The sequence below is a fragment of the Tenrec ecaudatus genome, chromosome Y (genome assembly GCF_050624435.1).
Source record: "Tenrec ecaudatus isolate mTenEca1 chromosome Y, mTenEca1.hap1, whole genome shotgun sequence".
NCBI lineage: Eukaryota > Metazoa > Chordata > Mammalia > Afrosoricida > Tenrecidae > Tenrec > Tenrec ecaudatus.
In genome coordinates, this window is record NC_134549.1 from 16,926,566 (window position 1) to 17,070,744 (window position 144,179).

Here is a 144,179-nt window from a genome sequence, read left to right on the forward strand (position 1 = left end):
TACAGAGGAAGGGCAGCTTCCAGAAACAAAGCAGCCGTTGTCTTCCCCTCTGCTTACCTTCTGGTTCAGGCGCTTGTGTCCACATTTCTGATGGATGCGTCTGCACCAGTTCTTTGTCCTCAGTTTCAGGGTGTCACTGCTCTACTAAAAAGTGGACCTTTGCCAAATGCTTGGCTTCTAACCCAGATAATGGTGGGGGGGAGCTCAGGGGACAACCCGCCTGGGAGAGAATGACCATGACATCTCCTTTCGAAATGATTGACAGCCCTGGGACTCTGGAGCCGTTCTCCTCTGTCCTGCCGTGCCCTTCCGACTTGGAGTCCCCAAGGCACAGGGCTGAGAGAGGTTTGTTTTCTAAACGTTTTGTTAGGGGCTCATACAACTCTTATCACAATCCACATAAACATCAATTGTGTAAAGCACACCTGTATATTAATTGCCCTCATCATTTTCAAAGCACCTGCTCTCCAGATAAGCCCTCTGCATCAGGTCCTCTTTTTTCCCCCCTCCCTCCCCGGTTTCTCCAACCCCCCAAGTCCTTGATATTTTATAAATTATTGTCATATCTTTCCCTGATGTCTCCCTTCTCCCCCTTTTCTCTTGCCCATCCCCCAGGGAGGAGGTCACAGGTAGATCCTTGTAATCGGTTCTCTTTCCAACCCACTCTCTTTACCTTCCTAGTTTTGCCACTCACATCCCTGGTCCGGAAGGTATCATCCGCCCTGGATTCCCTGTGCCTCCAGCTCCTATCTGCACCAGTGTACAACCTCTGCTCTACCCAGACTTGCAAGGTAGAATTCGGATCATGGTAGTGGGGAGCGGGGGGCAGAGGAAGCATTTAGGACCTAGAAGAAAGCTGTATTCTTCATCGGTGCTACATCGCACCCTGACTGACTCATCTCCCCTAGATCCCCCTGCAAGTGGATCTCCAGTGGCCGACAAATGGGCTTTGGGTCTCCACTCTGCACTTCCCCCTTCATTAACTACAGTAAGATTTTTTTGTACTGATGATGCCTGATACCTGAACCCTCTGACACCTCATGATCGCACAGGCTGGTGTGCTTCTTCCGTGTGGGCTTTGTTGCTTCTCAGCCAGATGGCTGCTTGTTTACCCTGAAGATGTTTAGATCACAGACACTATCTCTTCTGATAGCCAGGCACAATCAGCTTTCTTCACATTTGCTTATGCACACATTTGTCCTCTGCGATCATATCCGGGAGGTGAGCACCCAATGATATGATTTTTTTGTTCTTTGATGCCTGATAACTGATCCCTTCGGAACCCATGATCACACAGGCTGGTGTGTTCTTCCATGTGGACTTTGTTGCTTCTGAGCTAGATGGCCTCTTGTTTATCTTCAAGCCTTTAAGACCCCAGATGCTATTTCTTTAGATAGCCGGGCACCATCAGCTTTCTTCACCACATTTGCTTGTTCACCCGCTTTGGCTACAGCAGTTCTGTCGGGAGGGTGAGCATCATAGAATGCCAATTTAATAGAGGACAGTATTCTTGCATTGAGGGAGTACTTGAGTAGAGGCCCAATATCCTTCCGCCACCATAATATTAAACCTATAGATATAGGCACATACATCTATTTCCGAGTTTTGAGGTTTTTTGGCTTCAGTTCCTGTCTCAGAGACTCACATCATCGATTGGTGTTGAACCCACAGTAGAGGATTATCCATTCTCCCACACCATTTCTGGGTTCCTCGAGCGAGGGTGGCATGACAGCAGGATGGTTACTTACGACACTCTGAGGGGTCGTACACTGCTCTTCTCTCATGTCCTGCACGTGATCATGAAGACGGTGCTTCTAAGGGATTTGCAGGCAGACACCTGATCACTAAACCACACCCCTGAACAATAGAATGGCTCCCCATGATGGTTTAGACACCTCACCTCCTGTCTCCTTTCTCCTCTGTCAATTCACTCTCCAGCCTGATACAAACTTGGCTCAAAGAGGTCATCCATTTGAGGACAGACAGACAGACATTTCTCCATAACTTGATTGCAAGTGGGCATTTGTTGGGGGTCAAAGCTCACCGCTTATCTGCAGTGTCAGAGAAGAACAATACACCTGGGAGCTCCATTTGTTTACTTTTATGCTTGCATTTACTTATTTTATTTTTAAACATTTTACTATGGGATTTGACAGCTCTGGCAACAATCCAAACATTAATTTTATCGAGCACATTTGTACATAAATAGACATTTATTTTCTTATTTTTTTTAACAATTTATTGGGGCTGATACAATTCTTTTCACAGTTCATACATATACATACATCAATTGTATAAAGCACATCTGTACAGTCTTTGCCCTAATCATTTTTTTCTCTTTTCTTCTTTTACATTTTATTAGGGACTCATACAACTCTTACCACAATCCATACATATACATACATCAATTGTATAAAGCACATCCATACATTCCCTGCCCCAATCATTCTCAAGGCATTTGCTCTCCACTTAAGCCCCTTGCATCAGGTCCTCTTTTTTTCCCCCCCTCCCTCCCCTTTCCCCACTCCCTCATATGCCCTTGGTAATTTATACCTCGTTATTTTGTCATATCTTGCCCTATTCGGGGTCTCCCTTCCCCCCTTCTCTGCTGTCCCTCTCCCAGGGAAGAGGTCACATGTGGGTCCTTGTAATCAGTTCCCCCTTTCCAACCCACTCACCCTCCACTCTCCCAGCATCGTCCCTCACACCCTTGGTCCTGAAGGTATCGTCCACCCTGGATTCCCTGTGCCTCCAGCCCTCATATGTACCAGTGTACAGCCTCTGCCCTATCCAGCCCTGCAAGGTAGGATTCGGATCATGGTAGTTGGGGGGAGGAAGCATCCAAGAGCTGGGGGAAAGCTGTGTTCTTCATCGATATTTATTTTCTATTGAGATTTTGGTGTCAGCTTCTCCCTTCCACCACCCTTGTGGCCCCTGGATAAATAATAAATTATTACTATTTTCATACTTTATACGGACTACCATCTACCTCCCCTATAGTTTATGGCATGGATCCTCTGGGGGGTAAGTGGGGAGTGCAGGGATGCCGGTCTGTATTGATCCAGGAGCTGTTTCTTTCATCGTCTGTAAGTCTTCAGACACCACAGAAGGTGAGAGTGGAAACTGAGAAAGTCCCGTGGAGAACAGAACCTGTCTCCTTAGAGCAGCGGTTCTGAGCCTGTGGACCGAGAGCCCTCCATGGGTCAAACGACCCTTTCACAGGGGTCACGCCTGATTCATCACAGGGGCAAAATGACAGAGATAGAGTAGCAATGAAAATAACTTTAGGGTTGGCGGGGGGTGGAGGGGTCCCCACCACGCGGCAATGTAGCAAATGGTCGCTGCATTAGGAAGGTAGAGAACCCATAAGATGGACTGACAGTGCCTGCAACTCTGGACTAACATGAAGAACTAGCCGTGTGAATGGCACAGGACCAGTGCTGCTGCCTTCTCTTACGCACAGAATCACTGTGGGTCGGAACCGACTGACGGTCCCGAACAACATCTGTATGACAATGGATTGTGGGCCATGGTCACAGGACCAAAGGTAATAACTTATTCCAGTGGCTGAATAACTCTTGTCTGGAAGCCAAAGAAACACAAGGGACTCATATCTCCATATGAAGCCATGTTGTAGGAGCTTTACACAGGGAAGACATCTCGGGTTCTGCCTCAATGGCTCAGAGGAGACACTGAGAAGACAGTGACAAGTGCAGGATCTCCTTCCCACCAGAGCTCAGACACACAGACAACACTGCAGATCCCACAGAGGGACGCCAAGACGATGACCACGAGCAAGTCCCTCACTGGCTTTGAGGCAAAAGTGACCCCAAAGACCAGGGTTTTCCTCCTCAGAGTCGGCACTTCGATCACTCGATCTCTCTCAGGATTCACGGAACAGACATTGCTGCCCTTTCACAAGAAACCTGGGGGAACAGATCTTGAGCTAAAAGGGTTTTTGTTTTGTTTTGCTAGAGAAATAGAGTGGAAAAAATGAACTGCAAACAGTCTACATGTCCTTAAAGAATTGCCAACCAGGATGTTTACTATTGCTGTTTCCAGAAGATGGCTTCGGGAACCACATGACAAATAGCCACATGGAAACACAGGAGGCATAATAGGAGGGAAGAATACGCAACCTCTACAGCAGGTTACCTTCTACTGGCTCTTCAGAAGGCAAGTGAACAACACAGCAAGATGAAGACTCTACTCCTGATGCTGGGACTCGCCCTCACCTGTGCTGCCCTGGACACTCTGCCTAAAGAAAAACTCTCAGTGGTAATGAGGAAATCCCAGCACTGGGGGTTCTTCTTTTGTGCACGTGCATGTAGCTTTGAGGGATTGTATTGGTGTTTCCAAATGTGTGCACCTGGGTCTACACCTGTAAGTCCCCAAAGCACAGTCTTTTGATTTATTGGGTAATGATAAGTTTCTAAGACCAAGCCCCACAAGAGAATGCTGATGCAGGACACCTTGATGCCTTGCTCGGCAGAAATATGCTCCATATGGTTTTGCGTGGCTGGTTTTTCAGAAGTAGGTAACTGGAACTTTCTGGTGGGGTCTCTTCTGGGTAGAGTCTGTCCGGCAACTCTCTGGTTTGAATGGAGTGCTGAAACACGGACACCATGAGCAACATGCTGCGTTTCTACTTTCTCCCTCTGTACTTCACATGAAATAACAGAGTGGATGTGAGTTGGGACCGCAAACAACATCAAGGGCATGCTGCATTTCTACCTGTCTCCCTCTGTACTTGCCCTAGAAATACACACTGGATGTCAGGTGGAAATAGTAGATGATGGCACCGTGTAAACTCCTGCAGGGATTTCTCACTTACATTTCCTATCTTGCCATTGTGTTTGATGTTATTGTTGTTAAATGCTTTTTATCTTAAACACCTGCACTTCTGTTCTTATGCAACTGTGTGGCATTCTTCTTGAAGACGTTCAAGAAAAAGACAGTCCCGTGCCAATATTTCTCACAAATGTTACTTTTAGATCAGAGAAAATTATAAACCACTCTACATTGCCTCCACCAACCCAAACAAGACAAAGGACGGTGGAGATTCCAGTGTTTTCATCCGTGAGGTTGTGCGTCTCCCACTTGTTGGACTCATCAGATTTGGGTTCTATATCAAGTAAGTAGACATTTCATGGAATGAAAATGAACACAGCAATCTGTCTACCAAGGGAGAATCCACCTTCCTTGGTTGCAGAAAAGTATCAGGGCTCTGGGTGGTGGGATTTAAACAGTCTCTAGAGGTGGAGATTTAGCAGCCAAAGTCTGGTATATGAAACCCAGGATTGCTGTATGTAGAGAGACAGCAAGTAGAATTTCAGTTTTGGGAGGAGGGGTTTATAGTACTGGTGGTGGTCAGGAGAAATGAAGATGAAATCTTGCAGTCCATGTAGAGAGTGTTTGGAAATGGATCGTGGGAGCAATTGTCCAAATCTGATTGACATGGTAGAACTATGGAATGCTACGGTGCGTGCATTAAATTAAAAAGTAATAGAGAGCCACACCTCCAAGGAAGCATCATCTGGCTGTGACCTGCTTCACAGCAGGAATTCCACCTTGGATGTCACATGTTCATGTTGACGTTAAAATCACATAAGCACATCGTGGAAACGCTTTCATTTCCCAAAGGGTAACTGATAATGTGATTGGCATTTTGCACGCTTTTGGTAAAAACTCAAGTCAGGAAGAAAGAAGTAGAAATATTTTTGGCTCCTTTGGAATCCTCATTTAGAACCAGAAACAGATGTTGGAATATGGTTGGGGTTTCTAAAGGAAAGTTAAGATGAGGGGCAGAGAGGGCAGTGATGTTTGGGGATTGTGGCAGTCTGGGAAGAATGAGCGGATTATACCTGGGATACCACAGGTATGGAATGTTTTTGGAGGAGGAAATGAGTTTTCAAGTTAGGGAGCAAGAAGAGGGGAAAGAAGGATTGTGTTCTGAATTACTCAGGTATTTTAAAAAGAAATACTTAACACTTCAGTGTTCAAGAAATGTGGAGGTTCCAGGGCGCTGAATACAGGAAGCAGGGTGATGGCATCATAAGGTCAGAGTTCTCAGAAAGGAGGAGGAAGCGATAACGCTGAAGACGATTTTCTGCTGTGGATATGGTTTGAACTCAGCATCTCCAGACCACCAACAGGTGCCAATGGAAGTTGGCAGTCGGCTACATTCTGTGCTTCCTTCTGATCATGCACCTTCTGGGAACTCTTGGGCACAGGATGCATTCAAATACCCAATAACAGACAGTTTTTGAAATTCTGTAAGTAAACAATAACGAGTTCTTAAATCTGACATAGAAAAGAGATCTAAAGAGAAAAGATTTTGGACCTGTGTTGGGGGTATATAACGAGCTAGGTTTTCAATTTGACATTAACTCCTAAAATATTTGAGTGCAAAACTTTGTCTTTATCTTTCTTTGTATCTCTTCCTCTTTGTGTGAATCACGCGCACATGCAAGCACACGCAAGCACACACACACACACACAGATTTTGAATGATGAAAGGAAGCAGCATTGAAAACATCATGAACAAAGGTGCTGTGACAATGGGTAAGGTGCCTATGGTTCCACATATAGGCAAGTGTCACAGAACCTTCCAGCAGAATAACCATATGTTGCCAGCCATTCCTTTTGCTTAAATTAGAAAAAAATGAACAGGGTATCATTTTCCTTATCATGTTGAGAATGCATGCTTCCTACTGTTTTTAACTCCTCCGTACATGTGGACACATGCTTTCAAGCAACTTTACCGAGATTCAATTTTCTTCCCATGAGAAGAATTGTCCTTCTGAGGTTCACATTTCAGTGGTGACAAATGTCTGTGCCCCTGTAAGCAAGATCGCACTGAAAACGCATCAGTGTGTCTGTAGCCCAGAGAGGAAGGTGGTGCTCTTTCTGACTAACACCCATCCTTGGAGTCACTGGTGACTGTGATCAGGGTGTGACTCCGCGGTTCTACAGTTGTCACATGATGAACAGGCCCGCAGAGTCACACCTTGTGTGATTTCACTCAGTCTTACTGCATTTCACCAGTTGCATTATATTGCAAATGGAAGGTCTTTGGAAACTGCCTCGAGTAAAGTGTACACATGCTGTTTTGTAGACAAGGGGGCTATGCGGACATTGTTGATGCATGCAAGGCCAGACATGAAATCCTAGTCATCCAGTTATGTATTGAATGATTTTATTACATTTACCAATTCAATTGATAATTTTTTTCTGTTCTAGCTTTAAAGAACTATGCCTTCCCTATTATGAATATGTATCGAGAAAAGGAAGCAATGAATTTGTTAATATTGGTAAGTACCATAGTGTTCCCTGGGATAGGCGCTTGTTGAGATTCAATTGAGGGCCAAACTTTCTCACATGGAATCTGGAGATACAAATTTTGCTTCTGCTAACCATCAGAGGTAAAACCAAGTAGAATCCCCTGAATTTTCAAAGCATTTTAATTTGTTATGCAAGGAGATAAATGATATTACATTAAAAGCCCCTTGAAACTTTGAATATAACCAGGAGAAACTAAAGACAAATGTTTAGAATATTTCTTGTCAGTCATGGGTAGATAGCAAGGTTCTGTGCCCGTTAAAAATAACCTAAGGACTAAAGTCTGATGGATACAGTTTGAGTATCGATACGAAGGCCATCTTGTCAAGAGCAGAGATTTCTAAAGCAATCCCAGCCAATCATTTAACGTATAAGTTGATTCCCATACGACGTGGAATCTATGTCATTCTCCATTGCCCTTTCTCCAAGTCAGATATCGTTAAAAATCAGGCGTTGGTTGAGATTTCTTCCCCTCATTTTGTCTGTTTGTTTGATTATTTTTGCTTAATGTTTTAATGGTCATGAAGAACATTATGCATTTTCAATGGCTCAGACTCTAAATTTTTGATGAAAGTTGAGTAGCAGCTCTGTGAAATGGAAATAAGCGAACAATGAAATTATGTGCCCCAGTGGTTGCCTTACAAATCAATTTTAGCTCCTCTGTGTAACTGTTATCTCTTATATAAGCTCTCACTGAAATATTCAACAGCCACTGTGTATCAATCTACAGATCAGCCCATCAACAGGAAACCAACCTACTGCCATTGAGTCATCTCTGACTGATAGTGACCCTGTATAAGATATCAGAGTCTTTGTAAATCTTTCTAAGAGCAGACAGCCTCATTGTTCTCATGAGTGCCTGAGTGGCTAGAACCACCAACCTTGCCATTCAGAGTACAAGGCTCACTTAGCATCACCATCTTGGCTCCTCAGACACTGATGTGCTTATCAATAAATGTACATGAGGCGGCTTTAAAAAGTTGGCAGAGGAAAAGTCCATGAGATTTCGATTTCATTTTTTTTTCAATGTCTTTTCAAGTCCCTTCCTCAATGTGGTGGTGGTAGTTCGGCTTCACTAAGTTCATTCTGATTCTTCATGACACCACTGTGTGACACGGTGGGAATGCCCCTAGGTTTGTAGAGACCGTCCCTTTTTGTGCTTAGTCCTAGCAATGCCAGAAACAATATAGGTATATTTCTTGCTCATTTATTTATTTTCCTCGCAGGTCCTCTCAAAAATAGTGTGAAATATATGCATGTCCTAGAAGATGCTTTGATAATAGTGCACAAAAGGGTAGATGAATTTGGAGGATATACCAAAGAGGCTGAACTTCTGGGTAAGTAACAGCTTCACCCCGGAAAGGAGGAAACAACGTCCCCCTTATCAAGGATTGTAGTCACAAACTGCAGGGTGCAACATCACATGATCTTTCATGCATAAGGATCCCACTTGAGTTCCCAACCTCTTTGCCGACTCACATGTTCCAGTTTCACTGACCTTACGGTGGTTTTCGGAAGAGGATGTTTTGGAAGTTGATCACCAGGCCTCTGTGCCAGGACCCCTCTGGGAGCACTGAACCACCAACGGTCCTGATGGCATCCACGTGGATTGTCCATTTGCTCAACTTTGATTCAAAAAGCATTCCAATTCCCATGGTGTCAACTGCAGCCCCAGGTCCCGTCGTGAGGGCCAGGGAGAACTGTGACCCTTAGGACGTTCCAGAATGCACGACCTTTCAGCAGCAGAAAGTCAAGCCATTAGCCCAAGGCGTCCCCAGCTAACATCCACAACAACCACCAAAAGCAGACCCACTGCCATTGTCATGAGGTCGATTCCACCTCACAGCAGCCAGATGGACATAGCACCTTAACCATTTACATGATCCAGGGATTATGTGGACACACCAAAGGTTGTGTTTTACTGTAGCCCCCGAAAGCCTGCCATATCAGTGTAGTCACAATGTCTCATGGAAACTTCCCACTCTCTATATACCGATTTTCAGCAAGAAGCACTTCTGTGCCCCAGGAAGACTTTGACACCTTCTTGGATGTTGTCAGAGAAGAGCAGATTCCTGAGGAAAACCTGGTTGATGTCATCGACCGAGGTAACTCAGCCACACTTTTCCCTGCGTTTCTAATTGACCTGGCAGATACGCACAATTTCAGGTAACACATCAATCTCACTTACATCCTCTCTTTGTAAATCATTTGTTATGAGCTCCAGTGTTTACACAAAATCCTCAGTGTCATTAGTTTCGGGTGCTGACCTTTTTCACTCGTCTTTTTTGTTCTTTTTCTCAGACAATTGTCCTAAGAATTTTCCAAAGTTGCCAGGAACCCTTTCTATAACACAGAAATCTTGAGGGTAAGTGTCCATCCCTGTCCTTCCCATCCAGGTAAGGATCTCCCACAGGGATTTCACATGGGCTGTAGGTGCGGAGGTGGGTAAGGGTCAGGTTGCTAGGCAGAAGATTAGCACTTGGCAACCGTGACCTGCTCCATGGGAGGAGGGGGAGGTTGCTGCTCCCACAGAGTTCCAGCCTCAGAGACCCACAGTGGAGGCTCCAGTCTGGCCTGTAGGTTCCTGGAGGAGTCAGCACCAATTGGATGACAGAGGGTATTGTCTGGGGTTTGGTAATCCTTCTTCAGTAACTGCTTGATTCTTGATTCTCCAAAAGTACGCCCTCAGATGACATTTCCTGATTTATGGTCCCGTGCCATCGATTCAATCCGGAATCGTGTTATTGTTGTGGATAGAAGCCGTCACGTTGTCCCTGACTTACCGTGACACAATGCACAGCACAAGGACACACTGACCAGTTCTGTACCGTCCTCACGATTGCATTTTTTAAAGTCTGAGCCCATCGTTGCAGCTACTTTGTCATTCTTTCTGGTGCACGGTCCTCTTTTATTCTGACCCTCTACTTTGTCAGGCAGGAAGTCCTTCCCCTGAAAATGATCCGTCTGCAGAACACATCACAGCAGCCCTAGAGCGGGTTTCCACAGGGTAAATCTTCAGGGCAACAGACAGTCTCTTTTTGATCTCGAAACAGCTGGTGTGTGTGAATCCTGAGTCTTGCACTGAGTTGCCAAACGACTCTCCCCAGCTCAACTCCACTTTCTGTCTATAACTTGTTGCTGTGAATTCTATTACAAACCTACGGACCCCGAAAAATATATGTAAAAATGCCTGAAAACCTCTCTTTTTCGGCTTACATAAGCTGTGTCCCATCTCTCTTACAGAGGGACTGGTTGGTTCAGTAGCTGACACTATCCAAGTACCACCAGGATCTCTTCTTCTATTTTGTTTCCCTTAAAAAAACACCCAGAACATAAACATAAACATAGTTTTTTAGGTCATGACATTTTAGGTCAGGGCGTTAGGTTCATTCCCAAGGCCAAGACTTCTGGAATCATGAAATCCCTGCGTCCACCATCTCCACAGCCTTGAATCATTCCATGTGGACATTCACCTGTCTTAGAGACAGACTTTATTAATTTCCAAGTGAGAAAGTATCAAACTCTTCTACCTGACAGATATCCAACTCTAGACACCTGACTACTCTTAAGACTCTTTTAAGATCAGCCTGACTCAACACCCTGCCCTGGTTTTTCTCCCCACACAAGGTACCTACATGGAGGCCACAGGCCTCACCTTCCCCGTGGAATCAGAATCATCAGTAGAAAGAGCTCCCACTGAGTTCCTCTGCAGCTCATCTTCTTCTCAAAGAAGACAGGTTCCCTCCCCCACCTCATCTTTCTCAGTGTCCCCTCCTCTCTGTGTGGTGTCCCTAGGTAATTCAATTTTCAAATAAAATTATTTGCTGTGTACAGAGTTCCTGTGTGTCCTTGCAGAGAAGGGATTCAACTTGAGGCTCAGTAGATGTTCACTTTCAATAGAATTCTCCAGGCAGGCATGTATGTCTGTGGTGTAATGAGGGGCCCATGGGAGACAAGGTTGGATTGAGATGGAGAAAGAATTCAGAGAACCAGCCAGCTCAATGGGCTGAAGGGTCTAAACCAGCCTTGGGCAATATTTATTGTACAGATGTGAGGCTGTACACAGCTGTCTCCTAAATCTCAATAGAGTAACATATTCATCAACGGGTGTTAAACACCTAGCCTACTGATCAGAGTTAATTACAGAGCAGCCTGACAGTTCTCGCTGTAATAAGATTCCCTCTCTGCTTTTAACAGCTCTCATGTATGAGATCATGTATGAGGATCAGTAGGGATCAATGGTGAGCCAACATCAAAGGCCTCAGTCCAAACCAGAACTCAACACCCATTGCCTTCTAGCTAATTCTGACTCTCAGGAACACCCTGGGACAAAGATGACGTGTCCATGAGGGTGGGAAACTCATCCAATCATTACATGAGCAAGAGAAAGTGTCGGTTTGGAAATCGCTGATTTTGTCCCTAAAAAGACTACATTACGTTTGCAAGTGATATGTTCCTAGACATTGAACCTTGTCAATGACTCAACAGGAAAGCCAATGAAACCAATAGAAGGATCCAGCAAACCAGAGGACACAGAGTCAACCTTCAAAAAACAGTTGGACGCCTTGACACCACAGGTCTGCAGTGAGCACCTGGAGAGCCACGTGGGGACCTTTGGACCCTGCGTGTGGCTGTGAAGTACAAATGAAAGACATCAAAGGGTATTAGTCACATAATAGTGATTTCATTTGTTTGTAAAAAGACATTTATGATCATTGTCAAATTGTTGGAAGGGACACACTTGACTCTTCCATCTACAAAGTTTCCCAAACCGACTCTCTACCAGAAGAGGATGCTGGGGGAACGAATTTCAGGACTGGGATACCATTTATCGTAGCTACACAAAGATGAAGTGTGGAGAACCTAATCTTAAAATCTAATTAAACTCACTATCATTTAATTGATTCTGACTTGTGGTGATCCTATAGGGGAGGCAGAAAGGCCTGCTGAGGGCTTCTGAGATGGTTATTTTTTACTGAAGTAGATACTTCATCTTTGGCCGTGGAGCAGCAGGTGATTACCAACTGTTGACCATACAGTTAGCACTAACGCACTAGGACTCCAGACATAAATCTCTTGGGAGATTCAAAGAATATATAATATATGTAATTAACAATGTCTTTTAATTAAACATTATTTAAGTAATATTAATCAATAATAATCGATTGATAATATACTTAACATGATGTATACCATATATGTTAAAGCATGTATATACAGATGACAGTAATAAATTGACCAAACTACTGGAAGGAAATAGGAAAATATCAACTGTATTCAAATAGACTTCTAGATACAAGGCAATCCGACTCTTATTTTAAAGAGATGGGAAATAATGAACCATCAACTTCAGATGGAAAGTAAAGAGACCCTGGCTACAAAAACACTAACACAGTACAACGAAGCAGACAATCTCAAATGTCCAAATCATCTTACACAGACAATGCAGTCAAAACAGACTTGTGTGAGTATAAGAACAGACACACAGACCGATGGCAGAGATTTGAGATCTCATCAGTAATCCCATCCTCTTGTAGACAGCTCAGCATCGCCCAAGGCCTGGAAACCATGACATAAGGAAGAGAACATTTCTCTAACACATGGTGCTTTCCAAACTGGATATCGATATGCAGAAATAGGACACAGAATCCACGTCTCATGCCGTATACAAAGCCAACTCATGATGAATCACAGATGTACATGTCAAACCTAACACTACACACATCATTGAAAAACAAATACATGTGCACTTAGGAGTCCTCACACGCGACATTCCTATGTTACCAAAAAGAATGAAAAATGGATGAACAACAGATAATGAACTGCCTGACCCAGCATCCTACCACTGAGATCATTTCAAAAATCATGGATTTACTCCCAGGGAGAACTAGTTTAATATATGCCTGAGCCATCATGGTTAAATATTTACTGCATGGACATCAGGCTGTACAGACACATATCTGTGTCCCAAATCTCAGGCGAGCATTGTGTTCATCACAGGGTTACAAAAATTCTAGACCAAATAGTCATGGGGGACAAGAGAGTAGCCTATGAATTTACTCATTGTAATCAGATTCCCTCTCGGCTATTATACAACTGTTATGTTTGAAATAACATGGGGAATGTGTTACCATCTAGTACAGGGTCAGTAGTGATCAATGATGAGGCCACATCTGAGGCCTCAATCAAACCCTGAACTTTACACCCATTGTCTTCTAGTCATTCCAACACACAGGGACACCCAGGGACAGAGCAGATGTGTCCATGAGGGTGGGCACCTCCTCTACTCTTTAAACAAGAAAGAGAGAGTGATGGTTTGGAAATTGTTGGTTTAATCCCTAAAAAGACTAAAGTGTATTTGCAAGTGATTTGTGACTATGTATTGAGCATTTAACACACTTAAGCCTGTTGCCAGACACAGTCATACTGTCAGTTGTTAAGCATGAAGTACACACAGTAGAAGACAGAAGAGTTGAAACAGATTTCCTAAAATTATGAAACTGAAGTGCATGCCAACACCTCACCAGCAGATGAAATGGAGAGTCCATGGACTTAAAAATAATCTTAACAACAGCACAACAAACAAGAAACTAATCTCTAAAGCTATGGAACTCTAAAACACCTCAATCAGAAAAAAAAAATCTAATTACACAGTGGGCAAAGGACAGGAACAGAAAATTCACAAAAAATCTCACCGAATGGCAAGCAAAATGTTCACAAACATTCAAAATGATCACAATCATTCACCATCTGGGAGATGCAAATCCAAGCACAGATGAGATGTCACCTTGCACCAACAACGACGACCTGATTATAAACCATGGGAGCAATAAATGCTGGGACTGCAGGATGAGCTTGGAACTCTTACCTATGCCCGTGGGAGTCTTATGCACGCAGTAAAGATGTTCTGCCACTCTGGAAAGGGATACGGAGACACCTCAAATGCTGGAGAACAGAAACTGTTAGGAACCAGCAAAAGCTCCGCTGCGTGTACACCTTAAAGCACTAACAGTGACCACATGGACAGACAGCATGCACTCCCATGATCACTTCAGCACCATTAACCAAGCAAGACGATGCAACAGGTCAAATGTCCATCAGCAGAAGAATGATTAAAAAAGAAAACCTCTGGTGCATGCACACAATAGAATATTATTCATCGCGGAAAAGAAGTACCTAATGATTTGAATGGACCAGAAGAATAACGGGCTGAGTGATGACAGTCAGTCAAAAAGAGAAAGATAATATATGAGACCAGTAGTATAAGGATAACACCCAAGACAGAGACTGTGAATCCAAAGAGAACAGGCTGTAGAGGTTTCCAGGGACAGGAAGGGAAAGATGAAGCAATGCACAGGAGGATGACAGAGACTGACGGGGTGAAAGAGTGAACAGAGGCACCTAAGAGGGAGAAGAGACAATGGCGAGGGTGGTAGCATCAGAGTGGACTGATGGATGGTTTAAACTGTTATATGCAGAGCGGATGGTCGAAAACGAAAACCGCCACTGACGTAAATCACAATAGAAAACTCACTGAAAAAGGAGTCATCTGAAGGGGGAACAGATTGCAAGGATCTACATACATATAACCTCCGCCATGGGGGTGGACAATAGAAAAGTGGGTAAAGGAAGACACCAGACAGGGTAAGATATGCCAAACAATAATAATTTATAAAATATCAAGGGTTCATGAAGGAGGGGGTTACGGGTAGAGAGGGGGAAATGAGCAGCTAATAACAAAGGTTCAAGTAGGAAGCAAACATCTTGAGAACGATGATGGCAACAAATATACAAATGTGCTTGACACAGTGGATGTATGTATGGATTGTGATAAAATGATTTTTTAAAATTAGCCATCAGTGCTTATAAATATTATATTTCTCAAGAATCACTTATGCTTACGTATTGCCCGCTCTTCCATGATAATAATTTACTTCAAGAACCAAAGAAAAACACCTGGAAATCAAAAGTTGCTTTTCATAGAAAATGCAATTCCTCTCCTCTGAATCGCTTCATTCCTAAGAAAAATGAAGGTCTAGTCAGAACTATGGTGTTCCTATGAGTCAAACACACCTGAGGAAGACACATTTGGGATGACGTTACAGAACCATTGTCACTGTCTTCAAAATACAACCAAACAACTTTTCACACGCTGCTGCTCACGTGGCCTTTGAATCAAGTCTGATTCAGGTGTGACAGTAGGTGTGCGGCACACAAGGTAACTGTGGAATTGTTAAGGCAGTGAATTGTCAAAAGTAGATTGTCAGCCTTACAGCACAAGACGTAGTATTTTCAGTCACCTTAAATACATGTATAAGTTGGATATTGAATAAGGAAGACCAAAGGAAAAGGAGATAATACATTTGATAATGGTATTGATCAACAATATTGAAGCATCAAAGACTGTCGAAATAATAAAGAAATCTATCTCGGAAGAAGAGCAGACATACTGCTCCCCGGAGGCGAGACATTGCAGAGTAGTGATCAGTGATCAGGAGAGACCAGTCCATGGAGAAGGACATCATGCTGGGTGACGTGCATGGGAAGCGAGAAAGGAGGAAGGCCCTTGATGAAATGGAATGACACAGTGGCTGCAACAATGGCTCAGGAATAAGAACAAGTGTCTGACAGGGCAGGACTGGGAAGTGTTACCCTCTGTTGTACATCAGCTCCCTAGGAGTCCCAACTGACCCAATGACACCTGAAAACATGTTTATAAAGGAGACAACAAAGTCCATTGTCTGCCATGCTTCCAGTGAGACTCACAATAGCCTGGTAGTTCTCTCCATATTGTGAGCAAGAGACAGTTAAAGAGAGGTGCAGGAGGAGGGGAAGAGGAGGAGGAGGCAAGGGGTAGACGGGAGAGAAAGGTAAAAGAAGGTAGTAAGGGAGAGAGCTGGAAACAGAGACCTACAGTCACCCCTTGTCTAAAGATTCAGAGGAATTTAGCGACTTGTGAGTACAGATGGTCTCCCGAGACATTATTCATATCTTAAGTGTTTATTCTACAGCAGGTGAACACCCTGAAGATATTTGTCTCAAAGGGAACATCAGTGTTTGCAGTTATGATTTAATGGCCAGAGGAGTGTAATTCATATCTTGGTGAGTCATGGGTCTAGGCTCCAGGGAATCCCACACCCTCACATCTACTATCAAGATTTCACCAAGAAAACTCAATGAGGGTACAGTTCTACTCTCCAATCATTCATCATTAGGATACAAACATGTATGGTCCTGTCTGCCTCCTCGGATGTGCCTCTCAGCTCCCTGAAGCTTCCCTCCATAATGTCCTGAAGGTATTTACTCAAGTCAACCTGAATACCAGGAAATGTTTGCCCTTCAAATATGTTTACTTTACTTAAGACGTTCTTTCCCAGTTTTCTGTCAAGTAGGTCTACAATTCCCTAGCCAACTAGGAAAGCTCTCCAGGGAGCAAGTTTCTGTTGCGTGTATTTTATAACCTTTGATTTTTTATTCTGTCCACCTTTAGGTCCAACTATGAATGAGGAACCCTGGTGATGTTCATCATCCATAAAGACTGAGACACTCAGAAACCCAAAGGGGCAGTTCTGCTGTCTTACAGGGCTAGGAGTCAGAATTGACTAGATAGCTGCAATGAATTTTCCCCTCTTTATTTTCAGATGCAGGTCTCTGGTCATGCGATGGGTTCAATATGTTTCTATCTTCTACAATCACCTTGCAGAACTAGGGAGTTATGTTTCTTCTCAATGATTCTATTGGTTTTTGGCATAGTTTAAATTAAAAGGGCTAGTCAAGGACGCCACGTCACTCTTTTCTAAAGAGACAGAGACCAAATAACTAATGATACATTCTAGATGCTCAATCATTCAGCAAAAAATGGAAGGAAGAAGAAATTCTAAGCAGAGGGGCAAAGTGCTTTTACCTTGTGAGGATTGTCATCCAAGTCACCAAATGTGTAGTTTGTTGGCTAGTAAATCACTGCTCTCTCCACAGAAAACCTTGGCTTGCTTTCTTCATTTTAGTTACCGAAATATTTCGAGAGCCTCTAGGTGTAGGCCGAATACTTTTGAGGTAACATGGGTCACAGTGAACTAGGAGGAAGAGGAGACCAGGAATTGAGGAGGCCTTGAGAAGGTGCAAACGGGGGAGGAACACCTTAGAGAGGAGAGTGATACTGGTTCCACAACTTGAAGAACAGCGTCATTGTCACTCAGTGGGTTATAAATTTGTGCTGTTGGCATATGATCTACTCGGTACAGTCTCAAGAACAATGAGAACAGACAAAAAGTTTAAAAAAGCACACTCAAGGTCTTGCTGTATACATATTGCAAAGAATGAAGAGGCATTACTACAGAAGCCTGAACGAGTTAGCTTGCTGTTAAATGAAAATACTTACAATTATGAACAATAGGATTTAGTTAGCTGTTGGAATCCAAGTAAAAAGAATAAAGGCACCCACCACCTCTTTGCTGCATAACCGCCCTGCAGAAGTAAGAGACATAGTCACAGGAGGGTGGAATAGTTTGCTTGCTCTTGATAAAAATACCTACCATTTAATATTAAATTAAGATGTAGTTAGATGTTGTAAGGGCTAAGTGTAGTCACTCCTTCCCGTCAGGAAGAAAACGTTTTGTGACTTATGTCAGCGATGTCCTAACTCAGGAAGGGGTTGGGCAATGCCATTGAGATGAAGCTCCAATGATTTCCCATGATACAGAACAGAGGGATGTGAAGATCCTGGTTACCAAACAGTGTGCTTTGGGGACTGAGTACAGATAGTGCGAGGGATAAGCCTGACTTAGATGGCTAAAACCTTGTCAGTTGATCCCCACTAAGAGCCCCACTGATCTAGTTTTTTTCATTTTCTGTATTGCTTTGTTTTTTTGTTCGTTGGGGCTCATAACAGATGTGTTTGGTCATTGGGGCTGACCCTCTTGAATTCGTGTTGTTTCTCTGATGTTCAGTACATGATATCCAGCATTGGAGGCCTATGGGGAAAGCAAGTAGGATAACGGTGTCTGCCGGAGGGGGGTGTACAGAAGGGGGAGGAATGGGGGCTGGTAAAAGGCACTTGATGCCAAGGAGATCCAGAGACAAAGAATGTTTTAAAACTGACTGTTGTAGTAATTGTACAATACTGCTTGATGTGATTAAACTATGGAATGAAGGGATATCTGTATTCACATCCAAGAAAACGGTTTAGAAAGAAAAAAGAAAAGTCAGATCCAAAGCCTCCTCCATTTATATCAACAAGGGACTACAGGACTTCAGGGATGGTGTGATAACCACTGGGGACACAAGCTGTTGTTCCTGGAACATGGCATTGAGAAGGTTACAATCCATAGCAACTCCCTGCACCGGAACAACAAATATGGGCGCTCCTGCACCCTCCTCACATTATTCCTGTGCCTGAACCCATTCTTGCAGCCAGTAACATTTCATCTTGCTGGGGTCTCCCTTGTGGGAAGCCTTGAGACCGAAGAGTAGCCCCTGTTGATCCAGGGGGTGATGGATCACCAGGCCTTTCTTCTTCAGGGGAGACTTGAACCTCCAAGCTTTCAGTCAGCAGCTGAGCTACGTTAACATGTTAGCTTGGGTACATTACAGAAAGAAATCCACAGAAACTCTTATGTATAAGAAGGAGTTTTATATAAAGGGGAAGTGTACATTAAGAAAGCATCCCAACCCAGTGCTGTCCAAGCCCACAGGTCCAACACTAGCCCATAAGTACGACAGCAATCCAGAAAGTCCTCCTTAATCTCAAAACACACGCAATGACGCCGACTGCAGGAGAAAAGCCGAATCAGTGAGTGTGTGAGCATCTCAGGGCTGGAAGGGGTCTCCAAGCAGCTGCTCCAGCACCCAGAGCTCCGTCAGCGTAGTTCCATGCAGCTTCTCCTCAGGGAAGTCTTGCAGGAAGTGAGTCTTGCCAGCTGAAGGAAGGAACTGGCTAAGGCAGCTGCAACTTGGTCTGATCATCAGAGAGCAAGAGACCTCAGAACTAGAAAGGTAAGGCTCACCTAGCCATTTATCTCTCAGCTCTTCAATTATTCCCATGTGTTCATCGGCCAGGTTGACTCAATAAAATTTATCAGTAACCCCTGGACCACCCCATAACCAAGACAGATGGCATCCAGTTAATTCAGTCACGACTTCCCCAAGCGTGTGGAAAGTGCAGTGTTCCCGTGGTTACTTAGGTGGGGTAGAATCTCCAAGTCTTTCTTCAGAGGGCTTCTGGGTGGGTGTGAACCTCCACCCTTTCCCTTGTCATCAAAGTAACAACAAATGCCTTGATCATTCTCCCCTGGGCAACTCCCTACACAGCTTCGCATCATTCATGATTGAGAAGGTCAGTTTCTCTCACCAGACAATTCCCCGACACCCACCTGCAGTCCAGAACCGCGAGGTAAAAAAAAAAATTTTTTTTGGGGGGGGGGGGCTCAGGAGGGTGGACATTCCAACTCACATCAGGAATCCAAAGCATAGATGGGGCCTTCTGTGGCCATCAGGCTTACAACATTGGACGTATTATGGAGCAAGTCTCTCCCACCCTGTGGGGTGTTTATCCCAGAGAATCAGGGGCATGGGAAGCCCTGGGGTTTTCTTTATGACTCTGGGGATTTATGAGGGGAGCTAGTAGTATAGAAAACAGTAACAATTCCGAAGTTCTTTTGTCTGCAATGCCCCTTCTCGTCACTCTGGAGAGCACGCCTCGCACTGCTCCTCAGGTTCTGGGCTGTGTGGGCCCTCAGACTTGGCTGGCTCTGGGGGCAGGGGAGCCTGCTCCTCCCAGTGTCACACCGGCTCCTTGCTCTGTCTCACGGTCTTGGTGCCTTGGCCTCTGCCGCCTCCCTGCAGAGTCAGGGATCATTAAATCGTGTAACTTTAGCCAATTGACCCCTTAAGCTCTTACTTTGTGGGACACACAGAGCATTCTTCCCCCTTTGTCTCCTAAATCCGGGTCCATGCATGTTTTGTTACATTTTACCTTTCCTCCGGCTCTTTGAACTTCACTGTGCATGCATTCAAGTTGCTTTAGCTTTTTATTTTATTAAAAGATCACTTTATTGAAGGTGCACATCACTCTGATTACAATGCACACATCAATTGTATCAGGCATATTTGTACATAGGCTGCCGGCTTTTTCTAGACATTTACTTTCTACTGAACCCTTGGAATCAACTTCTTTTTCCCCGCATCACCCCCACCCATGGGCCCATTGACACATGACAAATTCTAATTATTTTCATGTCTCACAATGATCTCTGTCTCCCTTCCCCATGTTTTCTGTTGTTCTGTCCCTTGGAGACAGAAAGAGAAAGAGAGAGAGAGAGAGAGAGAGAGAGAGAGAGAGAGAGAGAGAGAGAGAGAGAGAGAGAGAGAGACAGAGAGAGACAGAGAGACAGAGAGAGAGACACACAGAGAGAGACACACACAGAGAGACAGAGAGAGAGAGAGACAGAGAGAGAGACACACACAGAGAGACAGAGACAGAGAGAGAGAGAGACAGAGAGAGAGAGAGAGAGATAATTTATGTGTTGATCATTCTGATCATTTCCTTCTTTCTCTGCTCCTTCCCGTCCCCCTCCCCTTTTGGAATCTCTTTTCCCATTCCTCTTCCAGAATTCCATGTGTAGCATTGAAACAAATATGTAGAAGCAAGTGTCAGCATCTCGGCTGACATCCATGTTGTTCTCTTCTCCCCACCCCCCACTTCTCGTTAATGACCTTTTCCTTTCTTCAAGTACAACAGGGCTTCGAAAATTCCCCAGAAAAAACACAGAATTGAAAAATAATTGGACGTTTCTAAGAACTTTCTTATACTGTCCTTGATAACAGGCCACAGTCTGCCTTGTCTTCGGTCATTAGCATTCAATGCAGCAATCTATTCTAGAACTGGCCTCTAAATTCTGGTGGGATAAATTCAAGGTACTTTTGGGGGTAGTTCTCTTGTGCTTTTGTTTATTTCAACTTCACCCTGCACATAATGATGAGTCATTAATGGCCTGTTCCAGCTTTGGCCCATGCCCTTGTTCTCTGATGCCATGAAGTTTCTCCACGGCCATTCCCCAGTAAGTTCCGTGCCTGTATCTTCCATCTTGTGAGGTCCAAGTGTACAACCACTGTCTGCATTCTTGAAAATGCTTTTGTGTGAGGAAATCACTAAATTCCATCATGTCACCTCCGGTTGCATTTCTGCCACCAAGTCGTATTTTCCAGTTCCCAATCCTTCCTGTTTGCCTAATCCTTCCTGTTTGCAACCTATGAGGGGAGGTATCCCCCCAAAAAACGTTTAAATTTTTCTTTTTACAAACATTCTCATCACCTTCAACATCCTCTGCATTATGACACTTACTGTATTTCTCAATTCTGTGATTCCATACTTGGAAACATTGTTGAAACTCATCTGTGTGCGTGGCTAAGAGCACCTCCTTGTTTTTTACTTCACCTTTTCTACATATTCAAATTGCCATCCTCTCACGTGCGTTGTCATTCGCAGAAACAAACAATAAAATGTCTCAAGGAGTGAGGTCCGGTGAGTGAGACTGACACAATGAGCTGCATTGTCGTGGTGGCAAATCCAATCCTCCCACCGGTTGCTACAAATCAGGCCTTTTTGTCACATATTGTTACACCATCTTTTCAGAACTTCTAAATGGAAAGTTTTATGAACAGTCTGACCTGGTGGAACGAACCTGAAATGTACTATGAGTCGACATTTTCATCCATGCGGCAAGCTGGTGGACATCCAGAAGGCAGTTTGTCATCCATCAACATCTCACCTTCTTTGAAACAAGACAACCACTCATACACTTGAGTTCCTCACATAAGGCTGCCCTTGTCAACTGTGTTCAGCAACACAACAATTCCTGTGGCATTTCCCTGAGCAGGAAATATTTCACAGCCACATGCTGTTCTCTTTAATTGGCCGTCACAGGAAACGAGGTTCAAGCAAAACTGCTTTTACAAAAATAGTCACTGTGACCAGAGAGCATCTTCTCAGGCGATACTTCTGGGTGCACAAACTCAGAGCTAGTTGCTCGAGGCTCACCGAGCAGGAAAAATGAGTAATCCCTTCAAATTCCTTCCAGTCATGACCATTGATCAATGCATCTTCAGGATATTTGATCACTTTCAGCCCACAGAGGCTGGCTGTTGTTAGGTGCCAGTGGTTCAGTTACAACTCACAGCAAGCTTGCTTACAACAGAAATATTGCCTCACCCGACAGCACCCTGGAAATTGCTTTCTTCCAATCCTTTCCTGCAGGCACTGTGTTGATCCCGTTGCTGGGGAGTCTTCTTTGTCACGGGCCTTGTATTTTACCAAACACAGGGTCCTTCATCACGGGCTGGTCCCTGCTTATAACTTTTACTTGCCCTGTGGATGAGGAGGTCAACTGCTCTGTCTCACGCTCTAGCTTTGGGTCCAGCTGCTGCCGTTCCTCTGTGGCTCATCAGATGTGAAACTTGTCTCCAGGATCTCAGGGTCCACAAGACATGCTCCTCTCTGGTCTTTCCTCTATTGTTGATAATAAAATCCAAACCCCGCTGCTGCCCACCCCCTGGAGTTTCCTTTTGTTTTGATAGGTTTGGGGAAAGGGAAGAATAAGCTTTAAATATGCTCTGGCATTTCTACAATCTTCCCATGCCCAGAAGCACTTCTGGAAATGTCCAGGCATCAGCAAACAAATACGTGGGCTGAACAAACAACAAAACCTTACCCAGACAGACAGCGCCCAGCCAACAACAGAGGAGCCCTGTGTCCTTGACATTGTGGACGTTAGGCTTTATGGTCTGGTGTTCGTTTCTGTCTTATGGATCGATCGCTTCGTTTGGTATTTGTCTGTCATTTTATTGTGCATTTTACTGAAAAGGGGAAATTTTATCACGCCAATGGTTGAGGCAGCTTCAAAAATGGTTGTGGGAAAATATTTCGATGATCTACTAGCTTCGTCTCTCCTGAACTGTGTGGACCACTCTTATATTTTGATCATCGTCAGACTCCTGGCAGAGTTGCCACCACATGTGTTTGTTCCTGGTTATAGATGGATTACCAGGGGATGCGCCCCACCCCCCGAATTCTCAGAGTCCAGCTTATGTTTCCTTCAAAGAGGGAATTGTAGATGAACAAGCCAGGAAGGAACGGTTGTCTAATACAGTGCTTGGACCTGCATGGAAGGACAAAAGATGAAACACAGTGCAGGCAAAGAAGTCAATCCTGAGTCTTGGTGATACAGTGGTTACGCATGCACTTTATACTCCTGTCAACAGTTGTGGCGTCGGAGCCCCACAGGGGGTTCTGTGAGTCAGCACTGACTCAATGGCAGTGTGTCTGGTGTTTCCTTTCTTTGCTTGAGGTGGTGGGTACCCTTTTGGTTTGGGGGAGTGTGTATGTAGGGAAGAGTCCTGGAGGGTGAGTCCCCTAAGTCGAATGGCACTGAGCACACACAGTGACAGCAGCCAAGCACTGTAGCACACCATCAGGGAGCTTGAAGTTGTCTCAGGACCAGGACATGTGACCTTCTGGTGTGCCCGGTAATGAGACACATCTGGGTGGACTCAATGAAAACCCGTAGTGGTAGCATCACTCGCTAGAGATGAATGGAATGTGTGGCTATTTTACGCTTTGGGTGCACCTGTAACTTCCTGATACACTACTAGCTCCTATTCCTGCGACACCCAGTCTAAGGCTTCATCCCATACTTTTCCTTCGTCACACGGTGGGCCAACACTTGGCTCCTCACCCAAATGTCAGTTATTCACACCTCCAGGGAGAGCAACCTGCTGACAAGAGGATAGCTTTGGAGACCCTGTGAGGCAGTTCTCCTCTGTCCTATGAGATTGACACTTCAGTGAGTTTGATCTGGTTTCCTTTAGATTGGAATTATGCCACTGGGACTTCTGATATCAAAGTGACTCATGGTAAAACATTCCCAGGCCGGTGTTTTTCATGCTCAGTGATCCTATCAGCACACCTGGCTGCGGTCTAGTCATGGTTTTATCTCTTGCCTCTACTGCCCTTTTGCATTTCTGTGTCTTGACAAGAAGGAGACCATTGGCATTGCAGTTGGAGTGGCTGGCTGCACGCATCTGAAGTTCTGTGGTTTGAACCTGTCGGGGTCTGTAAGAATTCATCCTAACCGCTTTAGCAGCAATTTCTCAAGATTGTCATGGGATTGGCCAACATGTCAGTGGACTCCTACAAAACCACTAAGTCATCCTCTGAGAGACCGAGCGGTGCCAACCCATCAGGACCCTTATGAGAATGTCTCAATTCCAGGTTCTAGCTTGGGCAGTCAGGACAAACAGTACTTAGTGCAGTTAGGAGGTAGGTACACACCTACTATCGTCCCAACGAGGGCCCCTCATCAGCCACTGGTCATTCTCACTCCCCGCCCTCGTCTGTAGGATGCAGCCCATCATCTGATAGGAGCTGTGAAGGTGGCTTTGGGTCTGAGTGCCGCCATCTCAGAAGACCAGCATCTCAATCAAAGGCTACGGAACAAGTCCAATCCCTGTCTTGGCCTTTGGTCGACACAATGCCTGGCTGAAGGGGTCCACACCCATCGGAAACTCTGCGGGGGGAAACACATGGCATTCAGTTTCCATCAAGATCACTGATCAGGAAACCTGTGGGGACAGCTGTCCTCTCAGGACAAGCTCCACCACGAGTCTATATCAAATCAACAGCAATGCACGTTTCTTTCTCTTGTTCAGTTACAACCCCCCCAAAAAAATTCTTTTGACTTTCAATAACCTTTCTAGTACTTGGAAAGACTTAGGGAGCTTTTGGAGATCAACAATCAAAGATAGGACTGAACCAGATATGCCATCTTAGAGACAGGAAGGGCAGCTTGCAGAACCAACGGAGCCGTTGTCTTGCCCTGTGTTTACCTTCTGGTTCAGGCGCTTGTGTCCACATTTCTGATGGATGCGTCTGCACCTGTTCTTTGTCCTCAGTTCCAGGGTGTCACTGCCCTATTAAAAGTGGACCTTGGCCAAGTGCTTGGCTTCTAACACAGATATTCGTGGGTGGAGCCCAGGGGACAACCCCCTGGGAGAGAAAGACCATGACATAGCCTTTCGTAAAGATTGACAGCCCTGGGACTCTGCGGGCAGTTCTCTGTCCTTTCGTGCCCTTCCGACTTGGACTCCACAAGACACAAGGCTGAGCAAATTTTGAGTTTTTTGGCTTCAGTTCAGGTCTCAGAGACTGTGTCCACATCGATTGGTGCTGACACCACGGTACAGGATTATCCATTCTCCCACACCATTTCTGGGTTCCTCAAGTGAGGGTGGCATGACAGCAGGATTGTTACTTATGACACTCTGTGGGGTCGTACACTGCTCTTCTCTCATGCCCTGCACGTGCTCAGGAAGACGGTTCTTCTAAAGGGATTTGCGGGCAGACACCTGATCGCACAGCCTCATCCCTGAACAGAACTTCTGGCTCCCGATGATGGTTGACACCTCACGTCCTCTCTCCTTGACACATCTGTGAATTCACTCTCCAACCTGATATAAATTTGTCTTGTGTACGTCATCCATCTGAGGAAACACAGGCAGACACGTCTCCATAACTTGATTGCAAGTGGGCATTTGTTGGGGGTCACTACCTACCCCTTCTCTGCACTGTCAGGAAAGAGCAATGTGCCCGGGAGCTCCATTTCCTTAATTTTATATTTCTATCTATTTATTTATTTATTTTTAAACTTTTTACTATGGGTTCTTACACCTCGGGCAACAATCCACACATCAATTGTATCGAGCACATGTGTACATATTGAGACCTTGGTGACAGCTCCTCCTTTCCTCCCCCTTCCACCACCCTTGTGACCCATAGATAAATTATAAATTATTCTTTTCATACCTTATCCAGACTACCATCTACCTCTCCCAGTTTCTGGGGTGCATACCCTAGGGTGTAGGTGGGGATGGGGATGTGTTGAACCAGGAGCTCAATTTCGTTCATCGTCTATAAATCTATGGACACCACAGAAGGCAATAGTGGAAACTGAGGAAGTCCCATGGAGAAGAGAACCTGACTCCTTAGAGCAGCGGCTCTGAGTCTGTGGACTGAGAGCCCTCTGTGGGTCGAATGACCCATTCACAAGGGTCGTGCCTGATTATCAGAGTTGCAAAATGACAGTGATAGAGTAGCAATGAAAATAACTTTAGGGTTGTTGGGGGGGGGGGGTTCCCCACCACGAGACACTGTATCAAAGGGTAGCAGCATTAGGAAGGTGGAGAACCCACACGATGGACTGACAGTGTCTGCAACTCTGGACTCACTTGAAGAACTAATTGTGTGAATGGCACAGGGCCAGTGCTGCTGCCTTCTCTTACGCACAGAACTGACTGACGGGCCCTAACAACATCTGTATGAAAATGCATTGTGGGCCATGGTCACAGGGCCCATGATTATTAACTTATTCCACTGGCCGATTACCTCGTCTGGAAGCCTGAGAAGCACGAGGGACGGATGTCACAATTTGAAGCCATGTTGTAGGAACTTTACACAGAGAAGACATCTGTGGTCCTACATGAATGGCTGAGGAGACACTGAGAAGACAGTGACAAGTGCAGGTTCTTCTCACCACAGAGGTCAGACCCACAAAGAACACCCCTGATCCCACAGACGGATGCCAAGACGGTGACCATAAGCATGTCCCTCACTGGCTTTGAGGCAAGTGACCCCAAAGACCAGGGTTTTCCTCCTCAGAGTTGGCACTTCCATCACTTGTTCTCTCTCAAGATAAACGGCATAGACATCTCTGTCCTTGCACAAGAAACTTGGAGGAAAAGGGACGGAGGTGAAAAGATTTTACTTTTTTTTGGTTTCTTTGTTTTAGAGAGGATGAGGGGAAAGAATGATCTGCACACAATCTAAATGTCCGTAAAGATTTGACAACCAGGATGTTACTGTTGCTGTCTCAAGAAGATGACTTAGGGAACCACATGATACATAGCCGCCACATGGAAACACAGGAGGCATAAAAGGAGGCAAAAATACAGAACCTCAACAGCTGTTATCTTCTACTGGCTCCTCAGAAGGACAAGTGACCAACACAGGCAAGATGAAGATTCTTCTCCTGGTACATGGACTTGCCCTCAACTGTGCTGGCCTGGACTCTCGGGATAAAGAGAATCTCCCAGTGGTAATGAAGAAAGCCCAGTGCAGGGGTTCCTTCTTTTATGCATGAGCATGTCGCTTGATCGACTGTATGGGTGTTTCCAAATCTGAGCGCCTGGATGTTCATCTGTAACTCCCACCCCCAAAGCACAATCCTTCAATTTATTGGGTATTAGTAAGTTTCTAGGAACAATCCCCAGGAGAAAATGCTGATGCAGGACACCCTGATGTCTTGCTCTGCAGAACTGCTCCACAGAGTTTGCATGGCTGGTTTTTCCAGCAGAAGATACCTGGGACTGTCTGGTGGGGTGTCTCCTTCTGAGCAGTCTGTTGGTCAGCTCTCTGGTTTGAGAGGCGTGCAGACGCATGGATACCATCATTCTGTGTTTCTACTTTCTCCCTCTGGACTTCACATGAGGTAACACACTGGATGTGAACTGAACATAGTATGTGGTGACACAGTGTAAACTGCTACAGGAATTTCTCCCTAATGTTTCCACCCATGACGCTGTGTTTGTTGTTACTGTTTTAACAAGCTTACTATGTTCAACACATGCAGGTTTTGCTCTAATGGAAGCGATGGGTGGCATTGCTGTAGATGATGTTCAAGAAAAGTCCCGGACTAACATTTCTTACCGATATGTTTCTTTTAATCAGAGGAAAATTATAAACACCTGTAAATGGCTTCTAACAACCCAAGCAAGACCGTGGAAGGTGGTGAATTCAATCTTTATATACATGCACGCAAGTATTTCCCAGCCAGTGAGCTGATTTGTCTTGGGTTTTATGTCAAGCAAGTACACATATCATGGAATGAAAATGAGCATAGCAATCTGGTTACTGAGGGAGATTCTGCCTTCCTTGTTTGCAGAGATATCTCAGGGATCTGGGTGGTGGGCTTTGGAGAGTCTCTTGAATTGGGGATTTAGGAGCCAATGTCCTAGGGGACTGAGTAAGAAGCCTCCCTTGGAATCAACTCACCCAATATTAGAGGGAGACAAAGGAACACTGCCCGCAAATCCTAATGTTTCCAATGGAATCCGTCATCTGTTACTTACAAGAACCAAACGTCAGGGAGCCGTGCTCTCACAACAAGCTGTGAGTAGAGCATGAACCACAACATAGCCTCTCTCCTGGAAAAGTGACCACAGACAACTTTGACTCTATTGCTGTATGTGTGTGTGTTTACATGGTTGGGGCATTGGTGGGTGGGTGGGGGCAGCTTGTCTAGAGACATAAATCGAGTGACATATCTATGAGAAACAGCTTTTGATCAACAAGTCATCTCACAACAACAGAATGCAACCCAGCCCAGTCCAACTCATGCCAACCAAAGAGATGCAAACCAGGGCCCCTTCACACTCACGTAGCTACAGGGTGTGGATGCAAAAAGGTGGTGTGGACTGCAGCAGGATCACGGGCCAGTGGGGGTAGAGTCACCTGCATCCAAGGTCAGTGGAGACATGACAGGCCACTGGCAGCTCTCAGCAAACGGTGGTCTGATGGGGCCACCACTGAAGGCAGAGTCCCAGCAAACAGAAAGGTGGAGTGACGAGGAGAGAGAAATGTAGGTTCTCAGTTTGCCTTGCTTGTAAGAAATCCACACCTCTAAGGAGGCATCATCTGACTATAGCCTGATTGACAGCTGAGATTACACTCTACAATTTCAAACATCAGCAATTGGACATAAAATCTCACTCCCACAGGGTGGGAAGGCTTCCTTTGCCTCAAGGGTTATTGATCGCATGATTGCTATATCACGTGCCTTTGGTAAGAACTCAAATAAATCATGAAAGAAGTAGAAATAGTTTTTTGTTCTCTTTTGAATCCTAGTACCGTTGCAGATCCATAAACTGATAGTGGTATCTGAGTGGAGTTTCTGAAGGAACTGAAGATGAGGTAGAGGGAGGGCAGTGCTTTGGCAGAATGTGGCAGGCTTGTAGGATTCAAAATTCATAGCTGGGGAATCTTGGGTATGGAAGAAAGGGGACGGAATGCCTCTGGAGGAAGAACTGAATTTTCAAGTTAGGAAACAAGAAGAGGAGGAAGAACAATTCTGTACTGAACACTCTGTTATTTGAGAAAAGAAGAAATACTTGACACTCCAGTGTTCAAGAAATGTAGGCGAGTTCCAGGTAGCTACGTACAGGAAGTAGGAGGATTGTATCATAAAATAAGAGCTCTCAACAAGGAGGAGGCAGAGTGTATTCTGAAGACTATTGTCTGTCAGTGACTTGGTTTGGATTCAGGGTCTCCAGGACTCAGCAAACAGCTGTCCGTGGAAGATGGCCAACAGGGACATTGTCTGCTTCCTTCTGATCATGCTTCCTCTGTGAAGCCTTGCACAGAGAATGCATTCAACACCAACCAGAAGGTAATGTTGGGACGCTGACTGTGTAAGCAGGAAACATTGAGTGCTGACATCTAACATGAAGAGACTTAAAGGGAAAAGTTTTTTGACTTTTGTTGGGGATCTCTAAAGAGCAAGTTTTTGGAACAAAACTTAATATCTGTCTTGGAGTCTGTGTCTCTTTGTTTTAGACACACACAAACACACAGAGACAAACGATGAATGATGTAGGAAACCAGCATAGAAAACAACATGAACAATGTCTGTCTGACAATGAGTAAAGATCACCATGGTTACACAGCCTGCTGAGTGCCAGGGGACCTTCCAATACAATCTGCTGACAGTCTTTCATTTTGCCTAAGTAGTGGGCAGGTGCTGGGGAAGATGAACAGGGTATCCTTCTCCTTGTCCTGCTGAGAACGTATGCTTTCCACTAGTTTAACTGCTCTTACATGTGGACGCACTTGCTTTCAAACGACTACTGAGGTTCGATTTCTTTTCAATGGTATGAATTGCCCTTGTGAGGTTCCCATCTCAGCTGGGATCAATATCTGTCCCATGTAAACACCATCACAATAAACACACATCAATGTGTGTGCAGCCCAGAGAGGAAGTTGGTGCTCTTTCTGCTAAACACTAATCCATGGACACACGGGTGACCGTGCGGATGGTTTGACTCAGCGGTTATGCAGCTGTCACCTAATGGAACGGGCTGGAGCCCACCATGGAAGCTATTTGGTCAATCTTTCTGGTTGGCAGTCTACCTCTATTTGTTGGGCCTCTGATTTTGCCAACAGACTCTCCCTTTTCTCCTCACCACAGCTGGTGTGTGTGAACCCCAGATTGGCAATGAGTTGTCAAATGTCTAACTGCACCTCCACACCAATTTTGGTTTCTAACTGGTTGCTCTGCATTCTATTCCAAACCTGGGACCCAGGACGATGAGGAAAAGTGCCTCACAACTTTGTCTTATTGGCTTACAGACGCTAAGTGCTCCATCTCTCCTTGCACAGGGCTGGCTGGTTCAAAGGCTTTTTTTGTTTTAAAGGTATTATTTCAGATCATGATGTTTCAGGTCAGTGAGAATGGTTAATTCACAAGGCCAAGAGTTCTGGAATCATGAAGCCCGTGCTTCCATCATCTCCCTATCCTTGGGATCATTCCTGGTCGACATTCACCTGTTTTAGAGACAGACCTTATGAGATTCCACAGAAGAAAGTGTCAAACTCTTCTCCCTGACAAATAATCAAATGTAGATGCCTGAAAACCTCTGAGCCTCTTTCAAGATCAGCCTGACTCAACACCCTTCCCTGGTTTTTCTCCCCCACACAAGGTAACTGCATGGAGGCCACAGGCCTCCCTTCCCCGTGGAATCCGAATCACCAGTAGGAAGGGCTCCCTCAGCGTTCCTCTGCAGCTCATCTTTTTCTCCTCGAAGACAGGTGGTCTCCCCCACCTCACCTCCCTCAGTCTCCCCTCCTCTCTGTGCGGTGTCCCTAGATCATTAAATTGTTCAAATAAAACTATTTGCTGCATACATGCTTACTGCGTGTCCTTGCAGAGAAAGGGTTGAACTTGAAGCTCAGTAGCTGTCCACTTTCAATAGAGTTGTCCAGGCAGGGATGTCTCTGCTGTAAGGGATGGCCCATGGAAGACAAGGTTGCTTGGAATCGAGAGAGAATTTAGAGAACTGGCCAGTTCAATGGGCTTAATCAACTAAGTCATCATGAGCAAATATTACAGCGTGGATGTGATGCTGTACGGACATATATCCGCGTCTCAGATCTCAGGAGAGCATTGTGTTCATCACAGGGTGACAAAGAAAAGTTGCCGAACGTTCTTAGTGGATGAGAGAGCCTCCTATCAATTTACTCACTGTAATCAGATTCCCTCTCTGCTATTATACAAGTCTCACATTTGAAATAACACAGGGAGTGTGTGACACTCTAGTGACAGGATCAGTAGTGATCAATGATGAGACCACATCTGAGGCCTCAATCAAAACCTGCACTTCAAACCCATTGTCTTCTACTCATTCCAATGCACAGGAACACACAGGGACAGAGCAGACGTGTGCATGAGGGTGGGCAACTCATCCATTAATTAAATAAGGAAGGGAAAGTGTTGGTTTGGAAAGTGTTGGTTTAATCCCTAAAATGGGATTAAATACTAACTGCATTTGCAAGTGATTTGTGCCTATGTAACGAGCATTTAACACACTTAAGAGCCCCGATGTAGGACACACTTAGACTGTGCAACGTTAAGCATGAAGTACACAGAGTAGAAGACAAAATAGATGAGAGAGACTTTCTGAAACTATGGAAGCAAAGTGCAACCGAACACCTCACCAGCAGATGAAATGGACTTAGAACAAATCTTAAGAATAGCAAAGCAGACAACAGACTAATCTCTAAAACTATGAACACTAAAACACCTCAATCAGAAAAAAACATCCAATTAAAAAGTGGGCAACTGACAGGAACAGACAATTCATCAAAAATGTCACCAAAGAGCTAGCAAAATGCTCATGATCATTGACCATCTGGGAGATACAAATCCAAGCAACGATGAGATATCATCTTGCACCAACAACGACTACCTGATTATAAACCACGGGAGCAACAGATGCTGGGGAGTGCAGGATGAGGTTGGAGTTCTCATATATGTCCGTGGCGCTGTTATGCATGCTGTAAGATGTACAGCCACTCTGGAAAGTGATATGGAGACACCTCCAATGAGCTAGTTTATTGCACCTACCTGGCCGATACACACATGTGGGATTCACCGAAGGGCAGAGTTATAAATGGCTCAGCGAGACTCGCTGTTTTTGTCTGTTGCACTTTGATCATCGGACCGCTGTGTGCCTGCCTTGTTCTTTGACTCAGTTTGCAAGTTACACTACCTGTGGGACACCTAACCCGTGGACAGTGTTGCTGTAATTTGAGGTTCCTTCAAGACCTGCTTCACCACACCATTGGAATTTACATCTCTTGAGCTGGGGACTGTTGGACCCTGTCATCTGGCTCACTGTTGGTGACCTGCCGTGCTGTTTGCTGCCTGTGCCCGGATGGCCTGAACTGCTCTACAGACGACTACCTGGTGGCCCTCAAGAATTGAAGAACTGTCAGTGTCTCACAGCTGTCTCACGGGAGTCAGCTGCCTTGTTCCATTTCTACTGCTGTATAATTTAGTTAACTGTTTATTTCTTATGTCATACAAATGTCTGTATGAATACATATATAATTAGCATTCTAGATTTGTTTTCTAGAAAACCCAGTCTAACACATCAAATTATTGGGAATGGAATCTCCATAGGAACCAGCAATACCTCTGCTGAGTATACACCCTAAACAATGAAGAGTGAGCACAGGAACGGACACTATGCACTCATGTGATCATTTCAGCACTGTTCACCAAGCAAGACGATGCAACAGGGCAAATGACCTTCAGCAGAAGAATGATCCAAAATAACCTCTGGTACATGCACAATAGAATACTCAGAAAGGGAAGTATCTCATGATTTCAGCGGACCAAGAAAACACAGGGCTGAGGGGAGGCAGTCAGTGAAAAAAAGAAAGTTACTGTAATGAGATCACTAGTACAAGGATAACACCCAAGACAGAGACTGTCAATCCAAAGAGAACAGGCTGTAGAGGTTTCCAGGGACAGGAAGGGAAAGATGGAAAGATGAAGCAATGCACAGGAGGTGACAGGTACTGATGGGGTGAAAAGGTGAATAGAGACACCTAAGACGGAGAATAGACAATGGCTTGGGTGGTAGCATCTCAGTGGACTGATGGATGGATTAAACTGTTGTATGCAGAGTGGATGGTCGAAAAGGAAAACCACCCCTCACCTAAATCACAATAGAAAACTCACTTAAAAAGGAGTCATCTGAAGAGGAAACAATTCTAAGGATCTACATACATGTAACCGCCTCCATGGGGGATTCATAGCAGAAAAGTGGGTAAAGGAAGACATCAGACAGGGTAAGATATGACAAAACAGTAATAATTTATAAATTACTAAAGGTTCATGAAGGAGGGGGAATGGGGACGGAGGGTGGAAAATGGGGAGCTGAAACCAAAGGCTTAGGAAGAAAGCAAACATTTTGAGAATGATGATGGTAACAAACGTACAAATGTGCTTGCCACAGTGGATATATGTATGGATTGTGATAAGAGGTGTAAGAGTCTCCAAAAAATGATTTTTTAAAATTAGTCATCAGTGTTGATAAACATTGTTTCTCAAGAATCATTTATGCTTAAGTGCTGCCGGCTTTTCTACAATAATAAATTATTTTAAAAACCAAAGAAAAACACCTGGAAATCAAACATCATTTTTTTTATTTAATGCAATTCCTCCCCCTTTGAATCACTTCATTCCTACAAAAAATGAAGGTTTCATAAAGGTGGTCTATGTAGCACAGGTCTACTTAGGACTATGGTGTTCCTATGAATCAAAATAAATTGAAGACGACACATTTGGGATTGTGTTATAGAACCATGGTTATTGTCTTCAAAATACAGGCAAATAACTTTTCAAATGTTGCTGTTGCTCACGTGGCCTTTGAATCAATTCTGATTCAGGTTTGACACTAGGTGCGCGGCACACAGGGTAGCTGTGGAGTTGCTAAGGCAGTGAATGGTCGAAAATAGACTGTTAGTTTTACAGCACAAGGCATGATATTTTCAGTCACCTTAAATACATGTATAAGTTGGATATTGAATAAGGAAGACCAAAAAAAAAGTACATAATGCATTTGATAATGGTATTGATCAACAACACTGAAGCACCACAGACTATCCAAATAACAAAGAAATCTATCTTGGAAGAAGAGCAGACATACTGCTCCCTGGAGGCGAGACATTGCAGAGTAGTGATCAGTGATCAGGAGAGACCAGTCCCTGGAGAAGGACATCATCCTAGGTGGCGTGCAGAGGAAGCCAGAAAGGAGGAAGGCCCTTGATGAAATTGAATGACACAGTGGCTGCAACAATGGCTCAGGAATAAGAACAAGTGTGAATCACGGCAGGATGGGATGTGTTACCCTCTGTTGTACATCAGCTCGATAGGAGTCACAACTGAGTCAATGACACCTGAAAAAAACATGTTTATAAAGGAGACAACAAGGTCCATTGTCTGCTATGCTTCCAGATAGACTCACAGTAGCCTGGTAGTTCTATCCATATTGTGAGCAAGAGACAGTTAAAGAGAGGTGCAGGAGGAGGGGAAGAGGAGGAGGAGGGAAGGGGTGGAGGGAGAGAAAGGAAAAAGAAGGTAGTCAGGGAGAGAGCTGGAAACAAAGACCTAGAGTCACCCCTTGTCTAAAGATTCAGAGGAATTTACACGACTTGTGAGAATAGATGGTCTCCCGAGACATTAATCATATCTTATGTGTTATTCTACACCAGGTAAACACCCTGAAGATATTTGTCTCAAAGGGAACATCAGTGTTTGCAGTTGTGATTTACTGGACAGATGAGTGTAATTCATATGGACATCTTGTTGGCTCATGGATCTAGGCTCCATGGAATCCCACACCCTCTCATCTACTATCAAGATTTCACCAAGAAAACGCAATGGGGGCACAGTTCTACTCTTCAATCATTCATCATTAGGATACAAACATGTATGGTCCTGTCTGCGTCCTCAGATGTGCCTCTCAGCTCCCTGAAGCTTCCCTCCATAATGTCCTGAAGGTATTTACTCAAGTCAACCTGAATACCAGGAAATGTTTGACGTCAACTGTGTTCACTTTACTTAAGACGTTCTTTCCCAGTTTTCTGTCAAATAGGTCTACAATTCCCTAGCCAACTAGGAAAGCTCTCCAGGGAGCAAGTTTCAGTTGCATGTATTTTATAACCTTTGAATTTTTACTCTGTCTATGTTTAGGTCAAACTATGAATGAGGAACCCGTTGGTTTTCTTTTTCCATAAAGACTGACACACTCAGAAACCCAAATGGACAGTTCTGCTGTCGTACGGGGCTAGGAATCAGAATTGACAAGATAGCTGCAATGAATTTGCCCCTCTTTATTTTCAGATGTAGGTCTTTGGTCATGCGATGGGTTCAATATGTTTCTCTCTTCTACAATCACCTTGCGGAAATAGGGAGTTGTGTTTCTTCTCAATGATTCTATTGGTTTTGGTGCATAGTTTAAATTTAAGGGGTTAGTCAAGGATGCCACGTCACTCTTTTCTAAAGAGACAGAGACCAAATAACCAATGACACATTCTAGATGGTCAAGCATTCAGCAAAAAATAGAAGGAAGAAGAAATTCTAAGCAGAGGGGCAAAGTGCTGTTGCCTTGTGAGGATTGTCATCCAAGCCACCAAATGTGTAGTGTTCGATAGCTAGTAAATCACTTTGCTCTCTCCACAGAAAACCTTGGCTTGGTTCCTTATTCTATTATTTTAGTTATAAAAATTTTTCGAGAGCATCCTGGTGTAGGCCGAATGCTTTTAAGGTAACATGGGTCACAGTGAACTAGAAGGAGACCAAGAATTGATGAGGCCGTGAATGGGTACAAATGGGGGAGGAACAGCTCAGGGGAGGAAGGTGAGACGGGCTCCACAACTTGAAGAACAGCGTCATTGTCGCTCAGTGGGTTATAAATTTGTGCGGTTGGCATATGATCTACTGGGTACATTCTCAAGAACAATCTGAACAGACAAAAAGTTCATAAAAGCACACTCAAGGTCTTGCTGTATATATATTGCCAAGAATTAAGAGACATTACTACAGAAACATGAAAGAGGTAGTTTGCTGTTAATCGAAAATACTTAAATTATAGTAAAATAAGGATTTAGTTAGCTGTTGGAAACCAAGTAAAAAGAATACAGGCACCCACAATCTCTTTGATGCATAAAGACCCTCCAGAAGTAAGAGACATAATCACAGGAGGGTGGAAGAGGTAGCATGCTCTTGATAAAAATATCTAATATATAATATTAGGCTGTAGTTAGATGTTGTAAGCGCTCAGTGTAGTCACCCCTTCTCGGGCAGGAAGAAAACGTTTTGTGACTTATGTCAGCGATGTCCTAACTCAGGAAGGGGGTGGGCAATGCCATTGAGATGAAGCTCCAGTGATTTCTCATGATCCAGAACAGAGGGATGTGAAGATCCTGGTTACCAAACAAAGTGCTTTGGGAAGATGAGTACAGGTAATGCAAAGGATAAGCCTGACTGGCATGGCTAAAACCTTGTCAGTTTTTCCCCACTATGATCCAACTGGGACTAACTAGTTTTTTTCATTTACTATATTTCTTTGTTCATTTTGGGGTTCACAACAGATGTGTTGAGTCATTGGGGCTGACCCTCTTAAATTTGTGTTATGTGTTTCTCTGATGTTCAGTATATGATACCCAGCATTGGAGGACTACAGGGAAAACAAGCAGGATAAAGGTGTCTGGGGCGGGGGGTGTACAGAAGGGGGAGGAACGGGGCTGGTAAAAGGCACCTGATGTCAAGGAGTTCCAGAAGACAAAGAATGTCTTAAAACTGACCGTAGTATTAATTGTACAATACTGCCTGATGTGATTAAACTGTGGAATGATATGATATCTGCATTCACATCCAACAAAACGGTTTAGAAAGAAAAACATAAGTCACATCCAAAGCCTCCTCCATTTAGATCAACAAGGGACTACAGCGCTTCAGGGATGGTGTGATAACCACTGGGGACACAAGCTGTTGTTCCTGGGACATGGCATTGAGAAGGTGACAATCCATAGCAACTCCCTGCACCAGAACAACAAACATGGTCCCTCCTGCACCCTCCTCATTGTTCCTGTGCCTGAGCCCACTGGTACAGCCAGTGAGGATTCAGCTTGTCGGGGTCTTCCTCTCCTTCACAGCCCCTCTACTTCACCAAGCCTGATGCCCTTCTCCAGGGACTTGACCCTCCTGACAGCAAGTCCAGCGTATATGAGACAAGATCTCACCATCCTTCTACCTACAGTACACTCTGGCCCTACTCCCAACTCAGATCTGTGTCCTCTTCTCAATCAATGTTACTTGCAATATTCTTTGACAAAACTACTATTCAAATACATCCCTTCTTCTTTGGTCTCCTTTATTCAATATCCAACTTTCACAGGCATGTAAGGCACTTAGGACTCCTAATGGCAGGATGGTTACACATTTTCCAGGATGCAGTTCTTCCCCTACTGATTAAAGATGCTAGGTGTCAGCATTGTACTCCACAGAAGTTAGTATGAGACATGGAAAGCAACTTGACATGGGGAGGCCCTGAGAGAACTATGTATGGATAACTGTTTCCTAGGTTAGCAGCTAAACCTGCCCTTTGTCACACTGTTTGGGTATCAAGGGTCTCCTATTTTATTTATGTTGTATTTTTGCCATGAAAAAGGTCCTAACAACTGATTACAAGGATCCACATGTGACCTCTTCCCTGGGAGAGGGACAGCAGAGAAGGGGGGAAGGGAGACTGCGGATAGGGCAAGATATGACAAAATAACGATGTATAAATTACCAAGGGCACATGAGGGAGGGGGGCATGGGGAGGGAGGGGCAAAAAAAAAAGAGGACCTGATGCAAGGGGCTTAAGTGGAGAGCAAATGCCTTGAGAATGATTGGGGCAGGGAATGTATGAATGTGCTTTATACAATTGATGTATGTATATGTATGGATTGTGGTAAGAGTTGTATGAGTCCCTAATAAAATGTAAAAGAAGAAAAGAGAAAAAAATGATTACGGCAAAGACTGTACAGATGTGCTTTATACAATTGATGTATGTATATGTATGAACTGTGAAAAGAATTGTATGAGCCCCAATAAATTGTTAAAATAAATTAAAAAAAAAATAACTCCAGTAACGTAAAAAAAAAAAAAAAAGAAAGAAAAAGATCCTAACTTCCTTTCAGTTTCAACTGTAACAGAGATCAGGTTGGCTACAGAAACTCAGAAGTTTGCTCTGCAAGCACGAGGCAGAAGGAAACTGAGGTTTGCTTCCTCCAAACTACTCAGAAAAAGGAAGGGAAAATCAATTTGTAGACCTTAAATTGTCAAAGTGAGAAGGTCATTTCAAAATGAATTTTCACAAACAGTGCTGTCTTGATGGGATTATAGTCATTCACCTTCAGGGAAATCTAACGAAGGCAACTATTATTCAAATATACGCATCAAACAAAAAAGCAGTTCCTGAAGAAGTTGAAGAATTTTATCAACATCATCAATCAGAAATTGATCAAACATGAAATCAAGATGCATCGATATGTATGAGTTACTAGAATGCAACAATTCAAAACAAAGAAGGAACAGTATTTGGGAAATATGGACCTGGTGATAGGAGCTAAACCAAAGATCCCATAATAGAATGTTGGAAGGGTGATGGCTTGTGTATTGAAAATATGTTCTTTTTTGAAAATGATTGGGGCAGGGAATGTATGGATGTGCTTTATACAATTGATGTATGTATATGTATGGATGGTGATAAGAGTTGTATGGGTCCCTAATAAAATGTAAAAAAAGAAAAGAGGACAAAAAAATGATTAGGGCAGGGAATGTACAGCGGTGCTTTATACAATTGATGTATGTATATGTAAGAACTGTGATAAGAATTGTATGAGCCCCTAATAAATTGTTAAAATTTAAAAAAAATTTTTTTAAAAAAGATAAAAAAAAAGAAAATGATTAGGGCAAAAAATGTACAGATGTGTTTTATACAATTGATGTATGTATATGTATGGATTGTGATAACAGTTGTATGAGCCCCTAATAAAATGTTTTTAATAAAATAAAATACAAAAAAAAAGAAAATATGTTCTTTTAACAACAAGAATGAGCACTATACACATGGAGTTCTCCTAAAGGACAGCATACAAACCAGACTGACGTCTGTGAGAAGAGATATTACAGAATCTCAGCATCAGCAGCTGAAACCTGGCCAGGTGCCAACTGTGGATAAAACCCTAAATTATGTACAACTTCAGGCTGAGATGAAGAGAATTCAAAGGAATCCAGGAGAGCCAGAATATGACCTAAATTCTGTGCCACCTGAATATCAAGTACATCTCAAGACGAGATTTGCTGCACTGGAAGCGATTACCAGCAGGTATGCTGAGCCGTAGAAGGACAAGAGCATGATTCCTGAAGAAAGCGAAAGGTCATTAAACAGACAGGGAAGAAAATATCAGAAGGGATGTCAGTAGAGACACAGAAAGTGGCTCTTAATAGTGGAGTAGCTACACAAATGGAGGAAAGGATGAAGTCAGAGTGAAAAAGATCATCTCAAATAGAGTTCGAAAAAACAATGGAAAATATTCTAATGAAAGGGCAAGACTAAGATCAAAACCAAAGGGAAGAAAACGCTCAGCATAAATGAAAGTGAAAGAACTGAGAAAAAGTTCAAGAACTGATTTGCAATATTGACAAATTCTATATGCAGAATATTAAATGGTGCAGGAAACAATAAAGATGTTTAGAATACATCGTTACTGCACCCCCACCCCCAAAATGCATCTTTTATCAAAGGGAACGTAGACCTAGGAACCGATGGACTTTAAGGAGCAAGTTGAAGCTGCACTGAAAGCATTAGCCAAACAACAGGCTCCAGTAATTGGTAGGTGAGACCTTGTGGACATGTGATCAGGAGAGACCAGTCCCTGGAGAAGGACAGCAAGCTGGGTAAAGTGGAGGGGAAGCGAGAAAGAAGGAATGCCATCACTGAGATGGAATGGCACAGTGGCTGCAACAATGGCTGAGAAATAAGAACTGTGAGATAGCGCAGGACAGGGAAGTGTTTCCTTCTGTTGTGCCCCAGGTCCCTAGGTGTCAAGAATGACCCATGGGCACCTGATAACAATATGGTTAAAAAGGAGATAACAAGGTCCTTGTCTGGTATGCCTCCATGAAGAATCACCATAGCCAGGGAGGTCTCTCCACATTCTAAGAGAGAGATAAAGAGAGGTGTAGTAGGAGGGGAAGAGTAGGAGGAAGGAAAAGAGGAGGAGGAGGAGGAGGAGGAAGGAGGGGAAGCAAGGAGAGAAGAAAAAAAAACAAAGTCCTGAAGTCATCTCCTGTCTAAAGATTGATGTGTAGACAACCTGGGAGACCAGATGGTCTTTCCTGACATTTTTCATGTCCCGATATGTTTATTCTCCTCCAGGTGAACGCCCTGAAGATATCTGTCGCAAAGGAAATGTGAATGTTTGCAGTGTATGATTTAATAGGCGGATGAGTGTAATTCATTGGCAATCATGTTGACTCATGGTTCTAGGCTCCAGGGAATCCCACACCGTCGCATCTACTGCCAAGATTGCACCCAAGAAAACTCAGTGGGGCACAGTTCTACTCTCCAGTCACTCAACATTAAGGATACAAATGCATATGGTCCTTCCTGTCTGCCTCCTTGGATGCATCTCTCAGCTCCCTGAAACTTCCCTCCATACATTTCTGAAAGTATTTTCTTCAGTTCAACTCAATACCAGGAAATGAGCTTCCTTGCAGTTTAAGTGTGTTTGCTGTCTTCAAGGTGTTCTTTCCTAGTTTTCTGTCAAGCAGGTCTACATGTCCCTAACCATTGAGGAAAACTCTCCAGGGAGAAAGTTTTAGTTGCATGTATTTGATATCCTTTGATTGCTGATTCTGTTTGGCTTTAGGTGCTACCTATGAATGAGGAACCCCATTGATTTTCTTCTTGCAAAAAGATTGACACACTCAGTAACACAAAGGTACAGTTCTGCTGTTGTACGTGGCTAAGATGACTCAGAATTGACTAGATACATGAGTTTGTCCCTTTTTAATTTGCAGATGTATGTCTCACATGGTTTTCTCTTCTGCAATCAACTTGTGGAACTAGGGAGCTATATAGCTTTTTAAATTATTTGCATTGTTTTGCTGTGCATAGTGTAAATTAAAGGGTTAGCCAAGGACACCAAGCCACTCTGTTCCAAACATCCAGAGAACAAATGACCAATGCTGCAAACTAGACGGTCAAGCATTTCAGCAAAAGCAGAGGTCGGGATGAAGAAGGGAAATTCTAAGCAGAGGGACCAAAGTGCTGTTCTGTAGTGAGGACTGTCTTCCAAGTCGCCAAATATGTAGGACTGAAAAATTACTTTGCTCTCTGCAGTGAATGCTTGGTTTGGTTTCTTATTATTTTAGTTACATAAATATTTCAAGAGCCTCCCGGTGTAGGATGAACGATTTTGAAGTAACATTGGCCACAGTGAACTAGGAGGAGGAGACCAGGAATTGAGGAAGCTGGGAGGATGTGTAAATGCGGAGGAACAGCTCAGGGGAGGACAGTGGGAATGTCCCCACAACTTGAAGACCATCATCACTGTCCCTCAGGGGTTCATTCAGACACTGTGACATTGGCATATGGTCTGCTGGGTACATTCCCAAGAACAATGAGAAAAGAAGGCAAATAAATGAAAGCACTCTCAATCTCTTTGCTGCATATATATTCTCAAGAATTAAGAGACATATTCATAGAGATGGAATAGCCGGCAGTTGATTAAAAACTTAAAATATAACACAATGAAGCTTTAGTTAGATCTTGGAAGCCATAAGTGTAAGAACCCCTTCCAAGACAGAAAAAAAATATTTTCTTGGTTATGTTAAGGGATGTTGTACGTCAAGAAGGGGTGGGTAATGCCATTAAGATGAACCTGCGGTGATTTCCTATGATCCATGTGGTTGTCACCTAATGTGGTGTCAATTTAAGGATTAATAGTGTAGGGGTGGAGTGTAGGGTATTCATCTGGAGATAGCAAGGAGACTTCTCTATGGGCATGAGCTTCTCCAGAGATTTCTGGGAAAGCTGGTTCTTCCTCTTTGGAGGTGGAAGACATTTTTCTCTCTCTGCCACGCCCTGGGAGACATTGCAGAAAACAAGCCACATGGAGGGAACCAGAACTCTGAAGCCAGAGAAGCCATAGAGACACCCCTGCCAGCGTTGAGATGCTTATAACACTACTGGAACCAAAGACATTCTACCCACTTGCTTGTGACTCTCCTGCATTTGGCTTCATTTCATGTATTTCTTGAATCAGAAAAGGACTTTATAGATTGGTATCAGACATATGGGTTAATATCGGACTTATGGACTTTACCTGGACTGGTCTGGGATGTTTTTTTAATATTCAATTGTTCTTGTATATAAATCACTTTCTTATACATGTGTGTGCATGGCTTTGTTTCTATAGTATACCAACACTAACACAATCCAAAATAGAGGGGTGGGAAAAACCTACTTGCAAAAAAAAGTGCATCGGAGGGATCAAATAGTGATCAACGTGATAAACCTGACTTGGTTAAAACCCTGTCAGTTGAATCCACCCCTGATAGCCAATGAGTCTGTTGTAATTTTCATCATTTTCTGTATTTCTTTGTTCCTGTTGAGGTTTATCAAAGATGTGTTTGGTCCTTTGGAGTGACCCTCTTGAATTGGTGTACGTGTTTGTCTGTTGTTCTGTATATGATGCCCAGCATTGGTGGACTATGGGGACAGCAAATAGGGTAAGGGTTTCTAGGAGTTCCTGGACAGTTGGGTGGAGTGGGGTAGGACGGAAGCTGAAATCCAGGAGTTCCAGAAGACAAACAATGTTGTAGCAATTGTGCAAGACTGTCTGATGCGGTTTAACTGTGGAATATGGTATCTATATTCACTTCCAATGAAGTGGTTTAGAAAGAAAAGGAAAAGTCAGATCTAAAGCATCCTCCATTTAGATGAACACGGGAGTATGACATTCAGGGAAGGTTTGATAACCACCAGAGAAACAAGCTACTGTTCATGGGACATGGCTTTGAGGAGGTTACACCCTACGGCATCTCCCTGCATCCTAGAACAAGTCATGGGCCCTCCTCCTACTCCTCGCCATCATTCCTGTGCGGGAGCCCAGTGTTACAGCCAGTGACAATCCATCTTCTTCCAGGTCTTCCTCTCCTTCACAGCCCCTCTACTTTACCATGCCTGAGGCCGTATTCCAGGGCCTGGTTTCTCATGACAACATGTCCAAAGTATGTGTGTTACTCTGGGTACACCAGAGAAACAAATCCAGAGGCACTCATATGTGTATAAGAGAGATCTCTCTATATAAAAGGGTAATTGTATATTTTTTAAAAATCCTAGTCCAGTCCACATTAAATTCGTAAGTCTGATAGTAGCTCTTATTTCTGATATCCTGTAAATTCTTCTTCAGGCACATTCAAAACATGCAGTCACTCTGAGCATAGGAAGATCATAGGCCGATATGTAGAAAGTCTTGTGGACCCGGAGGCAGGGGAAGCACCTTAGCACGGGCGTGGGCCTCCATGTGGCTCCCCAGCTCCAAGGCTCTGGCTGCCATTAGCATAGCTCCATGTGGCTTGTCAACAAGAATGTCTCACAGGGAGACAAAGCTGAGAGGGCATCTCTGCATCCAGGGGGGCATTTAGGAATTCCCAGCATTCTGAGAAGGATATGCCCACATGGTGGTCTCAGTGGCTATGGACAGATTGACAAGCTAGACTCCACCCCTAGGAAAGTTGAGAAGAGAGTATGTAAATGCCACATTTTTTAAGACAAAATCTCACCATCCTTGCATCTGAAGTGCACTCTGGCCGTACTTCCAATACAGATCTGTGTCCTTTTAGCAATCAGTGTTACTGCAGTATTCTTTGACAGTCCACGCTTGAAATGTATCAGTTTTCCTTTGGTCTTTATTCAATGTACAACTTTTAAAGGCACTTGAGGCACTTAGTAACCCTAGTAGCAGGATGGTTTTACATTCCCCTGCAAAGAGAAAGGGCCACCGTTTCAAATCTCCAACTGCTCGTCAAGAGAAAGGCAGGATTTTTTGCTTCCACAGTTACAGCCTTGGAAACACACAGCGGGTAGTTCCTCCCAGTCTGATATAGGTCGCTACGAGTCAGCACTGATTCCATGACACTTCGTATGAGACACTGAAATTAACATGACCTGGGTGAAGCCCAGAGAAAGATAGGAATGAATAACTGTTTCCGGTCTTAAGGGGGAAAACCACTCTGTGTCACAAAGTTTGGGGAATCAATGGTTTCTTATGCTCATTATAAAACCTGTTCTATTTATTTGCCATTTCTGACGCGAACAAGATCCTAAATTCCTTGTGACGGTGTCAAGTGTAATAGAGATCAGGTTGAGTGCAGAAATGCCTGAGTTTCTCCTGCAGCCTGAGGCAGAAGGAAATTGAGGTTACTTTCCCCAAAACTACTGAGAAAAAAAAAAAAAGGGAAAATCAAGCAATTTATATGCCTTAAATTAAGTACAAAAGTGCCAAAGTCATTTCTAAAGGAATCTTTAAATACAATGCTGTCTGTGATAGGATTATAATTGCCCACCATCAGGGAAATCTAATCAAGGCAACTATTGCTCTAATTTATACACCAACCTCAAAGGCGGCTCCTGAAGAAGTTGAAGAACTCCCTCAACATCCTCAAACACAAATTGACCAAACCTGCAATCAAAATGCATCGATAATTTTAACTGACTGGAATGCAAACATTCAAAACAAAGAAGAAGGAACAGTAGTTGGGGAATATGAACAAGGTGTTAGGAGCTAAACCGAGGATCGCATAATAGAATTTTGGAAGTGTGATGGCTTGTTCATCACAAATACCTTCTTTTAACCACAGGAATGAACAATATACACATGGAGTTCTCTTGATGGAATGCACACAAACCACACTATGCGAAGAGACAACGCAGAATCTCAGCATCAGCAGCTGAAACCTGGCCAGAATCTGCCAGTAGACATGACCACCAATGACTCATATGCAAGTTCAGGTTGAAACTGAAGAGAATTTAAACATATCTAGGAGAGCCATAAAGCAACCTTAAGTCTGTCCCACCTTGAATATCAAGAACGAACCAAGAAGAGATTTACTGCACTGGAAGAAAATGCCATCATGCCTGCTGAGCCATGGAAGGACATCAAAAACCTCATGCGCGAATAAAGAGAAAGGAAATTAAAATACACAAGGAAGAAAATACCAGGGGGCAGGTCAGAAGAGACTCTAAAAGTTGATTTTAAGAATGCATTAGCCACGCAGATGGAGGAAATGATGACGTCATACAATGAAAACGAACATTTAAAAGAGAAGCTTGAAAAGACAATGGAAAATATTTTACAACAATGTGCAAGATCTAAGGCTAGAAAACCAAAAGGGAAGGATGCACTCATCCTAAATGAAAGTGAAAGAAAACAAGAGAAATTTCAAGATTTGATTTATAAGTAAATCATTAAATGGTGCAAGAAACATCAAAGAAGATGGCTAAGATACATAAAATCACTGTACCACAAAAATAAAAACTTATCCTTTACCTAGTATTTCCAGCGGGTGCGCAGGAATAGGAATTAATGGAATTGAAGGAGTAAGTTCAAGCTACCCTGAAAGCATCAGGCAAAACACTGGCTCCAGGAGTGGGCAGAGCACCGACTGAAATGTTTCAACATGTTAATAAAGCTCTGAAAGTACATACTTGTCTCTGGAAGGAAATTTGGGAGGCAGCAACCTGGCCAACTGACGGGAAGACATGCAATATTGTACACATCCCCGAGAAAGGTGACCCAACTGAATGCTCACACTGTACGATGTCATTGACAGTACAAAGATGTACAATGTTGCTGAAGATCATCCAACAATGGTCGCACAACTGCACTGACAGGGGAGCTGCCTCTGGATTCACAAGAGGGTATCAAACTAGAGATACCATTGCTGGTGCCGAGGGACCTTGTGTCAAAGTTGACAACATCAGAAAGATGTCTACAGGTGTCTCATTGACTATGCAAAGGCATTCAACAGCGTGAACCCTAACAAATTTGGGGTATACTTGAAAACGGGAATTTCTCAACCCTTTCTTGGGCTCAGGAAGTCATGCACACAGATCAAGGGCAAGCTGCTGGCTTGACATTCAGGAAAGATGTGTGTCTGCGTTGTATCCCTTCAGCCTATTTCTCAATATGCATGTTGGCAAATAACCAGAGAAGCAATATTATATGAGGATGAGGCATCTGGATTGAAGAAAAGTTTATGAACAAGCTGACTTGCTCAGAGGGAGCAGGAGTGGAAATATTTACTTATGAAGATCAAGGCCTGCGTCCTTCACTGCAGATTACAGCTCAGTGTCAAGAAGGCCCAAATCCCCACAGCTGCACCTGGAGGTGACATCCCGATAAATGTAGATCAAAACTGAATTTGTGAATGACTGTCTTGCTTGGATCCAAAATGAATGGCTTGGAAGTAGCGGCAAGAGATGAATAGACTTAATGCATCAGGTGTATCTGCTACACAAGGTGTGGAGGAGCAAAGATGTGACACTGGAGAGTCAAGTGCACCGGACCCAGGCCATGGGTACATTAGAATCGTGTTGCTTGAAAGTACCACAGACTTCCAGGGGATAGACAAGTTTGTCTTCTTGCAAGAAGTCAGGCCACAGGGCTCCATAAGACAAGGATGGCAACTATTCTTGTTACGGACTTTGATATGTTAACACAAGAGACTAATCCTTGGAGAGGGATAACATGTTTGGTAAAGTAGAGGGCAGAGAAAGCCGGGAAGGCCCTCGATAAGATGGATTGACATAGTATGTGAACAATGGATAACACGAAGGACTAATTGTGTGAATAGCACAGGACCCCATGCTGCTCCCTGCTATTATGCACAGATCGGTGTGGGTCAGAACCGAATGAGGGCCACTAACAACATCGGCATGAAAATGGATTGTGGGCCATGGTAGAAGGACCAAAGTTAATTAACTTATTCTAGTGGCCGATTACTTCTCTTTTTGGAAGAAAGACTAACACAGGGGACTCATGTCTCTATATGAAGCCATGTTGGAGGAGGTTTACACCGAGAAGACATCTCTGGTTCTCCATGAATGGCTGAGGAGCACACTGAGAAGACAGTGACAAGTGCAGGATCTCCTTCCCACCACAGAGGTCAGACCCACCAAGACAACACCCCAGATACAACAGAGGGACGCCAAGACGATGACCACCAGCAAGTCCCTCATTGGCTTTGAGGAAAAAGTGACCCCAAAGACCAGGGTTTTCCTCCTCAGAGTTGGCACTTCCGTCACTTGATATCTCTCAAGATAAATGGCATAGACATGGATGCCCTTCCACAGGACACTTTGAAAAAAAGAGCTGGGGCTACAAGGTTTTTTTGGTTTGTTTTTGAGAGGTAAAGGGGAATGATTTACACACAATCTAAATGACCTTAAAGAATTGCCAATCAGGATGTTTACTGTTGCTGTTTCAAGATGTCTTCTGGAACCCCATGATGAACAGCCACATGGAAACACAGGAGGCATAAAAGGAGGCAGGAATACAGAACCTCTACAGCAGGTTACCTTCCACTGGCTCCTCAAAAGGACAAGTGACCAACACAGGCAAGATGAAGATTCTTCTCCTGATGTTGGGACTCACCCTCACCTGTGCTGGCCTGCACTCTCTGCCTGAAGAACAACTCTCAATGGTAATGAGGACAGCCTAGCACAAGGGATTCTTCTTTTATGCATGTGCATGTTGCTTTGAGGGACTGTGTTGGGGTTTCAAAATTTGTGCCCCTGGATCTTCACCTGTAACTCCCCAAAGGACAATCCTTCGATTTATTGGGTATTGCTAAGTTCCTAAGAACAATGCCCACAAGAGATAGCTCATGCATGACACCTTTATGCCTTGCTCTGCAGGAAATAAACCCCATAGGGATTGCATGGATGCTTTTCAGAAGGAGGCAACTTGGATAGATTTCTCCTTCGATTTATTGGATATCGATAAGTTTCTACGACCAATCCTCATGAGAGAATGAGGATGCATGGCACCTATATGTCTTGTTCTGCAGGAATTATGCTGCATAGGTTTTGCCTTGCTGATTTCAGCAGTAATTAACTGGGATTTTCTCGTGGGGTGACTTCTTCTGGGCAGAGTCTGTCTGGATTCAGAGGCATACTGAAACATGGACACCATCAGGAGCATGATGTGTGTCTACATTCTCCCTCAGTACTTCACATAAAATAACACAGTGGATGTGAACTGAACATAGTATGTGATGAAACAGTGCAAACTGTTACAGGAATTTCTCACTTTTGTTTCTTCCCTTCGTATTGTGTTTGTTATTGTTTTCATAAGCTTCTATATTCAACAAATTCAGTATTTTCTCTAATGCAAGCCATGGGTCACATTGTTGTAGATGTAGATGATGTTCGAGAAATAGTGATACCTGGGCCAACATTTCCTACCGATATATTACTTGTAGATCTGAGGAAATTATGATCGCGTATACGCCGCCTCTACCAATCCAAACAACAAAATGGAAGGTGGTAAATTCGATGGTAAAATGCATGATGGTGAGTTTTTCCCACACAGTGGACTCATAAGTTTTGCATATTATGTCAAGTAAGTAAACATTTCATGGAATGAAAATGAACACAGCAATCTGGTTACCAAGGAAGAATCTACCTTCTTTGGTTGCAGAGAAATCTCAGGACTCTGGGTGGTGGACTTCAAACATTCTGTAGAGGTGGAGATTTAGGAGCCAAAGTCTTAGAGGACAGAGTCAAAAGCCTCCCTTGGAATCAACTCACTGAATACCGTAGGGAGACACATGAACAGTGCCCTCAAGTCTTTAAGTTACCAATACAATCCTTCAACGGTCACGTTCTAAACACCAGGGAACCTGAGACGGGATTTCAAAGGTGTGAGCAGAGCATAAAAATACAACATAACCTCTCTGTAGAAGCACTCCTGGCTACTTTGAATCTGTTGCTGTATGCGTGGGTAGGGAGTTGGGTGGGACATCGCGGTTGCACAGGTGGCCTAGAGAAATAAATCCAGTGGCACTCACATGTCTATGAGACAGAGCTTGAGATCAACAAGCAATCTCACACCCACAGAACGCATCCCAGCCCAGTCCAACTCACTCAGACCAACAATGAGAGGCAAACCAGGGCCCCCTTCACCTGTAAGTAGCTGCAGGGTGTGGATGCAGAAATGTGATGTGGACTGTAGGAGGGTCACAGGCCAGTAGGTGTAGTCAGTCACCTAGATCCAAGGTCAATAGAGACATGACAGGTCACTGACAGCTCTCAGCAAACAGTGGCCATATGGGCCACCCTTAAAATACAGAATCCCATCACACAGAAAGCTGAAGTCATAGGGTGAGGTTTATGTAGGTTCTCAGCTTCCTCTGATGATCAGAATCTGGTGTGCAGAAAGCTAGGGATGACAGTGTGAGTCCAACATCCACTTGGGGAACTACATAGGAAAGTCGTTTGTGGACAAATCCCTTCTATTGACAACTGACGGATTGGAGGAAAGGGGTTACTAAAGAGAGCGCTTTGGAGGGATGAGCATAGCTGACTATAGGCATAGATCTGACTTGAACAGTTAAAATTTTCTCAGATTTCCTTCCCCCACACCCTTGATGCATGCTACATCAATTTTGTTTCTAAAATTTTTGGTATCTTTGGTTTGTATTCTTATCTTTTTTTTTCCTTTCAAATTAGGGTATATCTCAGAAGTGTTATGTTATTGAAGTTGTGTTACATTTTTTTTCCTTTTGCATATGAAACCCAGGATTGATGTACCTACACAGAGAGAAGTAGAATATTAGTTTGAGGAGGAGGGAGTTACAATGCTCAGGAGAAGGGGAGAGGCAGTCACGGAGTGCATATATAGAAAGAATGGGTGGAAACTGAAGGAGCAACTGTACAATTCTGCTTGGATTGACTGAATTATGGAATGCTGTTATATATGCATTAAGTTACAAAAGACAAAGTCATACCTACAAGGAAGCAACTTAAGGCTTTGACCCATTTAGCAGCGGGAATTCCACCTTGGATATAACATAGCCTACATGATAATAAAGTCTCACTCCCATGAGGTAGAAAAGGTTTCATTGCCTCAAGGATTATTGGTAACATGACTGTTCTTTTGCTCACCTTTGGTAAGAACTCAAGTCAATAATGAAAGAGGGAAAATATTTTTCACTTCTTTGGATTCCTAGTTCAGATCCATAAACAGATGTTGGAATTTGGGTGGATTATACCTGGGCTTCTATAGGTATGGAAGGCCTTTGGAGGAGGAAATGAATTTGGAAGATAGGAGTTAAGAAGAGGGAAAAGAAGGATTCTGTTCTAAAATACTTAGGTCTATTTAAAAAAAATACATACTTAATATTTGTGTTCAAATGCATGGGGGGGGAGTGGAAGGTGAGGTTCCAGGGAACTGTATACAGGAAGTAGGGTGATGGCAGCAGAAGATCAAAGTTCTCAAAATGGAGGAGGTAGCATTTATCTTGTAGACGATTGTCTGTGGGTGATTTGATTTGAACTCAGCACCTCCAGGCCCCAGAACAGTTCTCCACAGAAGGTGGCGATTGGGTACATTCTCTCCTTCCTGATCATGTTACTTCTGTGAAGACTGGGGCAGAGAATGCAAACAAACACCCAATAAAAGACAATTTCTGAAAATTGATTGTGTAAGTCAGAAAAGTTGAGCTCTTAAGTCTAACATAGAGAAATAGATCTACTGAAAAAGATTTGGACTTGTGCTGGGGATATATAACGACCCAAGTTGTCAATTTGAAATTAACTTGTGAAATTTGTATTTGACTGCAGAACTTTGTCCTTCTCTTTCTCTGTATCTGTGGTAGACAGACGGACACAGTCAAAAACATTCCAATACAATAGCCGTGTGTCGAGAGCCATTCCTTTTGCTTAAATTAGTAAAAATGATGGACAGGGTATCATTGCCTTGTCGTGATGAGAACGTAAGGTTCCTACTATTTTTAACTCCTCTGTACATGTGGACACTTGCTTTCAGTCAGGTTCAATTTTCTCTCCGATGATCAGAATTGGTTCACACTTCAGTTGTGACAACTGTCTGCCTGTAAATACCATCCTACTGAACATGCAGAAGTGTCTACAGCCCACAGAGGAAGGTGGTGCTCTGTGTTGATCCATGGAGTCACTGGTGACCATGCTGATGGTGTGACTCAGTGGTTCTACAGTTGTCACATAATGGAACAGGCCCGCAGACTCACATCTTGTTTGATTTCACTCGGTCTTACTGCATTTCACCAGTTGCTTTTTATTCCAAACGGAAGATCTTTGTAACTCCAAGAAAGTATACAGATGCTGTTTTGTAGACAAGTGGGCAATGCAGACATTGTTGATGCATGAAAGGCCAGGCATGAAATCCTAGTCATCCAGGTAATGTACTGAATGGTGTTATTACATTTACTAAATCAACTGAGCATGTTTCCCGTTCTTTGTTTAAAGGGAAATGCCTTCCCCATTATTCATAGGCACAGAAAAAAGTAGCCAATGAGTTTGTTCTTGTTGGTAAGTACTATGGTGTTTCTGTTGGCAATGGGCGGGTTGAGATTGGATTGATGGCCACAGCTTCAGACAAAGACTGTAGATCTGAACTCTGCTTCTGCTAAGCATCACAGGTCAAGCCTGGAATTCCCCAGTATTTTCCCAGCGTGTTAATGTGTTATGCAAGGAGATAAGTGATATTACATGAAGTGGTCATTGCAACTTTGAATAGTCTGAGGAGAAACTGAAAACAAACGCTCAGAACGACGGCTTCAGGTCATCCCGGGGCAGAGGGCAAGGTCCTGAGCTCCTTAACAACAACCTGAAGGGAGCCGTGGAGGACGCTAAACCGACAGGCTGGTTGTTGGGGGGATTCCCGTCTCGCCCAGGCTGCAGGCAGCCTTGGACAACAAGGAATCCTAGGTCTAAGGGAAGCAGGGTTGCATTGCCCCGCCCGCTGCAGAACAGCAGAGACAAAGGGATCTCCTAGATTCGGAGGATCGCCCACAGGTGCGCCTCACCTGCAGGGGTGCACCTTGGACGTGCCTCGCGGACTACAGGAGCCCCTGCGAACTCAGGTCAGCACCGAGGCCAGCTCCCCCCTGCCGCGTCCCTGCCGCGCTCCCCACGTGCACGTCCAAAGGACGCACGGCTGCTGCCTCGGCGCGCGCATGCGCCAAAGCGGCTCCTCCTCCCGCCGCGCGACCCCGGGCCTGCGGGGCCTCTGAGGGCGCTCTGAGGGAAAAGGCGCGGCGGGGCGCCCGTCCGTCCGCCGGAGCAGCAGGTGGGCCGCGCGGCTGCAGGCGGGGAGCGGGGCGCCGGGAGGCCGCGGGGGCTGCGCTCGCGCCCCGCCGAGCACCCTGCGGCCGGCGGCCCGGCCTCCTCACGCCGCGCTGGACCCGCCGCCCTCCCGACGCGCCGCCCCGGCCCCGACCCCGGAGACGACCCGTTACCGGCTGCGACGTCGTCGGGGGTCCCGGAGAACCGGACCCACGGGACCGCCGGGCCCGCGCTGAGGCCCGAACACGGCCCCGCTGACGCCACCGTCGCCCGCCGGCCCCGTATGTTCACTTCCGCTTTCCGGAAGTCCCGCCCCCACGACCCCGGTGACCCGGAAGTGCCCCCTTCCTGCTGCTCCAGCGTGTTGGGCCCTGCAGGCCTTGGCTTGGCTGGCTTCTGACCTGCCCGAGAGGTTGCAAGCTGATGACTGTGGTTCGAAGGGGAACCCGCTCCGTACCCCCAGGTCTTCCCGTGCAGCCTTTACCTGGGAGCGGTGCCCCGGAGACGTGCGCGACCCGATCTGGACCAGGCTGCGTGGACCCCCCACAGGGGCTTTCCTACTGCCCCCTGCCCGGCCTGGATCCCCTGGAATGGGCAGTAGCTGCTTCCTCGGGAGTCTTTGGAAGCTCAGGGATTGCACTGCAGCCACCTGCAGGGTGGAAGGTGGGAGCAGGGTAGGGCAGGAGGCTGGGTTGTAACCTGGCTCTATCTCGGCTACTGGGGTTTTGATTTCAGGGGCGAAGTGGGCAATGGGCTACGAAGCGCTTCCAACCTAAAGCCATAATGAAAATGTCCCTCCTCTGTTGACCACGCAAATACAAACTCAACTCCAACTATACACTAAATAAGATTTTGTTCCCCCTCCTTAGGGAAATTGGCTGTTTTCTTCCTTCCCACTTAGGCCCTTTGTTTTCATTTACTGGCTGCATGAGCCAGTGACTTGACTACGTCCAACAGAGCTGACCGACTAGTAAAAGCTAAGTTGTTTTGCCTATTGTGAAATGCAAATCCTCTTTCATAGTTGGGTGATGCACCCTCATGACAACTATGCATGTAGAAGACAAGATTTCTGTCCTCACCCACCCAGTAGCCACTTCTTGCGCCAGCAGCATCTTAAGAAATGTCAGCACCTGTGACAAATGGTATGTCAAAGCTTGCCGTTCCTGTCAATCCCCAGATCTGTGAATTTAGCAAACAGGCTTCAGGTTCACCTTTAATGCAAAGACTGTGTTATCCTCAAATGATGTTTTCTCCTTTTAAAGAACTTTAAGAAGCTACAATGTAATTTTGTTTTCTAACCCGGAGTTTCAGAAATGCGGAACCGATGATGCTTCCATGCACCTGAATGTAAAACCTCTAAGCCATGGAATATGATGGCCCAATACTTCCAGTATTTGCTACAAAAAAAAAAAAAGTAAGTTGAGGGCTGTTTCATATTCTCTGGGGAATGGTAATGTTCTAGAGGGCTGATGGTTGCAGTAGTACTGTTGCTGGCAATATTAGCTCAGAACCTCAATCATGAGAACGTGAGGACTGGCCGCGTCATCTGAGGTGATTTGCTACGGGAAAAGAACGCACAGATGATTGAGGCCAGAAACTTGAAAATTAACTCTGGTTGCGATCATTCAAGCATCTCCACATGGAAGTACACACTTCGTAGATAACAGTTGTTATCTGTGACTACTTTTATTTTTGCCCTTTAAGTAGGCAGCGTAACCTCATCTGGTTTACAAAAGTTTTGACACCGATAAGCTTGAGGCCAGGGAGCACTTAGGGTTCCCCCTTTTTCCTATTTATAAGATTTCCTTTTTCACAAAACATCTAATGAAAACAAACTGTCATCATAAACATATTAAAGTATGCCCAGCTGTCATAAAAACAACCGTAAAAAATAAAGCCTAGTGGATCCAGCTAGAGTGTGGATACCAAGGTCATCTTGTCATGAGCAAAGTAGATTTTCAAAGCAATCGGAATCAATCATTTATGATATAAGTTGATTCCAATAAGACTGGACGAAACCATACCAGTCTCCATGGCCCTTTCTCCACTTCACATACTCAGTTACCAATCAGGTCTAGGTCCAGATTCCTTGTCCACATTTTGTTTGTTTTTTGCTTAATGTTTTCTTGTTCCTGAAGAATATTCTCAATGCCTCAGTGTCTAATGTTTGATGAAAATTGAGTAACAGCACAGTGAAATAGAAATAACAAACTAGTAACTGAAATGATGCGCCCAATTGGGTGCCCTACATATCAAGTTTACCTCTGCCCTCTGTAACCCTTATTTTTTTCAAATACTCTCACTCAAATCTTCAAATCTACTGTTTATGTATAAACAGACAAGTGCATCACCAGAAAACCAAGGTGCTACCATTCAGTCATCGCTGACTCATAGTGACCTTATACAGGATGTCTGAGTCTTTGTAAACCTTTCTAAGAGCAGATGGCCTCATTCTTCTCAAAAGGAGTGCATGAGTGGTTGGAACCACCAACTTTGCCATTAGCAGAACAAAGCTGACTTAGCATCACTATGTTGGCTCCTCAGACACCGATATACTTACCTGAAAAGTCACATGAAGTGACTCTTAAAAGTTGGTGGTGGAAAATTTCCTCAGCTTTCGATTTCATTTTTTCCACTAATTTCTCCATTCCCTTCCTAAGTGTGGTGTTGGTATTTCAGCTTCACTAAGTTGATTCTGACTTGTCAAAGCTACTCTGTGACACACAGTGGGACTGCCCCTAGGCTTGTATATGGATTGTCACTTTGAGTCTTCCATCCTTGCAATGTAAGAAGCAATATAGGGATATATATTTTTAGTTTACTTATTTATGTTCCTCACAGGTCATCCAAACACAACTGTGCAACTTGTCCATGTCACAGAAGAAGTTTTGATTCTGCTCTATGAAACTATGGATGCATTAGGAGGATTTAGCAAACAGTTGGGCTTCTAGGTAAGTATCAGGTCCACCCCTCAAAGGAGGAATCAACTTCTCCCTCATCATGGATTCTAATCCCAACAAGCAGGGTGCAGTATCACATGATCGTTCATTCCTAAGGATGCAACATGAGTTCCTGTGTATCCATGCAAACTTGTGGTGATCACTGTATGCCCTCGAGGACCACTGTGTTTCTCTGTGTTTTCATTGGATTGTATTTGGTGTGGATCACCAAACACTTGTCCCAGCGTCCCCTGGGTGCACTCCAGCACCAACCGTCCTGTTGACATCCATGTGGATTGCCCATTTGCTTCACGCTTGGTTCCAAAGGCGTACCAGTTGCCATGGAGACAACTGCAGCCCTAGGTCCCCTCGTGAGGACCAGGTAGAGCTGCGACCCTTAGGACGTTCCAGAATGCACGACCTTTCAGCAGCAGAGAGTCAAGCCATGCTCCCAAGGCATCCCCAGCCAACATTCACACACAACCAAAAGCAGATCCACTGCCATTGTCATGAGGTCGATTCCCACTCACAGCAGCCAGATGAGACATAGCACCTTAACCATTTACATCGTCCAGGGATTGTTTGCACACACCAAAGGATGTGTTCTACTGTAGCCTCTGAAAGCTCGCCTCATCTATATAGTGACACGTTCTCATGGAAACTCCCCACTCTCTATATGCTGATTTTCAGCAAGAAACACTTCTGTGCCCCAGGAAGACTTTGACAACTTCTTGGATGTTCTCAGAGAAGAGCAGATCCCTGAGGAAAACCTCGTCCATGTCACCAAACGAGGTAACAGCCACACTTTTCCATGCATTTCTATTTGTCTGGCAGGTCAGCATAATTGCAGGTAACACATCAATCTCACTTACATCCTCTCTTTCTAAATCATTTGTTATGAGCTCCATTGTTTACACAGAATCCTTAGTGTTATCAGTGTCGGGTGCTGATCTTTTTCCCTCTTGTCTTTTTTGTTCTTTTTCTCAGACGATTGTCCAAAGAATTTTCCAACGTTGCCAGGAACCCTTCCTGTAACACAGACATTTTGAGGGTAAGTGTTCATTGCTGCCCTTCCCAACCAGGTAAGGATCTCCCACAGGGATTTCACATGGGCTGTAGGTGCGGAGGTGGGTAAGGATCAGGTTGCTAGGCAGAAGATTAGCACTTGGCAACCGTGACCTGCTCCATGGGAGGAGGGGGAGGTTGCTGCTCCCACAGAGTTCCAGCCTCAGAGACCCACAGTGGAGGCTCCAGTCTGGCCTGTAGGTTCCTGGAGGAGTCAGCACCAATTGGATGAGAGAGGTTATGGTCTGGGGTTTGGTAATCCTTCTTCAGTAACTGCTTGATTCTTGAGTCTCCAAAAGTATGCACCCAGATGACATTTCCTGATTCATGGTCTCCCTGCTATCGATTCAATCCTGAATCGTGTTATTGTTTTAGATGTTCTCAAGTTGGCCCTGAAACACAGTGCCCATATGGACAGCTCAATGAAATACTGCCAAGTTCTGTCCCATGTGCAGTTTTTTTACTAGTCTGAGCCCATAATTGCGGCTGCTTTGTCATTCTTTCTGGTAGAGGGTCTGCCTCTTTTTTTTTCACCCTCTACTTTAGGGAATAAATAGTCTCCCAATCTTCCTCACCACCTCTGGTGTGTGTCAATCTCCAGATTTGAAATGAGTTGTCAAATGTCTGACTCCACTTTACACCAATTTCTGTGTATAACTTACTGCTCTGAATTCTATTCCAAACTTGGTGACCCCGGAATATAAGTAAAAGTGACTCAGCACCTCTTTGTCTGCTTACAGAAGCTAAGTGCCCCATCTGTCCTTGCAGAGGGGGAAGCTAAGTGCCCCATCTGTCCTTGCAGAGGGGCTGCCTTGTTCAAATGGCTGACATTTTGGTTCCCAGAAGACAACTTACTCATGTACCACCAGGCTCTCTGCTTTTATTTTGTTTCCTTTAAAAAAAATAATACAAGTAAAAAAGGTAGTATCAGGTCATGGTGTTTCAGGTCAGCGAGTTAGTTTCATCCCAAGGACAAGACTTCTGGAATCATGACACCCCTGCTTCCACCATCTCCATATCTTTGCTTTCATTCCAAGTGGACATTCACCTGTTTTAGAGACGACTTTATTAGAATCCATGTGAGAAGGTGTCAAACTCTTCTGACAGATACTCAACTCTTGACACCCAACTACCCATGAGCGTCTTTCAAGATCAGCCTCACTCAACACCCTTCCCTGATTTTTGTCCTCCACACAAAGTGCCTGAATGGACAGCCACAGGCTACAGCTTCTCCGTGGAATCAGAATCACCAGTAGGAAGAGCTCCCTCGGCATTCCTCTGCAGCTCATCTTCTCCTCCTAGAAAACATGTTCCCTCCCCCACCTCACCTTTCCCAGTATCCCCTCCTTTCTGTGCGGTGTCCATAGATAATTAATTACTTCAATAAAATTATTTGCTGTGTACAGGGTTGTTGTGTTTCCTTGCAGAGACGGGATTGACAGTAAGGCTCAGTAGATGTTCGCATTCAATAGAGTTGTCCAGGCAAGTATGTCTCTGGTGTAACAGATGGCCCGTGGGAGACAAGGTTGGTTTGTGAAGGAGAGATAATTCAGAGAACTGGCCATCTAATGGGACTGAATGGTAAAGCAATATTTACCGAGTGGAAGTGAGGCTGTATTGGCTCATATCTGTCTCCTAAATCTCAAGAGAGCATCATGTTGATCACAGGATGGAAAACAAAAGCAACTTGGCCAATGGTTCATGGTGGACAAGAGAGAAATCCAAGACTTTACTCATTGTAATCCGATTCCCTCTCTGCTATTATAAAACTCTTATGTTTGAAGTAATAGGGGAATCTGTGATCGTCTAGTACAGGATCATGCGTAATCAATGATGGAACAACAGCTGAGGCATCAATCCCAACCAGAACTCCCAACACCATTGCCTTCTAGCCAATTCCGACTCACAGGGACAGAGTAGAAGTGTCCATGAAGGTCCACAACTTGTCCAGTGTTACATGAGGATGATAAAGTGTTGGTTTGGAAATTGCTGGTTTTATCCCCAAAAGACTAAACTGTATTTGCAAGTGATATGTTCCTGTGCATCGAACATGGTCAGTAACTCAACAGGAACGTCAAAAAACCAATAGAAGGCTCTAGCAAATCGACAGGGCCCAGAGTCAACCTTCAACAAACAGTTGGAATCCGTGACACCACAGGTCTGCAGTGTGCACCTGGAGAACCATGTGGGGACCGTTGGACCCATTCCTGTGGCCATGAAGTGCAATTGAGAAAATGTTAAAAGGGTATTACTCACATAATGGTGATTTCATTTGTTTGTAAAAAGACATTTATGATCATTGTCAAACTGTTGTGAGGGACACACGTGACTCTTCCATCTACAAAATTGCCAAACCTACTCTCTACCAGAAGAGGATGCTGGGGGAACGAATTTCAGGACTACAATACCATTTATCTTAGCTACAGAAAGCTGAAGTATGTAGATCTTAATCTCAGAACCAAATGGAACTCACCACCATTTAGTTAATTCTGACTGATGGTGATCCTATAGGGCAGGCACAGCTGCCTGCGGAGGGCTTCTGAGATTGTAGTTCTTTACTGGAGTAGAAAGCCTCATCTTTCTCCTGTGGAGTAGCTGCTGGTTACCAGTTGCTGAGCCTGAAGTTAATAGCCAGAAGGGTAACCAGCCACTACATCACTAGGACTCCAGACCTAAATCTCTGGGGAGAGATTTGATAATCACTTCCGTGAACCTTGATGAGCAGAATGTCTTTATACACGTAGGTGTGAATTCACTTTAATCATGCATAAAATCTTAGGAAAAGATTGAGAGGTCAATACCGAGACACAGAACAGAGATAGAGTTGAGGCAAAGAATGTGAGGTTAAGAGCGGCTTTATTAGTGTCGGGAAAGTGCTCCCGGGAGGGAAGGGAGAGCAGAGAGAGGGACAGGAGCATCTTGAGCTCCAGGGTGGTTCTGAGACCCAACGAGTTGGGTCAGGGAAATCGCAGCTTGTCAGTGAGGCGCTGGGAGATACAGAGGCTTGAGCTAGGGAAGTATATATATGCTGATAACCAGAAGGGAGATTTTTTAAAAAATCATTTTATTGGGGCTCATACAATTCTTATCACAATCTATACATACATCCATTCTGTCAACAACATATGTACATTTGTTGCCATCATCATTCCTAAAACATCTGCCTTCTACTTGAGCCCTTAACATCGGCTGCTCATTTCCCCCCTCCCTACTCACTCCCCCTACCTCATCAACCCTTCATCATTCGTATATTATTATTTTGTCATATATTACACTGTCTGATATCTCCCCCTGCTCTCTTCTCTGCTGTCCCTCCCCCAGGGAGGAGGCTATATGTAGATTCCTGTAGCCAGTTCTCCCTTTCTACCCCACATTCTCTCCACCCTCCAGGCATCACCACTCTCTCCACTGGTCCTGAAGGAGTCATCTGTCCTGGATTCCCTGTGTTTCCAGTTGCTATCTGTACCAATGTACATCCTCTGGTCTAGCCAGATTTTCAAGGTAGTATTGGGATCATGATAGTGGGGAGGGGGCGCGGGGGGGAGGGGCGGGGATGAAGTATTTAAGAACTAGAGCAAAGTTATATGTTTCGTCATTGCTACCCTGCATCCTGCCTGGCTCATCTCCCCACAGCCCCTCAGCAAGGGGTGTCCAATTGGCTACCCTTGGGCTTTGAGTCTCCACTCTGCACTCACCCACCGTTTCAATGATATGATTTTATGTTCCTTGATGCTTAATACCTGATCCCTTTGACAGCTCGTGGTCACACAGGTTGGTGTGTTTCTTCCATGTGGGCTTTGTTGCTTCTGAGCTAGATGGCTGCTTGTTTATCTTCAAACCATTAAGACCTCAGACACTATATCTTTTGGTAGCCAGGGACTGTCAGCTTTTTCACCACATTTGCTTATGCACACATTTTTCTTCAGCAATCATGTTGGGAAGGTGTGCATCATGGAATGCCAATTTATTAGAAAAAAGTGTTCTTGCTTTACGTAAGTGCTTGAGTGGAGGCCCAATGTCTATCTGCTGCCTTAATACTAAACATCTAAATATATGCACATAGATCTGTTTCCCCACACTCATATAAATATATTTATATATGTACATTCCAGTCTTTGGACCTCTATAAATACCCTTTGTCACCTAGTTCTTTCCTCAATTTCCTTTTACTTTCCTCTTGTCTCACTATCATGCTCAGCCTTCCTTTGGGTTTCATTAATTTCTCTCGGTTACCTTGCCCTTGCTGACTCCGTACCAGGCCACTTACACCCTCCTTGCTACTGATTTTGGATCACTTATTGCTCCCCTGTCCCTTGGTTGGTCAGCACCACCTCCCTGCCCAATCATCCCCCTTTCCCATGTGCCCCCGGAACCATTGGTCCCATTTTCTCCTCCAGACTATTCGTCCAATCCATCTTATCTAGATAGATCTGTACAGATAATAATATGCACCAAAAATCAAGTCATTGCAAGATAGGCAGTGAGTGAGAACACAGCTATGACAATAAAAAGGGAAACCAATTACCCATAGAAGAATAAATTAATTAAAAGAAAAAAATGTTTAAAAGAAAGAAAAACCTGTAAATAGATCAAGGTCTGATTTTTTTATTTCTAGGTGTGTCCTTCAGACAGGTCGAATGGGTACCACACTCTGGCCCCTGAGTCTGTCCTTTGTACTCCTTCGGGGGCTCCCTGCTCTGCTCCCATGGTTGCTGTGTCGCACGCTTTTAGTGCGTTGCCTCGGTATCACAGGCGCAGTCTGGGCCAGTCCTGGCCCTGAGTCTCCAGTGTTGTCCCCCTTAGGGCCCTGGGCCATCGAGGGACAATGTGTCTCCTAGTGGGATCATCCATATTGTCCAGTCTGTCCATTGGCTGTTCAGAGCGGGGATATTGTCCTCCAGGCCTGATGGGCCAGGATGTGCTCCACTCTCTTCCTCTCCCTTCTTTTGCTCCCTTTTGTGCTGATCTGACATGTCCCTTTCCCCTAACTGGAGCTTCAGTGCCGTCCTCTCAAGTAAATTCTTCTCGGGTGAGAGGCAGTTGTCCATGTAGCTGGTTTGGGGGCTGAGCCCTCAGGCCCCTCCGCTGGCTCCCCACTCCTTGTCGGCACACTGCAGTCGTTTGGCACTGGCTTTATATCTGGTCCCTCTCTCAGAAGGGAGATTTTTTGCCTGCAGCTGCAGGATCTTGAGTTAGGCAGTGGGGGGAACTGTCTTTTTTTACCAACCCATTCTCTGGAGTGTTGGGACAGGGATTGTACAATCTTGGTCTGCAGAGATACGCTTCTTGGAATCTTGGGGCAGAAGATGGGTATTTGAATAGGTCATTTATCCTCCAGAATGGCTATTAATGGGGGCCTTGAAGTTCTAACCTCCTGAGGAGCTGGAGAGGAGAAGGGGGCCGCCTAGTCTGGACCCGGCCCACACAGAGATCATATTCTGGAAAAGCCTCAGCTCACAACTTTTTCATCCGGGGCCCCAGATGATGGGCAGTTCTTTTGGAAGTGCAGCTGAGCATCCCCTCAGGAATATCAGGGTTTGGGGGTATTCATCTAGTTTTGCCGACTCTCTCACTCCAAAGATCTGTGGGTTGGTTCAAATAGAGAGTCTTTAACTTTGTCTCTTCTGAAACCTTAATCTCTGCATTTCTCTAGACAGGAGATCCAATACCAGACACCCTTCAAACCGCACTCCCAGAGCTCTGAGTTTCCCCTGCAATCAAGGAACTTAAACCCTCCCTTGGGAGTCAGATAGATTACTTTGTGCTTTTAAACTCCCCAGCATGGTTCCTCCCTTGAAATTGTAACTGAACCTGATGCGGTCATTGTCTGAGGGGCTGTAGACCACAGGGATGCAAATATTTGGTTTCCCTCCTACAGGCATGCTGCCTGTGGTATTGGCGGCACTGTGCAGGGTTTTGAGTTTCCTATGAGCTGAAAACAGTCACATTTAAGTAAGACACAAATGTTTTTTCCTCCAATATCATCTGCGTGTGATACTCTCACATTTTGCCCCAGTGGCTCAAGATGTTCCTGTCCCCTTTCTCTGCTCTCCCTTCCCTCGGGGGAGTTCTTTCCCTCCCTCAATAAAACCTTGCTCAACTTCACATTCCTGGCTGAGTCCTAGCTCTGCTCTGCCTCTCAGCTTTTACCTCTCAGCTATTTGCCATGAGGTTCCCTAAGACATCTTCTTGAAAGATCAACAGAAAGCACCCTGGTGGGCGATTCTTTAAGGATATCTAGGCTGCATGCAACCCATTCTTTCTACTCGACCTCTCTAAACAAAACCAAAACAACAACAAACGTTTAGCCCAGATCTTTCCCCAAAATGTTTCCTGTGGAAGGGCATCCATGTCTGTGCCATGAATCCTGACAGATAGCAAGTGATCGAAGTGCCAACTCTGAGGAGGAAAACCCTGGTCTTTGGAGTCACTTTTGCCTCAAAGCCAGTGAGGGACTTGCTGGTGGTCATCGTCTTGGCGTCCCTCTGTGGGATTCGGGGTGTTGTCTGTGTGTCTGACCTCTGTAGTGGGAAGGAGATCCTGCACTTGTCTTCTCAGTGTCTCCTCCGAGCCAATCATGGAGAACCAGAGATGTCTTCCCTGTGTAAAGCTCCTACAACATGGCTTCATATGGAGACATGAGTTCCTCGTGTTTCTCTGGCTTCCAGACAAGAGTTAATCATCGACTGGAATAATTATTACATTTGTTCCTGTGACTATGCACACAATGCATTCTCATACTGATGTTGTTAGTGGCCCTCAGTCGGTTCTGACCCACAGCGATCTGTGTATAAGAGAAGGAAGCAGCATCGCGTCCTCTGTTATTCACACAATTATTCCTTCATGTGATCCATTGTTCACACACTATGTCAATTCATCTTATCCTTCCCGTCTTTCTCTGCCCTCTACTTTGCCAAACATGCTATCCATCTCCGATTATTAGTCCCGTGATAACTTGTCAAAATCCGTAACATGAATTCTTGCCATCCCCGTCTTATGGAGCCCTGTGGCCTGACTTCTTGCAAGAAGACAAACTTGTCTATCCCCTGGAAGTCTGTGGTACTTTCAAGCAACACGATTCTAATGTACGCATGGCCTGGGTCAGGTGCACTTGACTCCCCAGTGTCACATCTTTGCTCCTCCACACCTTGTGTAGCAGATACACCTGATGCATTAAGTCTATTCATCTCATGCCGCTGCTTCCAAGCCATTCATTGTGGATCCAAGCAAGACAAAGTCATTCACAAATTCAGTTTTGATCTACATTTATCACGATGTCACCTACGGGTGTGGTGCAGCTGTGAGGATTTGGGCCTTCTTGACACTGAGCTGTAATCTGCAGTGAAGGACGCAGGCCTTGATCTTCATAAGCAAATATTTCCACTCCTGCTCCCTCTGAGGAAGTCAGCTTGTTCATAAACTTTTCTTCAATCCAGATGCCTCTTCCTCATATAATATTGCTTCTCTGGTTATTTGCCAACATGCATATTGAGAAATAGGGTGAAGGGATACAACGCAGACACACACCTTTCCTGAATGTCAAGCCAGCAGCTTGCCCTTGATCTGTGTGCATGACTTCCTGAGCCCAAGAAAGGGTTGAGAAATTCCCCTTTTCAAGTATAACCCAAATTTGTTAGGGTTCACGCTGTTGAATGCCTTTGTATAGTCAATGAGACACCTGTACACATCTTTCTGGTGTTATCAATTTTGACCCAAGGTCCATTTGGCACCCGCAATGGTATCTCTAGTTTCACACCCTCTTGTGAATCCAGAGGCAGCTCCCCTGTCAGTGCAGTGCTGTGACCATTGTTGGATGATCTTCAGCAACATTGTACATATTTGTACCCTCAATGACATCGTTGTACAGTGTGAGCATTCGGTTGGGTCACCTTTCTTGGGGATGTGTACAATATTGGATGTCTTCCCGTCAGTTGGCCAGGTTGCTGCCTCCCAAACTTCCTTCCAGGGACAAGTATGTACTTTCAGAGCTTTATTAACATGTTGAAACATTTCATTCGGTGCTCTACCCACTCCTGGAGCCAGTGTTTTGCCTGATGCTTTGAGTGCAGCTTGAACTTCCTCCTTCAATTCCATTAATTCCTATTCCTGTGCACCGGCTGGAAATACTAGGTAAAGGATAAATTTTTATTTTTGTGGTACAGTGATTTTATGTATCTTAGCCATCTTCTTTGATGTTTCTTGCACCATTTAATGATTTACTTATAAATCAAATCTTGAAATTTCTCTTGTTTTCTTTCACTTTCATTTAGGATGAGTGCATCCTTCCCTTTTGGATTTCTAACCTTAGGTCTTGCACATTGCTGTAAAATATTTTCCATTGTCTTTTCAAGCTTCCCTTTTAAATGTTTGCTTTCATTCTATGACATCATCATTTCCTCCATCTGCGTGGCTAATGCATTCTTAAAATCAACTTTTAGAGTCTCTTCTGACATGCCCCCTGGTATTTTCTTCCTTGTGTATTTTAATGACCTTTCTCTTTATTCGCGCATGATGTTTTTGATGTCCTTCCATGGTTCAGCAGGCATGATGGCATTTTCTTCCAGTGCAGTAAATCTCTTCTTGGTTCGTTCTTGATATTCAGGTGGGACCGACTTAAGGTTGCGTTCTTGCTCTCCTGGATTTGTTTGAATTCTCTTCAGCTTCAGTCAGAACTTGCATATGAGTCACTGGTGGTCACATCTACCGGCAGATCCTGGCCAGGTTTCAACTGCTGATGCTGAGATTCTGCGTTGCCTCTTCGCACAGTGTGGTTTGTGTGCATTCCATCAAGAGAACTCCCTGCATATAGTGTTCATTCCTGTGGTTAAAAGAAGGTATTTGTGATGAACAAGCCATCACACTTCCAAAATTCTATTATGCAATCTTCGATTTAGCTCCTAACACCTGGTCCATATTCCCCCAACTACTGTTCCTTCTTCTTCGTTTTGAATGTTTGCATTCCATTCACTTAAAATTATTGATGCATTTTGATTGCAGGTTTGGTCAATTTGTGTTTGAGGATGTTGATGGAGTTCTTCAACTTCTTCAGGGGCAGCCTTTTAGGTTGGTGTATAAGTTAGAGCAATAGTTGCCTTGATTAGATTTCCCTCATGGTGGACAATTATGATCATGTCCCAGACAGCATTGTATTTAAAGATTCCTTTAGAAATGACTTTGGCACTTTTGTACTTAATTTAAGGCATATAAATTGCTTGATTTTCCCTTTTTTTTTTCTCAGTAGTGTTGGGGAAAGTAACCTCAATTTCCTTCTGCCTCAGGCTGCAGGAGAAACTCAGGCATTTCTGCACTCAACCTGATCTCTATTACACTTGACACCGTCACAAGGAATTTAGGATCTTGTTCGCGTCAGAAATGGCAAATAAATAAAACAGGTTTTATAATGAGCATAAGAATCCATTGATTCCCCAAACTTTGTGACACAGAGTGGTTTCCCCCCTTAAGACAGGAAACAGTTATTCATTCCTATCTTTCTCTGGGCTTCACCCAGGTCATGTTACTTTCAGTGTCTCATAGGAAGTGTCATGGAGTCAGTGCTGAGTCGTAGCGACCTATATCAAACGGGGAGGAACTACCCGCTGTGTGTTTCCAAGCCTGTAACTGGAAGCAGAAAATCCTGCCTTTCTCTTGACGAACACTTGGAGATTTCAAACGATGGCCCTTTCTCTTTGCAGGTGAATGTAAAAGCATACTGGTACTAGGGCTACTAACTGCCTCAGGTGCCTGTAAAAGTTGTACATTGAATAAAGACCAAAGGAAAACTGATGCATTTCAAGCGTGGACTGTCAAAGAATACTGCAGTAACACTGATTGCTAAAAGGACACAGATCTGTATTGGAAGTACGGCCAGAGTGCACTTCAGATGCAAGGATGGTGAGATTTTGTCTTATATAATGTGGCATTTTCATACTCTTTTGTCAACTTTCCAAGGAGTGGAGTCTAGCCTGTCAATGCGTCCATAGCCACTGAGACCACCATGTGGGCATAGCCTTCTCCTCAGGATTCTGGGAATTCCTAAATGCCCCCCTGGAGGCAGAGATGCCCTCTCAGCTTAGTCTCCCTGTGAGACATTCCTGTTGACAAGCCACATGGAGCTATGCTAATGGCAGCCAGAGCCTGGAGCTGGGGAGCCACTTGGAGGCCCATGCCCGTGCTAGGATGCTTCCACTGCCTCCGGATCCACAAGACTTTCTATGTATTAGCCTGTGATCTTCCTATGCTCAGAGTCATTGCATGTCTTGAATGAGCCTGAAGAAGAATTTACAGAGTGGTATCAGAAGTAAGAGATATTATCAGACTAACAAATTTAATGTGGACTGGGCTAGGATTTAAAAAATATATACAATTACCCTTTTATATGGAGAGATCTCTCTTATACACATATGAGTGTCTTATATTTGTTTCTCTGGTCTACCCAGACTAACACACATACTTTGGACATGTTGTCATGAGAGACCAGGACCTGGAAAGGGCCTCAGGCATGGTAAAGTAGAGGCTGTGAAGGAGAGGAAGACCTGGAAGAAGATGGATTGTCACTGGCTGTAACACTGGGCTCCGGCACAGGAACGATGGCGAGGAGGAGATTGAGGGCCCGTGACTTCTTCTAGGATGCAGGCAGATGCCGTAGGGTGTAACCTCCTCAAAGTCATGTCCCATGAACAGCAGCTTGTTTCCCCAGTGGTTATCAAACCGACCCTGAAGCGTCGTACGCCCGTGTTCATCTAAATGGAGGATGCTTTAGATCTGACTTTCCTTTTCTTTCTAAACCACTTAATTGGAGGTGAATATAGATATCATATTTCACAGTTAAACCGCATCAGGCAGTATTGCACAATTGCTACAACATTGTTTGTCTTCTGGAACTCCTGGATTTCAGATGCCTTTTACTTCCCCCCCTCCACCCAACTGCCCAGGAGCCCCTAGAAACCCTTACCCTGTTTGCTGTCCCCATAGTCCTCCAATGCTGGGCATCATATACTCAACAACAGACAAACACATACAACAGTTCAAGAGGGTCACTCCAAAGGACCAAACACATCTGTGATAAACCCCAACATGAACAAAGAAATACAGAAAATGTTGAAAATTACATCAGTCTCAGTGGCACTCAGAGGTGGGTTCAACTGACAGGGTTTTACCCTAGTCAGGTTTATCACTTTGATCACTATTTGATCGCTCCAATTTACTTTGTTTTGCAAGCAGGTTTTTCTCACCCCTATATTTTGGATTGTGTTGGTGTTGGTGTACTAGAGAAACAAATCCATCTATACACACGTGCATAAGAAAGTGATTTATAGACAAGAGCAATTGAATATTGAAAAAACATCCCAGCCCAGTCCAGATCAAGTCCATAAGTCCGATATTAACCCATATGTCTGATAACAATCTCTAAATTCCTTTTCTGATACAAGAAAGACATGCAATGAAGCCAAATGCAGGAGAGTCCCAAGCAAGTGGGTAGAATGTCTTTGGGTTCAGTAGAGTTATAAGCATCTCAGCGCTGGCAGGGATCTCTCTGTGGCTTCTCTGGCTTCAGAGGTCTGGTTCCCTCCATGTGGCTTGTCTTCTGCAATGTCTCCCAGGGCGTGGCAGAGAGAGAAAAGTGTCTTCCGCCTCCAAGGAGGAAGAACCAGATTTCCAGAAATCTCAGGAGAAGGCCATGCCCACAGAGAAGACTCCTTGCTATCTCTAGATGAATACCCTAGACTCCACCTCTACACTATTAATCCTTAAATTGACACCACATTAGGTGACAACCACATGGGTCATGGGAAATCACCACAGGTTCATGTTACTGGCAATATCCACCCCCTTCATGGAGTACGACATCCCTTGACCAAGAACATATTTATTTCTCTCTTGGAAGGGGTTCTCACACTTATGGTTTCCAAGATCTAACTAAAGCTTCATTGTGTTATATTTTCAGTTTTTAATCAACTGCAGGCTATTCCATCTCTATGAATATGTCTCTTAATTCTTGAGAATATATATGCAGCAAAGAGATTGAGAGTGCTTTCATTTATTTGCCTTCTTTTCTCATTGTTCTTGGGAATGTACCCAGCAGACCATATGCCAATGTCACAGTGTCTGAATGAACCACTGAGGGACAGTGATGATGGTCTTCAAGTTGTGGGGACATTCCCACTGTCCTCCCCTGAGCTGTTCCTCCGCATTTACACATCCTCCCAGCTTCCTCAATTCCTGGTCTCCTCCTCCTAGTTCACTGTGGCCAATGTTACTTCAAAATCGTTCATCCTACACTGGGAGGCTCTTGAAATATTTATGTAACTAAAATAATAAGAAATCAAACCAAGCATTCACTGCAGCGAGAGCAATGTAATTTTTCATTCCTACATATTTGGCGACTTGGAGGACAGTCCTCACTACAGAACAGCACTTTGGTCCCTCTGCTTAGAATTTCCCTTCATCATCCCGACCTCTGCTTTTGCTGAAATGCTTGACCGTCTAGTTTGCAGCATTGGTCATTTGTTCTCCGGATGTTTGGAACAGAGTGGCTTGGTGTCCTTGGCTAACCCTTTAATTTATACTATGCACAGCAAAACAATGGAAATAATTTTTAAAAATATATAGCTCCCTAGTTCCACAAGTTGATTGCAGAAGAGAAAACCATGTGAGACATACATCTCAAAATTAAAAAGGGACAAACTCATCTATCTAGTCACTTTTGAGTCACCTTAGCCACGTACAACAGCAGAACTGTACCTTTGTGTTACTGAGTGTGTCAATCTTTATGCAAGAAGAAAATCAATGGGGTTCCTCATTCATAGGTAGCACCTAAAGCCAAACAGAATCAGCAATCAAAGGATATCAAATACATGCAACTAAAACTTTCTCCCTGGAGAGTTTTCCTCAATGGTTAGGGACATGTAGACCTGCTTGAGAGAAAACTAGGAAAGAACATCTTGAAGACAGCAAACACACTTAAACCACAAGGAAGCTCATTTCCTGGTATTGAGTTGAACTGGAGAAAATACTTTCAGAAATGTATGGAGGGAAGTTTCAGGGAGCTGAGAGATGCATCCAAGGAGGCAGACAGGAAGGACCATATGCATTTGTATCCTTAATGTTGAGTGACTGGAGAGTAGAACTGTGCCCCACTGAGTTTTCTTGGGTGCAATCTTGGAAGTAGATGTGACGGTGTGAGATTCCCTGGAGCCTAGAACTCTGAGCCAACATGATTGCCAATGAATTACACTCATCCACCGATTAAATCATACACTGCAAACATTCACATTTCCTTTGCGACAGATGTCTTCAGGGTGTTCACCTGGGGGAGAATAAACATATCGGGACATGAAAAATGTCAGGAAAGACCATCTGGTCTCCGAGATTGTCTACTCGTCAATCTTTAGACAGGAGATGACTTCAGGACTTTGTTATTTTCTTCTCTCTCTCCTTGCTCCCCCTCCTTCCTCCTCCTCCTCCTCCTCATTTTCTTCCTCCTCCTCTTCCCCTCCTACTAAACCTCTCTTTATCTCTTTCTTAGAATGTGGAGAGACATCCTGGGCTATGGTGATTCTTCATGGAGGCATACCAGACAAGGACCTTGTTATCTCCTTTTTAACCATATTGTTGTCAGGTGCCAGTGGGTCATTCTTGACACCTAGGGACCTGGGGCACAACGGAAGGAAACACTTCCCTGTCCTGCGCTATCTCACAGTTCTTATTTCTCAGCCATTGTTGCAGCCACTGTGCCATTCCATCTCAGTGATGGCATTCCTTCTTTCTCGCTTCCCCTCCACTTTACCCAGCTTGCTGTCCTTCTCCAGGGACTGGTCTTGACTGATCACATGTCCACAAGGTCTCACCTACCAATTACTGGAGCCTGTTGTTTGACTAATGCTTTCAGTGCAGCTTGAACTTCCTCCTGAAAGTCCATCGGTTCCTAGGTCTACGTTCTCTTTCATAAAAGATGCATTTTGGGGGTGGGGGTGCAGTAACTATGTATTCTAAACATCTTCTTTATTGTTTCCTGCACCATTTAATATTCTGCATATAGAATTTGTCAATATTGCAAATCAATTCTTGAACTTTTTCTCAGTTCTTTCACTTTCATTTATGCTGAGCGTTTTCTTCCCTTTTGGTTTTCATCTTAGTCTTGCCCTTTCATTAGAATATTTTCCATTGTTTTTTCGAACTCTATTTGAGATGTTCTTTTTCACTCTCTGACTTCATCATTTCCTTCTACGGCTCAGCATACCTGCTGGTAATCGCTTCCAGTGCAGCAAATCTCGTCTTGAGATGTACTTGATATTCAGGTGGGACAGAATTTAGGTCGTATTCTGGCTCTCCTGGATTCCATTGAATTCTCTTCAGCTCACCCCGAAGTTGCACATAATTTAGGGTTTTGTCCACAATCTGCGCCTGGCCAGGTTTCAGCTGCTGATGCTGAGATTCTGCAATATCTCTTCCCACAGACGTCAGTCTGGTTTGTGTGCTATCTATTAGGAGATCTCCACGTGTATAGTGTTCATTCCTGTGGTAAAAAGAACATATTTGCGATAAACAAGCCATCATGCTTCCAACATTCTATTATGCGATCTTTGTTTGAGCTCCGATCACCAGGTCCACATTTCCCAAATAGTGTTCCTTCTTTGTTTTGAAAGTTTGCATTCCAGTAACTCATAAATATCGATGCATCTTCATTGCTTGTTTGATCAATTTCTGATTGATGATGTTGATAAAACTCTTCAACCTCTTCAGGAGCAGCCTTTTTTGGTTGGTCCGTAAATTTGAATAATAGTTGCCTTCATTAGATTTCCCTGAAGGTGAATGACTATAATCCCATCCAGACAGCACTATTTGTGAAGATTCATTTTGAAATGACCTTGATACTGACCATTTAAGGTCTACAAATTGATTTTCCCTTCCTTTTTCTGAGTAGTTTGGAGGAAGCAAACCTCAGTTTCCTTCTGCCTCGTGCTTGCAGAGGAAATTTGAGTTTCTCTAGTCAACCTGATCTCTGTTACAGTTAAAACTGACAAGGAAGTTAGGACCCTTGTTCATGGCAAAAATACAACATAAATAAAATAGGAGACCCTTGATACCCAAACAGTGTGACAAAGGGCAGGTTTAGCTACTAACCAAGGAAACAATTTCCCATACATAGCTTTCTCATGGCCTCACCCACATCACCTTTCTTTCCATGTATCATAGTAACCTGTATGTAGTAAAATGCTGACTCCTATCGACTTTAATCAGAAAGGGAAGAACTACATCCTGGAAAATATGAAACCATCCTGACACAAGGACTCCTAAGTGCCTCACAAGCCTGTGAAAGGTAGACATTGAATAAAGGAGGCCAAAGAAGAAGGGATTTATTTGAATAGTAGTGTTGTCAAAGAATATTACAAGTAACATTGATTGAGAAGAGGACACAGATCTGAGTTGGGAGTAGGGCCAGAGCGTACTCTAGTTAGAAGGATGGTGAGATCTTGTCTCATATACTCTGGACTTTTTGCCGGGAGGGACAAGTCCCTGGAGAAGGGCATCAGGCTTGGTGAAGTAGAGGGGCTGTGAAGGAGAGGAAGACCCCGACAAGCTGAATCCTCACTGGCTGTAACAATAGGCTAAGACACGGGAACAATGTGAGGAGGGTGCAGGAGGGCCCATGTTTGTTGTTCCGGTGCAGGGAGTTGCTATGGATTGTCACCTTCTCAATGCCATGTTCCAGGAACAACAGCTTGTGTCCCCAGTGGTTATCACACCATCCCTGAAGCGCTGTATTCCCTTGTTGATCTAAATGGAGGAGGCTTTGGATGTGACTTTTATTTTTTTCTTTCTAAACCGTTTTGTAGGATGTGAATGCAGATATCATATCATTCCACAGTTTAATCACATCAGGCAGTATTGTACAATTAATACTACGGTCAGTTTTAAGACATTCTTTGTCTTCTGGAGCTCCTTGACATCAGGTGCCTTTTACCAACCCCCTTTCCTCCCCCTTCTGTACACCGCCCGCCCCAGACACCTGTATCCTGCTTGCTTTCCCTGTAGTCCTCCAATGCTGCGTATCATATACTGAACATCAGAGAAACACATACCACAAATTTAAGAGGGTCAGCCCCAATGACTCAACACATCTGTTGTAAACCCCAAAATGAACAAAGAAATATAGTAAATGAAAATAACTAGATCAGTCCCAGTTGGATCATAGTGGGGATCAACTGACAAGGTTTTAGCCATGCCAGTCAGGCTTATCATTCGCATTACCTGTACTCATCTTCCCAAAGCACTTTGTTTGGTAACCAGGATCTTCACATCCCTCTGTTCTGGATCATGAGAAATAACTGGAGCTTCATCTCAATGGCATTGCCCACCCCCTTCCTGAGTTAGGACATCGCTGACATAAGTCACAAAACGTTTTCTTCCTGCCCGAGAAGGGGTGACTGCACTGAGCGCTTACAACATCTAACTACAGCCTAATATTATATATTAGATATTTTTATCAAGAGCATGCTACCTCTTCCACCCTCCTGTGATTATGTCTCTTATTTCTGGAGGGTCTTTATGCAGCAAAGAGATTGTGGGTGCCTGTATTCTTTTTACTTGGTTTCCAACAGCTAACTAAATCCTAATTTTACTATAATTTAAGTATTTTCGATTAACAGCAAGCTACCTCTTTCATGCTTCTGTAGTAATGTCTCTTAGTTCTTTGGAATATGTATGCATCAAGACCTTGAGTGTGCTTTTATGAACTTTTTGTCTGTTCAGATTGTTCTTGAGAATGTACCCAGTAGATCATATGCCAACCGCACAAATTTATAACCCACTGAGCGACAATGACGCTGTTCTTCAAGTTGTGGAGCCAGTCTCACTCTCGTCCCCTGAGCTGTTCCTCCCCCATTTGCACCCATTCACGGCCTCATCAATTCCTGGTCTCCTTCTAGTTCACTGTGACCCATGTTACCTCAAAAGCATTCGGCCTACACCAGGAGGCTCTTAAAAAATTTCTATAACTAAATTAATAGAATAAGAAACCAAACCAAGGTATTCTGTGGAGAGAGCAAAGTGATTTACTAGCTATCGAACACTACACATTTGGTGGCTTGGATGACAATCCTCACAAGGCAACAACACTTTGCCCCTCTGCTTAGAATTTCTTCTTCCTTCTATTTTTTGCTGAATGCTTGACCATCTAGAATGTGTCATTGGTTATTTGGTCTCTGTCTCTTTAGAAAAGAGTGACGTGGCATCCTTTAGTACCCCTTAAATTTAAACTGTGCACGAAAACCAATAGAATCATTGAGAAGAAATACAACTCCTTAGTTCCACAAGTTTTTGTAGAAGGTAGAAACATATTGAACCAATCGCATGACCAAAGACCTACATCTGAAATAAAGAGGGGCAAATTAATTGCAGCTATCTAGCCAGTTCTGACTCATAGCCACGTACGACAGCAAAAATGTCCATTTGGGTTTCTGAGTGTGTCAGCCTTTATGGAAGAAGAAAACCAACGGGTTCCTCATTCATAGTTCGACTTAAACATAGAATAAAAATTCAAAAGTTATAAAATACACGCCACTGAAACTTGCTCACTGGAGAGCTTTCCAAGTTGACTAGGGAATTGTAGACCTACTTTCCAGAAAACTGGGAAAGAAAGTCTTAAGTAAAGTGAACACAGTTGACATCAAACATTTCCTGGTATTCACGTTGACTTGAGTAAATACCTTCGGGACATTATGGAGGGAAGCTTCAGGGAGCTGAGAGGCACATCTGAGGACGCAGACAGGACCATACATGTTTGTATCCTAATGATGAATGATAGGAGAGTAGAACTGTGCCCCCATTGAGTTTTCTTGGTGAAATCGTGATAGTAGATGTGAGGGTGTGGGATTCCCTGGAGCCTAGTTCCATGAGTCAACAAGATGGCCATATGAATTACACTCATCTGTCCATTAAATCATAACTGCAAACACTGATGTTCCCTTTGAGACAAATATCTTCAGGGTGTTTACCTAATGGGGGATACACATAGATATGCATAATGTCTCGGGAGACCATCTGGTCTCCAAGTCCTGTAAATTCCTCTCAATCTTTAGACAAGGGGTGACTTTAGGTCTTTGTTTCCAGCTTTCTCCCTGACTACCTTCTTTGTCCTTTCTCTCCCTCCACCCCTTGCCTCCTCCTCTTCTTCCCCTCCTCCTGAACCTCTCTTATTTGTCTCTTGCTCACAATATGGAGAGAACTACCAGGCTACTGTGAGTCTCACTGGAAGCATAGCAGACAATGGACCTTGTTGTCTCCTTTATAAACATGTTTTTTTCAGGTGTCATTGGGTCAGTTGGGACTCCTAGGGAGCTGATGCACAACAGAGCGTAATACTTCCCAGTCCTGCCCTGTCAGACACTTGTTCTTATTCCTGAGCCATTGTTGCAGCCACTGTGTCATTCCATTTCATCAAGGGCCTTCCTCCTTTCTCGCTTCCCCTGCCCGTCACCCAGCATGATGTCCTTCTCCAGGGACTGGTCTCTCCTGATCACTGATCACTACTCTGCAATGTCTCGCCTCCAGGGAGCAGTATGTCTGCTCTTCTTCCGAGATAGATTTCTTTGTTATTTCGACAGTCTTTGGTGCTTCAATATTGTTGATCAATACCATTATCTAATGTATTATCTCCTTTTCCTTTGGTCTTCCTTATTCAATATCCAACTTATACATGTATTTAAGGTGACTGAAAATACTACGTCTTGTGCTGTAAGGCTAACAATCTACTTTTGACAATTCACTGCCTTAACAACTCCACAGTTACCTTGTGTGCCGCACACCTAGTGTCACACCTGAATCAGTTGATTCAAAGGCCACGTGAGCAGCAGCAAAGTGTGAAAAGTTGTTTGGTTGTATTTTGAAGACAATGACAATGATTCTGTAACGTCATCCCAATCAAGGCAACTATTGCTCTAATTTATACACCAACCTCAAAGGTTGCTCCAGAAGAAGTTGAAGAACTCCATCAACATCCTCAAACACAAATTGACCAAAAAAGCAATCAAAATGCATTGATAATTAAAAGTGACTGGAATGCAAACATTCAAAACAAAGAAGAAGGAACAGTAGTTGGGAAATATGGACCAGGTGTTAGGAACTAAACCGAAGATTGCATAATAGAATTTTGGAAGTGTGATGGCTTGTTCATCACAAATACCTTCTTTTAACCACAGGAATGAACACTATACACATGGAGTTCTCTTGATGGAATGCACACAAACCACACTATGCGAAGAGACAACGCAGAATCTCAGCATCAGCAGCTGAAACCTGGCCAGAATCTGCCAGTAGACATGACCACCAAGGACTCAAATGCAAGTTCAGGCTGAAGGTGAAGAGAATTTAAACATATCTAGGAGAGCCATAACGCAACCTTAAGTCTGTCCCACCTTGAATATCAAGAACGAACCAAGAAGAGATTTACTGCACTGGAAGAAAATGCCATCAGGCCTGCTGAGCCATGGAAGGACATCAAAAACCTCATGCGCGAATAAAGAGAAAGGTCACTAAAATAAACAAGGAAGAAAATACCAGGGGGCATGTCAGAAGAGACTCTAAACGTTGATTTTAAGAATGCATTAGCCACGCAGATGGAGGAAATGATGACGTCATACAATGAAAGCAAACATTTAAAAGGGAAGTTTGAAAGGACAATGGAAAATATTTTACAGCAATGTGCAAGATCTAAGGTTAGAAATCCAAAGGGGAAGGACACACTCATCCTAAAAGAAAGTGAAAGAAAACAAGAGAAATTTCAAGATTTGATTTATAAGTAAATCATTAAATGGTGCAAGAAACATCAAAGAAGATGGCTAAGATACATAAAATCACTGTACCACAAAAATAAAAATTTATCCTTTACCTAGTATTTCCAGCCGGTGCACAGGAATAGGAATTAATGGAATTGAAGGAGGAAGTTCAAGCTACCCTGAAAGCATCAGGCAAAACACAGGCTCCAGGAGTGGGCAGAGCACCGACTGAAATGTTTCAACATGTTAATAAAGCTCTGAAAGTACATACTTGTCTCTGGAAGGAAATTTGGGAGGCAGCAACCTGGCCAACTGACGGGAAGACATCCAATATTGTACACATCCTCGAGAAAGGTGACCCAACCGAATGCTCACACTGTACAACGGTGTCATTGAGGGCAAAGGCATGTACAATGTTGCTGAAGATCATCCAACAATGGTCACAGCACTGCACTGACAGGGGAGCTGCCTCTGGATTCACAAGAGGGTGTGAAACTAGAGATACCATTGCGGGTGCCAAATGGACCTTGGGTCAAAGTTGACAACACCAGAAAGATGTCTACAGGTGTCTCATTGACTATGCAAAGGCATTCAACAGCGTGAACCCTAACAAATTTGGGTTATACTTGAAAAGGGGAATTTCTCAACCCTTTCTTGGGCTCAGGAAGTCATGCACACAGATCAAGGGCAAGCTGCTGGCTTGACATTCAGGAAAGATGTGTGTCTGCGTTGTATCCCTTCAGCCTATTTCTCAATATGCATGTTGGCAAATAACCAGAGAAGCAATATTATATGAGCATGAGGCATCTGGATTGAAGAAAAGTTTATGAACAAGCTGACTTCCTCAGAGTGAGCAGGAGTGGAAATATTTGCTTATGAAGGTCAAGGCCTGCGTCCTTCACTGCAGATTACAGTTCAGTGTCAAGAAGGCCCAAATCCTCACAGCTGCACCCGTAGGTGACATCGTGATAAATGTAGATCAAAACTGAATTTCTGAATGACTGTCTTGCTTGGATCCACAATGAATGGCTTGGAAGCAGCGGCATGAGATGAATAGACTTAATGCATCAGGTGTATCTGCTACACAAGGTGTGGAGGAGCAAAGATGTGACACTGGGGAGTCAAGTGCACCTGACCCAGGCCATGCGTACATTAGAATCGTGTTGCTTGAAAGTACCACAGACTTCCAGGGGATAGACAAGTTTGTCTTCTTGCAAGAAGTCAGGCCACAGGGCTCCATAAGACGGGGATGGCAAGAATTCATGTTACGGATTTTGACAAGTTATCACGGGACTAATAATCGGAGATGGATAGCATGTTTGGCAAAGTAGAGGGCAGAGAAAGACGGGAAGGATAAGATGAATTGACATAGTGTGTGAACAATGGATCACACGAAGGAATAATTGTGTGAATAGCAGAGGACCCCATGCTGCTCCCTGCTATTATGCAGATCGCTGTGGGTCAGAACCGACTGAGGGCCACTAACAACATCAGTATGAGAATGCATTGTGTGCATAGTCACAGGAACAAATGTAATAATTATTCCAGTCGATGATTAACTCTTGTCTGGAAGCCAGAGAAACACGAGGGACTCATGTCTCCATATGAAGCCATGTTGTAGGAGCTTTACACAGGGAAGACATCTCTGGTTCTCCATGATTGGCTCGGAGGAGACACTGAGAAGACAAGTGCAGGATCTCCTTCCCACTACAGAGGTCAGACACACAGACAACACCCTGAATCCCACAGAGGGACGCCAAGACGATGACCACCAGCAAGTCCCTCACTGGCTTTGAGGCAAAAGTGACTCCAAAGACCAGGGTTTTCATCCTCAGAGTTGGCACTTCGATCACTTGCTATCTGTCAGGATTCATGGCACAGACATGGATGCCCTTCCACAGGAAACATTTTGGGGAAAGATCTGGGCTAAACGTTTGTTGTTGTTGTTTTGTTTTTGTTTAGAGAGGTCGAGTAGAAAGAATGGGTTGCATGCAGCCTAGATATCCTTAAAGAATTGCCCACCAAGGTGCTTTCTGTTGATCTTTCAAGAAGATGTCTTAGGGAACCTCATGGCAAATAGCTGAGAGGTAAAAGCTGAGAGGCAGAGCAGAGCTAGGACTCAGCCAGGAATGTGAAGTTGAGCAAGGTTTTATTGAGGGAGGGAAAGAACTCCCCCGAGGGAAGGGAGAGCAGAGAAAGGGGACAGGAACATCTTGAGCCACTGTAGGGGTTAGGTCAGGGAAATCGTGCCTGGTGGTGAGACAGTGGGACATATCAAGGGCGTGAGCCAAGGACATATGTACAAATAAGGACAAGGAGACCTTCTGGTGCAGGGTCTGGGTCAGGATTTGGTATGTGAGTAAACCACCTTGTTTTCCTGCAAACACGCTTCCTGGATTGCTGAGGGAAGGGCTGTACAGACCAGCCCGTAGGGATAAGCCCCTTGGAATGCTGGGGCAGGGACTGCACAATTCAGTCTTATCTTTCAGGAGAGCTGGGGAAAGGGGATGTGTGGTCCAGACCCAGCCCAAACAATAGCCACAAGGAAACGCAAGAGGTATAAAAGGCGACAGGAACACAGAACATCTCCAGCAGGTTACCTTCTACCGGCTTCTTAGACAGGAAAGTGACCAACACCGGCAAGATGAAGATTCTACTCCTGATGCTGGGACTTGCCCTCACCTGTGCTGCCGTGGACCCTCTGCCTAAAGAAAAGCTCTTAATGGTAATAAGGACAGCCTGGCACAGGTGGTTCTTCTTTTATGCAGGTGCAGGTCGTCTTGAGGGATTGTATTGGTGTTTCCACATCTATGCGCCGGGATCGTCATCTGTAACCCCCACCCCCAAAGCATGATCCTTCGATTTATTGATAAGTTTCTAGGACCAGTCCCCACGAGAGAATGCTGTGGACACCCTGATGTCTTGCTCTGCAGAACTGCTCCATAGGGTTTGCATGGCTGGTTTTTCCAGCAGGAGGTACCTGGGACTTTCTGGTGGGGTGTCTCCTTCTGGGCAGAGTCTGTCTCTCTGGTTTGAGAGGAGTGCTGAAGCACGGACACCATCAGGAGCATCATGCTGCGTGTCTACTTTCTCCCTCTGTACTTCACATGAGGTAACACAGTGGATGTGAACTGAAGGCAGTGTGTGATGACACAGTGTAAACAGTTACAGGAATTTCTCACTTTCATTTCCTCCCTTGGCGCTGTGCTTGTTGTCACTGCTTTTACAAGGTTTCTATATTCAACACATGCAGTTTTCCTCTAATGCAAGCGATGGCTGCAGATGATATTTATGAAAATGAGAGTCGCGGGCTAACATTTCTTACCGATATGTTTCTTTTAGATCAAAGGAAATTATAACCTCATATACATGGCCTCTACCAACCCAAACAAGACAGTGGAAGGAGGTGAATTCGATGTTTATATGCGTGAGATCAAGTATTTTCCGGAAAGTCAACTGTTTCAGTTTGCCTTCTATTTCAAGTAAGTAATCATTTCATGGAATGAAAATGAACACAGCAATCTGGTTACCAAGGAGAATCCACCTTCCTTGTTTGCAGAGATATCTCAGGGATCTGGGTGGTGGGCTTTGGAGTCTCTTGAGTTGGAGATTTAGGAGTCAATGTCTTAGGGGACTGAGAGTCAAATGCCTCCCTTGGAATCAACTCAACCAATATTAGAGGGAGACAAAGGAACACTGCCCTCAAATCCTGACGTTTCCAATGGAATCTGTTACTTACAAGGACCAAACGTCAGGGAGCCATGCTCTCGCAACAAGCTGTGAATAGAGCATGAACCACAACATAGCCTCTCTCCTGGAAAAGTGACACCTGACTATTTTGCCTCTATGTCTGTGGATGTGTAGGGTGTTAGTGGGGGGGGCAGGTTGTCTAGAGAAATAAATCCAGGGATATGTGTCTATGAGAAAGAGCTTTAGATCAACAAGTCATCTCACACCAACAAAACACATCCCAGGCTAGTTCAACTCAGGACCACCAATAAGGTGCAAACCAGGGCCCCATCACACACATGTAGGTGCAAGGTGTGGATGCAGAAAGGTGGTGTGGACTGCAGGAGGATCAATGGCCAGTGGGTATAGAGTCACCTGCATCCAAGGTCAGTGGAGACGTGACAGGCCACTGGCAGCTCTCAGCAAACGGTGGTCTGATGGGGCCACCACTGAAGGCAGAGTCCCAGCAAACAGAAAGGTGGAGTGACGAGGAGAGAGAAATGTAGGTTCTCAGTTTGCCTTGCTTGTAAGAAATCCACACCTCTAAGGAGGCATCATCTGACTATAGCCTGATTGACAGCTGAGATTACGCTCTACAATTTCAAACATCAGCAAGTGGACATAAAATCTCACTCCCACAGGGTGGGAAGGCTTCCTTTGCCTCAAGGCTTATTGATCGCATGATTGCTATATCACATGCCTTTGGTAAGAACTCAAATCATGAAAGAAGTAGAAATAGTTTTTTGTCTTCTTTTGAATCCTAGTCCAGTTGCAGATATATAAACTGATAGTGGTATCTGAGTGGAGTTTCTGAAAGAACTGAAGATGAGGTAGAGGGAGGGCAGTGCTTTGGCAGAATGTGGCAGGCTTGTAGGATTCAAAATTCATAGCTGGGGAATCTTGGGTATGGAAGAAAGGGGACGGAATGCCTCTGGAGGAAGAACTGAATTTTCAAGTTAGGAAACAAGAAGAGGAGGAAGAACAATTCTGTACTGAACACTCTGTTATTTGAGAAAAGAAGAAATACTTGACACTCCAGTGTTCAAGAAATGTAGGCGAGTTCCAGGTAGCTACGTACAGGAAGTAGGAGGATCGTATCATAAGATGAGAGCTCTCAACAAGGAGGAGGCAGAGTGTATTCTGAAGACTATTGTCTGTCAGTGACTTGGTTTGGATTCAGGGTCTCCAGGACTCAGCAAACAGCTGTCCGTGGAAGATGGCCGACAGGGACATTGTCTGCTTCCTTCTGATCATGCTTCCTCTGTGAAGCCTTGCACAGAGAATGCATTCAACACCAACCAGAAGGTAATGTTGGGACGCTGACTGTGTAAGCAGGAAACATTGAGTGCTGACATCTAACATGAAGAGACTTAAAGGGAAAAGCTTTTTGACTTGTGCTGGGGATCTATAAAGAGCGAGTTTTTTGTGAAAAGTTTATCTTTATCTTTCTCTCAGTCTGTGTCTCTTTGTGTTAGACACACACACAGAAACTGTGAATGATGCAAGCAAAGCAGCATAGAAAACAACGTGAACAAAGGCTGTGTGACAATGAGTCAAGACAGCCATGGTTACACAGCCTGCTGAGTGTCAGGAGAACCTTCCAAGGCTGACAGTCATTCATTTTGTCTAAATTAGGGAGGTGGAGGGATAGATGGACAGGGCATCGCTTTCCTAGTCACGCTGAGAATGTACGCTTCTGACTATTTTTAACTGCTCTTACGTGTGGACGCACTTGTTTTCAACCAAATTTACAGAAGTTCGAGTTTCTTGTCAATGGTAGGAATTGCCCCTGTAAGGTCCTCATTTCAATCATGACCGATGTCTGTCCCATGTAAACGCCATCACACAGAGCACGCATCGGTGTGTCTACAGCCCAGAGAAGAGGGTGGTGCTCTCTCTGCGAAACACCGATCCATGCAGCCCCCGGTGACTCTGCTATCGGTTAGACTGGGCGGTCCTGCTGTCCTCACACAGCGGAGCGAGCCCAGCAGACGCACGCCCTGTTTGATCTCACTTTGTGTAACGCATTTCACTAAGTTGCATTTCTTTCGAAACGTAAGGTCTTTGGTACCTTCACCAAGTGACGTCTACAAATGCTCTTTTGTAGGCAGAGAGACTCTGCATGTGTTGTTAATGCACCCTGGGTCAGAAACGAAATCCTGCTCCTCCAGGTTATCTGTTAAATGGTTTTATCACAGTCACCAATTCACCTGGTCATGTTTTATGCTCTAGGTACAATGGGAAATGCCTCCCGCGGTATGCGTATGCAGACAGAAAAGAAGGCAGTTTATTCATTAAAAATTTATTCATTGGTCTTGGTAAGTACCACTGTGTTTCTGTGTTGAATTAATTGCCTCCACTTTTGACAGGAACTCTGTGCACTTGAAATCCATTGCTGCTCACCATCATGGGTGAAACCAGGTACAATCCCATGGATTTTCCAAGCACGTTAATTCGTGATGCGCAAGCAGATAAGCAACATTAAATCTTGAGGCCCTTGCAATGTTCAGTATTATCGGGAAGCAGTAAGAGCAAATGCTTCAAAGGTTTCCTTCATGTGCGATCTGGGTGGAGGGCAAGGATTTGAGACAAAGTCAAGAACTAAAGTCTACTGGATCCGGCTCGAGCAGCCATACCGCGGTCATCTTGTCACAAGCAGAGCAGATTCTCACAACAATCTGAATCCATCTCTGTCATGTAGACAGCTTACGTTGATTCACATAAGATTGAAGGGAACTAGGGGAACTCCAATCAGATCTTCTGGTACAAATCAGGTGGCTGTTGGACCGGATTGCTTCCCCTCTTTTGGTTTGATCATTTGTTTTTAATGGTCCTGAACGATATTCTGCCTTTTCCATGCCTCAGAGTCTAATTGCTTGATAATAATTGCATAACATCAGTCAAATGGAAGTAGTTATACACTATTAAATGAAATGAAATGCCCCACATGTTGCTTTCCTGATCAACTTTAACTCTCTCCTAGCTGACTCTTTATTTTTTACACATAATCTCACTCAAATCTTCAAAGTCAACTGTTATCAATCTACAGCTAAGCATGTAATCAGAAAATCAGCCCACTGCCATTTAGTCATCTCTGGCTCATAGTGGCCCTGTATAGGCTGCGTCTTTGTAAATCTTTGTAAGAGCAGAGAACCTCCTCCTTCACATAACAGTGGATGGGAGTTTGGATATCAACTTTGCCGGTGGGGTCCCATGCTCACTTAGGAGTTCCAACTTGGCTACTTAGACACTATTTGTGCATATCCCTACCTGCACACGAGGGGCTCTGAAAGCCGATGCTGGGGAATTTCCATGAGCCTCTCATTTCATTATTTTCACTAACTTTTCAAGTCCCGTCCTGTGGTGGGGGTCGTTAGGGTGCATTGAGTTAATTCTGACTCAGAGCAACACTGTGAGATACAGCAGGAAGACCCCTTGGCTTGAATGGACCTATGACCTTGAACGGGGTCCATGGCCTAGACTTCCTCCATCAGAGTCAAGGGTGGGCTCACACTGCCGGCATTCCAAAGATTCACTGAGTCCTTCGCCCTTGTCATGCCAGAACTCCTATCAGAATATCCTGTGTTCACTCATCTGTTTTCCTCCCAGGTCCGCTCTACGATGCCTTTCAACCTGTCTACGTCACAGAAGATACTATCATAGGATTGTATAGCAATGTGAATCTGCACGGAATTGCTAGCATGACGGTTGAACTTTTCAGTAAGCATCCGCTCCACCCCTCGAAAGAGGACTCCACTTCTCCCTCATCAGAGATTCTAGTCGCAACACCGGCAGGATGGGATATCACGTGATCTTTCCTTCAGAAGCACCCCACTTGAGTTTCCATCTGTCCGTGCCAACCCGTGGCGATCCACACATGCTTTCGAGTTCCACTGGGCTTCTCTTGGTTTTTAGAGGATGGTATTTGGGAAGCAGATCACCAAGCCTCTGTTGAAAATCTGCTCTGGGTACACTCCACCACCAACTTTCCTCTTAGCATCTACGTGGATTGCCCATTTGCTACACCATTGGGTCCAAAACCATAGGGTCAATGGCAACTCAAGGTCACTCTATGAGAGCCAGTTAGAATTGAGACCCTGAGGGCTTTCCAGAGTTCACGACCTTTCATCAGCAGAGCCTCAAGCCATTCCCCCAAGGTGTCCCCAGTCAACATCCCCAAGGACAACCAAAAGCAGACCCACAGCCATTGTCATGAGGTCATTCCAGCTCACAGCAGCCAGATGAGACATAGCACCTTAACCATTTACATGATTCAGGGATTGTGTCCACATGCTCCAAAGGATGTGTTCTACCTAGCCTCTGGAAGTCTGCCTCACTTATGAATTCACACTTTCTCATGGAAACTTCCTGCCCTGTATATTCCAATTTTCAGCAAGAAGCACATCTGTGACCCAGGAAGAATTTGACATCTTCTTGGATTTTGTGAGACAACAGGAGATTCTTGAGGAAAACTTGGTCTATGTCAGCGGACGAGGTAACTCAACCACATTTTTCTATGATTTCATATGTGACCTGTCAGGTACGCATAATTTCCAGTAACACATTGAACTGGTTTAAATTCTTTCTCTGTAAATCTTTTTGCTATGAACTCTAGTATTTACAGAGAATCCTTCGTCTCATTGGCATCGAATGCTGACCTCTTTCCCTCTTGTTTTCATTTTTCTTCACAGATAATTGTCCTGTTCTTTCCCCAACATTCTCAGTTCTCCAAGCGCTCTCTCCATGACATACTTTTTGCGGGTAAGTTAACGTGACCAGTGGCCAGTGTCCTTCTCATCAGTGTAAGAACCTCCCATTGGGATTTGACATGGGCCTGAGGTGCCAAGGTAGGTTAATTGTTGGGTTGCTAAGCACGGGGTTAGTGCTTGGTGAATGATATATCTTTCTGCTCCCGCAGGGAGTTAGGACCTCAGCAACCCAATCATGGAGCTTCTAGTCTGGCCTGTAGGTTCCTGTAGGCGTCAGACCCAATTGGATGACCGTGGTTTGGGCTTTAGGTTCAGTAGAAATTTTTCAGTAACTTTTTTTTTAACCTTGATTCTGGAAAACGTTGACCCCCAGATGACATTTCCCCGTCTACATTCCCATTGCCACCAATTCGACTCTGAACCGTGTGATTGTTGTTAGATACCTGTAGGTTGGCCCTGACTCACAGGGACTCTGTGTCCAGTACAACGAACACTGCCCAGTTCTTTACGGTTTTCACTTTCTTTTTTTTGGTCTGTGTTTGAGCCCATCACTTCAGTTTTGTCAGTCTTTCTGGTTGAGGGTCTACCTGTTGTTTGGTGACCCTGAATGTGAGCAAGCCGGAGGTCCTTCCCCAGGAAAGGATCTGTGCACGGGACACATCACAGCAGCCCCATAAAGGGTTTCTGGAGGGGAACAGAGTCTCTCTTTACACATCACCACTGCCGGTGTTTGGAATATCCCGACTTGCAATGAGTTCTCAGATGTCTAACTCCAGCTCTATGCCGGGTTCTGTGTATAACTTGTGGCTGTGAATTTATTCCAACTCTGGGGACCCCCGAATATAAGTAGAAATGCCTCTGCACCTCTCTTTGTCTGCCTTCCAAATGCTAAGTGCCCCATCTCTCCCTGCAGAGGGATTGGTTGCTTCAAACAACTGACATTTCAGTTCTCAGAAGACAATTTAACCCAAGTACCACTAGGCTCTCTTCTATTTTGTTTCCCTTAAAGTGTGTGTGTGTGTGTGTGTGTGTATAGTGTTTCAGTTCATGATGTTGCAGGTCAGTGAATTAGGTTCATTCCCAAGGTCATGAAGCCTGCACTTCCACCATCTCCATATCCTTGGAATCATTCCTAGTGGATATTCACCTATCTTAGAGGCAGATCTTATTAGATTCCATGTGAGAAAGTGTCCAACTCTTCTATCTAACAGATACCCAACTCTTGACAGCCAACTACCTCTGAGTCTCTTTCTAGATCAGCCTGACTAAACACCCTGCCCACTTTTTTCTCCCCTACATAAGGTACCTGCATGGACTGCCACAGGACAGGCCTCAGCTTCCCCGTGGAATCAGAGTCACCAGTAGGAAGAGCTCCCTCTGCCTTCCTCTGCAGCTCATCTTCTTCTCCTCGAAGACATGTTCCCTCCCCCGCCTCACCTTTCTCAGTGTCCCCTCCTCTCTGTGTGGTGTCCCTAGATCATTAAATTGATCAAATAAAATTATTTGCTGCATACATGGTTCCAGTGTGTCCTTGCAGAGCAGGGACTAAAGTTGAGGCTCAGTAGACATCCACATTCAATAGCATTGTCCAGGCAGGGATGTCTCTCCTGGAATGGATGGCCCGTGGGAGAAAAGGTTGGATTGGGATGGAGAGAGAATTCAGGGAACCAGCAAGCTCAGTTAGTTGAAGGGTCTATTTACTTTATGGACACGAGGCTGTATGGACACATATCTGTCCCCTAAATCTCCATAAAGCCTTGTATTCATCATGGGGCAAAAAACAAACAAAACTTTGCGTGTTGTCCATTCGGGACAGATGGCCGAAGGTTCCGCTTATTGTAATAAGATACCTTTCCTGCTAGCATGCCCTCTCTTGTATGAACTCACACAGGGAAAGGCAGTGTTTAGAGTAGGCTCAGCCATGATCCATGATGAGCCTGCAAGGCACCACCTGGCGTAGATGCACCGAGGAACCTCATGCTGAGTGAAATCAGCCAAACACGAAAGCACACATGCACGAGAGCTTCGTTATTGGAAAGAGGAATTTCCAAAGCAAAACGGACCTAATTAAAGACTTCCCTACCCAATGGAGCAGACTCTCGTGTTTGCCAAGTTCAAGAGTACCAGGGAGGGAAGATAAATCAATGGGCTCGGGGTCATGGGTGTCGCTCACTTGGGTGAAATGAGAGAGAGTAGCCCACACTACAGAGAAGAAAAAATCTGGAAGCTGGTAAGGGGTAGGCTGCTGGGAGCTTTAGGGAGTGGTTTGTGCTGTGTAATACAAAGACCGTGATCTGAAATATAAACGCCGCCTAATTTACAATAAAGAGGGAAAAAATACTAGGTGAACTATGACCATTGTCTTCCTTAATGTTTGCACTGGGCATGGAAACCAGTAGAGAACATTGTTTCCATTGAGTTTTATCAGAATAGCCGAGGAGTTTTCCCCATTAGTGGAGATATAAAATTAAAAAAAAATAGTGAGGGGGAAGAGATGTAAATAAATCAGTAGCTAGGTAGCTAGATGATAGATAATAGAGATGATAGGTAGGTAGGTAGCTAGGTAGATGATAGAGAGATAGAGATGGAAGAGAGGAAGAGAGAGGTAAGTAGATATATAGGTAGGTAAATGATTGATGGATAATTAGATGATAGATACTATTTAAATGATAGATAGATAGATAGATAGATAGATAGATAGATAGATAGATAGATAGATGATAGATAGATAGATATAGAGGAAGAAAGAGAAAGGAAATAAATGTGTGGTAGTTTTTTCTCCAAAGATCCAGGTGTGTCCTGGTACCTTGGCAGAGCAGTTCTCTCCGGACTCTTCCCTCCTGTTCACCTGGTTGCTCCGTTCCACATGAACACCCTGAAGATTTTTGCTTCAAAGGGAGCAATAGTGTCTGCAGTGAATGGTTTGTCGATTGTGTTGACTCAACACTCTAGGCTCCAGGGATTGATCCCCTGCACCCTCGGATTGGCTTCTATCAAGATTATATGCAAGGAACTAATGTGCTCTGGTACGTACCACCCATGACAAGGTATTATTTTAATTATAAAAATATTTACCCTAATAAAATGTAAAAAAAGAAAAGAGGAGAAAAAATGATTAGGGCAAAGACTGTACAGATGTGCTTTATACAATTGATGTATGTATATGTATGAACTGTGATAAGAATTGTATGAGCCCCAATAAATTGTTTAAAAAATATTTAAAGACTCTCTCCAATTGAAACTTCCAGCTTTGGGGATCACATTGGCCCCAGTTAACTGAGGGGATCAGGCAATGAATTCAGGGAGCAATGAGTTGATGTGAACGGGGAGGAACGATTTAGATAAAGAGAGTAAGAATAGCTGTACATGTTGAAGAATATCATACGTTGGATAGAAAGAAATGGGGTCTCCTATCAACAGCAACAAAAACATAAATGAAATAAAGTAAGTTAAATTCTTAAAGTTCCCATCCTAAACTACCACAGAGCAAGCACTTACAGATTTCCTTCTCCATGCAAAAGTCTTGATACTAAGCCTTCAAAGATCTTCTACCAACAACCATGTTCTTAGAACCTGAAAAGATCATTATTCATCTTCTGTTGCGATTTGCACTTATGGACAATAAAGGTGGATAACTCACCTGGATTTGCTTGGGACTCCACTGATTGGTCTGAAAAAGTCTCTGGTCTGAAAAATCCTTCTGGTTTAGGCAAACAGACACACCTGCCTCAACTCTGGGCTCCCTGGTGTGCAGGTGACCATAGTCTGTTCTTAGCCTTCACCTATTGATTCTGAGACACTCTAATACTGTGGGTGAAACAAGATCCTTTTACGGGCAGCACATACATGGTTTTTCCAAGTCCTGCGATCATGAATTCAGCTGATATTCAGCACAACCTGCCCTCTCTCCATGGGCCTCGCAGAAGACTACTTGAACCCCATCACACACGCCATTTTGGTCATCTATCACTGTCATACAAGAAAGGCGAGAAGAGGGTGATTTTTAACTATCAAACATTTATTCGGTCATTGCTTGGCAGGATGGAACCCAACAGAAGTCTTCCTCTCTGTTTAGGTGTAAGCCTTTCAACACCTTTCAACACCAGTGGGCTGGAGTCTTTTTATTTTTTTTAACAATTTATTGGGGCTCATACAACTCTTATCACAGTTCATACATATACATACATCAATTGTATAAAGCACATCTGTACAGTCTTTGCCCTAATCATTTTTTTCTCTTTTCTTCTTTTACATTTTATTAGGGACTCATACAACTCTTACCACAATCCATACATATACATACATCAATTGTATAAAGCACATCCATACATTCCCTGCCCCAATCATTCTCAAGGCATTTGCTCTCCACTTAAGTCCCTTGTATCAGGTTCTCTTTTTTTCCCTCCTCCCTCCCCTTTCCCCCCTCCCTCATGTGCCCTTGGTAATTTATACATCGTTATTTTGTCATATCTTGCCCTATCCGGAGTCTCCCTTCCCCCCCTTCTCTGCTGTCCCTCTCCCAGGGAGGAGGTCACATGTGGATCCTTGTAATCAGTTTCCCCTAGGGCTGGAGTCTTAACGGTTCCATCAGTCTCTATCAGACCAATGTGCCTAAGGAAATGAAAGAAGCTGTCTGCTCCCGTGAAGACTTGCAAACTCACGAGACTCCCTCCAAAGCAGTTTTATTCACCCCTTTACGGTCACAGTGAGTCAGAACTGATTCAGTGGCAGTGGGTTCATTAATACTGTGGTCAGTTGAGCTCATTGGGCACCATTTAATTATTTGGGTCTCAAGAGTTGAAACTAGGGGTTCCCATGGTCCATAAGTCCTTTGGCCTAATTATTGTCATGCCTCTTTGAGGTTATTCGCTCTTGTTTGTTCCAGATGGAGAAGGGACCATCTTGGAAGGCTACTTCACAAGACAAGAAAACACTTGCCTCTCTCAGGGGCCACCCGATTCATGACAGTAGCAAAAGGACAGTGATGAAGTAGCAATGAAAATAATTTTATGGTTGGGGGGAGGGGTTCACCATCAGCTGAGGGACTACATCAAAGAGCCGAGGAATTAGGAAGATTGAGAACCACTGGTCTAACCCAGTTATTCTTCTAAGACTGTCATCATTTCCACCAGTAGCTAGCTGCACAGGGAGCCATGTTTTGTTTTTTTTTACGATTCTAAGGTTGGTGTTTGGGCCCGGTTCCCAGCTATCCCGAAAGATAGCCTGCTAGACTGTGTGGCCCCTTCCCCACTGCCTCTGAAGGCCAGAGCTGGACTGTGCAGTCTCTGCCTCCAGCGTTCCAAGTAGCATATCTCTCCTGGCCCTGTCTGTACAACCCCTTCCCTCAGCACTCCAGGAAGCAGGTCTGCGGAAAAACAAGATGATTTACTCACAGACCACATCCTGACTCACACTCTGCAGCTGCAGCATCAGAAAGCCTCCTTCCCTTTACCAGTAGATATGTCCTTGACTCAAGCCCGATATATGTCCCACTGCTTCAAAGTCAGGCGTGACTTCCCTGACCTAACCTGTTGGGTCATGGAACCTGCTCAGGAGGTCAAGATGCCCCTGTCCTTCTCTGCTCTCCCTTCCCTCCGGGAGTTCTTTCCCTCAATAAAATCTTTCTCAACTTCACATTCCTGGCTGAATTCGACGTCTGCTCTGTGCCTCCGTTTTCCACCTCTCAGTTGGTTCTGCCTTTTCATCCCACTCTGTCCAGACGTTCTGACTTCATTCAATTAAGAACAGTTGGAAGCCAAGTGCCAGTCCTCTCGTATGGTGAAAGCTGCCTGGACCATGATGCTTCTGTGACTTTCGTGTGTCTTACGTTCTCATCATTCTTCTTGCCTTCATACAGAGAGACCTTCGATGGATGCTCAGGGATTTGAAGGCCTTCATTTTTTTTAAATTTTTTTTTTATTTTAACAATTTATTGGGGCTGATACAATTCTTTTCACGAAGGCCTTCATTTTTCTGAAGTCCACGGTTGGGTGAAAACACATGCATCTCATGGCTTTCTAATCCTTGGGATATATTCCTGTTGTTATTTTTGCTGTTGCTGCTCCCAGGTGCCGTCAAGTCAGCGTCAACTCATAGCAACCCTTTTGTTCCTATGACTTGGATGGAGACCTTAGCCTAGGTTATCTGGATTATCTAGAGCAGAATTTACCAAAGGGAGATACTGACCCATGAGTGTTACAAAGTGATCCAGGGGCCAGCCAAAGTAGAAAACTACAATTTATCCTGTATTAGGAGCTAGAACACCCCAATTTTTAATGACTATCCCCCCCCCCCCTGAAAATGGGATGGTTGGGCAACTGAGCATGGGAACCTGTACTCTAGAATTTCTGTCTATAACTTGGTTAGGTCGTGTCATAGAATTTACCACTGTGGTTTTTCCAACTTCGAGTTCTGCCAGCAGTGTTTCAAGGTTCCGCTTTCTCCACACCCTCACCAGCTCGTGTTGTTTGGGGTTATTGTGTTGGATTAATTGCCCTGATCGAGCATGGTTCTCTTGATTTCCTGCACGCTAGTGAATAACGACTGTGTGCATGTCCCCATGTGTTTATTGGCTGCCTGAGTGGTCACTGTAGTCAGGGGTCTGTCCATGTCCTCTGTCCATCTACTAATGTCATTGCTTGTCTTTTGTTATGCTTTGAAGCTTTCTTATCCTTTTTAAAAATTTACTAGTCTTTTCAACCTGGTGCACCAAGATGTGAATGCAACATACTGGCCTGAAGCAGCAAACCAATGGAGAGGTCTGAGAGGCCAGCCTCAATCCGAACTACATGGTCACCCTCCTCTCCCTCCAGAAGAATTCACTTCAGAGGACAGCATTGAAGCTACAGGTCAGGGAGCAGGGGCACGTCTGATCAGAGCACACGGGAGCAAACGAAGAGGGAAGGAGAGAGAGAGTGGAGCACATCCTGGCCCACCAAGCCCTGGGGAAAATATTTCTGCTCTGAGCAGCCAATACACAGAGAAGACCATACGGCTGGTCCCACTAGGAGACACGACGTCCCTCATGGACTCCTATCACTATGGGGGACAACACTGGAGTCACAATGCAAGAATTGTGCCCGATTTGACTCCACCACTCTGGGGCGAAATGCTAATGGCATGCAGCAGAGCAGCAAAGGGAGTAAAGCAATGAAGTCCCTTGGTAAAATTTGCCTCCCATCAGACTCGCCCAGAAAACACTCCTAAAACTCAACAGACAGACCTTGAACTATTTCTAGGCTTTCCTTTTTGGAGGGAGTCCTTGGTTTTGTTGTTGTTGTTGATTTGTTCTCCTTTGTTGTTTTGTTTTGCTCTGTCTTGTTTTTATGCTTATTATTGTCTCTACATCTCTATCTAGAAAAGATCGGCTGGATAAACAATCTGGAGGAGAAAACTATGGGACCAACGGTTCTGAGGGGACATGGGACAGAGGACGGCAGGGGAAAGGAAGTGGTGTTAACAAACCCAGGGACAAGGGAACAACAAGCGATCCAAAATCAATGGTGAGGAGGATATTGGATGCCTGGTAGGGCTTGATCAGGGTTATTTAACCGAGAGAAATTACTGAAACCTGAATGAAGGCCAAACAAGATGGGCAGAAGGAAAGTAAAAGGAAATAGAGGAAAGTTCTAGGAGGCAAAGGACATTTGTACAGACCTAAACACAGGTATGTACGTATGTAAATATATTTATATATAATGATAGGGAAATTTATCTATGTACATATATGTATAGGTTAAGTATTAAGGTAGCAGACAGACCTTGAGCCTCTACTGAAGTACTCCCTCAACACAAGAACACTTTGTTTTCATTACCTGGCATTCCATGATGCTCATCTTCCTGACATGATCACTGAAGACAAAGTATGTGGTGAAGAAAGCTGATGGTGCCTGACTATCGAAAGATATAGCATCTGGGGTCTTAAAGGCTTGAAGATAAACAAGTGGTCATCTAGCTGACAGGCCACAAAGTCCACATGGAAGAACACACCAGCCTGTGTGATCATGAGGTGTTGGTGGGATCATGTATCAAGCATCAGGCGTTGATGACCCAGAACAAAAGAAAATCGTATCAGTGGGAATGAGGGAAAGTGCAGAGTAGGGACCCAAAGCCCACAGATAATTAGATATCCCCTTCCAGAAGGGTCACAAGGGAAAGAAGAGCCAGTCAGGGTGCAGTACAGCACTGATGAAACATACAACTTTCCTTTAGTTCTTTAATGCTTCCCTCCCAACCCCCCATCATGATCCCAATTCTACCTTACAAATCCGGCTAGACCAGAACATGTACACTGGTACAGATAAGAGCGCTAAACACAGGAATCCAGGACAGCTAAACCCCCAGGATCTGTATAATGAGAGTAGCAACACCAGGAGGGTAAGGGAAAGGAGGTGGGAGAAAGGGGGAACCAATCACAATGATCTCAAATAACCCCTTCCCTGGGGGACAGACAACAGAAAAGTGGGTGAAGGGAGACAATGGTCAGTTTAAGATATGAAAAAAATAATAAAATTTATAAATTATCAAGGGTTCATGAGGAAGGGAGGTTGGGAGAGGGAGGGAAAAAATGAGGAGCTGATACCAGGGGCTCAAGTAGAAAGAAAATGTTTTGAAAATGAAGATTGGCAACACTTGTACAAATGTACTTGACACAATGGATGTATCTATGGTGATAAGAGCTGTCTGATTCCCCAATACAATTATATATACATATATAAAGTCTCTTGTCTTTTTGGCCCCTGCAGCAGTTTTCAAGTTCTCTCTTCTGGAGAAGTCTTTAAATGCTCAGGGACAACTCCTGGGCAGCCCATCAAGTCCAGGCAGAGTATAACTGGTAACTCGGGTCTGAGCAATCCTGTGTTCACAGAATACTGGTCATTCTCCCTGGAAACTCTGAGTCTCCTCTCAAGGGAGCCTTCCTTCCTGTGTATTAAACTAGTTCTCACTGGGAGTAAAGCCACGATCCTTCAAAAGATCTCATTGGTAGGATGCTGGGTCAAGCAGTTCATCATCTGTTTGTGCAGGTTTTCATTCGTTTTGGTAACATAGGAATTTCGCGTGTGAGGGCTCCTAGGTGCACACGTATATGTTCTCCAGGGATGTGTGTAGTGTTAGGTTTGACATGTACATCTGTGATTCATCGTGAGTTGGCTTTGTATACGGCATGAGACGTGGATTCTGTGTCCTATTTCTGCATATGGATATCCAGTTTGGAAAGCACCATGTGTTAGAGAAATGTTCTCTTCCTCATGTCATGGTCTCCAGGCCTTGGGCGATGCTAAGCTGTCTACAAGGGGATGGAGTTACTGATGAGAACTCAATTCTCTTCCATCGGTCTGTGTGTCTGTTCTTATACTCACACAAGTCTGTTTTGACTACATTGTCTGTGTAGGATGATTCGGACATTTGAGATGGTCTACTTCGTTCTACTGTGCTAGTGTTTTTGTAGTCAGGGTCTCTTTACTTTGCATCTGAAGTTGATGGTTCAATATTTCACATTTTAAAAAATTAGAGTCAGATGGTTATTACTTTGTATCTAGAAGACTATTTGAATATGGTTGACATTTTCACATTTCCTTCCAATAGTTTGGTCAAGTTGATTTTACTGTCACTTCTGTATATATCCTTTAGTATATATATATATATATAGATATAATTTCGAGTATATTATTAATTAGTAGTCATATTAATTAAAAATTTTAATTACATTAATAAATATTAATATCATTAATTAATGATATATTATATATCTATATTCTCTGAATCTCCCAAGAGATTTAGGTCTGCAGTCCTAGTGCGTTAGTGCTAACTATATGGTCAGCAGTTGGTAATCATGAGCTACTCCATGGCCAAAGATGAAGTTTTCTACTTCAGTAAAAAATAACCATCTCAGAAGTGCTCAGCAGGCCTTTCTGCCTGGCCTATAGGATCACCGTAAGTCAGAATCAATTCAATGATAGTGAGTTTCATTCAATTTTAAGATTAGGTTCTACGCACTTCATCTTTGTGTAGCTACGATAAATGGTATCCCAGTCCTGAAATTCGTTCCCCCAGCATCCTCATCTGGTAGAGAGTAGGTTTGGGAAACTTCGTAGATGGAAGAGCCAAGTGTGTCCCTTCCAACAATTTGACAATGATCATTTACAAACAAATGAAATCACTATTATGTGAATATTACCCTTTGATATTTTTCACTTGTAATTCACAGCCACACGCAGGGTCCAAAGGTCCCCACGTGGCTCTCCAGGTGCTCACTGCAGACATGTGGTGTCAAGGAATCCAGCTGGTTTTTGAAGGTTGACTCAGTGTCCTCTGGTTTGCTGGATCCTTCTATTGGTTTCATTGGCTTTCTTGTTATTGACAAGGTTCAATGTCCAAGAGCATATCACTGGCAAACGTAGTTCAGTCTTTTTAGGGATAAAATCAGCAATTTCCAAACCGACACTTTCTCTTGCTCATGTGATGATTGGATGAGTTTCCCACCCTCATGGACACGTCATCTCTGTCCCAGGGTGTTCCTGTGAGTTGGAATTGGCTAGAAGGCAATTAGTTTGGGGTTCTGATTTGGACTGACGCCTCTGATGTTGTCTCATCATTGATCCCTACTCATCCTGTACTAGACGATCACAGACTCCCATGTTATTTCATACATGAGAGCTGTAAGAACAGAGAGGGAATCTGATTACAGTGAGAACTGTCAGGCTACTCCCTAATTGATTATTATCAGGCCAGGTGTTTAACACCCCGTGACGAATGTTAATCTGTTGAGATTTAAGTGACAGCCAGGTGTCCATACAGCCTCATGTCTGTACAGTAAATATGTCCCAAGGCTGGTTTAGACCCTTCAGCCCATTGAGCTGGCTGGTTCTCTGAATTCTCTCTCCATCTCAATCCCACTTTGTCTCCCATGGGCCACCCATTACACCAGAGACATACATAACTGTCTGGACAACTCTATTGAATATGGATGTTTATTGAGCTTCAAGCTCAATCCTTTCTCTGCAAGGACATGCAGGAACCACGTACACAGCAAATAATTTAAGTTGAACAATTTAATGATCTAGGGACACCACAGAGAGGAGGGGAGACTGAGAAAGATGAGGTGGGGGAGGGAAACTGTCTTCTCTGAGAAGAAGAGATGCTGTAGAGGAACACAGAAGTAACTCTTCCTACTGGTGATTCTGATTCCACAGGCAAGGTGAGGCCTGTGGCCGTCCATGCAGGTACCTTGTGTGGGGAGAAAACCAGGGCAGGGTGTTGAGTTAAGCTGACCTTGAAAGAGGCTCAAGAGTAGTCAGGTGTCTAGAGTTGGGTATCTTTCAGGTAGAAGTTTGATACTTTCTTACTTCGAAATTAATAAAAATCTGTCTCCAAAATAGGTGTATGTCTACATGGAATGATTCCAAAGCTGTGGAGATGGTGGAAGCAGGGAGTTCATGATCCAGAAGTCTTGGCCTTGGGAAAGAACCTAACTCACTGACCTGAAAAATCATGACCTGAAAACTGTTTTGTTGTGTTTTTTTAAGGGAAACAAAATAAAAGAAGAGAGCCTGGTGGTATATGGGTAAGTTGTCTTCTGGGAACCAAAGTGTCAGCTATTTGAACCAACCAGTCCCGCTGTAAGGAGAGATGGGGACTTAGCTTATGTAAGCCGACAAAGAGAGGTTCTTGGGCATTTTTATGTATATTTTTCGGGGTCCGTAGGTTTGTAATAGAATTCAGAACAACAAGTTATACACAGAAAGTGGAGCAGAGCTGGGGTGAGTCGTTTGGCAGCTAGTGCAAGGCTGAGGATTCACACAGACCAGCTGTCGTGAGGTCAAAAAGAGACTGTCGCCGTGAAGATTTATCCTCTGGAACCCGCTCTAGGGCTGCTGTGATGTGTTCTGCAGACGGTTCATTTTTTGGGGAAGGACCTCCTGCCTGACAAACTAACAGGTGAGAAAACAAGAGGACCGTCCACCAGAAAGACTGACAAAGTAGCTGCAACCATAGGCTCAGACTTTTAAAAAAGCAATCAGGAGGACGGTACAGAATTGGTCAGTGTTTCCTTGTGCTGTACATTGGGTCACGGTGAGTCACGGACAACGTGGTGGCATCTATCCACAACATTAACACGATTCAGGATTGAATCGATAGCAGGGGGACCATGAATCAGGAAATGTCATCTGGGTGCATACTTTTGGAGACTCAAGAATCCAGCAGTTACTGAAGGAGGATTACCAAACCCCAGACCATAACCTCTGTCATCCAACTGGTGCTGATTCCTCCAGGAACCTACAAGCCAGACTGGAGCCTCCACTGTGGGTCTCTGAGGCTGGAACTCTGTGGGAGCAGCAACCTCCCCTTCCTCCCATGGAGCAGGTCACGGTTGCCAAGTGCTAATCTTCTGCTTAGCAACCCGACGCTTACCCACCTCCGCACCTACAGCCCATGTGAAATCCCTGTGGGAGATCCTTACCTGGTTGGGAAGGACAGCGATGGACACTTACCCTCAAAATGTCTGTGTTACAGGAAGGGTTCCTGGCAACGTTGGAAAATTCTTTGGACAATCGTCTGAGAAAAAGAACAAAAAAGACAAGAGGGAAAAAGATCAGCACCCGACACTGATAACACTAAGGATTCTGTGTAAATACTGGAGCTCATAACAAATGATTTAGAAAGAGAGGATGTAAGTGAGATTGATGTGTTACCTGCAATTATGCTGACCTGCCAGACAAATAGAAACGCAGGGCAAAGTGTGGCTGAGTTACCTCGTTTGATGACATGAACGAGGTTTTCCTCAGGAATCTGCTCTTCTCTGAGAACATCCAAGAAGATGTCAAAGTCTTCCTGGGGCACAGAAGTGTTTCTTGCTGAAAATCAGCATATAGAGAGCGGGAAGTTTCCATGAGAACGTGTCACTATATAGATGAGGCGAGCTTTCGGAAGCTACAGTAGAACACATCCTTTGGTGTGTGCACACAATCCCTGGACGATGTAAATGGTTAAGGTGCTATGTCTCATCTGGCTGCTGTGAGTGGAAATCGACCTCATGACAGTGGCAGTGGATCTGCTTTTGGTTGTGTGTGAATGTTGGCTGGGGATGCCTTGGGAGCATGGCTTGACTCTCTGCTGCTGAAAGGTCGTGCATTCTGGAACGTCCTAAGGGTCGCAGTTCTACCTGGTCCTCACGAGGGGTCCTAGGGCTGCAGTTGTCTCCATGGCAACTGGTACGGCTTTGGAACCAAGCGTGAAGCAAATGGGCAATCCACATGGATATCAACAGGACGGTTGGTGCTTGAGTGCACCCAGGGGACGCTGGGACAAGTGTTTGGTGATCCACACCAAATACAATCCAATGAAAACACAGAGAAACACAGTGGTCCTCGAGGGCATACAGTGATCACCACAAGTTTGCATGGATACACAGGAACTCATGTTGCATCCTTAGGAATGAACGATCATGTGATACTGCACCCTGCTTGTTGGGATTAGAATCCCTGATGAGGGAGAAGTTCATTCCTCCTTTGAGGGGTGGAGCTGATACTTACCTAGAAGCCCAACTGTTTGCTAAATCCTCCTAATGCATCCATAGTTTCATAGAGCAGAATCAAAACTTCTTCTGTGACATGGACAAGTTGCACAGTTGTGTTTGGATGACCAGTGAGGAACATAAATAAGTAAACTAAAAATATATATACCTATATTGCTTCTTACATTGCAAGGATGGAAGACTCAAAGTGACAATCCATATACAAGCCTAGGGGCAGTCCCACTGTGTGTCACAGAGTAGCTTTGACAAGTCAGAATCAACTTAGTGAAGCAGAAATACCAACACCACACTTAGGAAGGGAATGGAGAAATTAGTGAAAAAAAATGAAATCGAAAGCTGAAGAAATTTTCCACCACCAACTTTTAAGAGTCACTTCATGTGACTTTGCGGATAAGTATATCGGTGTCTGAGGAGCCAACATAGTGATGCTAAGTCAGCTTTGTTCTGCTAATGGCAAAGTTGGTGGTTCCAACCACTCATGCACTCCTTTTGAGAAGAATGAGGCCATCTGCTCTTAGAAAGGTTTACAAAGACTCAGACATCCTGTATAAGGTCACTTTGAGTCAGCAATGACTCAATGGTAGCACCTTGGTTTTCTGGTGATGCGCTTGTCTCTTTATACATAAACAGTAGATTTGAAGATTTGAGTGAGAGTATTTGAAAAAAATAAGGGTTACAGAGGGCAGAGGTAAACTTGATATGTAGGGCACCCAATGGGGCGCCTCATTTCAGTTACTAGTTTATTTCCATTTCACTGTGCTGTTACTCAATTTTCATCAAACATTAGACACTGAGCCATTGAGAATATTCTTCAGGAACAAGAAAACATTAAGCAGAAAACAAACAAAATGTGGACAAGGAATCTGGACCGAGACCTGATTGGTAAGCGAGTATCTGACGTGGAGAAAGGGCCACGGAGACTGGTATGGTTTCGTCCAGTCTTATTGGAATCAACTTTTACCGTAAATGATTGATTCCAATTGCTTTGAAAATCTACTTTGCTCATGACAAGATGACCTTGGTATCCACACTCTAGCTGGATCCATTAGGCTTTATTTTTTACGTTTGTTTATGACAGCTGGGCAAACTTAAATGTGTTTATGATGACAGTTTGTTTTCGTTAGATGTTTTGTGAAAAAGGAAATCTTATAAATAGGAAAAAGGGGGAAACCCTAAGTGCTCCCTGGCCTCAAGCTTATCGGTGTCAAAACTTTTGTAAACCAGATGAGGTTACGCAGCCTACTTAAAGGGCAAAAATAAAAGTAGTCACAGATAACAACTGTTCTCTACAAAGTGTGTACTTCCATGTGGAGATGCGTGAATGATCGCAACCGGAGTTAATTTTCAAGTTTCTGGCCTCAATCATCTCTGCGTTCTTTTCCCGTAGCAAATCACCTCAGATGACGCAGCCAGTCCTCACGTTCTCATGATTGAGGTTCTGAGCTAATATTGCCAGCAACAGTACTGCTGCAACCATCAGCCCTCTAGAACATTACCATTCCCCAGAGAATATGAAACAGCCCTCAACTTACTTTTTTTTTTTTTTTGGCAGCAAATACTGGAAGTATTGGGCCATCATATTCCACAGCTTAGAGGTTTTACATTCAGGTGCATGGAAGCATCATCGGTTCCGCATTTCTGAAACTCTGGGTTAGAAAACAAAATTACGTTGTAGCTTCTTAAAGTTCTTTAAAAGGAGAAAACATCATTTGAGGATAACACAGTCTTTGCATTAAAGATGAACCTGAAGCCTGTTTGCTGAACTCACAGATCTGGGGATTGACAGGAACGGCAAGCTTTGACATACCATTTGTCACAGGTGCTGACATTTTTAAGATGCTGCTGGTGCGAGGAGAAGTGGCTACTGGGTGGGTGAGGACAGATATCTTGCTTTTTTTTCCCACAATTTTCTTGATTTTATTTTTAAAATACTTTTTTTTAAATTTTAACAATTTATTAGGGGCTCATAAAAATCTTGTCTTTTACATGCATAGTTGTCATGAGGGTGCATCCCCCAACTTAGAAAGAGGATTTTCATTTCACAATGAATAGGCAAAACAACTTACCGTTTACTAGTCGGTCAGCTCTGTTGGACGTAGTCAAGTCACTGGCTCATGCAGTCAGTAAATGAAAACAAAGGGCCTAAGTGGGAAGGAAGAAAACAGCCAATTTCCCTAAGGAGGGGGAACAAAATCTTATTTAGTGTATAGTTTGAGTTGAGTTTGTATTTGCGTGGTCAACAGAGGAGGGACATTTTCATTATGGCTTTAGGTTGGAAGCGCTTCATAGCCCATTGCCCACTTCGTCCCTGAAATCAAAACCCCAGTAGCCGAGATAGAGCCAGGTTACAACCCAGCCTCCTGCCCTACCCTGCTCCCACCTTCCACCCTGCAGGTGGCTGCAGTGCAATCCCTGAGCTTCCAAAGACTACCGAGGAAGCAGCTACTGCCCATTCCAGGGGATCCAGGCCGGGCAGGGGGCAGTAGGAAAGCCCCTGTGGGGTTGCACGCAGCCTGGTCCATATCGGGTCGCGCACGTCTCCGGGGACCGCTCCCAGGTGCAGGCTGCACGGGAAGACCTCGGGGTACGGAGCGGGTTCCCCTTCGAACCACAGTCATCAGCTTGCAACCTCTCGGGCAGGTCAGAAGCCAGCCTAGCCAAGGCCTGCAGGGCCCAACACGCTGGAGCAGCAGGAAGGGGGCACTTCCGGGTCACCGGGGTCGTGGGGGCGGGACTTCCGGAAAGCGGAAGTGAAAGTACGCGGTCGCTGGACCATGGTGGCGGCAGCGGGGCCGTGTTCGGGCCTCAGCGCGGGCCTGGCGGTCCCGTGGGTCCGGTTCTCCGGGACCCCCGACGACGTCGCAGCCGGTAACGGGTCGTCTCCGGGTTCGGGGCCGGGGCGGCGCGTCGGGAGGGCGGCGGGTCCAGCGCGGCGTGAGGAGGCCGGGCCGCCGGGTGCAGGGTGCTCGGCGGGGCGCGAGCGCAGCCCCCGCGGCCTCCCGGCGCCCCGCTCCCCGCCTGCAGCCGCGCGGCCCACCTGCTGCTCCGGCGGACGGACGGGCGCCCCGCCGCCCCCTCGTCCCTCAGCGCGCCCTCAGAGGCCACGCAGGCCCGGGGTCGCGTGGCGGGAGGAGGAGCCGCTTTGGCGCATGCGCGCGCCGAGGCTGCCGCCGTGCGTCCTTTGGACGTGCACGTGGGGAGCGCGGGGGGCGGGGCTCTGGCCTGGGCGCCAACCTGAGTGCGCAGGGGCTCCTGTAGTGCGGAGGCACGTCCAAGGTGCACCCCTGCAGGTGAGGCGCACCTGTGGGCGATCCTCAGGATCTAGGAGACCCCTTTGTCTCTGCTGTTCCGCAGCGGGCGGGGCAATGCAACCCTGCATCCCTTAGACCTAGGATTCCTTGTTGTCCAAGGCTGCCTGCAGCCTGGGCGAGACGGGAATCCCCCCAACAACCAGCCTGTGGGGTTCGCGCTTCCACGGCTCTCTTCAGGTTGTTGTTAAGGAGCTCAGGACCTTGCCCTCTGCCCCGGGATGACCTGAAGCCGTCGTTCTGAGCGTTTGTTTTCAGTTTCTCCTCGGACTATTCAAAGTTGCAATGACCACTTCATATAATATCACTTATCTCCTTGCATAACACATTAACACGCTGGGAAAATACTGGGGAATTCCAGGCTTGACCTGTGATGCTTAGCAGAAGCAGAGTTCAGATCTACAGTCTTTGTCTGAAGCTGTGGCCATCAATCCAATCTCAACCCGCCCATTGCCAACAGAAACACCATGGTTCTTACCAACAAGAACAAACTCATTGGCTACTTTTTTCTGTGCGTATGAATAATGGGGAAGGCATTTCCCTTTAAACCAAGAATGGGAAACATGCTCAGTTGATTTAGTAAATGTAATAACACCATTCAGTACATTACCTGGATGACTAGGATTTCATTCCTGGCCTTTCATGCATCAACAATGTCTGCATTGCCCCCATGTCTACAAAACAGCATCTGTACACTTTCTTGGAGTTACAAAGATCTTCCGTTTGGAATAAAAAGCAACTGATGAAATGCAGTAAGACCGAGTGAAATCAAACAAGATGTGAGTCTGCGGGCCTGTTCCATTATGTGACAACTGTAGAACTGCTGAGTCACACCATCAGCATGGTCACCAGTGACTCCATGGATCAACACAGAGCACCACCTTCCTCTGTGGGCTGGAGGCACACTTCTGCATGTTCAGTAGGATGGTATTTACAGGCAGACAATTGTTACAACTGAAGTGTGAACCAATTCTGATCATCGGATAGAAAATTGAACCTGACTGAAAGCAAGTGTCCACATGTACAGAGGAGTTAAAAATAGTAGGAACCTTACGTTCTCATCACGACAAGGCAATGATACCCTGTCCATCCTTTTTTCTAATTTAAGCAAAAGGAATGGCTCTCGACACTCGGCTATTGTATTGGAATGTTCATGACTGTGTACGTCTGTCTACCACAGATACAGAGAAAGAGAAGGACGAAGTTCTGCAGTCAAATACAAATTTCACAAGTTAATTTCAAATTGACAACTTGGGTGGTTATATATCCCCAGCACAAGTCCAAATCTTTTTCAATAGATCTATTTCTCTGTGTTAGACTTAAGACCTCATTGTTTCTGACTTACACAATCAATTTTCAGAAATTGTCTTTTATTGGGTGTTTGTCTGCATTCTCTGCGCGAGTCTTCACAGAAGTAACATGATCAGGAAGGAGAGAATGTAGCCAATCGCCACCTTCTGTGGAGAACTGTTCTGGGGCCTGGAGGTGCTGAGTTCAAATCAAATCACCCACAGACAATCGTCTACAGGATAAATGCTACCTCCTCCTTTTTGAGAACTTTGATCTTCTGCTGCCATCACCCTACTTCCTGTATACAGTTCCCTGGAACCTCACCTTCCAGTCCCCCCCCCCCATGCATTTGAACACAAATATTAAGTATGTATTTTTTTTAAATAGACCTAAGTATTTTAGAACAGAATCCTTCTTTTCCCTCTTCTTAATTCCTAACTTCCAAATTCAATTCCTCCTCCAAAGGCCTTCCATACCTATAGAAGCCCAGGTATAATCCACCCAAATTCCATCATCTGTTTATGGATCTGAACTAGGAATCCAAAGAAGTGAAAAATATTTCCCCTCTTTCATTATTGACTTGAGTTCTTACCAAAGGTGTGCAAAAGAACAGTCATGTTACCAATAATCCTTGAGGCAATGAAACCTTTTCCACCTCATGGGAGTGATACTTTATATCATGTAGGCTATGTTACATCCAAGGTGGAATTCCCGCTGCTAAATGGGTCAAAGCCTTAAGTTGCTTCCTTGTAGGTGTGACTTTGTCTTTTGTAACGTAATGCATATATCACAGCATTCCATAATTCAGTCAATCCAAGCAGAATTGTACAGTTGCTCCCTCAGTTTCCACCCATTCTTTCTATATATGCACTCCGTGACTGCCTCTCCCCTTCTCCTGAGCATTGTAACTCCCTCCTCCTCAAACTGATATTCTACTTCTCTCTGTGTAGGTATATCAATCCTGGGTTTCATATGCAAAAGGAAAAAAATGTAACACAACTTCAATAACATAACACTTCTGAGATATACCCTAGTTTGATAGAAAAAAAAAACGATAAGAATACAAACCAAAGATACCAAAAATTTTAGAAACAAAATTGATGTAGCATGCATCAAGGGTGTGGGGGAAGGAAATCTGAGAAAATTTTAACTGTTCAAGTCAGATCTATGCCTATAGTCAGCTATGCTCATCCCTCCAAAGCGCTCTCTTTAGGAACCCCTTTCCTCCAATCCGTCAGTTGTCAATAGAAGGGATTTGTCCACAAACGACTTTCCTATGTAGTTCCCCAAGTGGATGTTGGACTCACACTGTCATCCCTAGCTTTCTGCACACCAGATTCTGATCATCAGAGGAAGCTGAGAACCTACATAAACCTCACCCTATGACTTCAGCTTTCTGTGTGATGGGATTCTGTATTTTAAGGGTGGCCCATGTAGGCCACTGTTTGCTGAGAGCTGTCAGTGTCCTGTCATGTCTCTATTGACCTTGGATCTAGGTGACTGACTACACCTACTGGCCTGTGACCCTCCTACAGTCCACATCACATTTCTGCATCCACACCCTGCAGCTACTTACAGGTGAAGGGGGCCCTGGTTTGCCTCTCATTGTTGGTCTGAGTGAGTTGGACTGGGCTGGGATGCGTTCTGTGGGTGTGAGATTGCTTGTTGATCTCAAGCTCTGTCTCATAGACACGTGAGTGCCACTGGATTTATTTCTCTAGGCCACCTGTGCGACCGCGATGTCCCACCCAACTCCCTACCCACGCACACAGCAACAGATTCAAAGTAGCCAGGAGTGCTTCTACAGAGAGGTTATGTTGTATTTTTATGCTCTGCTCACACCTTTGAAATCCCGTCTCAGGTTCCCTGGTGTTTAGAATGTGACTGTTGAAGGATTGCATTGGTAACTTAAAGACTTGAGGGCACTGTTCATGTGTCTCCCTACGGTATTCAGTGAGTTGATTCCAAGGGAGGCTTTTGACTCTGTCCTCTAAGACTTTGGCTCCTAAATCTCCACCTCTACAGAATGTTTGAAGCCCACCACCCAGAGTCCTGAGATTTCTCTGCAACCAAAGAAGGTAGATTCTCCCTTGGTAACCAGATTGCTGTGTTCATTTTCATTCCATGAAATGTCTACTTACTTGACATAATATGCAAAACTTATGAGTCCACTGTGTGGGAAATACTCACCATCATGCATTTTACCATCGAATTTACCACCTTCCATTGTGTTGTTTGGATTGGTAGAGGCGGCGTATACGCGATCATAATTTCCTCAGATCTACAAGTAATCTATCGGTAGGAAATGTTGGCCCAGGTATCACTATTTCTCGAACATCATCTACAGCAATGTGACCCATGGCTTGCATTAGAGAAAATACTGAATTTGTTGAATATAGAAGCTTATGAAAACAATAACAACAAACACAATACGAAGGGAAGAAACAAAAGTGAGAAATTCCTGTAACAGTTTGCACTGTTTCATCACATACTATGTTCAGTTCACATCCACTGTGTTATTTTATGTGAAGTACTGAGAGAGAATGTAGACACACATCATGCTCCTGATGGTGTCCATGTTTCAGTATGCCTCTGAATCCAGACAGACTCTGCCCAGAAGAAGTCACCCCACGAGAAAATCCCAGTTAATTACTGCTGAAATCAACGCAAAACCTATGCAGCATAATTCCTGCAGAACAAGACATATAGGTGCCATGCATCCTCATTCTCTCATGAGGATTGGTCGTAGAAACTTATCGATATCCAATAAATCGAAGGAGAAATCTATCCAAGTTGCCTCCTTCTGAAAATCATCCATGCAATCCCTATGGAGTTTATTTCCTGCAGAGCAAGACATAAAGGTGTCATGCATGAGCTATCTCTTGTGGGCATTGTTCTTAGGAACTTAGCAATACCCAATAAATCGAAGGATTGTGCTTTGGGGAGTTACAGGTGAAGATCCAGGGACACAAATTTTGAAACCCCAAGACAGTCCCTCAAAGCAACATGCACTTGCATAAAAGAAGAATCCCTTGTGCTGGGCTGTCCTCATTACCATTGAGAGTTGTTTTTCAGGCAGAGAGTGCAGGCCAACGCAGGTGAGGGTGAGTCCCAACATCAGGAGAAGAATCTTCATCTTGCCTGTGTTGGTCACTTGTCCTTCTGAGGAGCCAGTGGAAGGTAACCTGCTGTAGAGGTTCTGTATTCCTGCCTCCTTTTATGCCTCCTGTGTTTCCATGTGGCTGTTCATCATGGGGTTCCAGAAGACATCTTGAAACAGCAACAGTAAACATCCTGATTGGCAATTCTTTAAGGTCATTTAAATTGTGTGTAAATCATTCCCCTCTACCTCTCAAAAACAAACCAAAAAAACCTTGTAGCCCCAGCTCTTTTTTTCAAAGTGTCCTGTGGAAGGGCATCCATGTCTATGCCATTTATCTTGAGAGATATCAAGTGACGGAAGTGCCAACTCTGAGGAGGAAAACCCTGGTCTTTGGGGTCACTTTTTCCTCAAAGCCAATGAGGGACTTGCTGGTGGTCATCGTCTTGGCGTCCCTCTGTTGTATCTGGGGTGTTGTCTTGGTGGGTCTGACCTCTGTGGTGGGAAGGAGATCCTGCACTTGTCACTGTCTTCTCAGTGTGCTCCTCAGCCATTCATGGAGAACCAGAGATGTCTTCTCGGTGTAAACCTCCTCCAACATGGCTTCATATAGAGACATGAGTCCCCTTTGTTAGTCTTCCAAAAAGAGAAGTAATCGGCCACTGGAATAAGTTAATTAACTTTGGTCCTTCGACCATGGCCCACAATCTATTTTCATGCCGATGTTGTTAGTGGCCCTCATTCGGTTCTGACCCACACCGATCTGTGCATAATAGCAGGGAGCAGCATGGGGTCCTGTGCTATTCACACAATTATTCCTTCGTGTTATCCATTGTTCACTTACTATGTCAATCCATCTTATCGAGGGCCTTCTCTGCCCTCTACTTACCAAACATGTTATCCCTCTCCAAGGATTAGTCTCTTATGTTAACATATCAAAGTCCGTAACAAGAATAGTTGCCATCCTTGTCTTATGGAGCCCTGTGGCCTGACTTCTTGCAAGAAGACAAACTTGTCTATCCCCTGGAAGTCTATGGTACTTTCAAGCAACACGATTCTAATGTACCCATGGCCTGGGTCAGGTGCACTTGACTCCCCAGTGTCACATCTTTGCTCCTCCACATCCTGTGTAGCCGATACACCTGATGCATTAAGTCTATTCATCTCATGCCGCTGCTTGCAAGCCATTCATTGTGGATCCAAGCAAGACAGTCATTCACAAATTCAGTTTTGATCTACATTTATCGGGATGTCACCTCCAGGTGCAGCTGTGGGGATTTGGGCCTTCTTGACACTGAGCTGTAATCTGCAGTGAAGGACGCATGCCTTGATCTTCATAAGTAAATATTTCCACTCCTGCTCCCTCTGAGCAAGACACCTTGTTCATAAACTTTTCTTCAATCCAGATGCCTCTTCCTCATATATTGCTTCTCTGGTTATTTGCCAACATGCATATTGAGAAATAGGGTGAAGGGATACAACGCAGACACACATCTTTCCTGAATGTCAAGCCAGCAGCTTGCCCTTGATCTGTGTGCATGACTTCCTTAGCCCAAGAAAGGGTTGAGAAATTCCCCTTTTCAAGTATACCCCAAATTTGTTAGGGTTCACGCTGTTGAATGCCTTTGCATAGTCAATGAGACACCTGTAGACATCTTTCTGATGTTGTCAACTTTGACCCAAGGTCCCTGGGCACTAGCAATGGTATCTCTAGTTTCATACCCTCTTGTGAATCCAGAGGCAGCTCCCCTGTCAGTGCAGTTGTGCGACCATTGTTGGATGATCTTCAGCAACATTGTACATCTTTGTACTCTCAATGACATCGTACAGTGTGAGCATTCAGTTGGGTCACCTTTCTCGGGGATGTGTACAATATTGGATGTCTTCCCGTCAGTTGGCCAGGTTGCTGCCTCCCAGATTTCCTTCCAGAGACAAGTATGTACTTTCAGAGCTTTATTAACATGTTGAAACATTTCAGTCGGTGCTGTGCCCACTCCTGGAGCCAGTGTTTCGCCTGATGCTTTCAGGGTAGCTTGAACTTACTCCTTCAATTCCATTAATTCCTATTCCTGTGCACCGGCTGGAAATACTACGTAAAGGATAAATTTTTATTTTTGTGGTACAGTGATTTTATGTATCTTAGCCATCTTCTTTGATGTTTCTTGCACCATTTAATGATTTACTTATAAATCAAATCTTGAAATTTCTCTTGTTTTCTTTCACTTTCATTTAGGATGAGTGCATCCTTCCCTTTTGGTTTTCTAGCCTTAGTTCTTGCACATTGCTGTAAAATATTTTCCATTGTCTTTTCAAGCTTCTCTTTTAAATGTTCGCTTTCATTGTATGACGTCATCATTTCCTCCATCTGCGTGGCTAATGCATTCTTAAAATCAACTTTTAGGGAAAAAAATCAACTTTTAGAGTCTCTTCTGATATACCCCCTGGTATTTTCTTCCTTGTGTATTTTAGTGACCTTTCTCTTTATTCGCGCATGAAGTTTTTGATGTCCTTCCATGGATCAGCAGGCCTGATGGCATTTTCTTCCAGTGCAGTAAACTCTTCTTTGTTCGTTCTTGATATTCAAGGTGGGACAGACTTAAGGTTGCGTTATGGCTCTCCTAGATATGTTTAAATTCTCTTCAGTTTCAACCTGAACTTGCATTTGAGTCATTGGTGGTCATGTCTACCGGCAGATTCTGGCCAGGTTTCAGCTGCTGATGCTGAGATTCTGCGTTGTCTCTTCGCATAGTGTGGTTTGTGTGCATTCCATCAAGAGAACTCCATGTGTATAGTGTTCATTCCTGTGGTTAAAAGAAGGTATTTGTGATGTACAAGCCATCACACTTCCAAAATTCTATTATGCGATCCTCGGTTTAGCTCCTAACACCTCGTTCATATTCCCCAACTACTGTTCCTTCTTCTTTGTTTTGAATGTTTGCATTCCAGTCACTTAAAATTATCGATGCATTTTGATTGCAGGTTTGGTCAATTTGTGTTTGAGGATGTTGATGGAGTTCTTCAACTTCTTCAGGAGCCGCCTTTGAGGTTGGTGTATAAATTAGAGCAATAGTTGCCTTGATTAGATTTCTCTGAGGGTGGGCAATTATAATCCTATCACAGAGAGCATTGTATTTAAAGATTCCTTTAGAAATGACTTTGGCACTTTTGTACTTAATTTAAGGCATATAAATTGCTTGATTTTCCCTTTTTTTTTTTCTCAGTAGTTTTGGGGAAAGTAACCTCAATTTCCTTCTGCCTCAGGCTGCAGGAGAAACTCAGGCATTTCCGCACTCAACCTGATCTCTATTACACTTGACACCATCACAAGGAATTTAGGATCTTGTTCACGTCAGAAATGGCAAATAAATAAAACAGGTTTTATAATGAGCATAAGAGACCATTGATTCCCCAAACTTTGTGACACAGAGTGGTTTTACCCCTTAAGACCGGAAACAGTTATTCATTCCTATCTTTCTCTAGGCTTTACCCAGGTCATGTTACTTTCAGTGTCTCATACGAACTGTCATGGAGTCAGTGCTGACTCGTAGTGACCTATATCAGACTGGGAGGAACTACCCGCTGTGTGTTTCCAAGGCTGTAACTGTGGAAGCAGAAAATCCTGCCTTTCTCTTCACGAGCAGTTGGAGATTTGAAATGGTGGCCCTTTCTCATTGCAGGTGAATGTAAAACCATCCCACTACTAGGGCTACTAACTGCCCCAGGTGCCTTTAAAAGTTGTACATTGAATAAAGGCCAAAGCAAAACTGATGCATTTCAAGCGTGGACTGTCAAAGAATACTGCAGTAACACTGATTGCTGAAAGGACACCGATCTGTATTGGAAGTACAGCCAGAGTGCACTTCAGATGCAAGGATGGTGAGATTTTGTCTTATAAAATGTGGCATTTACATACTCTCTTCTCAACTTTCCTAGGGGTGGAGTCTAGCCTGTCAGTCCATCCATAGCCAGTGAGACCACCATGTGGGCATATCCTTCTCAGAATTCTGGAAATTCCTAAATGCCTCCCTGGAGGCAGAGATACCCTTCCAGCTTCGTCTCCCTGTGAGACATTCCTGTTGACAAGCCACATGGAGCTATGCTAATGGCAGCCAGAGCCTTGGAGCTGGGGAGCCACATGGAGGCCCATGCCCGTGCTAAGGTGCTTCCACTGCCTCCGGATCCACAAGACTTTCTACGTATCGGCCTGTGATCTTCCTATGCTCAGAGTCACTGCATGTTCTGAATGAGCCTGAAGAAGAATTTACAGGGTATCAGAAATAAGAACTACTATCAGACTTACGAATTTAATCTGGACTGGACTAGGATTTTTAAAAAATATACAATTACCCTTTTATATAGAGAGATCCTCTTATACACATATGAGTGCCTCTGGATTTGTTTCTCTGGTGTACCCAGAGTAACACACATACTTTGGACATGTTGTCATGAGAAACCAGGCCCTGGAATACGACCTCAGGCATGGTAAAGTAGAGGGGCTGTGAAGGAGAGGAAGACCTGGAAGAAGATGGATTGTCACTGGCTGTAACACTGGGCTCCCGCACAGGAATGATGGCGAGGAATAGGAGGAGGGCCCATGACTTGTTCTAGGATGCAGGGAGATGCCGTAGGGTGTAACCTCCTCAAAGCCATGTCCCATGAACAGTAGCTTGTTTCCCTGGTGGTTATCAAACCTTCCCTGAATGTCATACTCCCGTGTTCATCTAAATGGAGGATGCTTTAGATCTGACTTTTCCTTTTCTTTCTAAACCACTTCATTGGAAGTGAATATAGATACCATATTCCACAGTTAAACCGCATCAGACAGTCTTGCACCATTGCTGCAACATTGTTTGTCTTCTGGAACTCCTGGATTTCAGCTTCCGTCCTACCCCACTCCACCCAACTGTCCAGGAACTCCTAGAAACCCTTACCCTATTTGCTGTCCCCATAGTCCACCAATGCTGGGCATCATATACAGAACAACAGACAAACACGTACACCAATTCAAGAGGGTCACTCCAAAGGACCAAACACATCTTTGATAAACCTCAACAGGAACAAAGAAATACAGAAAATGATGAAAATTACAACAGACTCATTGGCTATCAGGGGTGGATTCAACTGACAGGGTTTTAACCAAGTCAGGTTTATCACGTTGATCACTATTTGATCCCTCCGATGCACTTTTTTTTGCAACTAGGTTTTTCCCACCCCTCTATTTTGGATTGTGTTAGTGTTGGTATACTATAGAAACAAAGCCATGCACACACATATTATGTATAAGAAAGTGATTTATATACAAGAACAATTGAATATTGAAAAAACATCCCAGACCAGTCCAGGTTAAGTCCATAAGTCCGATATTAACCCATATGTCTGATACCAATCTATAAAGTCCTTTTCTGATTCAAGAAATACATGAAATGAAGCCAAATGCAGGAGAGTCACAAGCAAGTGGGTAGAATGTCTTGGTTCCAGTAGTGTTATAAGCATCTCAACGCTGGCAGGGGTGTCTCTATGGCTTCTCTGGCTTCAGAGTTCTGGTTCCCTCCATGTGGCTTGTTTTCTGCAATGTCTCCCAGGGCGTGGCAGAGAGAGAAAAATGTCTTCTACCTCCAAGGAGGAAGAACCAGATTTCCCAGAAATCTCTGGAGAAGGTCATGCCCATAGAGAAGTCTCCTTGCTATCTCCAGATGAATACCCTAGACTCCTCACCTACACTATTAATCCTTAAATTGACACCACATTAGGTGACAACCACATGGATCACAGGAAATCACCGCAGGTTCATCTTAATGGCATTACCCACCCCTTCTTGACGTACAACATCCCTTAACATAACCAAGAAAATATTTTTTTTCTGTCTTGGAAGGGGTTCTTACATTTATGGCTTCCAAGATCTAACTAAAGCTTCATTGTGTTATATTTTAAGTTTTTAATCAACTGCTGGCTATTCCATCTCTATGAATATGTCTCTTAATTCTTGAGAATATATATGCAGCAAAGAAATTGAGAGTGCTTTCATTTATTTGCCTTCTTTTCTCATTGTTCTTGGGAATGTACCCAGCAGACCATATGCCAATGTCACAGTGTCTGAATGAACCCCTGAGGGACAGTGATGATGGTCTTCAAGTTGTGGGGACATTCCCACTGTCCTCCCCTGAGCTGTTCCTCCGCATTTACACATCCTCCCAGCTTCCTCAATTCCTGGTCTCCTCCTCCTAGTTCACTGTGGCCAATGTTACTTCAAAATCGTTCATCCTACACCGGGAGGCTCTTGAAATGAAATATTTATGTAACTAAAATAATAAGAAACCAAACCAAGCATTCATTGCAGAGAGCAAAGTAATTTTTTAGTCCTACGTATTTGGCGACTTGGAAGACAGTCCTCACTACAGAACAGCACTTCGGTTCCTATGCTTAGAATTTCCCTTCTTTATCCCGACCTCTGCTTTTGCTGAAATGCTTGACCGTCTAGTTTGCAGCATTGGTCATTTGTTCTCCAGATGTTTGGAACAGAGTGGCTTGGTGTCCTTGGCTAACCCTTTAATTTATACTATGCACAGCAAAACAATGGAAATAATTTTAAAAGATATATAGCTCGCTAGTTCCACAAGTTGATCGCAGAAGAGAAAACCATGTGAGACATACATCTGCAAATTAAAAAGGGACAAACTCATCTATCTAGTCAATTCTGAGTCATCTTAGCCACGTACAACAGCAGAACTGTACCTTTGTGTTACTGAGTGTGTCAATCTTTTTGCAAGAAGAAAACCAATGGGGTTCCTCATTCATAGGTAGCACCTAAAGCCAAACAGAATCAGCAATCAAAGGATATCAAATACATGCAACTAAAACTTTCTCCCTGGAGAGTTTTCCTCAATGGTTAGGGACATGTAGACCTGCTTGAGAGAAAACTAGGAAAGAACACCTTGAAGACAGCAAACACACTTAAACCACAAGGAAGCTCATTTCCTGGTATTGAGTTGAACTGGAGAAAATACTTTCAGGAAATGTATGGAGGGAAGTTTCAGGGAGCTGAGACATGCATCCAAGGTGGCAGACAGGACCATATGCATTTGTATCCTTAATGTTGAGTGACTGGAGAGTAGAACTGTGCCCCACTGAGTTTTCTTGGGTGCAATCTTGGAAGTAGATGTGACGGTGTGGGATTCCCTGGAGCCTAGAACCATGAGTCAACATGATTGCCAATGAATTACACTCATCCACCGATTAAATCATACACTGCAAACATTCACATTTCCTTTGCGACAGATGTCTTCAGGGTGTTCACCTGGAGGAGAATAAACATATCGGGACATGAAAAATGTCAGGAAAGACCATCTGGTCTCACAGATTGTCTACACGTCAATCTTTAGACAAGAGATGACTTCAGGTCTTTGTTTTTTTTTCTTCTCTCCTTGCTCCCCCTCCTTCCTCCTCCTCCTCCTCCTCCTCCTCTTTTCCTTCCTCCTCCTCTTCCCCTCCTACTACACCTCTCTTTATCTCTCTCTTAGAATGTGGAGAGACCTCCCTGGCTATGGTGATTCTTCATGGAGGCATACCAGACAAGGACCTTGTTATCTCCTTTTTAACCATATTGTTATCAGGTGCCCATGGGTCATTCTTGACACCTAGGGACCTGGGGCACAACAGAAGGAAACACTTCCCTGTCCTGCGCTATCTCACAGTTCTTATTTCTCAGCCATTGTTCCAGCCACTGTTCCATTCCATCTCAGTGATGGCATTCCTTCTTTCTGGCTTCCCCTCCACTTTACCCAGCTTGCTGTCCTTCTCCAGGGACTGGTCTCTCCTGATCACATGTCCACAAGGTCTCACCTACCAATTACTGGAGCCTGTTGTTTGACTAATGCTTTCAGTGCAGCTTGAACTTGCTCCTTAAACTCCATCGGTTCCTAGGTCTACGTTCCCTTTGATAAAAGATGCATTTTGGTGGTGGGGGTGCAGTAACTATGTATTCTAAACATCTTCTTTAAAGTTTCCTGCACCATTTAGTATTTTGCATATAGAATTTGTCAATATTGCAAATCAGTTCTTGAACTTTTTCTCAGTTCTTTCACTTTCATTTATGCTGAGCGTTTTCTTCCCTTTTGGTTTTCATCTTAGTCTTGCCCTTTCATTAGAATATTTTCCATTGTTTTTTCGAACTCTATTTGAGATGTTCTTTTTCACTCTCTGACTTCATCATTTCCTCCATTTGTGTAGCTACTCCACTATTAAGAGCCACTTTCTGCATCTCTACTGACATCCCTTCTGATATTTTCTTCCCTGTCTGTTTAATGACCTTTCGCTTTCTTCATGAATCATGCTCTTGTTGTCCTTCTACGGCTCAGCATACCTGCTGGTAATCGCTTCCAGTGCAGCAAATCTCGTCTTGAGATGTACTTGATATTCAGGTGGGACAGAATTTAGGTCGTATTCTGGCTCTCCTGGATTCCTTTGAATTCTCTTCAGCTTCAGCCGGAAGTTGTACATAATTTAGGGTTTTATCCACAGTCGGCGCCTGGCCAGGTTTCAGCTGCTGATGCTGAGATTCTGTAATATCTCTTCTCACAGACGTCAGTCTGGTTTGTATGCTGTCCATTAGGAGAACTCCATGTGTATAGTGCTCATTCCTGTGGTTAAAAGAACATATTTTCAATACACAAGCCATCACGCTTCCAACATTCTTTTATGGGATCTTTGGTTTAGCTCCGATCACCAGGTCCACATTTTTCAAATACTGTTCCTTCTTTCTTTTGAATTGTTGCATTCCAGTAACTCATACATATCGATGCATCTTGATTGCATGTTTGATCAATTTCTGATTGATGATGTTGATAAAATTCTTCAACTTCTTCAGGAACTGCTTTTTTGTTTGATGCGTATGTTTGAATAATAGTTGCCTTCATTAGATTTCCCTGAAGGTGAATGACTATAATCCCATCATGACAGCACTGTTTGTGAAAATTCATTTTGAAATGACCTTCTCACTTTGACAATTTAAGGTCTACAAATTGATTTTCCCTTCCTTTTTCTGAGTAGTTTGGAGGAAGCAAACCTCAGTTTCCTTCTGCCTCGTGCTTGCAGAGCAAACTTCTGAGTTTCTCTAGCCAACCTGATGTCTGTTATAGTTGAAACGGAAAGGAAGTTAGGACCTTTTTCATGGCAAAAATACAACATAAATAAAACAGGAGACCCTGGATACCCAAACAGTGTGACAAAGGGCAGGTTTAGCTGCTAACCTAGGAAACAGTTATCCATACATAGCTCTCTCAGGGCCTCCCCATGTCAAGTTGCTTTCCATGTCTCATACTAACTTCTGTGGAGTACATTGCTGACCCCTAGCGACATTAATCAGTAGGGGAAGAACTGCATCGTGGAAAATGTGTAACCATCCTGCCATTAGGACTCCTAAGTGCCTCACATGCCTGTGAAAGTTCGATATTGAATAAAGGAGACCAAAGAAGAAGGGATGTATTTGAATAGTAGTTTTGTCAAAGAATATTACAAGTAACATTGATTGAGAAGAGGACACAGATCTGAGTTGGGAGTAGGGCCAGAGTGTACTGTAGGTAGAAGGATGGTGAGATCTTGTCTCATATACGCTGGACTTGCTGTCAGGAGGGACAAGTCCCTGGAGAAGGGCATCAGGCTTGGTGAAATAGAGGGGCTGTGAAGGAGAGGAAGACCCCCCGACAAGCTGAATCCTCACTGGCTGTAACAATGGGCTCAGGCACAGGAACAATGTGAGGAGGGTGCAGGAGGGCCCATGTTTGTTGTTCTGGTGCAGGGAGTTGCTATGGATTGTCACCTTCTCAATGCCATGTCCCAGGAACAACAGCTTGTGTCCCCATTGGTTATCACACCATCCCTGTAGCGCTGTAGTCCCTTGTTGATCTAAATGGAGGAGGCTTTCGATGTGACTTTTATGTTTTTCTTTCTAAACCGTTTTGTTGGATGTGAATGCAGATATCATATCATTCCACAGTTTAATCACATCAGGCAGTATTGTACAATTAATACTACGGTCAGTTTTAAGATATTCTTTGTCTTCTGGAACTCCTTGACATCAGGTGCCTTTTACCAGCCCCGTTCCTCCCCCTTCTGTACACCGCCCCACCTCCTCCCCAGACACCATTATCCTGCTTGCTTTCCCTGTAGTCCTCCAATGCTGGGTATCCTATCATATACTGAACATCAGAGAAACACATAACACAAATTTAAGAGGGTCAGCCCCAATGATTCAACACATCTGTTGTGAACCCCAAAATGAACAAAGAAATATAGTAAATGAAAACAACTAGATTAGTCCCAGTTTGGATCATAGTGGGGAACAACTGACAAGGTTTTAGCCATGCCAGTCAGGCTTATCATTCGCATTACCTGTACTCATCTTCCCAAAGCACTCTGGTAACCAGGATCTTCACATCCCTCTGTTCTGGATCATGAGAAATAACTGGAGCTTCATCTCAATGGCATTGCCCATCCCCTTCCTGAGTTAGGACATCGCTGACATAAGTCACAAAACGTTTTCTTCCTGCCCGAGAAGGGGTGACTACACTGAGCGCTTACAACATCTAACTACAGCTTGATATTATATATTAGATATTTTTATCAAGAGCATGCTACCTCTTCCACCCTCCTGTGATTATGTCTCTTATTTCTGGAGGGTCTTTATGCAGCAAAGAGATGGTGGGTGCCTATATTCTTTTTACTTGGTTTCCAACAGCTAACTAAATCCTAATTTTACTATAATTTAAGTATTTTCGATTAACAGCAATCTACCTCTTTCATGCTTCTGTAGTAATGTCTCTTAATTCTTGGCAATATATATACAGCAAGACCTTGAGTGTGCTTTTATGAACTTTTTGTCTGTTCAGATTGTTCTTGAGAATGTACCCAGTAGATCATATGCCAACCGCACAAATTTATAACCCACTGAGCGACAATGATGCTGTTCTTCAACTTGTGGAGCCAGTCTCACTCTCCTCCCTTGAGCTGTTCCTCCCCCATTTGTACCCCCTCACGGCCTCCTCAGTTCCTGGTGTCCTCCTAGTTCACTGTGACCCATGTTACCTCAAAAGCATTCGGCCTACACCAGGATGCTCTCGAAAAATTTTTATAACTAAAATAATAGAATAAGAAACCAAACCAAGGTTTTCTGTGGAGAGAGCAAAGTGATTTACTAGCTATCGAACACTACACATTTGGTGGCTTGGATGACAATCCTCACAAGGCAACAGCACTTTGCCCCTCTGCTTAGAATTTCTTCTTCCTTCTATTTTTTGCTGAATGCTTGACCATCTAGAATGTGTCATTGGTTATTTGGTCTCTGTCTCTTTAGAAAAGAGTGACGTGGCATCCTTGACTAACCCCTTAAATTTAAACTATGCACCAAAACCAATAGAATCATTGAGAAGAAACACAACTCCCTATTTCCGCAAGGTGATTGTAGAAGAGAGAAACATATTGAACCCATCGCATGACCAAAGACCTACATCTGAAAATAAAGAGGGGCAAATTCATTGCAGCTATCTTGTCAATTCTGATTCCTAGCCCCGTACGACAGCAGAACTGTCCATTTGGGTTTCTGAGTGTGTCAGTCTTTATGGAAGAAGAAAACCAACGGGTTCCTCATTCATAGTTCGACCTAAACATAGACAGAATAAAAATTCAAAGGTTATAAAATACATGCAACTGAAACTTGCTCCCTGGAGAGCTTTCCTAGTTGGCTAGGGAATTGTAGACCTACTTGACAGAAAACTGGGAAAGAATGTCTTAAGTAAAGTGAACACAGTTGACGTCAAACATTTCCTGGTATTCAGGTTGACTTGAGTAAATACCTTCAGGCCATTATGGAGGGAAGCTTCAGGGAGCTGAGAGGCACATCTGAGGACACAGACAGGACCATACATGTTTGTATCCTAATGATGAATGATTGGAGAGTAGAACTGTGCCCCCATTGAGTTTTCTTGGTGAAATCTTGATAGTAGATGAGAGGGCGTGGGATTCCATGGAGCTTACATCCATGAGTCAACAAGATGGCCATATGAATTACACTCATCTGTCCAGTAAATCACAACTGCAAACACTGATGTTCCCTTAGAGACAAATATCTTCAGGGTGTTCACCTGGTGTAGAATAACACATAAGATATGATTAATGTCTCGGGAGACCATCTGGTCTCAGAAGTCGTGTAAATTCCTCAGAATCTTTAGACAAGGGGTGACTCTAGGTCTCTTTTTCCAGCTCTCTCCCTGACTACCTTCTTTGTCCTTTCTCTCCCTCCACCCCTTGCCTCCTCCTCCTCTTCCCCTCCTCCTGCACCTCTCTTTAACTGTCTCTTGCTCACAATATGGAGAGAACTACCAGGCTAATGTGAGTCTCACTGGAAGCATAGCAGACAATGGACCTTGTTGTCTCCTTTATAAACATGTTGTTGATTTCAGGTGTCATTGGCTCAGTTGGGACTCCTAGGGAGCTGATGCACAACAGAGGGTAATACTTTCCAGTCCTGCCCTGTCAGACACTTGTTCTTATTCCTGAGCCATTGTTGCAGCCACTGTGTCATTCCATTTCATCAAGGGCCTTCCTCCTTTCTAGCTTCCTCTGCACGCCACCTAGCATGATGTCCTTCTCCAGGGACTGGTCTCTCCTGATCACTGATCACTACTCTGCAATGTATCGCCTCCACGGAGCAGTATGTCTGCTCTTCTTCCGAGATAGATTTCTTTGTTATTTCGACAGTCTTTGGTGCTTCAATATTGTTGATCAGTACCATTATCTAATGTATTATCTCCTTTTCCTTATGTCTTCCTTATTCAATATCCAACTTATACATGTATTTAAGGTGACTGAAAATAGCATGCCTTGTGCTGTAAAACTAACAGTCTATTTTTGACCATTCAGTGCCTTAGCAACTCCACAGCTACCCTGTGTGCCGCGCACCTAGTGTCAAACCTGAATCAGAATTGATTCAAAGGCCACGTGAGCAGCAGCAACATTTGAAAAGTTATTTGCCTGTATTTTGAAGACAATGACCATGGTTCTATAACACAATCCCAAATGTGTCGTCTTCAATTTATTTTGATTCATAGGAACACCATAGTTCTAAGTAGACCTGTGCTACATAGACCTCCTTTATGAAACCTTCATTTTTCATAGGAATGAAGTGATTCAAAGGGGGAGGAATTGCATTTAATAAAAAAAATGATGTTTGATTTCCAGGTGTTTTTCTTTGGTTTTTAAAATAATGTATTATTGTAGAAAAGCCGGCAGCACTTAAGCATAAATGATTCTTGAGAAACAATGTTTATCAACACTGATGACTAATTTTTAGAAATCATTTTTTGGAGACTCTTACACCTCTTATCACAATCCATACATATATCCACTGTGTCAAGCACATTTGTATGTTTGTTACCATCATCATTCTCAAAATGTTTGCTTTCTATCTAAGCCTTTGGTTTCAGCTCCCCATTTCCACCCTCCGTCCCCATTCCCCCTCCTTCATGAACCTTTAGTAATTTATAAATTATTACTGTTTTGTCATATCTTACCCTGTCTGATGTCTTCCTTTACCCACTTTTCTGCTATGAATCCCCCATGGAGGCGGTTACATGTATGTAGATCCTTAGAATTGTTTCCTCTTCAGATGACTCCCTTTTTAAGTGAGTTTTCTATTGTGATTTAGGTGAGGGGTGGTTTTCCTTTTCGACCATCCTCTCTGCATACAACAGTTTAAACCATCCATCAGTCCACTGAGATGCTACCACCCAAGCCATTGTCTATTCTCCGTCTTAGGTGTCTCTATTCACCTTTTCACCCCATCAGTACCTGTCACCTCCTGCGCATTGCTTCATCTTTCCATCTTTCCCTTCCTGTCCCTGGAAACCTCTACAGCCTGTTCTCTTTGGATTGACAGTCTCTGTCTTGGGTGTTATCCTTGTACTAGTGATCTCATTACAGTAACTTTCTTTTTTTCACTGACTGCCTCCCCTCAGCCCTGTGTTATCTTGGTCCACTGAAATCATGAGGTACTTCCCTTTCTGAGTATTCTATTGTGCATGTACCAGAGGTTATTTTGGATCATTCTTCTGCTGAAGGTCATTTGCCCTGTTGCATCGTCTCGCTTGGTGAACAGTGCTGAAATGATCACAGGAGTGCATAGTGTCCGTTCCTGTGATAACCCTTCATTGTTTAGGGTGTATACTCAGCAGAGGTATTGCTGGTTCCTATGGAGATTCCATTCCCAATAATTTGATGTGTTAGACTGGGTTTTCTAGAAAACAAATCTAGAATGCTAATTATATATGTATTCATACAGACATTTGTATGACATAAGAAATAAACAGTTAACTAAATTATAAAGCAGTAGAAATGGAACAAGGCAGCTGACTCCCGTGAGACAGCTGTGAGACACTGGCAGTTCTTCAATTCTTGAGGGCCACCAGGTAGTCGTCTGTAGAGCAGTTCAGGCCATCCGGGCACAGGCAGCAAAAAGCACGGCAGGTCACCAACAGTCAGCCAGATGACAGGGTCCAACAGTCCCCAGCTCAAGAGATGTAAATTCCAATGGTGTGGTGAAGCAGGTCTTGAAGGAACCTCAAATTACAGCCACACAGTCCACGGGTTAGGTGTCCCACAGGTAGTGTAACTTGCAAACTGAGTCAAAGAACAAGGCAGGCACACAGCGGTCCGATGATCAAAGTGCAACAGGCAAAAACAGCGAGTCTCGCTGAGCAATTTATAACTCTGCCCTTCGGTGAATCCCACATGTGTGTATCGGCCAGGTAGGTGCAATAAACTACCTCATTGGAGGTGTCTCCATATCACTTTCGAGAGTGGCTGTACATCTTTACAGCGTGCATAACAGCGCCACGGACATAAATGAGAACTCCAACCTCATCCTGCACTCCCCAGCATCTGTTGCTCCCGTGGTTTATAATCAGGTAGTCGTTGTTGGTGCAAGATGATTTCTCATTGTTGCTTGGATTTGCATCTCCCAGATGGTCAATGATCATGAGCATTTTGCTAGCTCTTTGGTGACATTTTTGATGAATTGTCTGTTCCTGTCAGTTGCCCACTTTTTAATTGGATGTCTTTTTTCTGATTGAGGTGTTTTAGTGTTCATAGTTTTAGAGATTAGTCTGTTGTCTGCTGCGCTATTCTTAAGATTTGTTCTAAGTCCATTTCATCTGCTGGTGAGGTGTTCGGTTGCACTTTGCTTCCATAGTTTCAGAAAGTCTCTCTCATCTATTTTGTCTTCTACTCTGTGTACTTCATGCTTAACGTTGCACAGTCTAACTGTGTCCTACATCGGGACTCTTAAGTGTGTTAAATGCTCGTTACATAGGCACAAATCACTTGCAAATGCAGTTAGTATTTAATCCCATTTTAGGGATTAAACCAACACTTTCCAAACCAACACTTTCCCTTCTTTATTTAATTAATGGATGAGTTGCCCACCCTCATGCACAGGTCTGCTCTGTCCCTGTGTGTTCCTGTGCATTGGAATGAGTAGAGGACAATGGGTTTGAAGTGCAGGTTTTGATTGAGGCCTCAGATGTGGTCTCATCATTGATCACTACTGATCCTGTCACTAGAGTGTCGCACACTCCCTGTGTTATTTCAAATGTGAGACTTGTATAATAGCAGAGAGGGAATCTGATTACAGTGAGTAAATTCATAGGAGGCTCTCTCATCCACTAAGAACGTTCGGCAACTTTTCTTTGTCACCCTGTGATGAACACAATGCTCTCCTGAGATCTGAGACGCGGATATATGTCCGTACAGCATCACATCCACGCTGTAATATTTGCTCATGATGACTTAGTTGATTAAGCCCATTGAACTGGCCAGTTCTCTAAATTCTCTCTCGATTCCAAGCAACCTTGTCTTCCATGGGCCATCCCTTACAGCAGAGACATCCCTGCCTGGACAACTCTATTGAAAGTGGACAGCTACTGAGCTTCAAGTTCAACCCTTTCTCTGCAAGGACACGCAGTAAGCATGTATGCAGCAAATAGTTTTATTTGAACAATTTAATGATCTAGGGATACCGCACAGAGAGGAGGGGAGACTGAGGGAGGTGAGGTGGGGGAAGTCACCTGTCTTCGAGGAGAAGAAGATGAGCTGCAGGGGAACGCCGAGGGAGCCCTTCCTACTGGTGATTCGGATTCCACGGGGAAGGGAGGCCTGTGGCCTCCATGCAGTTACCTTGTGTGGGGGAGAAAAACCAGGGAAGGGTGTTGAGTCAGGCTGATCTTGAAAGAGGCTCAGAGGTTTTCAGGCATCTACATTTGGGTATTTGTCAGGGAGAAGAGTTTGACACTTTCTTATGTGGAATCTCATAAGGTCTGTCTCTAAAACAGGTGAATGTCGACCAGGAATGATCCCAAGGATAGGGAGATGATGGAAGCACGGGCTTCATGATTCCAGAACTCTTGGCCTTGTGAATTAACCATTCTCACTGACCTGAAACATCATGATCTGAAATAATACCTTTAAAACAAAAAAAGCCTTTGAACCAGCCAGCCCTGTGGAAGGAGATATGGAGCACTTAGGGTCTGTAAGCCGATAAGACGAAGTGGTGAGACACTTTTCCTCATCGTCCTGGGTCCCTAGGTTTGGAATAGAATGCAGAGCAACCAGTTAGAAACCAAAATTGGTGTGGAGGTGCAGTTAGACATTTGACAACTCATTGCCAATCTGGGGTTCACACACACCAGCTGTGGTGAGCAGAAAAGGGAGAGTCTGTTAGCAAAATCAGAGGCCCAACAAATAGAGGTAGACTGCCAACCAGAAAGATTGACAAAGTACCTGCAATGGTGGGCTCCAGCCCGTTCCATTAGGTGACAGCTGCATAACTGCTGAGTCAAACCATCCGCACGGTCACCCGTGTCTCCATGGATTAGTGTTTAGCAGAAAGAGCACCAGCTTCATCTCTGGGCTGCACACACATTGATGTGTGTTTATTGTGATGGTGTTTACATGGGACAGATATTGATCCCAGCTGAGATGGGAACCTCACAAGGGCAATTCATACCATTGAAAAGAAATCGAACCTCAGTAGTCGTTTGAAAGCAAGTGCGTCCACATGTAAGAGCAGTTAAACTAGTGGAAAGCATACATTCTCAGCAGGACAAGCAGAAGGATACCCTGTTCATCTTCCCCACCACCTGCCCCCTACTTAGGCAAAATGAAAGACTGTCAGCAGATTGTATTGGAAGGTCCCCTGACACTCAGCAGGCTGTGTAACCATGGTGATCTTGACTCATTGTCAGACAGACATTGTTCATGTTGTTTTCTATGCTGGTTTCCTACATCATTCATCGTTTGTGTGTCTCTGTGTGTTTGTGTGTGTCTAAAACAGAGACACAGACTCCAAGACAGATATTAAGTTTTGCTCCAAAAACTTGCTCTTTAGAGATCCCCAACAAAAGTCAAAAAACTTTTCCCTTTAAGTCTCTTCATGTTAGATGTCAGCACTCAATGTTTCCTGCTTACACAGTCAGCGTCCCAACATTACCTTCTGGTTGGTGTTGAATGCATTCTCTGTGCAAGGCTTCACAGAGGGAGCATGATCAGAAGGAAGCAGACAATGTCCCTGTTGGCCATCTTCCACGGACAGCTGTTTGCTGAGTCCTGGAGACCCTGAATCCAAACCAAGTCACTGACAGACAATAGTCTTCAGAATACACTCTGCCTCCTCCTTGTTGAGAGCTCTTATCTTATGATACGATCCTCCTACTTCCTGTACGTAGCTACCTGGAACTCGCCTACATTTCTTGAACACTGGAGTGTCAAGTATTTCTTCTTTTCTCAAATAACAGAGTGTTCAGTACAGAATTGTTCTTCCTCCTCTTCTTGTTTCCTAACTTGAAAATTCAGTTCTTCCTCCAGAGGCATTCCGTCCCCTTTCTTCCATACCCAAGATTCCCCAGCTATGAATTTTGAATCCTACAAGCCTGCCACATTCTGCCAAAGCACTGCCCTCCCTCTACCTCATCTTCAGTTCCTTCAGAAACTCCACTCAGATACCACTATCAGTTTATGGATCTGCAACAGTACTAGGATTCAAAAGAGAACAAAAAACTATTTCTACTTCTTTCATGATTGATTTGAGTTCTTACCAAAGGCACGTGATATAGCAATCATGCGATCAATAACCCTTGAGGCAAAGGAAGCCTTCCCACCCTGTGGGAGTGAGATTTTATGTCCAATTGCTGATGTTTGAAATTGTAGAGTGTAATCTCAGCTGTCAATCAGGCTATAGTCAGATGATGCCTCCTTAGAGGTGTGGATTTCTTACAAGCAAGGCAAACTGAGAACCTACATTTCTCTCTCATCGTCACTCCACCTTTCTGTGTGCTGGGACTCTGCCTTCAGTGGTGGCCCCATCAGACCACCGTTTGCTGAGAGCTGCCAGTGGCCTGTCATGTCTCCACTGACCTTGGATGCAGGTGACTCTACCCCCACTGGCCCGTGATCCTGCTGCAGTCCACACCACCTTTTTGCATCCACACCCTGTAGCTACGTGAGTGTGAAGGGGCCTTGGTTTGCTTCTCTTTTGTTGGCATGAGTTGGAATGGGCTGGGTTGCGTTCTGTTGTTGTGAGATGACTTGTTGATCTAAAGCTCTTTCTCATAGATATGTCACTCGATTTATGTCTCTAGACAACCTGCCCCCCACCCACCCACCAATGCCCCAACCATGTAAACACACACACGTACAGCAATAGAGTCAAAGTTGTCTGTGGTCACTTTTCCAGGAGAGAGGCTATGTTGTGGTTCATGCTCTACTCACAGCTTGTTGTGAGAGCACGGCTCCCTGACGTTTGGTTCTTGTAAGTAACAGATGACGGATTCCATTGGAAACGTTAGGCTTTGCGGGCAGTGTTCCTTTGTCTCCCTCTAATATTGGGTGAGTTGATTCCAAGGGAGGCTTCTGACTCAGTCCCCTAGGACATTGGCTCCTAAATCCCCAATTCAAGAGACTCTCCAAAGCCCACCACCCAGATCCCTGAGATATCTCTGCAAACAAGGAAGGCAGAATCTCCCTCAGTAACCAGATTGCTGTGCTCATTTTCATTCCATGATATGTGTACTTGCTTGACATACAACCCAAGACAAATCAGCTCACTGGCTGGGAAATACTTGCGTGCATGTATATAAAGATTGAATTCACCACCTTCCACGGTCTTGCTTGGGTTGTTAGAAGCCATGTACAGGTGTTTATAATTTTCCTCTGATTAAAAGAAACATATCGGTAAGAAATGTTAGTCCGGGACTTTTCTTGAACATCATCTATAGCAATGCCACCCATCGCTTCCATTAGAGCAAAACCTGCATGTGTTGAACATAGTAAGCTTGTTAACACAGTAACAACAAACACAGCATCATGGGTGGAAACATAAGGGAGAAATTCCTGTAGCAGTTTACACTGTGTCATCACATACTATGTTCAGTTCACATCCAGTGTGTTACCTCATGTGAAGTCCAGAGGGAGAAAGTAGAAACACAGCATGATGGTGTCCATGCGTCCGCACGCCTCTCAAACCAGAGAACTGACCAACAGACTGCTCAGAAGGAGACACCCCACCAGAAAGTCCCAGGTATCTTCTGCTGGAAAAACCAGCCATGCAAACCCTATGGAGCAGTTCTGCAGAGCAAGACATCAGGGTGTCCTGCATCAGCATATTCTCCTGGAGATTGTTCCTAGAAACTTACTAATACCCAATAAATTGAAGGATTGTGCTTTGGGGGTGGGAGTTACAGATGAACATCCAGGCGCTCAGATTTGGAAACACCCATACAGTCGATCAAGCGACATGCTCATGCATAAAAGAAGGAACCCCTGCACTGGGCTTTCTTCATTACCACTGGGCGATTCTCTTTATCCCGAGAGTCCAGGCCAGCACAGTTGAGGGCAAGTCCATGCACCAGGAGAAGAATCTTCATCTTGCCTGTGTTGGTCACTTGTCCTTCTGAGGAGCCAGTAGAAGATAACAGCTGTTGAGGTTCTGTATTTTTGCCTCCTTTTATGCCTCCTGTGTTTCCATGTGGCGGCTATGTATCATGTGGTTCCCTAAGACATCTTCTTGAGACAGCAACAGTAACATCCTGGTTGGCAAATCTTTACGGACATTTAGATTGTGTGCAGATCATTCTTTCCCCTCAACCTCTCTAAAACAAAGAAACCAAAAAAAAGTAAAATCTTTTAACCTCCGTCCCTTTTCCTCCAAGTTTCTTGTGGAAGGACAGAGATGTCTATGCCGTTTATCTTGAGAGAGAACAAGTGATGGAAGTGCCAACTCTGAGGAGGAAAACCCTGGTCTTTGGGGTCACTTTTGCCTCAAAGCCAGTGAGGGACTTGCTCATGGTCACCGTTTTGGCATCCGTCTGTGGGATCAGGGGTGTTCTATGTGGGTCTGACCTCTGTGGTGGGAAGAACCTGCACTTGTCACTGTCTTCTCAGTGTCTCCTCTGAGCCATTCATGCAGGACCACAGATGTCTTCTCTGTGTAAAGTTCCTACAACATGGCTTCATATTGTGACATCCGTCCCTCGTGCTTCTCAGGCTTCCAGACAAGAGGTAATCGGCCACTGGAATAAGTTAATAATCATGGGTCCTGTGACCATGGCCCACAGTGCATTTTCATACAGATGTTGTTAGGGCCCGTCAGTCAGTTCTGTGCGTAAGAAAAGGCAGCAGAACTGGCCCTGTGCCATTCACACAATTAGTTCTTCAAGTGAGTCCAGAGTTGCAGATACTGTGTCAGTCCATTGTGTGGGTTCTCCACCTTCCTAATGCTGCTACCCTTTGATACAGTGCCTCGTGGTGGGGAACCCCCCCCCCCCTAACAAACCTAAAGTTATTTTCATTGCTACTCTATCACTGTCATTTTGCAACTCTGATAATCAGGGACGACCGTTGTGAATGGGTCATTCGACCCACAGAGGGCTCTCAGTCCACAGGCTCAGAACCGCTGCTCTAAGGAGCCAGGTTCTCTTCTCCATGGGACTTCCTCAGTTTCCACTATCGCCTTCTGTGGTGTCCGTAGATTTATAGACGATGAGCGAAATTAAGCTCCTGGATCAACACAGACCCGCATCCCCATCCTCACCTACACCCTAGGGGATGCACCCCAGAAAGGTAGATGGTAGTCCGGATAAGGTATGAAAAGTATGATTTATAATTTATTCATGGTCACAAGGGTGGTGGAAGGGGGAGGAAAGGAGGAGCTGTCACCAAGGTCTCAATAGAACATAAATGTCCACGTATGTACACATGCGCTCGATACAATTGATGTGTGGATTGTTGCCCGAGGTGTAAGAACCCATAGTAAAAAGTTTAAAAATAAATAAATAGAAATATAAAATTAAGCAAATGGAGCTCCCGGGTACATTGCTCTTTCCTGACAGTGCATAGAAGGGGTAGGTTATGACCCCCAACAAATGCCCACTTGCAATCAAGTTATGGAGGCGTGTCTGCCTGTGTTTCCTCAGATGGATGACGTACACGAGACAAATTTATATCAGGCTGGAGAGTGAATTGACAGATGTGTCAAGGAGAGAGGACGTGAGGTGTCAACCATCATCGGGAGCCAGAAGTTGTGTTCAGGGATGAGGCTGTGCGATCAGGTGTCTGCCCGCAAATCCCTTTAGAAGAACCGTCTTCCTGAGCACGTGCAGGGCATGAGAGAAGAGCAGTGTACGACCCCACAGAGTGTCGTAAGTAACAATCCTGCTGTCATGCCACCCTCACTCTAGGAATCCAGAAATGGTGTGGGAGAATGGATAATCCTGTACTGTGGGGCAGCACCAATCGATGAGGACACAGTCTCTGAGACCTTAACTGAAGCCAAAAAACTCAAAATTTGCTCAGCCTTGTGTCTTGTGGAGTCCAAGTCGGAAGGGCACGGCAGGACAGAGAACTGCCCGCAGAGTCCCAGGGCTGTCAATCTTTACGAAAGGCTATGTCATGATCTTTCTCTCCCAGGGGGTTGTCCCCTGGGCTCCACCCACGAATATCTGTGTTAGAAGCCAAGCACTTGGCCAAGGTCCACCTTTTGTTAGAGCAGTGGCACCCTGGAACTGAGGACAAAGAACAGGTGCAGACGCATCCATCAGAAATGTGGACACAAGCGCCTGAACCAGAAGGTAAACACAGGGCAAGACAACGGCTCCGTTGGTTCTGCAAGCTGCCCTTCCTGTCACTAAGATGGCATATCTGGTTCAGTCCTTTCTTTGTTGATCTCCAAAAGCTCCTGAAGTCTTTCCAGGTGCTAGAAAGGTTATTGAAAGTCAAAAGAATTTTTTTTTTTTGGTAATTACTGAACAAGAGAAAGAAAATGCATTGCTGTTGAGTTAATACAGAGTCGTGGTGGAGCTTGTCCTGAGAGGACAGCTGTCCCCACAGGGTTTCCTGGTCTGTATTCTTGATGGAAACTGAATGCCATGTGTTTCCCTCGCAGAGTTTCCAATGGGTGTGGACCCCTTCAGCCAGGCATTGTGTCGCCCAAAGGCCAGGACAGGGATTGGACCTGTTCCCTAGCCCTTGATTCCGATGCTGGTCATCTGAGATGGTGGCACTCAGACCCAAAGAAGCCACCTTCACAGCTCCTATCAGACGATGGGCTGCATCTTACAGACGAGGGAGGGGAGTGAGAATGACCAGGGGCTGATGAGGTGCCCTCTTTGGGACAATAGTAGGTGTGTACCTACTTCCTAACTCCACTAAGTACTGTTTGTCCTGACTGCCCAACCTAGAACCTGGAATTGAGACATTCTCATAAGGGTCCTGATGGGTTGGCACCGCTCGGTGTCTTAGAGGACGACTTAGTGGTTTTATAGGAGTCCACTGACATGTTGTTGGCCAATCCCATGACGATCTTGAGAAATTGCATGTTATAGTGGTTAGGATGAATTCTTAGAGACCCCGACAGGTGCAAATCACTGACCTTCAGGTGCGCACAGCCAGCCACTCCAACTGCAATGCCAAAGGTCTCCTTCATGTCAAGACACAGAAATACAAAAGAGCAGTAGAGCAAGAGATAAAATCACAAGTAGACCGCAGCCAAGTGTGTTGATAGGATCACTGAGCATGAAAAACACCAGCCTGGGAATGTTTTACCATGAGTCACTTTGATTTCAGATGTCCCAGTGGCATAATTCCAATCTAAAGCAAACCAGATCAAACTCACTGAAGTGTCAATATCATAAGACAGAGGAGAACTGCCTCACAGGGTCTCCAAAGCTATCCTCCTCGTGTCGGCAGGTTGCTCTCCCTGTAGGTGTGAATCACTGACATTTCAGTGAGGAGCCAAGTGTTGGCCCACCGTGTGATGATGGAATAGTATGGGATGAAGTCTTAGTCTGGGTGTTGCAGGAACAGGAGCTAGTAGTGTATCAGGAAATTACAGGTGCACCTAAAGCGTAAAAGAGTCACGCATTCAATTCATCTCTAGCGAGTGATGATACCACTACGGGTTTTCATTGAGTCCACCCAGATGTGTCTCATTACTGGGCACACCAGAAGGTCACATGTCCTGGTCCTGAGACATCTTCAAGCTCCCTGATTGTGTGCTGCGCTGCTTGGCTGCTGTCACTGTGTGTGCTCAGTGCCATTCGACTTAGGGGACTCACCCTCCAGGACTCTTCTCTACATACTCGCTCCCCCCAACCAAAAGGGTACCCACCACCTCAATCAAAGAAAGGAAACACCAGACACACTGCCATGGAGTCAGTGCTGACTCACAACACCCCCTGTGTGGCTCCGACACTACAACTGTTGACAGGAGTATAAAGTGCACATGTAACCACTGTATCACCAAGACTTAGGATTGACTTCTATGCCTGCACCGTGTTTCATCTTTTGTCCTTCCATGCAGACCCAAGCACTGTATTAGACAACCGTTCCTTCCTGGCTTGTTCATCTATAATTCCCTCTTTCAAGGAAACATAAGCTGGACTCTGAGGATTCGGGGGTGCGCATCCCTGGTAATCCATCTATAACCAGGAACAAACACCTCTGGTGGCAAATCTGCCAGGAGTCTGACGATGACCAAAATATAAGAGTGGTCCACACAGTTCAGGAGAGACGAAGCTAGTAGATCATCAAAATATTTTCCCACAACCATTTTGGACGCTGCCTCAACCATTGGCGTGATAAAATTTCCCCTTTTCAGTAAATTGAACAATGAAATGACAGACAAATACCAAACGAAGCGATCGATCCATAAGACAGTAACGAACACCAGACCATAAAGCCTAACGTCCACAATGTCAAGGACACAGGGCTCCTCTGTTGTTGGCTGGCTGCTGTCTGTCTGGGTAAAGTTTCGTTGTTTGTTCAGTCCACGTATTTGTTTGCTGATGCCCGGACGTTTTCTGAAATGCTTATAGACATGGGAAGATTGTAGAAACGCCAGAGCATATTTAAAGTTTATTCTTCCCTTTCCCCAAACCTATCAAAACAAAAGGAAACTCCAGGGTGTGGGCAGGAGCGGGGTTTGGATTTTATTACCAACAAGAGAGGAAAGGTTGGAGAGGAGCACGTCTTGTGGACCCTGAGATTCAGGCGACAAGTTGCACATCTGACGAGCCACAGAGGAACGGCATCAGCGGGTCCCAAAGCTAGAGCGTGAGACAGAGCAGTTGACCTCCTCGTCCACAGGGCAAGTAAAAGTTATCAGCAGGGACCAGCCCGTGATGAAGGACCCTGTGCTTGGTAAAATACAAGGCCCGTGACAAAGAAGACTCCCCAGCAACGGGATCAACACAGTGCCTGCAGGAAAGGATTGGAAGAGCAGCAGTTTCCAGGGTGCTGTTGGGTGAGGCAATGCTTCTGTTGTAAGCCAGCTTGCTGTGAGTTGTAACTGAACCACTGGCACCTAACAAAGCCAGCCTCTGTGGGCTGAAAGTGATTAAATGGCCTCAAGTTGCCGTGTTCCATGGTCATGACTGGAAGGAATTTAAAGGGATTACTCATTTTTCCTGCTCGGTGAGCCTCGAGCAACAAGCTCTGAGTTTGCACACCCAGTAGTATCGCCTGAGAAGATTCTCTCTGGTCACAGTGACTATTTTTGTAAAAGCAGTTTTGCTTGAACCTCGTTTCCTGTGACGGCCAATTAAAGAGAACAGCATGTGGCTGTGAAATATTTCTTGCTCGGGGAAATGCCACAGGAATTGTATTGCTGAACACAGTTGACCAGGGCAGCCTTAAGTGAGGAACTCAAGTGTGTGAGTGGTTGTCTCGTTTCAAAGAAAGTGAGATGTTGATGGATGACAAACTGCCTTCTGGATGTCCACCAGCTTGCCGCATGGATGAAAATGTCGACTCATAGTACATTTCAGGTTCGTTCCACCAGGTCAGACTGTTCATAAAGCTTTCCATTTAGAAGTTCTGAAAAGATGGTGTAACAATATGTGACAAAAAGGCCTGATTTGTAGCAACCGGTGGGGGGATTGGTTTTGCCACCATGACAATGCAGCTCATTGTGTCAGTCTGACTCACAGGACCTCATTCCTTGAGACTTTTTATTGTTTGTTTCTGTGAATGAAAGCGGGCATGCGAGGATGGCAATATGAATATGTAGAAAAGGTGAAGGGAAAAATAAGGAGGTGCTCTTAGCCACGCACACAGGTGAGTTTGAACAATGTTTCAAAGTATGAAATCACAGAATTGAGAAATACAGTAAGTGTCATAATGCAGAGGATGTTGAAGGTGATGAGATTATAATGTAAAAACAAAAATTTAAACGTTTTTTGGGGCATACCCCCCCTCATAGGTTGCAAACAGGAAGTATTGTGAATTGGAAAATACGGCTTGGTGACAGAAATGCAACCAGAGGTGACATGATGAAAATTTGTGATTCCCTCACACAAAAGCTTTTTCAACAATGCAGACAGTGGTTGTACACTTGGATCTCACAAGGTGGAAGATACAGGCACGGAACTTACTGGGGAATGGCCGTGGAGAAACTCCATGGCAGCAGCCAACAAGGGCATGGACCAAAGCTGGAACATGCCATTAATGACTCATCAGCACGTGCAGGCTGAAGTTGAAACAAACAAAAGCACAAGAGAACTACCCCAAAAAGTACCTTGAATTTATCCCACCAGAATTTAGAGGCCAGTTCTAGAATACATTGCTGCATTGAATGCTAATGACTGAAGACAAGGCACACTGGAATGTTATCAAGGACAGTATAAGATAGTTCTTGGAAACGTCCAATTATTTTTCAATTCTGTGTTTTTTTCTGGGGAATTTTCGAAGCCCTGTTGTACTTGAAGAAAGGAAAAGGTCATTAACGAGAAGTGGGGGGTGGGGAGAAGAGAACAACATGGATGTCAGGCGAGATGCTGACACTTGCTTCTACATGTTTGTTTCATGCTACACATGGAATCCCGGAAGAGGAATGGGAAAAGAGATTCCTAAAGGGGAGGGGGACGGGAAGGAGCAGAGGAAGAGGGAAATGATCAGAATGATCAACACATAAATTCTCTCTCTCTCTCTCTCTCTGTCTCTCTCTGTCTCTGTCTCTCTCTGTCTCTCTCTCTCTCATCTTTCTCTCTCTCTGTCTCTCTCTGTCTCTGTCTCTCTCTCTCTCTGTCTCTCTCTCTCTGTCTCTCTCTCTCTCTGTCTCTCTGTGTGTGTCTCTCTCTCTGTCTCTCTCTGTCTCTGTCTCTCTCTCTCTGTCTCTCTCTCTCTTTCTCTCTCTCTCTTTCTCTCTCTCTGTGTCTCTCTGTGTCTCTTTCTCTCTCTCTCTCTCTCTCTCTCTCTCTCTCTCTCTCTCTCTCTCTCTCTCTCTCTCTCGGGACAGAACAACAGAAAACATGGGAAAGTGAGACAGAGATCATGGTGAGACATGAAAATAATTAGAATTTGTCATGTATCAATGGGCCACGTGGGTGGGGGTGATGGGGGAAAAAGAAGTTGATTCCAGTTGATTCCAAGGGTTCAGTAGAAAGTAAATGTCTAGAAAAAGCCGGCAGCCTATGTACAAATATGCCTGATACAATTGATGTGTGCATTGTAATCAGAGTGATGTGCACCTTCAATAAAGTGATCTTTTAATAAAATAGAAAGCTAAAGTAACTTGAATGCATGCACAGTGAAGGTCAAAGAAGAGCCGGAGGAAAGGTAAAATGTAACAAAACATGCACGGACCCGGAATTAGGAGACAAAGGGGGAAGCATGCTCTGTGTGTCCCACAAAGTAAGAGCTTAAGGGGTCAATTGGCTAAAGTTACACAATTTAATGATCCCTGAGTCTGCAGGGAGGCGGCAGAGGCCAAGGCACCAAGACCATGAGACAGAGCAAGGAGCCGGTGTGACACTGGGAGGAGCAGGCTCCCCTGCCCCCAGAGCCAGCCAAGTCTGAGGGCCCACACAGCCCAGAACCTGAGGAGCAGCGCGAGGCGTGCTCTCCAGAGTGACGAGAAGGGGCATTGCAGACAAAAGAACTTCGGAATTGTTACTGTTTTCTATACTACTAGCTCCCCTCATAAATCCCAAGAGTCATAAAGAAAACCCCAGGGCTTCCCATGCCCCTGATTCTCTGGGATAAACACCCCACAGGGTGGGAGAGACTTGCTCCATAACACGTCCAATGTTGTAAGCCTGATGGCCACAGAAGGCCCCATGTATGCTTTGGATTCCTGATGTGAGTTGGAATGTCCACCTTCCTGAGCCCCCCCCCCCCAAATTTTTTTTACCTCGCAGTTCTGGACTGCAGGTGTCGGGGAATTGTCTGGTGAGAGAAACTGACCTTCTCAATCATGAATGATGGGAAGCTGTGTAGGGAGTTGGTCAGAGGAGAATGTTCAAGGCATTTGTTACTTTGATGACAAGGGAATGGGTGGAGGTTCACACCCACCCAGAAGCCCTCTGAAGAAAGACTTGGAGATTCTACCCCACCTAAGCAGCCACGGGAACACTGCACTTTCCACATGCTTGGGGCAGTCGTGACTGAATTAACAGGATGCCATCTGTCTTGGTTATGGGGTGGCCCAGGGGTTGCTGAGAAAGTTTATTGAGTCAACCTGGCCGATGAACACATGGGAATAATTGAAGAGCCGAGAGATAAATGGCTAGGTGAGCCTTACCTTTCTAGTTCTGAGGTCTCTTGCTCTCTGATGATCAGACCAGGTTGCAGCTGCCTTAGCCAGTTCCTTCCTTCAGCTGGCAAGACTCACTTCCTGCAAGACATCTCTGAGGAGAAGCTGCATGGAACTACCCTGACGGAGCTCTGGGTGCTGGAGCAGCTGCATGGAGACCCCTTCCAGCCCTGAGATGCTCACACACTCACTGACTCGGCTTTTCTCCTGCAGTCGGCGTCATTGCGTGTGTTTTGAGATGAAGGAGGACTTTATGGATTGCTGTCGTACTTATGGGCTAGTGTTGGACCTGTGGGCTTGGACAACACTGGATTGGGATGCTTTCTTAATGTACACTTCCCCTATATATAAAACTCCTTCTTATACATAAGAGTTTCTGTGGATTTCTTTCTGTAATGTACCCAAGCTAACCTGTTAATGTAGCTCAGCTGCTGACTGAAAGCTTGGAGGTTCAAGTCTCCCCTGAAGAAGAAAGGCCTGGTGATCCATCACCCTCTAGATCAGCAGGGGCTACTCTTCGGTCTCAAGGCTTCCCACCAGGGAGACCCCAGCAAGATGAAATGTTACTGGCTGCAAGAATGGGCTCAGGCACAGGAACAATGTGAGGAGGGTGCAGGAGGGCCCATATTTGTTGTTCTGGTGCAGGGAGTTGCTATGGATTGTAACCTTCTCAATGCCATGTCCCAGGAACAACAGCTTGTGTCCCCAGTGGTTATCACACCATCCCTGAAGTCCTGTAGTCCCTTGTTGATCTAAATGGAGGAGGCTTTGAATCTGACTTTCCTTTTTTCTTTCTAAACCGTTTTCTTGGATGTGAATACAGATATCCCTTCATTCCATAGTTTAATCACATTAGGCAGTATTGTACAGTTACTGCAACAGTCAGTTTTAAAACATTCTTTGTCTTCTGGAACTCCTTGGCATCAGGTACCTTTTTCCAGCCCCCATCTCTCCCCCTTCTGTACACCCACCTCCCGCAGACACCCTTATCCTACTTGCTTTCCCCGTAGGCCTCCAATGCTGGATATCATATACTGAACATCAGAGAAACACAACACGAATTCAAGAGGGTCAGCCCCAATGACCAAACACATCTGTTGTGAGCCCCAACGAACAAAAAAACAAAGAAATACAGAAAATGAAAAAAATTAGATCAGTAGGGATCTTAGTGGGGATCAGCTGACAAGGTTTTAGCCATGCAAGTCAGGCTTATCCCTCGCACTATCTGTACTCAGTCCCCAAAGCACACTGTTTGGTAACCAGAATCTTCACATCCCTATGTTCTGTATCATGGGAAATCATTGGAGCTTCATCTCAATGGCATTGCCCAACCCCTTCCTGAGTTAGGACATCGCTGACATAAGTCACAAAACGTTTTCTTCCTGACGGGAAGGAGTGACTACACTTAGCCCTTACAACATCTAACTACATCTTAATTTAATATTACATGGTAGGTATTTTTATCAAGAGCAAGCGAACTATTCCACCCTCCTGTGACTATGTCTCTTACTTCTGGTGGGCGGTTATGCAGCAAAGAGACGGTGGGTGCCTTTATTCTTTTTACTTGGTTTCCAACAGCTAACTAAATCCTATTTTCCCTAATTGTAAGTATTTTCATTTAACAACAAGCTAACTCGTTCATGCTTCTATACTAATGCCTCTTCATTCTTGGCAATATGTATACAGCAAGACCTTTAGTGTGCTTTTTTAAACTTTTTGTCTGTTCTCATTGTTCTTGAGACTGTACCGAGTAGATCATATGCCAACAGCACAAATTTATAACCCACTGAGCGACAATGACGCTGTTCTTCAAGTTGTGGAACCAGTATCACTCTCCCCTCTAAGCTGTTCCTCCCCCGTTTGCACCTTCTCAAGGCCTCCTCAATTCCTGGTCTCCTCTTCCTCCTAGTTCACTGTGACCCATGTTACCTCAAAAGTATTCGACCTACACCAAGAGGCTCTCGAAATATTTCGGTAACTAAAATGAAGAAACCAAGCCAAGGTTTTCTGTGGAGAGAGCAGTGATTTACTAGCCAACAAACTACACATTTGGTGACTTGGAAGACAATCCTCACAAGGTAACAGCACTTTGCCCCTCTGCTTAGAATTTCTTCTTCCTTCCATTTTTTGCTGAATGATTGAGCATCTAGAATGTATCATTAGTTATTTGGTCTCTGTCTCTTTAGAAAAGAGTGACGTGGCGTCCTTGACTAGCCCTTTAAATTTAAACTATGCCAAAAACCAATAGAATCATTGAGAAGAAACATAACTCCCTAGTTCCGCAAGGTGATTGTAGAAGATAGAAACATATTGAACCCATCGCATGACCAGAGACCTGCATCTGAAAATAAAGGGGAAAATTCATTGCAGCTATCTAGTCAATTCTGACTCCTAGCCTTGTAAGACAGCAGAACTGCCCCTTTGGGTTTCTGAGTGTGTCAGTTTATGGATGATGAACATCAACAGGGTTCCTCATTCATAGTTGGACCTAAAGGTGGACAGAATAAAAAATCAAAGGTTATAAAATACACGCAACAGAAACTTGCTCCCTGGAGAGCTTTCCTAGTTGGCTAGGGAATTGTAGACCTACTTGACAGAAAACTGGGAAAGAACGTCTTAAGTAAAGTAAACATATTTGAAGGGCAAACATTTCCTGGTATTCAGGTTGACTTGAGTAAATACCTTCAGGACATTATGGAGGTAAGCTTCAGGGAGCTGAGAGGCACATCCGAGGAGGCAGACAGGACCATACATGTTTGTATCCTAATGATGAGTGATGGAGAGTAGAACTGTGCCCTCATTGAGTTTTCTTGGTGAAATCTTGATAGTAGATGTGAGGGTGTGGGATTCCCTGGAGCCTAGACCCATGACTCACCAAGACATGAATTACACTCCTCTGGCCATTAAATCATAACTGCAAACACTGATGTTCCCTTTGAGACAAATATCTTCAGGGTATTCACCTGGTGTAGAATAACACATAAGATATGAATAATGTCTCGGGAGACCATCTGGTCTCACAAGTCACTAAATTCCTCTGAATCTTTAGACAAGGGTTGACTTTAGGCCTTTGTTTCCTGCTCTCTCCCTTACTACCTTCTTTTTCCTTTCTCTCCCTCCACCCCTTGCCTCCTCCTCTTCTTCCCCTCCTCCTGCACCTCTCTTTAACTGTCTCTTGCTCACAATATGGAGAGAACTACCAGGCTATTGTGAGTCTCACTGGAAGCATGGCAGACAGTGGACCTTGTTGTCTCCTTTATAAACATGTTGTTTTCAGGTGTCATTGCGTCAGTTGGGACTCCTAGGGAGCTGATGCACAACAGAGGGTAATACTTCCCAGTCCTGCCCTGTCAGACACTTGTTCTTATTCCTGAGCCATTGTTGCAGCCACTGTGTCATTCCATTTCATCAAGGGCCTTCCTCCTTTCTCGCTTCCCCTGCATGTCACCCAGCATGATGTCCTTCTCCAGGGACTGGTCTCTCCTGATCACTGGTCACTATTCTGCAATGTCTCGCCTCCAGGGAGCAGTATGTCTGCTCTTCTTCCGAGATAGATTTCTTTGTTATTTCGACAGTCTTTGATGCTTCAATATTGTTGATCAATACCATTATCAAATGTATTATCTCCTTTTCCTTTGGTCTTCCTTATTCAATATCCAACTTATACATGTATTTAAGGTGACTGAAAATACTATGTCTTGTGCTGTAAGGCTGACAATCTACTTTTGACAATTCACTGCCTTAACAATTCCACAGTTACCTTGTGTGCTGCACACCTAGTGTCACACCTGAATCAGACTTGATTCAAAGGCCACGTGATCAGCAGCGTGTGAAAAGTTGTTTGGTTGTATTTTGAAGACAATGATTCTGTAACATCATCCCAAATGTGTCTTCCTCAGGTGTGTTTGACTCATAGGAACACCATAGTTCTGACTAGACCTTCATTTTTCTTAGGAATGAAGCGATTCAGAGGAGAGGAATTGCATTTTCTATCAAAAGCAACTTTTGATTTCCAGGTGTTTTTCTTTGGTTCTTAAAGTAAATTATTATCATGGAAGAGCGGGCAATACGTAAGCATAAGTGATTCTTGAGAAATATAATATTTATAAGCACTGATGGCTAATTTTTAAAAATCATTTTATCACAATCCATACATACATCCACTGTGTCAAGCACATGTATATTTGTTGCCATCATCGTTCTCAAGATGTTTGCTTCCTACTTGAACCTTTGTTATTAGCTGCTCATTTCCCCCTCTCTACCCGTAACCCCCTCCTTCATGAACCTTTGATATTTTATAAATTATTATTGTTTGGCATATCTTGCCCTGTCTGGTGTCTTCCTTTACCCACTTTTCTATTGTCCACCCCCATGGCGGAGGTTATATGTATGTAGATCCTTGCAATCTGTTCCCCCTTCAGATGACTCCTTTTTCAGTGAGTTTTCTATTGTGATTTAGGTGAGGGGCGGTTTTCATTTTCGACCATCCGCTCTGCATATAACAGTTTAAACCATCCATCAGTCCGCTCTGATGCTACCACCCTCGCCATTGTCTCTTCTCCCTCTTAGGTGCCTCTATTCACTCTTTCACCCTATCAGTCCCTGTCATCCTCCTGTGCATTGCTTCATCTTTCCCTTCCTGTCCCTGGAAACCTCTACAGCCTGTTTTCTTTGGATTCACAGTCTCTGTCTTGGGTGTTATCCTTATACTACTGGTCTCATATATTATCTTTCTTTTTTTGACTGACTGTCATCACTCAGCCCGTTATTCTCCTGGTCCATTCAAATCATTAGGTACTTCTTTTCTGCGATGAATAATATTCTATTGTGTGCATGCACCAGAGGTTTTCTTTTTTAATCATTCTTCTGCTGATGGACATTTGACCTGTCGCATCGTCTTGCTTGGTTAATGGTGCTGAAGTGATCATGGGAGTGTATACTGTCTGTCCATGTGGTCACTGTTAGTGCTTTAAGGTGTATACGCAGCGGAGCTTTTGCTGGTTCCTAACAGTTTCTGTTCTCCAGTATTTGAGGTGTCTCCGTATCCCTTTCCAGAGTGGCAGAACATCTTTACAGCGTGCATAAGACTCCCACGGGCATAGGTAAGAGTTCCAAGCTCATCCTGTAGTCCCAGCATTTATTGCTCCCGTGGTTTATAATCAGGTTGTCGTTGTTGGTGCAAGGTGACATCTCATCTGTGCTTGGATTTGCATCTCCCAGATGGTGAATGATTGTGATCATTTTGAATGTTTGTGAACATTTTGCTAGCCATTCGGTGAGATTTTTTGTGAATTGTCTGTTCCTGTCCTTTGCCCACTTTGTAATTGGATTTTTTTTTCCTGATTGGGGTGTTTTAGAGTTCCATAGCTTTAGAGATTAGTTTCTTGTTTGTTGTGCTGTTGTTAAGATTATTTCTAAGTCCATGGACTCTCCATTTCATCTGCTGGTGAGGTGTTGGCATGCACTTCAGTTTCATAGTTTTAGGAAATCTGTTTCAACTATTCTGTCTTCTACTGTGTGTACTTCATGCTTAACAACTGACAGTATGACTGTGTCTGGCAACAGGCTTCTTAAGTGTGTTAAATGCTCAATACATAGTCACAAATCACTTGCAAATACACTTTAGTGTCTTTAGGGATTAAACCAACAATTTCCAAACCATCACTCTCTCTTTATTGTTTAATGAGTAGAAGAGGTGCCCACCATCATGGACACATCTGCTCTATCCCTGGGTGTCCCTGTGTGTTGGAATGACTAGAAGACAATGGGTGTAACGTTCAGGGTTTGATTGAGGCCTCAGTTGTGGCCTCATCATTGATCACTACTGACCCTGTACTAGATGGTAACACATTCCCCATGTTATTTCAAACATAACAGTTGTGTAATAGCCGAGAGGGAATCTGATTACAATGAGTAAATTCATAGGCTGCTCTCTTGTCCCCATGAATATTTGGTCAAGAATTTTTGTCACCCCGTGATGAACACAATGCTCTCCTGAGATGTGGGTCACAGATATGTCTGTACAGCCTGATGTCCATGCAGTAAATAACCATGATGGCTCAGGCATATATTAAACTAGTTCTCCCTGGGAGTAAATCCATGATCCTTGAAATGATCTCAGTGGTAGGATGCTGGGTCAGACAGTTTATCATCTGTTGTTCATGCATTTTTCGTTCTTTTTGGTGACATAAGAATGTCGCGTTTGAGGACTCCTAAGTGCACACGTATTTGTTTTTCAATGATGTGTGTAGTGTTAGGTTTGACGTGTACATCTGTGATTCATTGTGAGGTGGCTTTGTATATGGCATGAGACCTGATTTCTGTTTACTTTTTCTGCATATGGATATCAAGTTTGGAAAGCACCATGTGTTAGAGAAATGTTCTCTTCCTCATGTCATGGTTTCCAGGCCTTGGGCGATGCTGAGCTGTCTACAAGAGGATGGGATTACTGATGAGATCTCAAAACTCTGCCATCGGTCTGTGTGTCTGTTCTTATACTCACACAAGTCTGTTTTGACTGTATTGCCTGTGTAGGATGATTCGGACATTTGAGATTGTCTGCTTCGTTCTACTGTTAGTGTTTTTGTAGCCAGGGTCTCTTTACTTTCCATCCGAAGTGGATGATTCATTATTTCCCATCTCTTTAAAAGAAGAGTCGGATTGCCTTGTATCTAGAAGTCTATTTGAATACCGTTGATATTTTCCTATTTCATTCCAGTAGTTTGGTCAATTTATGACTGTCATCTGTATATACGTGCTTTAACATATATGTTATACATCATGTTAAGTATATTATCAATCGAGTATTATTGATTAATATTACTTAAATAATGTTTAATTAAAAGATATTGTTAATTACATATATTATATATTCTTTGAATCTCCCAAGAGATTTATGTCTGGAGTCCTAGTGCGTTAGTGCTAACTGTATGGTCAACAGTTGGTAATCACCTGCTGCTCCACGGCCTAAGATGAAGTACTAACTTCAGTAAAAAATAACCATCTCAGAAGCCCTCAGCAGGCCTTTCTGCCTGCCCTATAGGATCACCACAAGTCAGAATCAATTAAATGATAGTTTAATTCAATTTTAAGATTAGGTTCTCCGCACTTCATCTTTGTGTAGCTACGATAAATGGTATCCCAGTCCTGAAATTCGTTCCCCCAGCATCCTCTTCTGGTAGAGGGTAGGTTTGGGAAACTTCGTAGATGGAAGAGTCAAGTGTGTCCCTTCCAACAATTTGACAATGATCATTTACAAACAAATGAAATCACTATTATGTGAATAATACCCTTTGATGTCTTTCATTTGTACTTCACAGCCACACGCAGGGTCCAAAGGTCCCCACGTGGCTCTCCAGGTGCTCACTGCAGACCTGTGGTGTCAAGGAATCCAGCTGTTTTTTGAAGGTTGACTCAGTGTCCTCTGGTTTGCTGGATCCTTCTATTGCTTTCATTGGCGTTCCTGTTGAGTCATTGACAAGGTTCAATGTCCAAGAGCATATCACTGGCAAACGTAGTTCAGTCTTTTTAGGGATAAAATCAGCAATTTCCAAACCGACACTTTCTCTTGCTCATGTAATGATTGGATGAGTTTCCCACCCTCATGGACACGTCATCTCTGTCCCAGGGTGTTCCTGAGAGTCGGAATTAGCTAGAATGCAATGGGTGTTGAGTTCTGGTTTGGACTGAGGCCTCCGATGTTGGCTCACCATTGATCCCTACTGATCCTGTACTAGAGGATCACAGATTCACATGTTATTTCATACATGAGAGCTGTTAAGAGCAGAGAGGGAATATTATTACAGCGAGAACTGTCGTAGGCTGCTCTCTAATCGACTATGATCAGTAGGCCAGGTGTTTAACACCCCTTGATGAATATGTTACTCTATTGAGATTTAGGAGACAGGTGTGTACAACCTCATGTCTGTACAGTAAATATGTCCCAAGGTTGGTTTAGACCCTTCAGCCCATTGAGCTGACTGGTTCTCTGAATTCTTTCTCCATCTCAATCCAACCTTGTCTCCCATGGGCCACTCATTACACCACAGACATACATGCCTGCCTGGAGAATTCTATTGAAAGTGAACATCTACTGAGCCTCAAGTTGAATCCCTTCTCTGCAAGGACACACAGGAGCCCTGTACACAGCAAATAATCTTATTTGAACAATTTAATGATCTAGATACACCGCACATAGAGGAGGGGACACTGAGAAAGATTAGGTTAGGGAGGGAACCTGTCTTCTCTGAGAAGAAGATGAGATGCAGAGGAACGCAGAGGGAGCTCTTCCTACTGGTGATTCTGATTCCACGAGGAAGCTGTAGCCTGTGACTGTCCATCCAGGTACCTTGTGAGGGGGAGAAAAACCAGGACAGGGTGTTGAGTCATGCTGATCTTAAAAGAGTCTCAAGAGTAGTCAGATGTCTAGAGTTGGGTATCTGTCAGGTAGAAGAGTTTGATACTTTCTCACTTGGAAATTAATAAAGTCTGTCTCTAAGACAGGTGAATGTCTAAATGGAATGATTCCAAGGCTGTGGAGATGGTGGAAGCAGGAATTTCATGATTCCAGAAGTCTTGGCCTTGGGAATGCACCTAACTCCCTGACCTAAAACATCATGACCTGAAAAACTATGTTTATATTTTGTTCTGTTTTTTTTTTTTAAGGGAAACAAAAAAGAAGAAGAGATCCTGGTAGTACTTGGATAAGTTGTCTTCTGGGAAATAAAGTGTCAGCCACTTGAACCAACTAGTCCCTCTGTAAGAGAGATGGGACACTTAGCTTATGTAAGCCGACAAAGAGAGGTTCTCAGGCATTTTTACGTATATTTTTTGGGGTCCGTAGGTTTGTAATAGAATTCAGAGCAACAAGTTATAGGCAGAAAGTGGTCGAGCTGGGGTTAGTCATTTTGAACTCAGTACAAGGATAAGGATTCACTCACACCAGCTGTATTGAGGTCAAAAAGAGACTGTCTGTTGCCCTGAAGATTTACCCTCTGGAAACCCGCCCTAGGGCTGCTGTGATATGTTCTGCAGACGGATCATTTTCTGGGGAAGGACTTCCTGCTTGACAAAGTAGAGGGTCAGAATAAAAGAGGACCGTCCACCAGAAAGACTGACAAAGTAGCTACAACAATGGGCTCAGACTTTAGAAAATGCAATCGTGAGGACAGTACAGAACTAGTCACTGTGTCCTTGTTCTGTGCACTGTGTCTCGGTGAGTAAGGGCCAACGTCACGGCCTCTATCCACAACAATAACACGATTCAGGATTGAATCGATGGCAGGGGGACCATCAATGAGGAAATGTTATCTGGGTGCATACTTTTGGAGAATCAAGAATCAAGCAGTTACTGAAGAAGGATTACCTAACCCCAGACCATAACCTCTGTCATCCAATGGGTGCTGATTCCTCCAGGAACCTACAGGCCAGACTGGAGCCTCCACTATGGGTCTCTGAGGCTGGAACTCTCTGTGGGAGCAGCAACCTCCCCCTCCTCCCATGGAGCAGGTCACGGTTGCCAAGTGCTAATCTTCTGCCTAGCAACCCGACCCTTACCCACCTCCCCACCTACAGCCCATGTGAAATCCCTGTGGGAGATCCTTACCTGGATGGGAAGGGCAGCAATGGACACTTACCCTCAAAATGTCTGTGTTATAGGAAGGGTTCCTGGCAACTTTGGAAAATTCTTAGGACAATTGTCTGAGAAAA

General features: G+C 44.3%; 1 protein-coding gene and 3 long non-coding RNA genes across 5 annotated transcripts; 1 reads left to right on the forward strand and 3 right to left on the reverse strand.

Annotated features, from left to right (window-relative positions):
• Positions 1 to 23,395: 23,395 nt before the first annotated feature.
• On the reverse strand, positions 23,396 to 53,160 carry LOC142435566 (uncharacterized). Its single transcript, XR_012781575.1, has 3 exons — positions 53,070 to 53,160; positions 26,774 to 26,875; positions 23,396 to 25,872 (listed from the first exon to the last, which is right to left on the reverse strand). It is a non-coding gene; the product is annotated as an uncharacterized LOC142435566 (long non-coding RNA).
• A 2,577-nt stretch (positions 53,161 to 55,737) lies between these two features.
• Positions 55,738 to 86,573, forward strand: LOC142435589 (allergen Bos d 2-like). Its single transcript, XM_075539818.1, has 10 exons — positions 55,738 to 55,847; positions 56,526 to 56,627; positions 56,823 to 56,886; positions 60,291 to 60,401; positions 80,018 to 80,157; positions 82,637 to 82,722; positions 84,014 to 84,124; positions 84,798 to 84,899; positions 85,096 to 85,165; positions 86,416 to 86,573. Exons 4-9 carry the CDS (start codon positions 60,369 to 60,371, stop codon positions 85,149 to 85,151), a joined length of 528 nt encoding a protein of 175 aa, XP_075395933.1. The 5' UTR covers positions 55,738 to 55,847; positions 56,526 to 56,627; positions 56,823 to 56,886; positions 60,291 to 60,368; the 3' UTR covers positions 85,152 to 85,165; positions 86,416 to 86,573.
• A 10,061-nt stretch (positions 86,574 to 96,634) lies between these two features.
• Positions 96,635 to 98,755, reverse strand: LOC142435579 (uncharacterized). 2 transcript variants are annotated; one of them, XR_012781580.1, is made up of 3 exons: positions 98,646 to 98,755; positions 97,806 to 97,967; positions 96,635 to 97,668 (listed from the first exon to the last, which is right to left on the reverse strand). It is a non-coding gene; the product is annotated as an uncharacterized LOC142435579 (long non-coding RNA). The 2 variants fall into 2 exon arrangements; XR_012781579.1 differs by having other exon boundaries at positions 96,640 to 97,668; positions 97,866 to 97,967.
• A 1,424-nt stretch (positions 98,756 to 100,179) lies between these two features.
• LOC142435577 (uncharacterized) lies at positions 100,180 to 101,754 on the reverse strand. The gene is made up of 3 exons (XR_012781578.1): positions 101,028 to 101,754; positions 100,714 to 100,789; positions 100,180 to 100,293 (listed from the first exon to the last, which is right to left on the reverse strand). It is a non-coding gene; the product is annotated as an uncharacterized LOC142435577 (long non-coding RNA).
• Between the last annotated feature and the right edge of the window lie 42,425 nt (positions 101,755 to 144,179).

Excerpts from the sequence above, each read along its gene's own strand:
- LOC142435589 (XM_075539818.1), top strand. The coding sequence starts at position 60,369 with ATGTACATCCTCTGGTCTAGCCAGATTTTCAAG. Across the intron at positions 80,158-82,636 it reads CAGTTTGCCTTCTATTTCAA|GTACAATGGGAAATGCCTCC; the intron begins GTAAGTAATCAT and ends TTTATGCTCTAG. Across the intron at positions 84,125-84,797 it reads CATGACGGTTGAACTTTTCA|CAAGAAGCACATCTGTGACC; the intron begins GTAAGCATCCGC and ends TCCAATTTTCAG.